This window comes from Quercus lobata, chromosome 11 (genome assembly GCF_001633185.2).
Source record: "Quercus lobata isolate SW786 chromosome 11, ValleyOak3.0 Primary Assembly, whole genome shotgun sequence".
NCBI classification, from domain to species: Eukaryota; Viridiplantae; Streptophyta; class Magnoliopsida; order Fagales; family Fagaceae; genus Quercus; species Quercus lobata.
Window position 1 is genome coordinate 51,235,510 of NC_044914.1, and position 136,734 is coordinate 51,372,243.

The 136,734-nt window shown below is 36.2% G+C and overlaps 5 protein-coding genes, 4 long non-coding RNA genes and 2 pseudogenes across 32 annotated transcripts; 7 read left to right on the forward strand and 4 right to left on the reverse strand.

The window, feature by feature from the left end:
- The first annotated feature begins 7,322 nt into the window (after window positions 1–7,322).
- On the forward strand, window positions 7,323–15,246 carry LOC115967818. The gene is made up of 2 exons (XR_004086562.1): window positions 7,323–8,645; window positions 14,977–15,246. It is a non-coding gene; the product is annotated as an uncharacterized LOC115967818 (long non-coding RNA).
- LOC115967817 lies at window positions 12,392–14,142 on the forward strand. The gene is made up of 3 exons (XR_004086561.1): window positions 12,392–12,534; window positions 13,173–13,223; window positions 13,970–14,142. It is a non-coding gene; the product is annotated as an uncharacterized LOC115967817 (long non-coding RNA).
- Window positions 15,247–18,528: 3,282 nt separating the features above from the next.
- On the forward strand, window positions 18,529–21,952 carry LOC115967092 (annotated as a pseudogene).
- Window positions 21,953–22,192: 240 nt separating this feature from the next.
- On the reverse strand, window positions 22,193–23,408 carry LOC115967959 (annotated as a pseudogene).
- Window positions 23,409–53,716: 30,308 nt separating this feature from the next.
- LOC115967952 (TMV resistance protein N-like) lies at window positions 53,717–68,228 on the forward strand. Of its 17 annotated transcripts, none has more exons than XM_031087123.1 (9): window positions 53,718–54,109; window positions 54,410–54,678; window positions 54,804–55,273; window positions 55,913–56,798; window positions 56,919–57,020; window positions 57,203–57,475; window positions 57,562–58,527; window positions 58,618–59,758; window positions 66,907–67,657. In XM_031087123.1, exons 3-8 carry the CDS (start codon window positions 54,810–54,812, stop codon window positions 59,677–59,679), a joined length of 3,753 nt encoding a protein of 1,250 aa, XP_030942983.1. In that variant the 5' UTR covers window positions 53,718–54,109; window positions 54,410–54,678; window positions 54,804–54,809; the 3' UTR covers window positions 59,680–59,758; window positions 66,907–67,657. The 17 variants fall into 17 exon arrangements, with proteins under 17 accessions (XP_030942973.1, XP_030942983.1, XP_030942979.1 ...); XM_031087115.1 differs by lacking the exon at window positions 66,907–67,657 and adding exons at window positions 61,993–62,043; window positions 62,793–63,392 and having other exon boundaries at window positions 53,719–54,109; window positions 55,913–57,020; XM_031087110.1 differs by adding an exon at window positions 67,710–68,228 and having other exon boundaries at window positions 53,720–54,109; window positions 55,913–57,020; window positions 66,889–66,986.
- Window positions 60,640–61,630, reverse strand: LOC115967957. Its single transcript, XM_031087137.1, has 2 exons — window positions 61,314–61,630; window positions 60,640–61,277 (listed from the first exon to the last, which is right to left on the reverse strand). Exons 1-2 carry the CDS (start codon window positions 61,582–61,584, stop codon window positions 60,901–60,903), a joined length of 648 nt encoding a protein of 215 aa, XP_030942997.1. The 5' UTR covers window positions 61,585–61,630; the 3' UTR covers window positions 60,640–60,900.
- An 11,420-nt stretch (window positions 68,229–79,648) lies between the features above and the next one.
- Window positions 79,649–85,266, reverse strand: LOC115967956 (RNA-binding protein 39-like). Of its 3 annotated transcripts, XM_031087134.1 has the most exons (11): window positions 85,024–85,266; window positions 84,879–84,935; window positions 83,346–83,580; window positions 82,437–82,520; window positions 82,066–82,140; window positions 81,572–81,655; window positions 81,010–81,074; window positions 80,698–80,932; window positions 80,525–80,613; window positions 80,205–80,319; window positions 79,649–80,111 (listed from the first exon to the last, which is right to left on the reverse strand). In XM_031087134.1, the coding sequence occupies exons 2-11, from the start codon at window positions 84,917–84,919 to the stop codon at window positions 80,070–80,072; spliced, it is 1,065 nt and encodes a 354-aa protein (XP_030942994.1). In that variant the 5' UTR covers window positions 84,920–84,935; window positions 85,024–85,266; the 3' UTR covers window positions 79,649–80,069. The 3 variants fall into 3 exon arrangements, with proteins under 3 accessions (XP_030942994.1, XP_030942995.1, XP_030942996.1); XM_031087135.1 differs by lacking the exons at window positions 84,879–84,935; window positions 85,024–85,266 and adding an exon at window positions 84,262–84,325; XM_031087136.1 differs by lacking the exons at window positions 84,879–84,935; window positions 85,024–85,266 and adding an exon at window positions 83,988–84,068.
- Window positions 85,267–85,288: 22 nt separating this feature from the next.
- LOC115967960 lies at window positions 85,289–87,253 on the reverse strand. The gene is made up of 3 exons (XR_004086603.1): window positions 86,321–87,253; window positions 85,482–86,231; window positions 85,289–85,385 (listed from the first exon to the last, which is right to left on the reverse strand). It is a non-coding gene; the product is annotated as an uncharacterized LOC115967960 (long non-coding RNA).
- A 16,633-nt stretch (window positions 87,254–103,886) lies between these two features.
- LOC115967093 lies at window positions 103,887–104,611 on the forward strand. Its single transcript, XM_031086176.1, has 2 exons — window positions 103,887–104,030; window positions 104,129–104,611. Exons 1-2 carry the CDS (start codon window positions 103,887–103,889, stop codon window positions 104,609–104,611), a joined length of 627 nt encoding a protein of 208 aa, XP_030942036.1.
- A 1,720-nt stretch (window positions 104,612–106,331) lies between these two features.
- LOC115967094 lies at window positions 106,332–107,258 on the forward strand. The gene has a single exon (XM_031086177.1). The coding sequence runs from the start codon at window positions 106,332–106,334 to the stop codon at window positions 107,256–107,258; it is 927 nt and encodes a 308-aa protein (XP_030942037.1).
- Window positions 107,259–125,895: 18,637 nt separating this feature from the next.
- On the forward strand, window positions 125,896–133,952 carry LOC115967961. Of its 6 annotated transcripts, XR_004086607.1 has the most exons (5): window positions 125,896–126,284; window positions 126,489–126,550; window positions 128,380–128,448; window positions 132,105–132,186; window positions 132,999–133,952. It is a non-coding gene; the product is annotated as an uncharacterized LOC115967961 (long non-coding RNA). The 6 variants fall into 6 exon arrangements; XR_004086608.1 differs by lacking the exon at window positions 132,105–132,186 and having other exon boundaries at window positions 128,380–128,455; XR_004086609.1 differs by lacking the exon at window positions 132,105–132,186 and having other exon boundaries at window positions 128,380–128,455; window positions 133,662–133,952.
- Window positions 133,953–136,734: the final 2,782 nt, after the last annotated feature.

Here is a 136,734-nt window from a genome sequence, read left to right on the forward strand (position 1 = left end):
CAACTCACAAGCGGTTTGGAAATGTGTTTGATGGGACTTGCACTCAAGTAGTGGCCTAGATGATCAACAAATGGAGGGTTAGCATCATCTGAATGGAACTATATAATGTAAGAGACCCTCCATGAAGAGGGGATCGGAAAATCTATAAAGAAAACACTGTAGCAACAAGAACTAAGATTGTATCCAAGTCTAAAGAAACTATATTTAAGAATCATTCCCCTTGGATCTCGCCGAGGAAGGATTTCCTTTCTTTAAACTTGTCTCTCTTTGCTATCTTAATATCTCTGATCCATTATTCGCGTTGCCCGATTCATTGAGGCCTAACTCTTAAGCCCACCCTCTACAAATTTATTGTGTGGAACTTTTTGATCCTCAACCCATTCATCATTTGGGTTCGGAACCTAAAACCCGCCCCTACAATATATATATATATATATATATATATATATATAACAGGCCAATTCCCCTAATTAAGTATACCTTGGTATTCGATTTTTTATAAAAATAAATAAATAAATAAATGATGTGAGTTTTTGTAAAAAATTAAAAATACGATGTTCCTTCCAACATGCATTATTGTTTGTACTGCATTGCATGTGGTCAGATCAAGAAGAAAAGTGATTCCCTGATTTGTTTTTTTCTTCTGAAAAACTTGAATTATTGTTTGTACTACTTTACGTGTTGTCAAAAAATTACTATTTGTAGTCTTTACTTTCCAAAAAAAAGAGAAAAAACGTGACACTGTGTTAGATCGAATAATTGCAACAGTTGCCCCAAGGACATTTCGGATTTGGATCCTCTCCATTTCCCTTTGAAATGGAGAGTGTCCATTTCATGGCTAGATTGATTTGAAATAAATGAAAAGCTAGGATGTGCTACATCATTTAAAAAGATATTGACTGATGTTCCTATGAAGTTAAAGGATTATTCTATCTAAACTATGGTTAAGTTTACAAGAGAGTGTGTTAAACTTATAATTAAAAGCTTCGTGAATTGTGATTTTGTCACCAAGATATTTCAAGAAGAACAGATCTAGAAGTAATAAAATGAGAAGAGTAGAGTTTAGAAAAAGAAGACGAAGCAGCACAAGCATTGACGTCGACGAAGAACAAGAAGAGGAAGACGAAATGACTTTTTTTTTTTCCCTGAATTTGATTGTTCTGCTTGTAATGCATTAATTTCGTTAATTGACAATTGATTCGGGTCATCTTTGCTTATTGTCTTTTTTCATTTTCTGCGTATTGTTCCTTGTTTTCGTTTGGTTGTTGAAAATGAAGGAAAGTTTGTGTCTTTGATTGGTTTGGATGCCACGAAAACTGATGCAAAAAAGGGAAAAATGAAGGAGGTACCCAGTACCCACACATGCTACTCCCTAAATCTTTTTGCAGGCATTCAAAGCAAATCCAGGCACAGATTTGATCTGCCAACCTTTACAAACAGTCAAACCACAAACCCATATGATTTTGATTAATCCAAATAACTAAAGGCTATAAATTGCAAAGGCAAGCGATACTGATTTTCTCATATTATGTTTAACATTCACAAATTTCCCACAAATTTAAGTTGCATAAAAAGGAAACATATCCACAGTTGGAAAATTAAAGACACTTGGTAAATTTATGTTTTCACAAGACACAATTTCCATAATCTTTTACACTTCAAAGCTTGACTTTTTAAATCAAGTAGTTGCACCGCAAAAAACAAAAGCATCCTCCTTCAAAGGTGTATATATGTTAAAAGAATTACAAAAATTAAAAATTATAAGGAACGAGTAGTAATATTAAAAATTGTGAAGGACATGGATACATTTTTATCCCCTCCACGGCGAGGAACACCACTGAATGTCTCTGCCGACCGACCCAGATGATTGATGAGGCACCCAGGTCGAAAGAGACTCTCATTCTCTTTTTTGTTTTTTCCCTTCTTCTTTTTTTCCATCGTTAAGGTTTAGTTTGTTTAACCACAATTAACTTTGCTATTAAAGTTAAGTTATTCATTTTTAATTGATTTGGCATGTCTTAGCCATTGATTTATTTTCAAAGTAATCCTAACCATGTAACAGACCCTCTCCATTTCAAAGGGATATGGAGTGGATCTGGATCCGGAAATTTCATGGAAGATAGAATATACATTCACTATTGTCTCTTTTTTCAATGCATTTACTACTTTACTCCCTTTCCTACTCCTTTCCTCACGTTTTATCAATCTTTTGCTCCTACATCCCAAACCTACCTCCTATTTAGCTTTTTGCAACAACAAAACAAAAACAAAAAAAACAAAAAAACAAAAAAAAAAAAAAAAGAGAGAAAAAGTTAGTTATTTAGTTTAGAAGTGTGCTAAAATATATTTATATAAGAAGTGAAGATTTAAAAAGTAAAAAAAAAATAAAAAAATAAAAACTTATAAATTCGTCCCAAACAACAAATAATGATATCGCGGAAGTTATAAGAAAATAAACACATTGCTTTCTGAATGGAAAAAGAAACTAAACACATTAGCTTCTGAATAAAGACTTCAAATCCACAAGGGGTCCCTTGGATAGGGTTTTGGAATCCAATAGGGAGAAATGGACTAAGTCTGTATTTTTTATAAACTCAAAACTGAACTACCTTAGAGGCTACAATATGTTTAAATAGCAAAAAAAAACCTATGGCAGCTAAGAAAACACCCAGAAACCCCAATTCACGCTAATCACATATAATTTTTGCTAAAAATAGAAAATTGAAATAATTGTGGAAATTTAAAATATTGTCTCTAAGAGACGTCCCAAATAGCAAATACTAGTATTTTCCAAAGTATTAGGTAGAAAGGATATCCTATGCAAATATTGTCTCAAGGAATTTGCCTAAATTTAGGCGACACTTGAACTCGAGTCTAAATTCGAATGACATTTCCCTTCAACTTGTTAAATTCCATGTAATTTTGACAATATTGCCTCAATGGCCTCTACTGACACCCTCATTGGTCTTGCGCTATGACTTCCGACACCTTTGCTACTCCAAGAAGGTCTATGCTGTCTATTCTACATCAAATATAAAGTTGTCAATAGCCATAAATATTATAAATTTTATTAACATATCCTGATGTTTAGGTTACTACCAACTAGACCCAAGACTTTTTTAACCTAATTAATTTGATGCTTAAATCATATTGAGTCTCTAAATACTAATAGGTCAGTTAGTCATTTTTCACAACATTGTTTAAGGACTAATTTGATGTTTGAGACAAAATTAATTAGTTTTAGAAAGTTTTGAATATGGTTAACAGCAATCCAAACATGAAGTTATATTCATGGAATTTATCTAATAAATATAGTGAGTGTTTGGATTCACGTTTGTGCGTCTACGTTTTCACTTTTCAGCGTTTTTCTCCTCTCTTTTTTAGCCACAGTTTTTGACTTTTTTTCCTTGAACAGTGCACATCAGTGGGTCCCATGCACTGTTCATGGGACCCACAAACTTCACTTTTTACCAATTTTTCATTAAAAATGAGTCACACGGTACTATTAAACTTCACTTTTCAACAATTTTTCATTAAAAATAGGTCTCATGATACTATTCATACATTTAAATATTATTTTGCTACTATATTTCCAGTTTTCAATTTTTAACAAAATAAACTGTATCCAAACAGATCCATAACATTGATATTCTGCATTTATCTATCCACCAAGAAATGGACGGTACTCAATAGCCAATGCATTGTCAGAAAAGTAAACAAAGGTCGGAGTAATTTGCTATGTCATTTGAACAACTGAAGACGCGCGAGATTTCTACTAAAGTTGGTGGAAATTTCGTGGAAACAGCATAACTATTGGCTAAATCAATTTGGTTCTTCTGTAAATAAATATAGATGTTAGGGGCATTTGAAAAAGACGAAAGCTTCCAAGAATTTTCCTACTCCTCGTAAATGGCTAGCTTTTCAAAGTCCTTTCTTGAAGACTTTTCATTCTCCTACTTTTATTACATCATTTCATCTTGTTTCTTGGAATGGTGTGGTAAACAAACTGGAAGCAGATATGATAGTCTGATTTAAATAAAGACAAACTAAAAAAGTTTTACTGAAGGCCATCTCCACAGATCTTCTAAACAAACAAGACTGCAAAAGCATTTCTCTCAAGGTAAAGCATCACGCACATTCATCACCCTGAGCCTCTTTTAAATTTCTCTTCTCTTCTCATCATTTCCTTTTTCTTTCATTTTTGGAGTAACATTTTAGAGTGAAATGAAACCAAATTTATAACTTCGATTTACAACTATTGTTGCAACTAATTGAAGTGGTTGACTATAAACAGTAAAAAGAAAGTGGTGAGTTTTACTTTAAAAATACGGAATCTTTTAAAAATTAGAAACTTAGAAAAACTAATTGAATAAAAATAAAAGTTCAATAACTTAAATGAATTTCAGTCAAATTTATGAGTATAAATTTGTATTTTTGATTATCTCCATTTATCTTGTTATTTATCATTTATTGAACTACCAGTAAAAGGACGGAAGCTACCAAAAAGGCATTTTTGGTGGGAAATTCACATAAAACTACTCGTCTTGTTGGGTTTGTACAAGTCATTTACATATATTTGTAGGCCTAACTTTGGTTCGGAAATCAAATAGAAAAGACATTGGATTCGAACATTGTGAGTTTCAGAAAAGCAAGAAAATTATAGTACGTGGTTATGGGCCTTGTGGCATTCGTCCCCTGTGATATTGAAGCGACCACACAACCACCACCTTCAACCTCCAGGCTCCGGTCATCAAAAAAAGGTAAGCCACTTTTTTTCTTTTTTTTTTCTTCTTTTTTTTTTTTTTTTTTTTTTTTTTTTCCCCACTCATTCCTTATAATTCCCATTTTCTCACATCTTTGACCTTCTCAATCTTCTGCTTGTATGTAGACTTCAATGACTTCCACTTACCGGTGGGAGTACGATGTCTTCTTGAGCTTCAGAGACGAAGATACCCACTATGGTTTTACAGGACATTTATATAAAGCTTTGTGCGACAATGGCATTTAAACCTTTAGGGACGATAAACTTCAGAGGGGGGGGGGGGGGAATTTCAGAGGAACTTCTCAAAACCATCAAAAGGTCAATGATATCAATTATTATGTTCTTTGAAAATTATGCATCTTCTAGATGGTGTTTGGACGAACTAGTTTGGATTCTTGAGTGTAGAAAAAATCTTGGCCAATTGGTTTTACCAGTTTTTTATGGAATAGATCCATCAGAAGTACATAAACAAGAAGAAAAGTTTGGGATAGAATTGGCTAAACATGAAAAAAATTTCATGGATAACATTGGCAAGGTACAGATTTGGAGGGTAGCTCTAAAAGAAGTTGCCAGTTTGTCTGGATTCCATTGCGATAATGAGTATGTATCTCACGATTAGTATCATGCTTTCGTGGGTTTTCTTTTTTTTAATGGTTTGTCATAAGACTCATAACCACTATATGAAATTGTTCTATTTTGATAATATCTTTAACTATGAAGGTAGTCACTAGTTAGGTTACAAAGAAAATTTTAATCTTATGATTTAAGAGTTTCTTCCATGTATTTTTTGAGAAAATATTTAAGAAAAATCTCTTAATTGTTTCAATCAAGTATCATATGTGGTTTACCAATTAGTTTGGTTCCTCACCTATGCCGAGTTTTCAAGCAACTACTTAATAGAAGAATAAAACTGATTTTCGATGCAAAAAGACAAACTATTGAATTTAAATACAGTTTGGTTCCCAAGTCTATGACTTATGTACTTGCCATTTACTTTAATTAAAAATGTACCACCTTTTCTTAAAAAAAAAAAAAAAAATGTACTACTTACTTGTCAATTGTAATGCACAAACCCGTTCTCCCCCTACCCCTTATTCATGTAGCAAATGCAAAAAAAAAAAAAAAAAAAAAAAAAAAAAAAAAAAAAAAAAAAAAAAAATCCTCTATATCGAGAATTTTGCTAATCTTCATACTTATATTTTCCAGCTAATTCATTTCCTGACATGCTTTTTATGCTATGTGATTGGCAGTTGTCTTGAATCTAAATTTATCCAGGGACTTATCGAACGGATATCAAGTACAACATTAAACCACACACGATTATTCGTTGCTAAATACCCAATTGGAGTAGATTCTCGTGCAAAAAAAATAGAAAACCTTTTAAATATTGAGTTGAATGATATTTGAATGGTGGTGATCCATGGCCTTGGTGGAATAGGTAAGACAACAATCACAAAAGCTATATATAACAAAATTGTTGATGGCTTTGAAGGAAGCTCGTTTCTAGAGAATGTTAAAGAGAGGTCTAGCACAAATGATGGAATAATACAACTACAGGAGATACTTCTTTCTAAGCTCTTAGGGGATGGAAATTTAAAGTGGACAACATATCTAGAGGAATCACTGTGATAATGGAAAGACTTCGCCATAAAAGAGTTCTTTTAGTTCTTGATGATGTGGATGAACAGAAGCAAATAGAAAATTTGCTTGGAAAATGTGATTGGTTAGCTCCAAGAAGTAGAATCCTTATAACCATGACAGATAAACATGTGCTAACTACTCTCGAAATAGATTCTCTAATTTATAAGGTTGATGAAATGGACCGATATGAAGCTTGTGAAATTTTTAGTTTGTATGCTTTCCAAACAAATGAACCTGAGGAATCTTACTTGCAACTTACCCAGCAGTTTATCAATTATGCCAATGGCCTTCCACTAGCTTTAAAAATAATAGCATCTGATTTGCGTAGAAAAAGTTTGTGTGAATCGGAAAGTGCATTAGAGAAGTTTAAAAAGATTCCCAACAAGGAAATTCTAAAAATACTCAAAATCAACTATGAAGGATTGGACTAAAGTGAAAAGGATATTTTCCTTGATATTGCATTTTTCTTCAAGGGGAAAAACAAAGGTTATGTTGTAAATATATTAGAGGCATGTCATTTATTTCCAAATTATGGCATTCCAAAACTTATTGACAAGTGTTTGATAACTATTGATTTGTGGGGCAATTTATCAATGCATAACATGCTACAACAAATGGGAGAGGAAATTGTTAAACAAGAATCACCACAAGCACTTGGAAAACATACCAGACTACGGGATTATGCGGATGCTTGTACTATACTAACTGGAAATACTATATAAGTCCTTTTTCTTCACTTCTTTCCCTTTTTTGATCAAGTTAGAAGAAATCAATTACTTTCTTTAATTTTTATTAATGTTGAAGCAATACAAGCTTATCAATATTTTTTAAAAAAAAAAAATTAAATTGTTATTGTTATATTTTTGGAAAATTCTATTTTGTAGTGTTGTTCACTTAATGCTTTATCCAACTAGGGAACGAATAAAATTCGAGGCATAATGTTGTACTCACCTAAACCTATAACGTTGGAACTTCATGCTCAAGCTTTCAGAAGGATGAAAAATAATAAATTTCTTATACTTAATAATGTACATATTGATGGATGTCTGGAATATCTCCCAAACAGTTTAGTATTGCTGGAGTTGTCTCATTGTTCCTTTTCCTTGCCATCCAATGTTACTATGGCTTATGTATTGCCTTTCCCCAAATACCTAACTCGATTTGCCAAATTGCAGGTTATTGCTAAAAAAATTGCAAAATGGAAGCAAGTGGAAGTGAGATACCAAATGAGTTTTGCACATCGGGTTGCCTTCTTGATTGGTTCCTTTCAAGCACCAAGGAGTGAGATTCCAGATGAGTTCAACCACCAGAGCGATGGAAATTCTATTTCATTCGTGGTTGGTCGGAATTGTAGATATCCATATCCTTTTGCTGTCTGTGTTGCCCTTAGACTGACAGACCGATCTTGTAATTGTCATGTTTGGGTTGACGTCAATGGTTTCATAATTGACGGTCGTTATGCCTGCTTAGAAAAAGTGAACCTTATCGTCTAATGTTTTTTTTTTTTGGATATCTTTGTGGACGGGATGAGTTAAAGCTATCTAAACAGAGTCATTTTAAGGTTACCTGTAGATTCATTAGTTATGATCACCCAATGGATGCTACAGCTATCATAAAAAAGTTGGGGGCCCATGTAGAATGCATCTATTGTCCTCATAAATCTTCCATCCCTGATTCCCTACCTTTACTACCTCTGTTCCCCACTTCTTGCAATGAAGGAGATTCAGGGCATGCAATTGCAATGGAAACAACAAATACTATTAGGTTTGAATATGGTTTGAAGGGATTTCAAGGTGATTTGAATATGTCATTATCCATCCCTATTGGCCCCGAGGTCCACCCTTCAATACCACTTCCTTATTCCTCAAATATGGATCATAAGGCTTTCGAAACTGTAAGTGATTTGGGGCATTTGAAGGACTTTCGCAATAATGGGTATGATTTGAGTTTGTCACAAAATGATTCAGATGCAAGTGAACGAGAGCCTCCTCAAGTACCTGATACATCTAATGGGTCTAATTTTGGGTTGGACCAAATAGATTTGGTAGGCTCAACTGTTAATGGTGGGTTTGATTTGGGTTCATCTTCAATGACCCATGAATTTGTGAATGATGACTTTGATTTGAATCTGTCTCCACCCTCAAAGAAAAAGGGGACATCTTGATCAAGCTTTGAAGAATTATGCCTCTCTTCCTTCCCCTGATTCCTATCGCCTCCAACTCCAAGTTAGTTCCCTTCACTTGTAAGTATTTACAACTTCAACTCCCCTCACCCCATTTTTTATGAATTTTTTTTTTTAATGTACAATGAGTGCTTTGTTTGTTTCTTGGGCATATATATCTTAAAAAGTTCTTTTATGGTGATGTGAATTGGGTTTGTTTCAGCTTGTGTTATTAAAGTTTTTGTTATGTTCTGCATGCCTGGCTATTGTATGAGTAATAATAAGTTCAGTGAACTGTTCACGGTCTTTGTGGTCATGTGGTACTTGTTTTTCAATCAAAACAATTTATCAAGTAGAAAGAAAGTTTTTAGAACGGAAGATAATTACCCTGTTGAGACTGTGTAGCTGTCTATGTTTGTTTAGTCAAGTAATAGTAATAGAGAATGTACTCTTTAATAGTGTCTAATTTGATTATTCATTGAGCTAGTTGTGTGACACAATTAAATTCTGTTGCTTGGAAGGCCTTTCACCAAAAAAAATATTAAATATTAGAGGACTTCATCAAATGCTTGGTCTGCATGAACAAAAAGCAAATGTTTAATGAGGTCCTTGACAAGGTTGTTTCTAGAGCACAATCTTGGAACGCTAAAATCCTATCCCAAGCTTCCAGAATTACTCTAGTTAAATCCGTCCTAGCATCTATTCCCACCTACACTTCCTCTACCTTCTACCTTTCAAAAAACATTTGTTCCAAAATTGATGTCTTAAGAAATTTACTTGGGGTCACTTTGAGGACAAGAATTTTTTTTCCCAATGTCCTGGACCAAGGTTTGTAAGCCCAAAGATTTGGGGGGGTGGGGTTAGAAAGTTGGAAGACACAAACATTGCCTTACTAGCCAAATTTAGGATGGGCTATGGCCTCTAACCTTGATGTGAAATGGTTCAAATCCTCGAAGCCAAATACCTTCAGAAAAAAGGTTTCCTCAAACCATTATTGATCTCTCTCTCCTCCTGGTTATGGAAAGGCATCTACAAGTCTAAAGCTTTAGTGAAAAAAAAGGGTTGCTTTCAAGTTCACTCTGGCTTTGAAATTAATATTTGTGAAGACCCTTGGATTCCTCCCAACGAAACTTTACTCCTACTTGTATAAGAGCCCTCCCTAATTATAAATATTGGGTTTTTCAACTAAAAACTCAATCTAAATTAGCTTGGGACATTAACATTCTTAATGAACTCTTTGACAGCATCACCATCATAAATATTTTGTAGATTCCTCCCTCCCAGACAAATGCTCCAAACAAGCTCTTTTGGTCTCCCAACCTCCATAGCTTTTTCTCAATTAAGTCAGCCTACCTATTAGATCATTCACCAGTTTCCAAGATTCAGGCCCTCTCTCAAAACATGACAAGAAGCACCCCTGTAAACTAAAAATTCGTAAGAGATTAAAACTAATGCTCTAAAATTGCATGGGATATCCTTTCTACCAAAAAATCACTCAATAGGAGGTGGCCACAAACAGACATGACATGTGTTCTATGCAACCAAGATATGAAATTTGTAAATCACATCTTTGTCTCATGCCATTATACAGTTACCATTTCCATTTGGTTGCTCTCTCCATGGCCAATTCTCACAGCCTCTCTTGGAACTCTGTCCCCAAGTAACATTGTGAAATTTTTCATTTTTCCGCAATGCCACCTGAAGATTCCCACAAATGAAGAACACAAGTTCACTCTCTTTGCCTCTATTCTATTTGATAAAATATGGAGAATTTGAAATCAAACCATTTTTGCAGGTCACACAATGAACCCAAAGGAAGGTGCTGAAACGTTTAAGGTGTACTTTGATCACATTTTGAAGCGAAATCATGACTTGAAATTACTATTTTGGTTCACAAACTGCGTTTGAAATAGACACCGCCCTTTTATTAACTGTATGGTACATGGGTAGCCCGTATCCTACTTGACTTTAAGCAACTACTATATATTAATAATAAAATAATATTTACTTTATATATTATTTAATATAATATTAATATTACAACCGAGCGAGTAGTAACTCTATACTAGGAAAATGAAGCATTGAGATCCTGTGCCATTGAATTGATCTAATGATAAATAAATAAATGGACACCTCATTTAGACACGTTAGCGATATGCATGACATCCCATTTCCCTTCGCTCTTTCAATTTCTTCTCGTTCTTCTTTTCATTCTTACCTATTCAATATTTTCAGAAACTCTCTCTCTCTCAGCCAAACATGCCAAAAAATAAGCCACCGTTGATGCTACATTGACCTCTCCACCAAAGACTAGTTGTGCACCAACAGTGTTTCAGCTACCCAACCAAAAAAAAAAAAAATTGTGATTAGATCTGGTAATGAATTTTGATATCAAATTTATGAATTTTTTTTTCCCTTTCCTTGATTTCTTTGCTAAGGATCTTCCCTTTGTTTCATTTATAGCACTAAAGATTATCTATTTCTTTTATTGCATTTTTTTTTATAAATATTTGATTGATTTTTTGTTGAATGTTTTCCAAATTTTTATAATTTGTATGAAGCGTAATTGAGTGTGTGCATGTCAATGGCCAAGACTGGTGGGTGGCTGGCAGCATTTCTTGCTTTTTTCTTTTTTCCTTGAGATTTTGTGATGTTGGGTCCTCTAATGCTGATGTTTGGTTGTTGGCGCTATTGGGGTTACTATGTTATGTTTGTGTTATCATGTCATGAGTTTTAAGGGGGAAAAAGTACAACAGAAAATAAAAATAGAAAAACAGAGTGTTTCACGGTAACAAATTCATTTTAAAAAGTGTCTTGTTTCTTGAGGTTGTCTTTCTTGCTTACAAATTCATTTAGATTTCATATTTAGTGTTGAAAAAAAAGCAATAAGAGATGAAATAGCTTTAGTTGGTTGCTTTGAAAACAGAAATTTCTTACTGATGAGTAGTAACTTTTTTTTTTTGTTAATATAATGAGTAGTAACTTTGGAGAAGGTTATTGATGACTCTTAAAGAATTTTTATGTTAGGCCCCTTTTCAATCCACTAAAGAAAGATCATGGAGTTCTATTGATAAATTATATCACTTTGGTGATTTACGTTTTTGCATAATGTGATTTCATTTGCTATTATATGGGAATTGAATTTGTAAGAAAGAAAGACAACCTCATCTACCTATATATATAATTAAAGTCAAAGCTTAGTGAAGATCCAATTAGTTCTCAAGTTGAATTTCAATTGTGGGCTAATTTTGAGCCATGTGTCATAAATATTTTCTTAATTTGGGTGCTCTAAAATAAATGTTATTTTGGTAGAGCAGAAAATTATCTTGATTCTCTTTCATTGTTTTGGTAGAGCAGAAAATTATCTTGATTCTCTTTCATCTAAGTGTCTTTTCCACTTCTTCTCTCCATCAAATCCTAATAAGCCCCTACATATTCTACAGTTATAAATTCACCTATTATTATTTTGTGTTTGTAAATTTCTGGACCATTTCTCTTAAGTGTGTGCAAAAAACTGAGGAACCGAACAAACCAACCGAACCGTTGCCAAATTTTCGGTTTGGTTTCGGTTCGGTTTCATTTTTTAAAAACCGAAATTTCGGCTTCGGTTTCAATGCTGGATTTTTTCACACCGAAACCAACCGAATATATATATTCATGTAACTTTAGTACAGAACTGATCAGTGGCTTAGTGGTATGCTCCTTGTGGTTTGGTAAGCTGATCCTATGTTCAAATCTTCATGTGGGGCGTGTGTTTTTTGCTAGAAGAAGCTTTCTCAAGCTTTCTTCACTCAAATTCTTCAGTCTCTTTCTTTAGTTCAGCCGCCCCCTTCCCCAACTTTTTCTCTCAATTTTTTGTCTTTTTCCTTAGAATCATCGGTGCAATTGTTTGACACACACTCAGAGAGCAAAATGGAAGAAGAAGCTTTCTCAAGCTTTCTTCACTCAAATTCTTCAATCTCTCTGACTCGTATATCTCTGATTCTCATATAATCGGTGAGTTTTTTTTACACTTTAGACTGTGTTTGTTTTGTTTTGTTTATACTGTGATGTTTTTTTTCAAGTGAACGGTGATTTTGCTTTAGAGTGATCTGTGTGAAAAGTTTTAAGCTTGTGGTTTTTAACGATTCTGAGTGTGATTTTATATGCTTTGGTTTTTGCTTTATCGTTTGAAAAAGTGTGGTTTTGAAAATCTCAATAACCCTCTCTTTGAAAAACCGAAAACCGACTGAAACCGACCGAAACCGAAATACACCGAAACCGATTGATTTCCAGCCATTTTGGTCGGTTTCGGTTGAGAATTTTACAAACTGAAATATTCGGTTTCGGTTGGCCATACCCATACAAACCAACCGAAACCGAACCAAGCACACCCCTAATTTCTCTTCCTTATTTCTCTCACCTCTTAAACATATTTCTCCTCTATGGCACCTACACACAGCCTTACATAATATGAGCACCTACACAGTGCAAAAGGCCTCTCTCTTCCTGTATAAATTTAGCTTTGTATTGATCCAAAATGCAAAAAACAATCACTATATTTACCCAAAAAATAAAACCCATTTCTATTTGTTTTTCTTCTTTATGACATTTGTTTTCCTATGGCAGAGTTGATGACCGCACCAACTTAGACATCAAACAGTCTTCCATGACTATGAGGTCCATTTCATGCCTCTTCTTCTTCCGTTATTTTTTTTCCCTATGTCAACTGTTCTATTTGAAAAATGCCATTGGTTTGTTTTCTGAGTGATCATTCAAGAAATTCGTTGGGATTATTTTGTTTACTATCTTTATTTTTATTTTTTCTCTTTTGGAACTAACAACTGCTACAATTTTGAAATTAATAGCGTTGACCATTGGTGGTTTCATTACATCTTATCAAGCCCTTAGATTAAATAGCATTGGCCTTTGGATTGACCCCTTAGAAATTGCCTGCAACTTGTCTATCAAAATACTTGACTATAAGATTTTTGTGACATTGGAGCTTTAAAAGCGTATTTCTAGGATCCTTTGGCTATTGTGTTTGTTATACTTGAGTTGTGAGGTTTGGATTGATGCTTTAGGAGACAAAGACAACCTTAAATTTTCAAAATGTTAGAACTCCATCTAATTTAAATTGTTAAGTCCCTTTTAAGTCAAGTTTTTGTGTTTTAAGAATTTGCATGAGCAGTTGGTCTATGGAGAATTACACGAGTTATTATTGCTGGCTTTGACACAAACCTTATGAAAGCAAAATATCCACTGTATTATGTGGATAGATGACTTGATTTGAATATTTTCAATTGGTTAATTCTAATGCAAAATGTCCTTTTTAGCTTATTGTATCCATTTCAATAAATCTTCATATTTTATATATTTTTTCTTGCATTAGTTTTAACATAGCCAATAATGTGTTATTGGGACAGTTGTTGAATCACTCTGCTGCTCCCTCATCAAGCAATAAATCCCAATGGAAGAAAGCAATAACAGATTTTCATGTTGTTTGAACCCATAACTTGCATTAACATCGAATACATCCAAGTCATGCAGCAGCATAACTGCCTCTGCTGTTTCAAAATTCAAGGTGCTATTGTAAATGGGGTAAAACTTGCAACTGATACTATTTTTTTTTTTTTTTTTGTTCTTATTTTGTTGGTTTGGTGATTGAAGTGGCTCGTGATGGGTCCAAAATTTAATATTAAATTTAGTCTCTTAAGAGTTAAATGAACTGTTATTTATTAAAATTAGAATTAACTTCTGACCTTGCATATACTTCCTTATAATGCTTCTCAATCCACTTGAATATATCAATGAGCTGAATAAATCCAAAGCCAGAGGCACAAAACTTGGTGTTTCATCCACTGCTAAAACAAATGCAAGAGCCAAAAGCAGATAAAAGTTCTTATTACTTCCTCAAACTTACGAGATTCTTATTTTCCTTAAGACCCCTCATAAACTTAATAGTGGGTACATAATTTGCGATGCATGTAAGAATTCAAGAATGTCTTCAATTGTCAAATTTGAGAACTTTCCCATGGGTAGGGTGCATAATATAGTTGGTGAATGATAAGATGAATCCTCAAGAAAGTTCATTTATGTGGCTTATTTGTATTTGATGCAACTAGAAACTTTTTTTTTTTTTTTTTTTTTTTTTTTTTTTTTTTTTTTTTTTTTTTTTTGGTAGAAACTGTATTTTCATATAATTAAGAACATTAGTGGAATAATGGATATGATCAATAAGTTCTTATTTGAATGCATGGAATTCTCAGATTTTTAAATTATTCCCAATTTTATTTAATGGCATGTCATTTTATGTTCATGTGTTTCATATATCATCCAATGATGGGTAAAAAAGTTTAATGGGTAAAGAAGTTTAAGTGAGTAATCATTTTTTTTCTTGTTATAGAATTCCTAATACATGTAGAATGGTCAGGAGGAAGAGAAATAAGAAGAATGGTGCAGGTGGTGGTATAACCATGGTCCCCTGGTCCTATGCTAATAGAGGTTAAGAACGTTCTTCAAACTTAGGTACGGCCTTTATTTTTCTCTTTTTAAAAAATTGGAATTCTAGAGGGTTTTGTAGGATTGTTGAAGTTGGAAGAGTGAGATAAATGGGTTTATTGAGATTTGAGGATCAGTTAAATGATGGAGCTTGCATATGTTCTTTTCAAGAGAGAATGTGCTATCAATTTTTTGTTATTTTGATGTGCAGGTTATTTTATTTTCTTGAAAATAATTTTTTTAAGTTCCTCACCTTTGGTGACCAATTCATGGTCATTTTGTTATGTATGTATTTGTCTTCTTTATTTGGTTATTAGAAAGGATTATATCAATTTCAAAGACATTTTTGTAAGGTGGTTCATGACTTCATTCTAAACAATTTGGGTAACTGAAATACTATTACTTTATAACTAATTACGTATAAAACCTTGAGGATGAAACTGATTTTTTGTAATGCCTTATTTGCAATTATAATCTACCTTCCAGAATATCATGAATAAGAGTGCCAAATAATTTTTTTTTTGTTTTTTTTATTTTTTTGTTTTATTTTTTCTATTTTTGTTTTTGCTTGAAAGTGCCATATTAACATTATTAGAACTGGTAACGGTAATGTGGCAGACCACCATACTGAATGACATTGGGTAAGTTTTCCTGATTCTTCTTATGACCCCAAAATTCTACAATAACTTAGTGGTAGAATGAGTCTTCAAGGTTTTAATTTCTTTAAGGGGTAATCATTTTTATGAGTGCGATGATGTATTGCAAAAAAAATTTCCCACGCTTCACGAGTTAGTGACCATCCCTTGAAAATTGAGATCATAGCACAATATATGAGAAAATCGATGATGTATTAAAGTCAAAATACAATCAAAATTCAAATTAGCTTCTAAATGTAGTCTAAAATATCCATTTTAACTTTCTTAATTTTAATGCCAAGTGACCGATTTATAATACTCAATAAGAAAGCTGAGATGACCATTTCATTGTTATTCTTTGCTTGACGACCATTTCATTATTACTATTATTGAATATTTTCATGCATAAGCATAAATGACCATTTCATTATTACTTTTTTTTTTTTTTTTTTTTGCTTCACGACCATTTCATTATTACTATTATTGAATTTTTTTTTATTTTGTCTTTTAATTTTGATATATTATTATTTAGTAAGTTTTTTCAATTGGTTGCATTGATGTCAAGCTTATGATGAGAAGGTAATAAATACAAACAATTCAAGTCTAAATCTTGACATCTTTGATAATTTTCTTTTAGCCTTTTTTACTTTAGTTGATTTTCCATACAAATTAGATTGTTTATATTTTTGCTGTAATTATTTCTCTGAACTAATGAGCATATTTTTTATTTTGTTTCTATTCAAATACTTTGTATACGAAGATCTTGGACATAACAAATTGTAATTAAGTTGAATGATCTACACCTATCCTCATCCAATTTTGGAGATACTATTAGACCAACTTATTCTTTTATTCTGTGTTGTATTTAGTAGAATTTCACGGACAATGATTGTGAATTGATATTATATATGTAGCATCCAATAATGATTTTCAAAATTATATACGTAATAGCAGTATAATGAGAAACATGACATAACTAATATCATGAAAGTTGTAAGAAAAAATTACTTTAGTATCTTCAAATGTCCTAGCTGAATTAATGTTCTATATGTTCAATAATCATGCACGAGTTACATACTAGTTTTAGTAATGCAGATGGTGAGATAGTGAGTTCAAGACCCACTAGGAGTGTCTGAAACTTGGTAATAAAGAAGATGATGTGTTTTTATATGTTTGAGTAAAAAGTGTAGTGGCAATATAAATTAATCCATATCCTAAAAGTTTTGCTAAATTACCACTTTCTCACAAATCACCAAGCTTAGCCTTCAACCTAAGATGAACGGATGTTGAATGTACGTACACTCAAAAGGCATAAAACTCACAAACTAGACAATCAAATGGACTTTGCATTTAATACAGGCACAAACCAAACTAGAGTGTTAGATTCGGCCACAACTAAGAAATAAACATAGATAAGAGAAAAGTGGAGAATCATTCTAGATCAAAATAAATAAGAGAGAGTCCTTATGTACTTGTAAGGACTGAAATTGGATTGGACCCAATATAGGATTGGGTTCTAGCCCAAGCGGCCCAAACAATAAATTTGTAGAGCGTGGATGAAAGAACTAGATCTATTCTAGAAGAAAAACGATAAAATTTGGTAATTTAAGGCTGTTAGACACAAGTAGGATGAGAAAATCTGTCCTCGGAATAACTTGAGGAGTTTATATTATATTATCTTGTTGATCAATAAGATTATACAAGAGTTCACAGTCTTGTTCTAAAATTGCTTCCTTTTTTCCCGATTACCCCCCTTTTAGTACATCTTCCCAAGTTATATACTACAATCTTGGTATCATCCCTACCACACACGTGTAGGTTAGGTTCGGGGAACTCCTTCCTGTCCTATCCAGCACCTCCCAGAACTATCAACTAGTAGCTATAAAGCTGTTTGATCACTGTTCAGGCATCACTTCCACAGTAATGCTGCCAGAGAGTTGGTTGGGAGTCATTTAATGTGGAGGCAGCAGCTTTTTAAAAATATTTGCTGCCTTTCTCCTTTCTTATCTCTTGTCCAACGTCTAATTCTTAGTAGTGATGTAACTTCGAAGAAAGTCCGTGATGATATAACACTCTTACTAACCTCGGACCCTTATTACCGAGATGGCTTTTCTCCTGGACATTCGTTTGGGCTTATCTCATATTATATCTACTCTTCTCTTTATTCCGTTCTCCTTATAATCTTATCTGGACATCCTGAGATGGTCTAATGTCCTCGAATTGAGCCATAGGTCTAGTTAGTACAGCCTTAACAGTACCTCCTGATTAACTGGCCCTTACAGTACTGTTTTCAATCAATAACCAATTTTTGTAAACCCAATAATGTAATTCATGACATCAATTGTAGAAATCCCATTCTAAATCGTCTCCTCTGGATAGGTTTTCTCACTAGGGTTGAAGAAAACGTTTACCACATCAATTTTTGTTTTCAAAGAAATTGTTCGTGGTCCAAAGAAATAAAAAGAGTGGGATTGGACCTCAAAAAAAAGCCCAAGGCTTGCACAACTTTGCTTAGCATGAAATCAGTACTAATTGAATGAATTATGATTATTAAAAAAAAAAAAAAAAAAAAAATCTTCACCCAATGAAAATTAGTACTAATAAATTCTTTTATTATTGCATATACGTTCAGTATGCTAAAAGGCCTAGGCCTAGTTGCGTATAGCATGGCCCTGATTTTATGAGCCATTGCTAAAAGGCTCTAGTTATTTCTGTATCTTTTTCAACAATGGCTCCCGCTAAAGACGACGGGTTTAAGAAACTCAAACACCTATCACTCGTCTCCAAGGTCTGCTCTGAACTCGAAATGCATTTAGGATTTGGAGACAAAGATCTCGCCGAGTTCATCACCGACTTGGGCTGACACTGCGACACCGTTGTCGGATTCGACTCCAAACTGAAAGAGAATGGCGCTGAGTTGCCCGATTACTGGGCCGGAGACGGGTGAGAGGCATCTAGTACGTAAGTTTAGAGGTTTTGGTTTATCATCGGCATATGAAGAAGGATGCTTATGGACATGAACAATCCCTTAGCTTTGGACAGAGGTCGAAGCTGTCGATTCAGGAACAGAGGCAGAGCTTGCCAATCTATAAATTAAAGAAGGAACTCATTCAGGCTGTGCATGAAAATCAAGTCCTAGTTGTAATTGGTGAGACTGGTTCAAGTAAAACAACTCGGGTAACTCAATATCTAGTAGAAGCTAGATACAAAACAAAGGGTAAAATCGGCTGAAGAGTTTGGTTGTCGTTTGGGTGAGGAAGTTGGATATGCTATTCGATTTGAAGATTGTACTGTTCCAGATACTGTCATCAAGTACATGACTGATGGTATGCTTCTTAGGGAAATTTTGATCGATGATAACATTTCTCAGTACTCTGTTATTATGCTCGATGAAGCACATGAGAGGACTATACACACGGATGTTCTCTTTGGATTACACAAGCAACTAGTGAAACGAAGACCCGACCTCCGCTTGATTGGCACGTCTGCAACACTGGATGCAGAGAAGTTTTTAGGGTATTTCTTTAACTATGATATATTTATAATTCCTGGTAGAACTTTTCCTGTAGAGATACTCTACTCCAAACAGAACCAGAAGGAGACATCCTTCTCTTCTTGACTGGTCAGGAGGAGATTGATTTTGCATGCCAATTTCTTCATGAAAGGATGAAAGGGCTAGGTAAAAATGTTCCTGGATTGATTATTCTACCAGTTTATAGTGCACTTCCAAGTGAAATGCAGTCAAGGATATTTGAACCTGCATCTCCGGGGGAGAGGAAAGTGGTAGTTGCTACCATTATCACTGAGGCATCTTTGACAATTGATGGAATATCTTATGTTATTGTTCCTGGGTTTGCAAAGCAGAATGTGTATAACCCGAAGCAAGGGCTTGATTCACTTGTCATAACTCCTATTTCACAAGTTTCAGCCAAGCAGCGAGCTAGGCCTGCTCGGGGTACGGGACCTAGGAAATGTTATCGCCTCTACACTGACAGTGCATACCGCAATGAGATGTACCCTACTTCAATTCCTGAAATACACAGGATAAATCTTGGGTTAACTACGCTTACCATGAAAGCTATGGGGATAAATGATCTTCTGTCTTTTGATTCATGGATCCACCTTCACCCCAAGCTCTCATTTCTGCCATGGAACAGTTGTACAATCTAGGAGCTCTTGATGAGGAAGGGCTTCTGACCAAATTGGGCCAGAAAATGGCAGAATTTCCTCTTGAACCACCATTATCTAAGATGCTGCTTGCCAGTGTGGACCTTGGATGCAGTGATAAGATTTTGACCATCATTGCAATGATTCAAACAGGGATATCTTCTAAAGGCCTAGAGAGAAACAAGCGCAAGCTGATCAGAAGAAGGCCAAGTTTTTCCAGCCAGAGGGAGACCATCTAACATTACTTATGGTTTATGAGGCTTGGAAAAGTAATAACTTTTATGGGCACTGGTGTTTTGAGAACTTTGTTCGGTATACATCCTTGAGAAGGGCAAAGGATGTGAGAAAACAGCTCCTCACTATCATGGATAAATATAAATTGAACGTAATAACTGCAGGGAAAAATTTTACAAAGATCCGAAAGGCGATTACTGCAGGTTTCTTTTTCCATGCATCTAGAAAGGATCCACAAGAGGGCTATAAGACCCTAGTAGAGAACCAACAATTCTATATACATCCAAGCACTACTCTTTTCCAGAGGCAACCTAACTGGATCATCTACCATGAGCTGGTGATGACTACAAAGGAGTACACGTGAGAGCAGTGGTGAAACCAGGATTTTGTGTGCGCGGGGGGGGGGGCGACTAGAAAATGAAATTATTAAATTTTTTTCCTCAAAAGTCTTTGTCGGAGTTTAAGTACTTTATAAGTCTATATAAATCAATATTATTTGTGTATGGTTATCTACATATATGATATATTAGGTGATTTATATTTTATATTATAGAACATATACAATTAAACAAAACAAATATATACCATTAAACAAAACAATAAAGGATCTTCTTAAAAAAAAAAAAAATTGAAGAGGAGTCACATCACCCACATGGAGAGTAGATAAAATAGTGTTTATTGTGTACCTTTTGAAGTGTCTAATTTTTCACCAGACACATGGAGGGCATCCTCTTAGAGTTGGAGAGTAAAAAGCCCAAGGCTTTGGCAATCAGTACTAAAAAACTTGTAGAATAAAACAACAAAAAGCTAATAAGAGAGAGTGAGAGAGAGCCAGAAAGGAGAGAAACGGAAAAGATTTTAAAGACCCACCTATCAGCCCAAATGGAAAAAAACTGGTATTGTTTTCTAAAGTCGATGGAGACAAGCGCACGGAACACAGCCTCCTTCGACCTTAATTTCAAAGTAAGCCAAGTAAATTTTTTGTGAATGAGGAAGAGCAAAAATTGAAACCCCTTTTTGTCTCCTTTATTTTATGAGATAATTGTAAAATAAATACGTGCTTTTATTGTATAGATATCTTGATAATAATTACTGTATTTGTGTTTTTGAAGTGTTATGTTCACAATATTTTCACAATAAATTTGTCATTTTAGATTTAAGTGGCGGGTAAAAGAGTAATATAAGTGGTGGTTTAAAAACAATAATAACTCATCACTTAGATTTATTGTGAAAAATATTGTGGATATATTATTATTATTATTTTAAAAGAAAATTTAAAAAGGAAAATAATTTTAATAGCAAGATTGGGGGGCCAGGAGCTTATATTGGGAGATTGGTTTCATAGATTTCGGGATCTCATTTATATAAATGATTTTTTTTTTTTTTTAATTTGGGGGGCCATGGCCCCCTTTGGCCCCAACGTGGCTCCGCCACTGCGTGAGAGGTCACGGTTATGGATCCTAAATGGCTCGTGGAACTAGCGCCTAGATTTTTCAAGGTGGCAAATTCTACAAAGTTGAGCAAGCGAAAACGACAAGAAAGGATTGAGCCACTATATGACAGACATCACAAGCTGAATTCTTGGCGTCTGAGTAAACACCATGCTTGAGATGTCTCAATGTCATTCATTTTGATTATGGGTATTGCTGTAAATCGGAATGGTGCTATTTGCATGGTTGTCCCTCGTTATTTGATGTGGTGCATTCAGCGGGAGAGAAATAACCGGCACTTAGAGGGTTCAGAAAAAGCAATTTCAGATCTTAAACTATTCTTTTTAAGATCTTTAGGACTAGGTTTTAGTGTAAGGTTTTGTTCTTTTGTTTCAGTTCATGGTTTAATGGAATTTTGTACTTTATGCGCTTGATTTTATTGTAAAAGGGAGCTGCTAGTTCTATTCAGATTATTGTTACACTACATGAATTTTATTGTATTATTGTTGTTACACTACATGAACTTCATTGTAAACGGGAGCTGCTAGTTTTATGCAGTGTTTTCAGTCATTAACCAGTTGTTGTAAACCCATTCACTCTAAAAAATTCATCAAAACCATGCTACAATAGAGAATGTAAAATTCTTAATGATGGCATAAAACTATTAGTTTGTTTCCTTAGATACAGTTTGTTGCATTTAGTTTATTATGTGACACACACACACACATATGTTCCTATTAAAAATATTGTTTTACATGTTAACATCATGTACACGGTGCTAAATTACTGTGATAATAAGAAACGCACATCCACTTGAAATTTATTTCCCACCATTGAACTACTATGCTAAATGACATTCCTTTAAAACTTTACCTGTCAGTTGTTCAACTGCCTGTCAACGTATATCTGTCCCTCTGTGATATATCTAGTAAGATCTGGAGTTGGATGCATAATGTCTGAGCAAACAAAGAAATCAAAGTTCAAGATTTTTTTTTTTTTTTTGGTAAATCAATGTTCAAGAATTGATTTGTCATTAAAACAAGATCGACGAATAGGTGAGATGATTTGAGAATCCATTACCATCATTAGGCAATGCTAAAATCAGAATTTGTGTAATAGAGCCTTTCCGCCCTTCAATTCTTCCAGCACGCTCATAAATTGTTTCCAAATCAGTATACATATACCCACGATACAATGCCTTCCCGGCACTTCTTGACAGGCAGCAGAAACCTGCACAGTAGCAATTAGTTGTTTGCGTCAAGCAAATTGTTTTAGAAAGCTTTTGAGGCTCTTACAGAGAACTCAAATACTCCAGACAAACAACAAAGTCTTGACTTTCAAATATACTTGGAAGCCATGTAAAATTTGTAAATATATTATATATTTCTGAGTATTAGAATCACAAAAAGATGTTGAAGGATGTACAGGCGGCTTCATGCATCCTGACACTGACCTTAGTTTATTTCATAAATTACAGTATATGGCACAGCCCCGGTGCAAATTAAGACGTAAAGATTTTACATTACCTCATGAAGAGCATCAGCATAAGAACTCATATTTGTAAGAATGACAAGAACATGCTTCCCACATTCAAAAGCCAAATGTTCAGTAGTAGTAAGAGCTGTACGAGAAGTGATAATATGTTCAATTGTAGGGTCATTTTCCTGTAAAAGAGCACATCAGTCGACACAGTTTACAAATGCAATTCAAACACTGTATAACTTAACTCATAAAGGAACAAGTATATCAAAATATGGTCCATATGCAGATTTAAAATTATACCAGGTTCAGAAAAAGAGTCACACTCTCCATAGAGCCATTTTCCTTAAAATCACATTTGAAAACTGTGAAGTCTCCATATTCACACCCATAGCTACAAATACAATGGCAATATTGCCCTCTTCTGCATACTGTAAATGGTGCGGACACGAGGTACAAGCCCCCAATTACACACACGTATAGGAGGAAGAGCAAAAAGAAGACGGCCCAACCTGTGGCCTTATGGATGGAGCATACTAGTTATTGGGCTTGAAATTAAGCAAGCCCGAACATTTAATGATTAGGGTTTCTTTAGGGTTTTTTTTATTGTTGGCTATTTAAACAATTTTTCAGATTATTGTAAGACAGTTTTGAGAATTATTAAAAATAAACGTGTGTTTTCTTTCACTGGTGCCGACTCCAGTTTGCTTGGTGCTGACTCCTAGGGTTTATCTATTGTTCTATTGTTAGTGTGGTTGTCCTACGTCAGTTTTGGTATCAGAGCAAACTTCCGGTCCATACAACACAACCGTAGACAACCAATAGAAAGCAAAACCATCAAAAAGAGTAACCCACGCAAGACCCATCAGCCACCAGCCGCCGGAATCCACAAATCAACACTCACCGCCGCAAGACCCAGCCGCCGAAACCCATTGTCGACCCACCGCTGCTGAGATTGACGATCAATTGCCGCTGCTGAGATTGACGAGCCACTGCCGCTGCCAAGATCCGAGACAAGCAGCCACCCGCCATTGTCTGCGCCTCCTTCGCGCCGCCACCAGTGTCAATCCCCTACGCAAGCAGAAGACTCTCATCGCAGAGAAAATATATATTTTTTCTTTCTCAGTTTTGAGTCCGTTGTTTGTTTCTTTAGTTTCTTTAGTTCAGTCTCAGTCTGTAACTTCTTCTAAGTTTTAAGTCCTTCGTGTACTGTATTTTATTATTTTTGCATAAAAAAAATAAAATAAAATAAAAAAAAATCTGACCAAGCAGATTCCAGGCCCGTGACAGACTAGTCCAAGCCCAAGAGCATGTCATCCAAGTGAGCTTCCTTTCCAAGTATCAGGTTCTTTCTTTGTCTCATTGGTAGCTTCAATTTGTCATTCTTAATACATCTCTAGTTTCTTAACGTGCATTCCCCACCATTAGTTTATTTAATTTACCTTGTTTTGTTAGCTAGTTGTTGTGTTGGCCATCTATTTCTTTCAATACCCATTAAAAAAAAAAAAAAAAAAAAAAAAAAAAAAAAAAAACTATCTGTTTCCTTTGATAAGCCAAGACCAAAAAAAAAAAAAAAAAAAGGGGCTTTGAAATATTTGATTCTCATTATTAATTGTGGAGCTTATTGAAAATTGACTTTTATTTGGGCTATCTCTCAATACTGTGAACTCTGTCACTACTTGATTGCAATTTCTTCACATGCACTCTTGCCTGACCCTAATTTTAAATTGAGAATTGGTTACTTGAACTTTTGTGAATCTCAATTGCATTCATAAATATAGTGTGCATGCATCTACGTAGTGGTCGCATCATGTCAAACTCTGAACATCAATCCACTTCTGAGTCTAGGTCCTCCTTAGAGCAAACCATAGATGACCTAGCAAAAAATGTCCGTAATTTAATTGATAGGGTTGATCAAATTGAAGCATCTCAAAGAGAGACCGTTAACCATGAAGGAGATAACCTGCTTAGGCAAAATCACCACAGTTACTTTCATAGGGTTCCAAACTTTGAACATGATCACTATAATCATAATGACCCTAGGGATTATGATGATAGAATGTTCAAGGAAAAGATAGAAGCACCCACCTTTGACGGCTGCCTGGACCCATGGGTTTTCACTGATTGGTTACGTCAGATGGATAAATTCTTTGACTACTACCATTGGGCTGAGAATAAGAAAGTGAGGTATGCTAGGATGAAGTTAGTTGGAAGAGCCGACCTTTTCTGGGAGGACCTTGAGGATAGCATTAGGCAACGACATGAGCCCCCCATTACTGATTGGCTTGAGATGAAGGGTGCACTCTCAAGGAATTATCTTCCTTCAACTTATAGGAGCACCCTCCTTGAGGAATGGGATCGCCTAAAGCAAGGCACTGCTCCTGTGGCTGAATATATAGAAAAGTTCAAGGAGTTCAAAAGGCGAATTCGAATAGTCAAGGAAGAGGTTGTCACACTCAATAGGTTTAAGAAAGGTTTAAATGCTAACCTACTAGGCGAGATTATCACCCGAGGAGTCACTACCTTAAGAGAAGCATATGACCTCGCTAGGAATTGTGAATTAGCATCCAAATCTATCTTTTGGAGGCGTTCTGAGCCTCGAAGTGTACCCGCCAACCCTCAACCTTTTGGTAGCAAACCTAGACTTGCCTTACCCCCTAAGGTCAACCCTAATAGCACCCCAATAGAAAAAGAGGACAAGGGAAAAGGTGTGCTCAATGAGCCTTCAAGATTAGGATCTCGCCTCCAATGCTTCAAATGCAATGGGGTTGGACACATCGCTGCTAGATGTCCCTCTAAGACCCTTGTCATTCAAGAGGGTGATGAAAAGGTAGAGGATGTTGAGGAGCTAGTGTATGATCCAAATGTTGAAGAAACCCAAGATGTTGAAGCAGAATGGGAAGATGATCCTAGCTATCTCGCATGCATTAGAGCCATTTCTCCCCAAGTTGATGACTCCAAGAACTTTGGTGTCCCTAGAGTGAATGTGGTAAGGTGTGCCTTGGCAGAGCAAAGAGACACTGATGATTGGCTAAGAAGTGCCATCTTTCAAACTTACACTAAGTGTGGAGACAAAACTTGCAAAGTTATCATAGATAGTGGAAGTTGCATTAACGCAGTGTCTTCTAATGTTGTTTCCCGCCTAGGCTTGAAATTGACCCCACACCCTAACCCATATAAAGTTTCTTGGGTGGATACTTCCTCCATAGCTATAAAAGAAAGATGTGTTGTCCCACTTCAATTCCTCACCTACAAGGCTGAAATATGGTGTGACGTAATTCCCATGGATGTAGGGCATATCATCTTAGGTAGGCCTTGGCTGTATGATCTGGATGTCACCCTTCATGGGCGATCCAATTCTTGCTCATTTATGTTTGAAGGTAAGAAGATTGTGCTCACTCCTTTGAAACCCAAGCCAATTGGCATGAGCAAGAAGACAGAAGCACCAAAGGCCAAAGGCCTGAACATCATAAGTCCAAGGGCATTTGAAAGGGTAGCAATTCAAGAGTCCATGGTGTTTGTCTTAGTTGCCAGGGAATTACGTGGAGAGACCAGTGAGGAGCAACCTGAAGAAGTGAGGTTAGTGCTCCAGGAATTTAAGGACGTTTTCCCTGAGGAACTCCCCAATCATTTGCCACCCATGCGTGACATACAACACGCCATAGATTTTGTGCCCGGAGCGGCCCTACCTAACTTACCTCATTATAGGATGAGCCCTGCAGAGCATGCCAAGTTACAAAGGCAAGTGGAAGAACTACTTAGGAAGGGTTTTGTACGTGAAAGCATGAGTCCTTGTGCGGTCCCTGCACTCTTAACTCCAAAAAAAGATGGAACTTGGCGGATGTGTGTTGATAGTCGTGCCATCAACAAGATCACTGTGAAATATCGATTTCCTATCCCCCGGTTGGATGACATGTTAGATATGATGGCTGGAGCAATGATCTTCTCTAAGATAGACTTAAAGAACGGCTATCATCAAATTAGGGTTCGTTCGGGTGATGAGTGGAAAACTGCCTTCAAGACGAAGGATGGTTTATATGAGTGGATGGTGATGCCTTTTGGATTGTCCAATGCTCCTAGTACCTTTATGAGAGTGATGACTCAAGTGCTCAAGCCTTTTATGGGGAAATTCTTGGTTGTGTACTTCGATGACATCCTTATCTATAGTAAGTCTAGGGAGCAACACTTAGACCACTTAACTCAAGTTTGTACTACCCTTAGGAAGGAGAGTCTATATGGCAACCTCAAGAAGTGTTCTTTCTTCACTAATAGAGTCGTCTTCCTAGGTTTCATAGTGTCCTCTGGGGGAGTTTCTACCGACCCCCAAAAGATTCAAGCGATTGTGGAGTGGCCCGAGCCCAAAAATATCCATGAAATTCGAAGCTTTCATGGGCTCGCTTCCTTTTATCGCCGATTCATCAAGGGGTTTAGTACCCTTATGTCCCCCATCACTGACTGCATGAAACAAAGAGAGTTTGTTTGGACTAAAGCTGCTGCTAAAGCTTTCAATGAGGTAAAGCAAAAGATGACTGAGGCACCTGTCATGCGTCTCCCTGATTTTACCAAGCCTTTTGAGGTGGAATGTGATGCCTCAGGTATTGGTATAGGGGGAGTACTTAGTCAAGAGCGTCACCCAATTGCTTATTTCAGTGAAAAGTTGAATGACGCTAAACAAAAGTACTCCACATATGACAAAGAGTTTTATGCCATTATTCGAGCTCTTTGGCATTGGCGCCATTACCTGTTGTCTCGAGAATTTGTTATCTACTCTGATCATGAAGCTTTGCGCTATCTCCATTCCCAAAAGAAGCTGAATTTTAGGCACAGTAGTTGGGTTGAATTTTTGCAGCGCTACCACTTTGTAGTGAAGCATAGGGCGGGAATTGAGAATAAGGCTGCTGATGCACTAAGTCGAAGGGTGTCTTTGCTATCCATCATGAGTGTTAAGGTTACTGGGTTTGAACGACTCAAGGATGATTATGAGTCATGCCCAGATTTTGGGGACCTCTACACTAGCCTAAGTAATGCCCCACGACCAATCCTGGATGATTATACCCTTCAAGATGGGTACTTGTTCAAGGCCAACAAGTTATGTATCCCTTGATCTTCAGTGAGAGATTTCCTAGTTTGGGAGATACATGCGGGAGGCCTGGCAGGTCATTTTGGCCGAGACAAGACAATTGAGGAAGTGGAACGTCAATTCTATTGGCCTAGTCTTAAGAGGGGCGTTGCTAAGATAGTGGGTCAGTGTCGTACATGTCAACTAGCCAAACATCGCAAGCAAAACACTGGCCTGTACACACCTCTACCTGTGCCAGATCGCCCATGGCAGGACGTGAGTATGGACTTTATGTTAGGTTTACCCCGCACCTTTAGGAAGCATGATTCCATTCTAGTAGTTGTTGATCGCTTCTCCAAGATGGCTCATTTCCTACCATGTTCTAAGACCTCTGATGCTTCTAAGATTGCAAAACTCTACTTTGATGAGATTGTCAAACTTTATGGTCTTCCCAAAACCATAGTGTCTGATAGGGATGTTCGCTTCATGAGTTATTTTTGGAAGACCTTGTGGCATTTAGTGGGCACCAAATTGAAATTTTCCACGGCATTTCATCCTCAAACTGATGGTCAAACTAAGGTGGTTAATCGTAGTCTAGGCAACCTCCTTCGGTGTCTAGTGGGTGATGCCAATCGAAATTGGGATTCTATTCTTCCGGTAGCCCAACTTGCATATAATAGCTCTGTCAATAGGTCTATAGGTGCTAGTCCTTTTGAGGTTGTGCATGGATATACACCTAGGAAGCCTTTAGATCTTTTGCCCATGTCCCCACATGTTAGGATTTCTGAGCCTGTTGAGACATTTGCACGACATATTCATGATTTGCATAATGAGATTCGCAAAAAAATTCAGGCAAGTAATTCTCAATATAAAATTCATGCTGACACTCATCGACGTCATGCAGAGTTTCAGGTAGGGGATTATGTCATGATTCGGATTCGACATGAACGGTTTCCCTCTGGGACCGTTAAGAAATTGCAGGCTCGTAGTGCCGGATCATTCAAGGTATTGAAACGAATGGGCCCAAATGCATATGTCATTGACCTCCCTCATGATTATGGTATTAGCTCCTCCTTTAATATTGAGGATCTAGTTGCTTATAAAAGCCCCACAACTATTCCTGATACCCCTTTTGATGAGTCTTTGCCTAATCCTATTGATGCCCCTATGCCCACTCCTTTACCCTTAAATTTGCCCTATGCACATAAAGAATCTATTGATGCTATTTTAGATGAGCAGATTGTTTCTACCAGGGATGGAGGAGTTCACCGTTTCTTAGTTCGGTGGCGAGGGCAACCAGATTCTGATTGCACATGGATTACTCGAGATGAGCTATTGCGACTGGATCCTGATTTGCTGGAGTACTATCAGAGCTCTTCAGATTTCCACTCGACGGGGTCGAGTTCTTCTCACCCGGGGGGAGTTGGTGCGGACACGAGGTACAAGCCCCCAATTACACACACGTATAGGAGGAAGAGCAAAAAGAAGACGGCCTTTAGGGTTTTTTTTATTGTTGGCTATTTAAACAATTTTTCAGATTATTGTAAGACAGTTTTGAGAATTATTAAAAATAAACGTGTGTTTTCTTTCACTGGTGCCGACTCCAGTTTGCTTGGTGCTGACTCCAAGCAGCCCTTAGGTGCTGACTCCTAGGGTTTATCTATTGTTCTATTGTTAGTGTGGTTGTCCTACGTCAGTAAATTAATAAAGTAGGTCAGCATAATCACTTAAAAGTTAGGGGGGAAGAAGTCAACAACTAGAAGATAAGAGACATAGTAACACAAGTGGTGATGTAAGAAATAATTAACTCAGTGAATTCTAAAGGAAAAGGAAACAACTAGATCAACAGTAAGCAATATCATATAACAACACTTCAATTAAAGGAGTTGGGCTCCTATCTTTGAGCCATTTCAACTCTTTCAGAAAGTTTAAATTTACTTTATACTACAAATCTGGGCAATTTTACCTAAGAGAAAAAAATTTTAAAAGTTCAGTTACTTAAACCCACAAAGAGAAGTAAACATTGTAAAAGGGAGCTGCAAGTTCTATTCAGATTTTTTTTTTTTTTTTTTTGGATAAATAATGGAATTGAATTAACGAAAAAACCAGGTACACTAGGGGTGTACATGGGTAGCAGTACATCAAACTCTTAAATTACAATGATCAAGCAATTCTAAAAAATTAGAACATGGAAAAAGATTAAAAACCGAACTCCTATCCAGCAAGGTGTGGAGAAGGAGAGATTTAATTTCCAGAATAGACCGTTCCTTCCGTTCAAAACATCTTGAGTTCTATTCTTGCCAAATACACCATAAGACACAATGTGATACAGCCCTTTACAAATCAATGCTTTGATGTCCACCGAAGGAACCTTGCCAACACTAAATAATGTTGTGCATGCATCTATGTACGCCTAACATAAAAATCAGGAAAAAATGCCTATCATTAGAAATTATAGGGGGATCCTTTTGGTGCTGTCCTGCATTCAATCATCCAACTAGTTTAATATTCGGTTATCTTAGCTAACACATATTTGTATGGCAGATATACCTCAAAAAGATTTTCAGGACTCTCCATCACTTGACCAAACCAGCCTAGCGACATATCTGAGCAGATATTTCATAATGGGGAAGACCAACAGCTGAGAAAAGTGGAATCTTGTGTCCTCTAGCAATGGAATTAATGACATCAATTGTATCATCTCCTCATGATAGGTTCTCTCACTAGGTTTGAACAAAACGTTCATGATGTCCTTTATTGTTTTTGAAGAAAATGTTCATGGTCCAAAGAAATAAAAAGAGATGGATTGAAGTGCATAACTCATCGAAATAATCTATCATGGAGGTCCTGTTGCTTTTAGCCTAACACACAAAAGCAAAAGCTTCTAATTCCAAATGATCATTTCTGTCAATTATAATTAATGGAATTTTGGCAGAATGATCAACTTGAACAATTCTTAAAACTTAAGGGTCAATAATACAAAATTGAAAGTACTGAATGAGTACAAAACCAGCATGTTGTCACACTCTGGATTAGTAGAAGCAAGGAAAGAAAATTTTCCATTCACTTGTGGTCAAGAAGTTAGCTGGTTGTAGCTGGGTATACGTAGAAAACGGAGTTCACACATTCACTTGTGGTGATACATCTCACTATAAAACTGTGGATATATACAGAAGTCTCCCTTGCTTGTCTTAAAAACTACTATATGAAATATCGTGGCTGCATCATGGGGCATTGCATTGAGGTCATCTTTGAATGACAGTGTGACAAAGTGACAGATTTTGGATGCTTTTGGACATAGAAATTCATGGTTTAGTCTCCAAAGTGGAGGCCTCCACCTGCTCGATAAAATGCTTGTGAGAACACTGTATCGGGTTGGGAGAAAAGAGAGGATGTAGCAGCGAAGAGAGTCAGGTAGAGTGCTAATTATGTCATCATCTTCTCTCGGCTTCCTCTGACTCCGTTTCTCTCCTCTCCATGCTAGCTCTAGTCTGAAAGTGTGAGTGTGTGTGTTTTTCGCTTCGGAGAAATATTTGAGCGAGTGAACTGTGAAGTGAGTGAGTCAGAAAGAAACTAATTCAGAGCAACAAATTCTGGAAAAGCTCCGACCCGTAAGACCGCTATACTCACAAAACACTCTCTGTCTATATATGTATATATAAAGCTACAAAGCTCTTGAGGATATGCTTATTGGCTCTCTTTTTTGTGTGTATGTATATTATTGCTTGGTATTAAGTATTAATTAATTTTATTAAAAAAAGCATTAATTAATATGTTTCTAAAAAAGCAAAGTTCTTGAGGTTATGCTATTGCCTTTATTTTTTTTATATGTTAATTATTGATATTGGTATTAAGTATTAATTAATATGTTTCTAAAAAAAACATTAATTAATATTATCTATTATTTTAAAACTATAATATTAAAAAAAAAAAAAGTAACGCTAGAAAAACAAACTATTTTACAAAAAGATTTACAAACTACTGATGTGGTGAGTGATTATTGGTAAATGAAGAAGTGATGTTAATGGTGGGTCTAGATGAAAACTAGTAAAAAGTTGGCCACAATATTAGTTTGTAAAAATGTCGTAAAACAATTTGTTTCTATACCATTACTCTAAAAAATATTATGTAAATCAAAATATCTTTTTATTATGTTTAATTTGATTCAATTGAATTAATAAATGCCATTGTTTTTTTATTATTGACAATTAATATTAGATGTACTCTCTTTTTTGGTAAACAATATATTAGATGTACTCACAAATCTAAAGGAAAATATTCATTTTGTAAATTAATGTTATGCTAAAATGTAAAACTCACTGTGGGGGGATGAACTTGAGCTTGGGCCAAGAACCAAAGGCGTAACAGATCATATCTTAAAAGATGGGTCCAACCCAAAGATGTGAATATGAGCGAAGAAGTCTAAGGTATAAAAGACAACTCCCAGAAACAAATCCCATGGAGGTCCACGGTAGCTACCATTACCAAGGCTCCCTACCGAGGTAATAAGTATGGCTTTTCAAATAGCAAATACGCGAGGAACCACGGGCGATCAGTTCCCCTCTAGTTTGAGATACCACCGTCATCAAACTCGCCTTGGGAAACGCCATGAAGAGATAAGGACCACAGAGGCAGTCACCTCCGCATTAATGAGATGTTCTCAACCTAAACTCTTCCACATTAAATGTTAATTGACCGACTTGAACAATGAAAACGCCTCCAAAAGTCCTATTTCCTAATAAAAGAATGGCAAAACCAAGGGGTGATAAGACAAGTATCCCCAAAATCCAATTAGGAACAGGACAGCTAGGAGAGAAGGAGGGGAAAATTGTCTATAAAAGGAGGGGAGGTACAACAGGAAAAGGGATTCAGTAAAATTGAGAGAAAAGATTTAAGGAAGAACAAGAGAGAGAAAGTTGTAATAGTAGAATAGGACTAAGAGTTTTTAGTTTTCAATCCTATCCTTTGTACCATGGGAAAGTTGTTCTTATATTAATAGAAGCCTTTCTGTTCCTTATTATCTTACAATCTGTTGTTTAGATCTCCCATTGTGGAATTTCTTACCTTTTTCCTTTCATAAATTAATTGTTTAAGTCCTTTTCTTTGTCACCATTTGAATAGTGGTTGTTTTTGAGCCCCACACTCACTTTCTAAGTTCTATTAGTTTTAGTCCTTTGATTTTTTTTTTTTTTTTTTCATTTCAGTCCTCTATACTTCAAGTTAATTTAATTAAAGCCCCTCCATCAATTTTTGTTAAAATTTTCATTAAAAAAATCTAGAAAATATTTTTCAATCATTAATTCAAATTTTTTTTTTTATAAAAAATATTTGAAGAAAAAAAATTAAAAATTTAAACAATTAATTGCAACATTTAACAAAAGTTAATGGAGAAACCTTAATTGAATAAAATTGGAATTTAATAGACTAAAATAAACAAAAGCAAAGTTAAATGACTGAAATGAATTCTAGTTAAATATAGACAATTATTAAAAGATTTTGGTTTCTCTTCTACTTTGGTTACCTAAAAGAAGGGAAAAGGTAGTGGAATGAAAGAGTGTAAAAGAGGATTAGGCTTGTCCACCTCTTTTCTTGGGATCCTTAATTCAGTTGTCCCAGTCCTACCACCTATAGCAAGAACATCAAAAGAAAGCTAAATCACAATTTAATCCACTTGATGGTCAGTTTTAATTAGCTACTTCTGATATTCTTGACAATTTAATTCATTATACCTGCTTTATTAGAAGAAGTAGTTGCTGGAACAAAGCAGTTTCACCTAGATAATTAGGTGCAAAACAAGAATTAAGTTACCACTAACATTGTCAACTATGGTCTCCTATTCCTGAATAAAATCAAATCATAATGGTTATATATATATATATATATATATATATATATATATATATATTTTTATATATATAAACTTACAATTAAATACGGTAATAGAGCAAGCATATCTAACAAGCCTTTATTCCTAAATGCCAAATAGTTCCTCAAATTTTGGGAAGGGAGAAGGATATCCAACGCCCAAACCACAAATTGGTGACACAAGCTAATAAAAAGGCAACCCAAAAACAAAAACAAAAATTACAAGATCTAAAAGCCTTCACTAAAAGAATACTCATCACTTTGACTAGCCAAAGGGATTTCAATATGAAGAACTTCAAAATGACCACGATCTTTATTGATATATGGAGAGATAGACAATCTAGGAAATAAAAGCAAATGAATAAACAAACAGCAGATCACGCAATGCTGATTAAACAGGAGAAAAGGAGATACGAGCTAAATTTCCTCCATCAATGTTTGCATCGCTACTATAGAACTAATCCAGAGTCTTTGCAGATATACTATGGACAAGCTCATGCGAGAAAATGCAAAGGAGTGTCCATGCCAAATCGAGCAACTAAATGATATTGCGGGTGTCATAAGCTCCTTGGGTCACAAATTTCATCTCTAATTTATCCAAGAACTCCAAATACAAATAATAGTTTAGCCAATTTTGATTTAGCTGCATCCTGTAACAAAGTGAAATTCAAAATAGTATAAGTGTTTATAGCATTTCAGAACTTACACTCACACATCAATGGATTTATTTCTCCAGCATAGAGTTATTGAATGACATGAAGAAGATAGTTGATCTCAAAAAGGGATCAACCTCATTGAAGATTGTTTTTTCCCAGCTGCCCCCTGATTGAATCAAATGAACATGCTGTTTTGATACTCAAGTGTTTCTAAAAGAGCCTTTGTTGGAATTATTACTTCAACCTATTGGCATATAAGTGTGAAACATAGCAGCCAATGATTTTACTCATTCTTCTTGTGGTTGTGAAATATTGAATTCGAAAATATTAAATTCTTAATATCCCCTTTTCCATTGTTGGCAAAAGACAATGTCCCAGGGTCCTAGGGACTCATTCTGGATGGAGATTACACTAATTTTTTGTCACAAAGTAACATAAATATTGGCTGCCAAGTACCAAAAATATTTCAAATACCTATTGCACTGACGGAACTCTCAAGGCAGGGTCTTGGAAGGAGTTCATGCTTCCTTTGTAGAGTCAGAACCATTTTATACATTGCCACATTTACAATCTTCCAATTTGTGTACTTCCTGGTCTTTTTGGTGTAACATGGATTCCTATAGCTGGAATCTTGTTCCCTTGCCTTTTCTTTTTTTTCATCAGCATAAGTCAGCATATTCTCCCTAAGCTGATTCCAAAGCATCATTTTCAGGAACTGGATGCAGCTGAATATGAGGAAGTCACCAATGCCCCAGGAGTTTTTATCAGCCTATCTTTCATTTCCTTTATATTACAACCATTTGCCTTTCTCTTTTTAAGTTGTATTTTCCAATGCTTTGTTTAATAATAAATTTTTGTTATTGAAATTTAAATATTCACTGCTAATGCATAAATTTTGATAATGTGAAATATTATTTGCTTAAGTTTGTTTCCTTTGTTGCATTGAAATTTGGAGCATAAACTGATAAGGAATAAATTTGCTTGAGGTTATATATGTGTGTCTTTGTGTTTTTAAGTTTGTATTAAAAAAAATTGATATGATTGGTGAATTTGAAAATATGCTGCTGAAGACAATAAGTTTTATTTAAAATGAGATGTGATTTTGATTTGTATTAGTGTGTGTCTGTCAAAAATTGATTTGTTCACTCAATGTAAGATGAGTCATTGAAGTGGAATGATGTGAGCTGAATAATGAACAAGTAGTAATGTTAATGTAAATGCTTTTTTTTTTTTTTTAAGGTGGTTCATCATTCAATTTTGTCATGTTTGTTCAATTTCCTTTTGTTCAATTGCCTTTTGTTTATTTGTTAAAGTACTTTCTCTCTTTTCATAATTATAATTGTTTGTTCAATGTTGTTCGGGATCATCTTCTGTAAGAGCTGAATCGATCCTCACCAAAATGCATAAATATTGTCTAAATGTGTTGGATTCTTCATATGCAAAGTTTACGGTTTCTTTGCACATTTGTTAGTAGAATAGTGATTACATTTATCTTTAATTTCATGAAAGTGAGTTAAAGCACTAAAGTCTCAAAAATTGAATAGACATAGTCAAATCATGTTTTATGTAATTGCATGTGTTATGATACTGGATTCAAACTTAGAAGTTGGCATAACCAATTTACCTTTGGCTACTGGTTGCTGTTGTGGTTTAGAATGAGTGAAAATAGATACTAAGTTTACTTATTCATAAAAGTCACAGGTAATATGACATTAAACTATTATGCTTTATTTACACGATATTTGAAAGTAAAAACATTAACATACAAAATGAACTTATTAGCACTTTTGATTCTAGATTGCTTGGTTATTGCAAAGCTAATCCGATTTATGCCCCGGCTAAAAGATTGACATTGGGAAATAAGGGAAAAATTATGGTTTTTGTGATTGTAATTTTTTTTGATAATGTGATTAACCCTTTGGGAGAGTTAGAGATATGAGAAATAGTAGGGCACCATTGGAGGACTAAAATACCAGAGAAGGAAACGGAGGCAAAGGATTTTTTGGTTGCTATCTATTTGTCTCCCCCAACCCATGCCAAAAAGCCCCACAGTTAGCCCCTTTTATGTTTATAATTCTTTGTTCATTTCACTTCTTAAATTTTATTTCACGTGGCATAATTGATTAAGCCCTATCATTAAAATTTAGGGGTCTAAACTATTGCCTAGTTTAATTAGGTAATTTCTCAAGTTGAATATAATATGGTATTTGAATTTAATTGGATAATCTGATATATTTCACCTAGTTTTATCCTAAAATTTAGTATTTTGCCTTCCTGAGGGTTTTTTTTTTTTTTTTTTTTGTTTAACTTTTATGTTATAATTCAGAAATGTTAAGGTGTGAAGAGTTGAATAGTGGGAAAGAAAAGCTTTTAATTGAAACCAATACAACAATACCCCAATTAAAAATTTTAAGAACTCCTGGTCGTTCTCTAGGGATCATTTCCAAAAATTCCTCCTTGAAATTATTTGGGTTCAAAGTGCTAATAAAAGAAAATAAAAGGGGAAAAAAGTAGTAGCTTTTTTTGTGTTAAATTAAAATTACTCTAGTCATTTGTAAATTGGTGATGGAAATAGGGTAAATTAATCAAAATTGTAAAACTGTGTATTTTTATATTACGGGGGGTTAAAAACTTAAAATGAAGTGAGTATTTTGTAAAAAAATTAAAATTATTAATACGTGAGTTTTTTTGTGAAATAAAAATAAATAAAAAATATGTAATAGAACTATGGAAATAATTTAGGATGTTCCTTCCAACATGCATTATTGTTTGTATGGGCCCTCTATCTTTTGGAAAACCTAAATTATTGCTTGTACTGCATTGCGCGTGGTCAGAAAATTACTGTTTCTAGTCTTTACTTTCCAGAGAAAAACCAAGGAAGAGAAAAAGCGTGGCACTGCTAGTGCTAGATCGAATAATTGCGCCAAGGACATTTCGTGGAAGAAGGATATTCAGCTAGCGAACCTGCCTCAGCCTTTTGCCAAAAATTATTTAGTTTAAAAGTATGTTAAAATATATTTTTAGAGTGTACATATCGATAGTGCTAAATAATTATATTGCTATTTTTACCTTCACTAAATACCAAAATATGCCCTATAATGGTGGAGCCAAAACTATATTTTTTGGCTCCATAGTTACGGCTATCTTAGCTGTGCACTTGTTAAGATCATAATGTCCCACTTTGGTTAAGTGTAAACTTAATCATATGTTTATACTTTATAAGTTTTTGAGCACTCTCTCTTTGTAAGCCGGTTCTTGTGCGTTCACACTACTATTGTGATATTTATATTATTTTATTATGTTGAAAGCATATAAAGTTGTCAATAGCTATAGATAAGGTAAATTTCATTAACATATTTTGGTGTTTGAATTAATATCAACCAGATTTTAAACTTTTCAAAACTAATCAATTTAGTCCTTAAATCCAACTTAATTCCTAAATACTGTAAAGCCAGTTAGTCATTTTTCACGACTATATTTAAGAACTAATTTGATATTAAGAACCAAATTAATTAGTTTTATAAAGTTTTGAACATGGTTGACAGTAACTCAAACATCAAGTTATGTTCATGGAATTTATCCGAGAAATAATATTGGCATTCTGCATTTATCTATCATCCAAGAAATTGACGGTACTCTATGCATTGTGGGAAAAGTAAACAAAGCTTAGAGTATTTTGTTATGTCATTTTCTCACTTTTTCTTTTCTTGAAAAACTGAAGATGCGCGAGCTTTCTACTGAAGTTGGTGGAAATTTTGTGGAAACAGTATAACTATTGACACAGGTCTATGCTGTGAGGAAAGTAAGAAAAATTGAGCAGAAAATGCACCGAAATGTAGTACTTTTTTACACTTTACAGCCAATACTTTACACCTATTTTGAGGTCTTTGAGCTTTCTCAAAAAGAAAAAATATTTTGAGGTCTTTGAGGTCGCAAGTCACAACCATTTAGACTTTTTTAAATAATATTTATTTAATCTTTTAAATTAAAATTTTTATTTAATACTCTTTTTGTAATATAAAAGTTTTATATTTAAGTTTGTTAAGAGCAATCGAATCATTATTAATACATGTATAATAGAAAAATGATGACATTTTAGTTAACAAATTCTAAAATTCACACACATAAAGTCATGCAAAATTGTGTAAAAATACATAATTATTATAATAATCGTGTAAATTTAGCCTAGCTCTATTAATTTATTATTTTTATTTTTATTCTTGTTTTACATATCTTGAGAATGAAATAAATGAGTAGATGATAGTTATTGTTATAATAATCGTGTAATTTTAGCCTAGCTCTAATAATTTGTTATTATTATTTTTATTCTTGTTTTACATATCTTGAGAATGAAATAAATGAGTGGATGATAGTTATTGTGTGTGTGAAGAAATATAAAAAATTAAAAAATTTAAGAAAAAAAATGATATTTTAATGAAATGTAATGTAAAATAGATAATTTGATGTAAGGTATATTGAAAGTGAGTATATAAAATAAAAAAGTAAGTTCTTGTGTTAAAATAGACATAAATTTTTGCACAAGCTAATGTAAATGCTCTAACATCTACTTCTCAATTGATTATAAGACAAATCCATTTAGTTTCATTATGTATAATAGATTTTAATTAGGATTGAATTTTAATTTTAAAAAACTTATTTTGAAAAAACAAAAAATGCAATGGGAAAATAATTTAATTTTGTTATATAGTCAAATATTATTATATGATAAAAAAATTCAATTTTTTTTTTAACGTTATTATGATTATTATAGCCCTTATAATCTTTTCATTATATTATTTCTTTATCTTCTAATTCGGTTTTGATAAGATTTTCAAAAAAAAAAAAAACCCTCAATTTTGATAAATTCTCATTGACTTGTGAGCTTTCATATAAATTTTATCTTATATTATTATATTCCTAGTAATAGATTAATCAAAGGATCCTATGTGATAATCAATTAAAATTTCTAGTTTTACCTTTTTTTTTATTAATTTTTTATATCTATGTCAATTATTTATACTGGATATTTCTAATTAAAAAATATTTATAACTGAAAGAAATACATTCTATAAGATAAAAAGTTATGATTATGATAAAATAGAATAAATTTAAAGCGTATGACAATATGATGTAATATCTCAAATACACTATGTGAGAGTGCTTTTTTTCTTTAGCACACAGGCCCAAGGATCCTGGGCCAAATAGTTGTATTTTGGTGGACTGGGCTTGGTTCACCGCAGCTAAATATGGGCTGATTACGAACCAAGTTGTGCGCAAGTCACATAAATCTCCTCAAGGCCAAAATGCGATTCCTCCTAAGTAATAAAATACCATTATAAGTGTTTTAGTATCATAAAAGGATCCTTTACTCTTACAAAACAAGTAAAAGAGATGTTCATAATATTCATAATGAGAAAGAGATTGAAATAGAATATTTAAGGCTTATCTTTTATCGTATAAACATTTTGAAGAATTCCTTCACTTGCTACCCGAGCGTACTGTCATGGGATCCCGGGGCGTACTGTCGTGGGATCCCGAGGCGTATTAGGCCTGTAAGAACCCAGAATCTCTGGTTCTCTGCACTATTAGGATATATATATATATATATATATTAATACACATACATATATGTAAGTGAGTTTTATGAGAATGATTCAGCCACGAGGATCCTGGCCCCAATTCTCACAGACTTATGCTTTTGCACAAGACTTGTGGGATTTGGAACTCAAGTCCGAGTGGCTTTGCTTGGGCAGGGACTCAGCTTTACAAGCAAGAATATATATGTATTGAGCAGCAAGAAGCAGTAAAGAAATATGCAAAGTAATTGTTAGAAATTCTCAAATCAATATGAGATATTTCATTATTTTTCTTGATTGTGGATTACAAATGTGCTCACTAAGACGTGATACAAGGTTCAAATAAGCTCAAAAATTACAGACTTTGATGGCTATTCAAGCCTCTAAGACTTGCAAAGTTTGAATCCTTTTGAATCCAAGTATGTGCTATAGTGGCTGTTTCTGGGATACCGGGAGACATTCCTCTGTTTTTCTTAAATTTTACAGAGTTCTAATGACTCTGTTATGATATTCTTCCTACTGAAAATCCTCTCCCTTCAACATGGGTTTTCTCTTCCTTTTATAGCGTGCTTTCTAGGGCTCTGAGGTACTAGTGATTTCTCTCTTTTGCCCCTCAGAGCTCGTGCTGTGTCATTTTCTTATGGGCTGGTCTCTTCCCTTTTTTCTCATGGTTTTCATCTTTCATTGCTGTTTCTCTAAAAGTCATTTGCTGACTTTCCATTCCGGGACGTCCTCAGCAATTAGCCTTCAATCTCTCTTCTTTCAAGTTTTCTCATTTTTCAGAATTGGTTGTCGGTGTTATTTCCTTTTTGTCGTTATTCCCAAATAGTTGGAATCTTTTACTGTTGGGTTGAAAGTTCTCTTCCAGTTGCTTCTTCGTATGATTTTCTCATTCTTGGTTCCTTGTGATACAGCTCATTTGTTCATGAATGTTTGCTTTATACTTTCTGATTCTTTGCTGCACCAGTGGGTACTTGAGAAGGACATCTCTGTTCTTCATTTCTTGTATTTCGTGGTACCTTTCTTGAGTTGTCTCAATTCTACAGTAGCTGTCCTGCATTACCTGAGGATCCCGGGCCTCTGAGGATCTCGGGCCTCTGGCAGCCTCTGGGTATCCCGGCCCAGTTCTTTCACTGAATTTTGCTGGACTTTTTGATGACCTTTTTGCTGGAAATCTGAATATAAATTGGGCCTTAATGTTGATTCTTCTTGCTACTTGAATTGGGCCTTCTTTACTTTTTCATGGAATGGGCATTCTTGTGAAATTTTGGCCTTCAACATTAGCCCCCCGAGCTCGTGGGTTACCTGTAGCCCACGCGCGAGAAAATAAATTGTTTTTGGACACTTTTCTGGTTTGTAGAATCAATGTGTAGATCAAATAATTCTTTGAGGGAAACTCCAAAGGAATTGCTACATTTCCTTCATGGGATGTACTAACACGTTGCAAAAGATTAGAATTCACCTTCTGTAGATTGGTATTCAATAAATCAACTTTGTCAAACTATCAATAATATATGCAGATATATATGTATAACCAAATTATATTGGTATTGCATTTGATACTAAGAGTATATTTCTAGCACTAACGTTTTTTGCTAGCAATTCTAGGATATGCTTTTTTTTTTGAAAGTAGCATACAAAAATCATGTTGAATGCATATTAAATCTTAATATAAGATAGCACAGCTTTGTCAACAAGATTTTGTTTGTTTTACAAAATAGATTAAATGAGGGGAGCCCCCATGAACTTTGCCAAAGATATTCTATGCATTGTAGTACATGCTTGCTATGGCTAAGGTGAATAACACCAAGATGTTTGCCCCATGGGATTTTTAGTCCATGAATAGTGACTTACCAATGGGACCATGATATCATAAATCATTGAATCATAAAAATATACTGATTTAGAGTCTAATCGAGGTTAGCTATTCTTCTCAAAATGTATTAAGAGATAGAAACTTCCCTGAGGACATGACTTAGAAGGCTTAGGAACATCTCCACGCCTTGCTTTAGCTAAAGACCTTGCTCTTCTGGTGGATGCTCTTGATCTTTGCCTCATTCTTTTTCCAAATTGTGAGAGATTATATAATATTTCAGATTGCAGCAGATTATTCACATACCATGCCACCAATTATATTGTTGTTTGAATTGCTATATTCCATATAGTTCATAAGCCAAAGAAAATAACAGTGGCTGAACTTATGTACAGTAAAGTTCGCACTAGACTTCTTAATTTTCATCAAGTAAAAGATATATCTAAGGAAAATTTATAATCTTGTTTTAGCCCCCAGTGTATGCACTGGAAAAGCCAATTGCCAAATAAGATATGGCAATAAAAATTACTTCATGTATATGAAACCATGTGAGGATCTCAACCACACAAGAATTTCGAATTTGATTTTCGATAATTGGTCAAGTAAGAAGACCAAAAATTTTTAGAATTTTTCGTTTTAATCCATATGAATAAAATATTAGTGCATGGGTGATACCTCTTGCACAACATTTTGCAGTGTTTCGATATATTCAAACATGGTATTAATGAGTGGGCTTACCGAAAGGGTACCTTTCTTTTGTTGAGTTGAAATACCTCCAAGCCTTTGGTGAGTTTGCGCCTTGTTGGAGGAGGGAAATGTCGCTAGCTGGTTTGCAATGTCATTGACTAATCTCTTTGTATAGAGACTTGCAAAAGTATCCATGCTTGTGCGACTTCGAGTGATGTACTCTTAGAATTTTTTTTTTTTAAGTTACGCCTTCCTTGCTTCTTTAGGCTCTCTTGAACCAATTCCTTTCAAGGAGGTCAATCTTGTGCACTTTACACACCCACTTTTGGGTTTTCATACCCACTCAAGGCTCTTTCTCTTTGTACCCCTCGTTGGGCTTTGCTTACAATTTGCATCCTTTGCTAGGACATGCTACGGCTTGTACCTATTACTGGTACGTGTTACAGTTTGTACCCATTGCTGGTACATGCTAAAGTTGTAGTCATGACTGGGATATGCTTACAATCTGCACTTTTACCTATTGCTGGTACATGCTACAGCTTGTACCCATAAACTTTTGCTTTTGACCATTTTCTTGGTTGTAGTTGGAAACTTTTGCTCTTGTCCAATTTCAAGGCCATGTATTTAGAAAAATGGTTCTAGGCCAAGTTTTGGGCTAGATACATGGAAAGTTTGCTCTTACCAAGTCCTAGCCATGTTACTTGGAAAAATCTGTTTTTGGTTAAGTCCTGGGCTAGGTACATGGAAAATTTTCCCTTTCCCAAGTCCTAGGCCATGCCACTTGGAAAAAAAATCTGTTTTGGTCAAGTCCTGGGCTAGGTACATGGAAAAGTTTCCCTTTCCCAAGTCCTAGGCCATGCCACTTGGAAAATTTCTTTTTTTTTTTTATCAAGTCCTGAGCTAGGTACATGGAAAATTTGCCCTTTCCCAAGTCCTAGGCCATGCTACTTGGAAAATTTCTGCTTTGATCAAGTCCTGGGCTAGGTACATGGAAAATTTGCCTTTTCCCAAGTCCTAGGCCATGTTACTTGGAAAAAAATTCTATTCTGCTCAAGTTCTGGGCTAGGTACATGGAGAATTTGCCTTTTCCCAAGTCCTAGGCCATGCCACTTGGAAAAAATCTGTTTTGATCAAGTCCTGGGCTAGGTACATGAAAAAGTTTCCCTTTCCCAAGTCCTAGGCCATGCCACTTGGAAAAAATCTGTTTTGATCAAGTCCTGGGCTAGGTACATGGAAAAGTTTCCCTTTCCCAAGTCCTAGGCCATGCCACTTGGAAAATTTCTTTTTTTTTTTTGATCAAGTCCTGAGCTAGGTACATGGAAAATTTGCCCTTTCCCAAGTCCTAGGCCATGCTACTTGGAAAATTTCTGTTCATGACCATTGAATTTTTCAATCTTCAGGAAAAGTTCCTTCGTAGCCCTTCATTTTCAAGTGGGCTTACTGAACTGATTTCCTTTCTTCTCTTTAAAGGGATGAGGATTTGTTTTCTTCTTCGAGAATCTTCTAAAATATCCTTTCTTGGCTGTGAACAAATTCTTTATCGAAAGAATCTTCTTTTGTGAGTCATCTAAGGTTGCTTTCAATGGTAGATTGATGGCCAGGAGCTCCACCAAGATGATTCTGTCATGGTGTTTTCTTCAAGTGGGGGATCTTCGTACGGGGATCCTGGAAGAGGATGACTTCCTCTAGGCATGCTCGTTGAAGACTTTCTTCACACACCTCATAGTCTGTTACTTTACAAGGATCTCTACCGCTTCTACTTTTTAGAGATCTTCTCACTTAATAGGCATTTCTCATCTTCAGGGAACTGGGTCAGTGAGTTTATTACAGCTTAGCTCTTGATAGCTCTGGGGATCCTTCAGACCTATGTTGTATTGGGAAATTAATATTAACCACCGGGCTACTCTTCAAGATTGTAGGAGTTGATTGAGGAGGGCTTTTATTGGATGAGAGCTTGTCACCAATAGGATTTGGTGGGATGAAAAGTAATGATTCAGTTGTTGAGATGCATAACTGCCATACACGCCTTTTCTATGTTGGGATACCTCATTTCAGTGTCCTTCAATGCTTTGTATGCTTGGGATCAAGATCCCAGGTACAATAATAGTGATTTTGCCATGGATAGTACCCATATGGTAGGCAAATGACTCATGATTTGTTGAAATTTTATGAAAGACATTTGGTTGCCCAACTCCCCATATGAAAATATTCCCCTTCTTCAACAGTTTGGATAGTCCACTAATGACCAAGGTTGGTCTTGGTGTGAACTTCCTAATGTAAGAAACTCTTTCTAAGAAGCTCTTTGAGTTCCCTGGTCGTGGTATGCCTCTTCATGGTTGATATTGTTGTTGCCTTAGTTGGATCTATAAGGAGATCGATGTTAGGCAAAGGAAATTTATCCTTTGGACGTGCCTTATTTAATTTGAAGGAGTTCACGCCAATAAATCTTCATATTTTTTCAATAGCTCAACCAGTTGCTCTCTTTTTTTCTGTACTGACTGCTGATTAGGATGGGCTCTGGGTTCCTTGCGTCAGCCCCCAAGTTCACCTCTTCTAGTTTTTCCTTTGGTAGGATTTATGTCTTCCTTTTCATATCTGTAAGTTTCTCCAGGATCTTCGTAAACAGTATATTAGCCTTCCTCATCCTTTCTTTTTCTGTCCAAGGGATCCCTTAAACCGTGGGCATTGCTTCCTTCTTCTAGGATGGGAACCCCTCGGGATCCTGGAGATGGAAAATTCTGACTCATCGTATCCCCAGGTTCCTCCAGGATCTCTTCCTGGGCTATCATGTAAGATGGTGGTCCGAGATCCTCTTGTAGGCTACATTCAGGTTCCGCGTGCCTTCATAAGCAATATTCTGCTTTCCCTCCAGGTTTCTTCTTCTTCTGTGATAGGAACCCCCGAGATCCCAAATATGGGAGCTCCCCGGGATCCTAGCAATGAGATATTCTTCAGCTGGAGCAGATTCATCATAAAGTATATTTTCCACAAAGTTTACTTTGTGCTGGATGAAATGACTGAGATTGGCAATGACTTTTGTGGTCTTCCCATTCAATCCCTCTTTCGCGTACTAATGATACGTTGAGAGGATTAGGCAATAGTTGTGATGTCATGGTTGGCCGTTAGAGCTAGTTGTAGGTGTCTTCCAGTGGTCTCTGTATCTCCTCCAAATCTTGTTATTTCCATAGGTGAGCCCAATTATTGAGCTGTAAGAAATGATAGATGTATTGTATAGTTGTTGAGCTTTCAATAATGTTGATTTTGCTACTGACTTGCAATATAGTGTTTCTATTGATTTTCTTCAAAATATATTTAAGGTCCACTGCATAATAGGCTTTAGCCCCCAAGACATGAGGCGATTGTTGAATCATGCTTGATCCACCTTCTCTTGATGCTATTATGGAACTTCTATCCATTTTCCGGATGCCTCCATTTTTTTTTACAACCATTTTACTTTGCTGGATTCGTGGAAATACTTCGACTTTGCTGGAACTAATGATCTTTTAGGCTTTGCTGAAATTGAAGGTGTACTTAGCCTTGCTGGAATTAAGGATCTCCTCAGCTTTGTTGGGATCAAGGATCTCCCAGGCTTTACTTTGTTGGAGTTAAGGATCTCTTAGACTTTGCTGGAATTAAGGATGTACTCAGCCTTGCTGGAATAAAGGATCTCCTCAGCTTTGTTGGAACCAAGGATTTCTTAGGCTTTGCTAGGATCAAGGATCTCCCAGGATTTGCTTTCTTGGAGTCAAGGATCTCTTAGACTTTGCTGGAATTAAGTATGTACTCAGACTTGCTGGAATAAAGGATCTCCTCAGCTTTGTTGGGATTAAGGATCTCCTCAGCTTTGTTGGGATCAAGGATCTCCCAAGCTTTGCTTTCCTGGAGTCAAGGATCTCCTGGACTTTGCTGGAATTAAGGATGTACTCAGACTTGCTGGAATTAAGGATGTACTCAGACTTGCTGGAATAAAGGATCTCCTCAGCTTTGTTGGGATCAAGGATCTCCTCAGCTTTGTTGGGATTAAGGATCTCCCAAGCTTTGCTTTCCTGGAGTCAAGGATCTCCTGGACTTTGCTGGAATTAAGGATGTACTCAGATTTGCTGGAATAAAGGATCTCCTCAGCTCTGTTGGGATCAAGGATCTCCTCAGCTTTGTTGGGATCAAGGATCTCCCAAGCTTTGCTTTCCTGGAGTCAAGGATCTCCTGGACTTTGCTGGAATTAAGGATGTGCTCAGCCTTGCTGGAATAAAGGATCTCCTCAGCTTTGTTGGGATTAAGGATCTCCTCAGCTTTGTTGGGATCAAGGATCTCCCAAGCTTTGCTTTCCTGGAGTCAAGGATCTCCTGGACTTTGCCGGAATTAAGGATGTACTCAGCCTTGCTGGAATTAAGGATGTACTCAGCCTTGCTGGAATAAAGGAACTCCTCTGCTTTGTTGGCATCAACGATCTCCTTAGCTTTGCTTTCCTGGAGTCAAGGATCTCCTAGACTTTGCTGGGATTAAGGATGTGCTCAGCCTTGCTGGAATAAAGGATCTCCTCAGCTTTGTTGGGATCAAGGATCTCCCAGGCTTTGCTTTCCTAGAGTCAAGGATCTCCCAGACTTTGCTGGAATTAAGGATGTGCTCAGCCTTGCTGGAATAAAGGATCTCCTCAGCTTTGTTGGGATCAAGGATCTCCCAGGCTTTGCTTTCCTGGAGTCAAGGATCTCCTAGACTTTGCTGGGATTAAGGATGTGCTCAGCCTTGCCGGAATAAAGGATCTCCTCAGCTTTGTTGGGATCAAGGATCTCTCAGGCTTTGCTTTCCTGAAGTCAAGGATCTCCTAGACTTTGCTGGGATCATGGAGCTAAGGAACTTGTCCATTTTGTTAACCTGCGCCATATGATATTATTATCAAGTTGCTGCAAAATTATTTAGCCCCACAACGTGAGGAAATTGCTTTGCTATGTAATTTACATTTCATCAAATCTCTTTGATTCACTTATTTCTCTTTTTTTTTTTGTTTCAAAACTGCTTCTTATTTCTTAGTATGTGAATCTGCCTTTTTCTTTGATATATTGCCTTTTCTTTCCTATGACTCTTTTCTTTCCTGAGTCCTGGACCATGGTTTCTACAGGCTTCACTGTAAATTCTGGTCCAAGTACCCGGTAACCTGTCAAAGTTCATGAACTGGGACCATATCTCAAAAAAAATATACATAGGAAAGGATACCAGTGTACCCAGTTTAGTACTTGCATAAAACAATATCATGAATTTTTTTTTAAAAGAAAGAATACATTAGCCCCCAAATGTGGGGCCATTTCTCTATTATGTATCTCATACAATCTTCATTTCATCAATATATTTTATTTGTTCACTTCTCCATTTTTCTTTAAAGCAATGAGACAATATTATAATTGTTTAAATATTACTACATGATCCCCTGTTTTTCTTTTAAAAAGCAGGGCAATGATCTATAGTGTTCAAATTGTAAAGCAGAGAAAATAATAACGCATAAAACTTATCTTGTGTTGGGAAATTCCCCAAAATTCCATATAGAGTCTCTCGGTAGAACGTTCTTTGGAGGAACCCACACTTTTGGGATCTTGATGTTGAATGCACTAAGAGGAACTTTCCTTCCTCTAAGTGTTTCCTAGCTTTGGAGCCATGCTTGCGAAGGGACTGCTTTTTCACTCTCCTTTTTCCCAGTCCCCAGTGGAGTCGCCAAAATGTGAGAGTGCTTTTTTTCTTTAGCACACAGGCCCAAGGATCTTGGGCCAAATAGTTGTATTTTGGTGGACTGGGCTTGGTTCACCGCAGCTAAATATGGGCTGATTACGAACCAAGTTGTGCGCAAGTCACATAAATCTCCTCAAGGCCAAAATGCGATTCCTCCTAAGTAATAAAATACCATTATAAGTGTTTTAGTATCATAAAAGGATCCTTTACTCTTACAAAACAAGTAAAAGAGATGTTCATAATATTCATAATGAGAAAGAGATTGAAATAGAATATTTAAGGCTTATCTTTTATCGTATAAACATTTTGAAGAATTCCTTCACTTGCTACCCCGAGCGTACTGTCATGGGATCCCGGGGCGTACTGTCGTGGGATCCCGAGGCGTATTAGGCCTGTAAGAACCCAGAATCTCTGGTTCTCTGCACTATTAGGATATATATATATATATATATATATATATATTAATACACATACATATATGTAAGTGAGTTTTATGAGAATGATTCAGCCACGAGGATCCTGGCCCCAATTCTCACAGACTTATGCTTTTGCACAAGACTTGTGGGATTTGGAACTCAAGTCCGAGTGGCTTTGCTTGGGCAGGGACTCAGCTTTACAAGCAAGAATATATATGTATTGAGTAGCAAGAAGCAGTAAAGAAATATGCAAAGTAATTGTTAGAAATTCTCAAAATAATATGAGATATTTCATTATTTTTCTTGATTGTGGATTACAAATGTGCTCACTAAGACGTGATACAAGGTTCAAATAAGCTCAAAAATTACAGACTTTGATGGCTATTCAAGCCTCTAAGACTTGCAAAGTTTGAATCCTTTTGAATCCAAGTATGTGCTATAGTGGCTGTTTCTGGGATACCGGGAGACATTCCTCTGTTTTTCTTAAATTTTACAGAGTTCTAATGACTCTGTTTTTATATTCTTTCTACTGAAAATCCTCTCCCTTCAACATGGGTTTTCTCTTCCTTTTATAGCGTGCTTTCTAGGGCTCTGAGGTACTAGTGATTTCTCTCTTTTGCCCCTCAGAGCTCGTGCTGTGTCATTTTCTTATGGGCTGGTCTCTTCCCTTTTTTCTCATGGTTTTCATCTTTCATTGCTGTTTCTCTAAAAGTCATTTGCTGACTTTCCATTCCGGGACGTCCTCAGCAATTAGCCTTCAATCTCTCTTCTTTCAAGTTTTCTCATTTTTCAGAATTAGCTGTCGGTGTTATTTCCTTTTTGTCGTTATTCCCAAATAGTTGGAATCTTTTACTGCTGGGTTGAAAGTTCTCTTCCAGTTGCTTCTTCGTATGATTTTCTCATTCTTGGTTCCTTGTGATACAGCTCATTTGTTCATGAATGTTTGCTTTATACTTTCTGATTCTTTGCTGCACCAGTGGGTACTTGAGAAGGACATCTCTGTTCTTCATTTCTTGTATTTCGTGGTACCTTTCTTGAGTTGTCTCAATTCTACAGTAGCTGTCCTGCATTACCTGAGGATCCCGGGCCTCTGAGGATCTCGGGCCTCTGGCAGCCTCTGGGTATCCCGGTCCAGTTCTTTCACTGAATTTTGCTGGACTTTTTGATGACCTTTTTGCTGGAAATCTGAATATAAATTGGGCCTTAATGTTGATTCTTCTTGCTACTTGAATTGGGCCTTCTTTACTTTTTCATGGAATGGGCATTCTTGTGAAATTTTGGCCTTCAACACACTATTACAACTTCACTTCATAATATAATCACCCCATATTAGTGGTTTCAAATTGGCAAAATAAAGACGAAATTAACATATGAAAGATTAACCAGTTTGTGTTTTTAAATTTAAAATTATTTAACTAAAAGATGTTGGTATTTTAGAGAGTTTAAGAATTTGTGTGAGGATATTTTAGTATGCAAAACGATGAAACCCAAATAGAGAATCATATTATTAGTAGTATAGATTAACTAAGAATTTTGGGCTCTTTTATACTGGGGCCTAGGCTACTTCTGCGACCTTACCTTAATGGCTGACCTGAATTACAATTAGAGTACGTTTGGATTGCGCTGATTTCCAGCACGTCTGCGTTTTTCCCTTTTCTTTTTTTTTTCTTTTTTTTTTCACGCGTTTTTGAGACTTGCGGCTACTATTCATGTACTGTTCAATAAACAATAGCCACAAAGTTTGACTTTTCAAACTTTTTTCAACCAATCAGTACACATCGTGCACTGTTTACTGACCCACAAATTTCACTTTTTAGTAACTTTTTCATTAAAAATGGGTCCCACGGTACTATTCACACATTTAAAAATTATTTTGCTACAATATTTTTCAGTTTTCAGTTTCAATTTTCAGCTATATCCAAACGGACCCTTAATGTTTTGAATATTTTGGTACCCATTTGAACAAAATATTTTGGTATCGGTATACTTTGGCATACCGTTTTAGGATTACCGCTAATATATAATTATTTATATAATAAATTATTACTTATTATCACTATTTAGTTAAATAATAATACAAATCAATTATTTTAATATAGACATTAAAGAAAATCCTTAGGCTGCGTTTGAATCGACTTCAAAGTGATTTCGGAAATGATTTTCCGGAAAATGCATGCGTTTGGCTGTCACGGAAAACATTATTTTCTGGAAAATGATTTCCGGTTGACCACGAATTTTCCCTTTGACCACGGAAATCCATTTCTGCCTTCATTTTCACTTCAATTCACTTCCGGAAAAAGAGAGAGAGAGAGAGAGAGAGAGAGAGAGAGAGAGAGAGAGAGAAGAGAGAGCCCAGATCAGAGAGAGAGAGGGACGATCGCGCCGACGAGCGGCGCGATGCACGATCGCGATCGACGAGCGCGCTCGTCTCTCGTCGATCGACGAGCGCCGCTCGTCGGATGCTCGTCAGACGCTCGTCGGACGAGCGTTTCGCCAGATTTGATGCATTTTCTGGTAAAATGATTAAATGAACCAAACACCAAAATTAATTTTCCGTAACATGAATTTTGTGACAGCCAAACACATGAAAACGTTTTCCTTTCCGGAAAATAGCATTTCCGGAAAATAGAGTATTTTTCGGAAATGATTTTACGCGAACCAAACACAGCCTAAAACAATTTGGTTCTTTTGTAAATAAATATAGATGTTGGGGCATTTGCAAAAGATGAAGCTTCAAAGAATTTTCCTACCCCACTGATTGGCCAGCTTTCCAAAGTCTTTCTTTCATGAAGATTTTTCAATCTCCTACTTTTATTACATCATTTCATCTTTACAAACTGTTGCTTGGAATGGTGTGGTAAACAAACTGGAAGCTGTAGTCTGATGAACAAAGAAAAACTCAAAAAGGTTGATTCATTTTGATGCAATTTACTGAGGGCCGTCTCCACAGATCTTCTCCAAATAAAAAGGACTGCAAAAAGCATTGTGGCAAATGGTGAACTAGAGGCCAGCAAAGAGCCATGCATTGCCTTAAATAAATTATATATATATATATATATACATAAAAGGCCATTTCCCCAATTAAGTATACCTTGGTATTCGATTCTTTTATAGAAAATAAAAGAATGGGATTCCTCATCAGTAAAGGGGAAAAAAGTAGTAGCTTTTTTGGTGTTAAATTAAAATTACTCTAGCCATCTGTAAAGTGGTGATGGAAATAAGGTAAAGTAAAATTTGTATTTTTACGTTAAGCGGGGTTAAAAACCTAAGAATGAAGTGAGTTCTGTAAAAAAATTAAAAATACGTAGTTTTTTTTTTTCTGAAAATAAAAAATAAAAAATTTGTAACGAAACTATGGAATTAAATAAGGATGTTCCTTCCAACATGCATTATTGTTTGTACTGCATTGCGCGTGGTCAGATCAGGAAGAAAAGTGATTCCCTGATTTTTTTTTTTTTTTTTTCATCTGGAAAACTTGAATTATTGTTTGTAGTGCATTGCGGGTTGTCAGAAAATTATTGTTTCAAGTCTTTACTTTCCAGAAAAAAGAGAAAAAACGTGACACTACTAGAGTTAGATCAAATAATTTCAGTTGCACCAAGGAAATTTCGTGGAAAAAGAAATGTACCTACTTTCATAATTCACCATTGTCTCTTTTTTCAATTTGTTTACTACTTTACTCCCTTTCCGACTCGTTTTTTCACCTTTTATCAATCTGCTGCTCGTACATCCCAAACCTGCCTCCTATTTAGCTTTTTGCAAAAAATAAAAAATAAAAAATAAATTAGTTATTTAGTTTAAAAGTGTGCTAAAATATATTTATATAAGAAGTGAAGATTTTTTTTTAAAAAAAATTAATTATAAATTTGTCCCAAACAACAAATATTGATGTCACAGAAGTTACAAGAAAACAAACACGTTACTTTCTGTATTAAAAAAAGAAGCTAAACATGTTATCTTTTGAATAAAGACCTCAAATCCACGAGGGGTTTCTTGGATAGGGTTCTGGAATCCACCAGAGAGAAATGGACAAAGTCTGTATTTTTTATAAATCTCAAAATTTAATTGCCTTAGAGGCTACAATATGCTTAAATAGCAAAAAAGAAAAACTTATGGCTTCTAGGAAAACACCCAAAAACCCTAATTCGCGCTAATCATGTGTAATTTTTGCTAAAAATAGAAATTTTGAAATAATTTTGAAAATTGAAAATACTGTCTCTAAAAGATATCCCAAATTGCAAATATTGGTATTTTCCAGAGTATTAGGTAGAAAGGATATCCTATGCAAATACTGTCTTGAAGGAATTTGCCTAAATTGAGGTGACGTTCAAACTCGAGTCTGAATTAAAATGCTATTTCCCTTCAACTTACCAAATTTCATGCAATTCTGACAATGTCACCTCAATGGCCTCTATTGGCACCCTTCTTAGTCTTGCACTGTGACTTCCATCACCCTTGCTACTTTAGGAATGATGTCTGTTCTACATCAAATATAAAGTTGCCAATAGCCATAAATATTGTAAATTTTATTAACATATCCTGAGATTTAGGTTAATGCCAACTAGACCCAAAACTTTTTAAAACTAATTAATTTGATGCTTAAATCTTACTGAGTCTCTAAATACTAATAAGTCAGTGAGTCATTTTTCACAACATTATTTAAGGACTAATTTGATGTTAGAGACAGAATTAATTAGTTTTAGAAAGTTTTGAATATGGTTAACAGCAACCCAAACATCAAGTTATGTTCATGGAATTTATCCGATAAATAAAATTTGGCATTCTGCGTTTTTCTATCCACCAAGAAATGGACGGTACTCTATGCATTGTCAGAAAAGTAAACAAAGCTCAGAGTAATTTGCTATGTCATTTTCTCACTTTTTATCTTCTTCAACAACTGAATACGCGCGAGATTTCTACTAAAGTTGGTGGAAATTTCTTGGAAACAGCATAACTATTGACGAAAACAATTTGGTTCTTCTGTAAATAAATATAGATGTTAGGGGCATTTGAAAAAGACGAAAGCTTCCAAGAATTTTCCTATTCCACGTAAATGGCTAGCTTTTCAAAGTCTTTTCTTGAAGACTTTACATTCTACTACTTTTATTACATCCTTTCATCTTGTTTCTTGGAATGGTGTGGTAAACAAACTGGAAGCAGATATAATAGTCTGATTTAAACAAAGAAAAAGCCGAAAAATTTTACTGAAGGCCATCTCCACAGATCTTCTAAAAGAACAAGACTGCAAAAGCAATTCTCTCAAGGTGAACTAGAGACCAGCAAACGTCAGTATCTTCTTCACTCATCCCTACCATTGCAATTCTCTCAAGGTGAGCCTCTTTTCAATTTCTCTTCTCTTCTCATCTTTTCCTTTTTCTTTGATTTTTTGGAGTTAAATTTTAGAGTGAAATGAAACGAAGTTTATAAATTTGATTTACAGTAAAAAGAAAGTAGTGAGTTTTACTTTAAAAATACTGAATTTTTTTTTTTAATTTGAAACTTAGAAGATTAAATTGAATAAAAATAAAATGAAATAACTTAAATGAGTTTCAGTCAAAATTTAAAAGTTTACATTTGCATTTTTTATTATCTCGATTTATCTTGTTATTTATCATTTATTTAACTACCAGTAAAAGGACGGAAGCTCCCAAAAAGACATTTTTGGTAGGAAATTCACATCAGACTACACGTCTTGGTGGGTTTGTACAAGTCATTTACATGTATTTGTAGGCCCAACTTTGGTTCGAAAATCAAATAGAAAAGACATTGGATTCGAACATTGTGTGTTTCAGAAAAGCAAGAAAATTATAGTACGTGGTTGTGGCATTCGTCCCCTGTGATATTGAAGCTACCACACAACCACCACCTTCAACCTCCAGGCTCCAGTCATCAAAAAAAGGTAAGCCACTTTTTTTCTTTTTCCTTTTTTTTTTTTTTTTTTTTTTTTCTTCATGTGTTCACTCATTCCTTATAATTCCCACTTTATCACATCTTTGACCTTCTCAATCTTCTGCTCGTATGTAGACTTCAATGACTTCCACTCACCGGTGGGAGTATGATGTCTTCTTAAGCTTCAGAGGTGAAGATACTCGCTATGGTTTTACACGCCATTTATATAAAGCTTTGTGTGACAAAGACATTTACACCTTCATGGACAATAAACTTCGGAGGGGAGAAAAAATTTCTGAGGAACTTCTCAAAACCATCAAAAGGTCAATGATATCGGTTATTGTGTTCTCTGAAAATTATGCATCTTCCAAATGGTGTTTGGACGAACTAGTTTGGATTCTTGAGTGTAGAAAAAATTTTGGTCAATTGGTTTTACCAGTTTTTTATGGAATAGATCCATCAGAAGTACGTAAACAAGAAGGAAAGTTTGGGGTAGCATTGGCTAAACATGAAAAAAATTTCACGGATAACATTGGCAAAGTGCACATTTGGAGGGCAGCTCTAAAAGAAGTTGGCAGTTTTTCTGGATTCCATTACAATAATGAGTATGTACCTAACAATTAGTATCATGCATTCATGGTTTTTTTTTTTTTTTTTTTAATGGTTTGTCATAACCACTATATGAAATTGTTCTATTTTGGTAATATCTTTAACTATGAAGGTAGTCGCTAGTTAGGTTACAAAGAAAATTTTAATCTTACGAATTAAGAGTTTCTTCCACATATTTTTTGATAAAAGATTTAAGAAAAATCTCTTAATCATTTCAATCAGGTATCATATGTGGGTTTCCAATTAGTTTGGTTCCTCACCTATGCGAAGTTTTCATGCAACTACTTGATAGAAGAATAAAACTGATTTCCCATACAAAAAAGACAAACTATTAAATTTAAATATAGTTTGGTTCCCAAGTCTATGAATTATGTACTTGCCATTTAATTTAATTAAAAATGTACCACCTTTTCTCCATTAAAAAAAAAAAAAATGTACGACTTACTTGTTAATTGTAACGCACAAACCCGTTCGGGCCGTTCTCCCCCTCAACCCTTATTCATGTGGCAAAAGTAAAAAAAATAAAATAAATAAATAATGCAAAAACTATATATCTAGAATTTTGCTTATCTTCATACTTACATTTTCCAGCTAATTCATTTCCTAACATGCTTTTTATGCTATGTGATTGGCAGTTGTCTTGAATCTAAATTTATCCAAGGACTTATCGAACGGATATCAAATACAACATTAAACCGCACACGATTATTCGTTGCTAAATACCCAATTGGAGTAGATTCTCATGCAACAAAAATTGAAAAGCTTTTAAATATTGAGTTGAATGATATTCGAGTGGTGGCGATCCATGGCCTTGGCGGAATAGGTAAGACTACAATCGTAAAAGCTGTATATAACAAAATTGTTGATGGCTTTGAAGGAAGCTCGTTTCTAGAGAATGTTAAAGAAAGGTTTAGGACAAATGATGGCATAAAACAACTACAGGAGATACTTCTTTCTAAGCTCTTAGGGGATGGAAATTTAAAGGTGGACAACATATCTAGAGGAATCACTTTGATAATGGAAAGACTTCGCCATAAAAGAGTTCTTTTAGTTCTTGATGATGTGGATGAACAGAAGCAAATAGAAAATTTGCTTGGAAAATGTGATTGGTTAGCTCCGGGAAGTAGAATCCTTATAACCACAAGAGATAAGCATGTGTTAACCACTCTTGAACAAGATACTCTAACCTATAAGGTTGATGAAATGGACCAACATGAAGCTTGTGAACTTTTTAGTTTGTATGCCTTCCAAACAAATGAACCTGAGGAAGCTTACTTGCAACTTTCAAACCAGTTTATCAATTATGCCAATGGCCTTCCACTAGCTTTAGAAATAATAGGTTCTGATTTGCGTAGAAGACGTTTATGTGAATGGGAAAGTGCATTAAAGAAGTATAAAAAGATACCCAACAAGAAAATTATAGAAATACTCAAAATTAGTTATGAAGGATTGGACCAAAGTGAAAAGGATATTTTCCTCGATATTGCATTTTTCTTCAACAGGAAACAGAAAGATTATGTTGTAAATATATTAGAGGCATGTGATTTATTTCCAAATTCTGGTATTCCAAAACTTATTGACAAGTGTTTGATAACAATTGATTGGTATGGCATTTTATCAATGCATAACTTGCTACAACAGATGGGAGAGGAAATTGTTCAACAAGAATCACCACAAGCGCCTGGAAAACGAACTAGGCTACAGGATTATGCGGATGCTTTTACTGTACTGACAGCAAATACGGTATGTCTTTTTCTTCGCTTCTTTCTCTCTTTTAATCAATTTAGAAGAAATTAATTACTTTCTTTAACTTTTATTAATGTTGAAGCAATACAAGCTTATCAACATATTTTTTTGTTTAATTTTTTATATTTCTGGAGAATTCAATTGCATAGTGTTGTTCACTTAATGCTTTGTTCAACCAGGGAACGAATAAAATTCGAGGCATAATACTGTGGCCACCTAGACCTGTAACATTGGAAGTTCATGCTCAAGCTTTCAGAAGGATGAAAAATATCAAGTTTCTTATAGTTAATAATGTATATATTGATGGATTTTTGGAATATCTCCCCAACAGTTTAGTATTACTGGATTGGCCTAATTGGTCCTTGTCCTTGCCATCCAATTTTTGTCCTCAACAACTTGTCTACTTGAACATGCCCCATAGTAACATTAGAATACATAAGTTATTCAAGCAGGTATGATTATTAGTTTTCTTAATTAAGATTAATTTCTACAGTTCATTTTAAAGCTTGTTGAAGATAATTGTTATTTCCTTCTACAGGTTTTGCCTTTTGAAAATTTGAAAGGAATCAATCTCAGAGGTTGTGAATCCATCCAGAAATTACCTGACTTGTGGGCTCCAAATTTAGAGATATTAGACCTTTCTTATTGTACAAATTTAGTTAAGATTCATAAGCCTGCTGGATTTCTTGATAAGCTTAAAAGTTGGAAACTTTCTAATTGCAAAAATCTTCGAGCTCTTCCTAGAAGACTTAAGTTCAAATCTCTTGAAGATTTTAGTCTTGGTTCTTGTGAGTCCATTGAAGAATTACCTGAGTTGTGTGCCCCAAATTTAAAGATATTAAATCTTCGTTCTTGTAAAAATTTAGTTAAAGTTCATGAGTCTATTGGATATCTTGATAAACTTAAAGATTGGTATCTCAGTGATTGTGGAAAACTTCAAATTCTTCCAAGAAGACTTCCGTGGAAATCTCTTAAAAATTTTCTCCTTAATGGCTGCACAAGCCTTGAGAACTTCATTGATATTGATTCAGAAATGAAATGCTTATCGGTTCTATATATAGAAGGGAGTGGTACTAGAGAATCACTTTCCTCAAGATGCACAAGCCTTGAGAGGAACTTTCTAGATAGCATCTATAAATTCCAAAATATCATAGTTTTACGTATTTCTACTAACCTACCAAGACCAAGCTGCAATTCTTTTCATGGCTGTGTCGGATATTCATTTCCACAGTTAAAAACGCTTTATCTCTTTGGTGAAAATGTAACTGAATTAGATTTTCTGGAGTTCGATTACTTTCCCGCATTGACACGGCTAGATCTACGAAACACCAGTACCATTACCATCCCCGAAAGCTTTATCAAATTTACTACATTAAGACATCTTATTATATTAGATTGCAAGCACTTTGAGGAAATTCAAGGATTCCCACAATCTTTAGAGCATTTGGTGGCTAGAAATTGCCCATCATGGAATCGAAAATCATCAAACAAAATATCGAGTCAGGTCTTTCTCTATCACTCTCTCGCTCTTAGTTATAAAGAAATAATTGTATTGCCTTTCCCCAAATACCTAACTCGATATGCCAAACTGCAGGTTATTGCTAAAAAAATTGCTAAATGGAAGCAAGAGGGAGAAAGTCAAGGCGTTTTAGCAGATAGAGTACATGAAGGAGAGAGAAATCAACTGCACTCTAACGAATCTTCGCATTCGCTTTACCGCTCGATTGGTGACTTTGAAGCACCAGGGTTTGAGATTCCAGATGAGTTCAACGACCGAAATGATGGAAATTCCATTTCATTCTTGGTTGGTCGTAATTCCAGATGCATTCCTATTGCTGTTTGTGTTACCTTTGTACCGACAAATGAATCTTTTAGTTATGTGGTTGAATTTGTCGTCAATGGTTGTTCAAAATTTCAGTGGACTGGGGCTTCCGATGAAGGAAGTGAATCTTGTCGTATATGGTTTATTTCTGAATCTATGTACGAATGGGAGAAGAAGTCGAGGGACTCAAATCTATCTAAACAGAGTCATTTTGAGGTTATCTGTAGAATCAGTAGGTACAGAGGTTTAGGTTACAGAAAGCCAATGAATCCTGCGGCTATCCCAAAAAAGTTGGGGATCCATGTAGAATGCATCTGTTGTCCTCATAAATCTTCCATCCCTGATTCCCTGCCTTTACTACCTCTGTTCCCCACGTCTTACAGTGAAGGAGATTCAGTGCATGCAATTGCAATGGAAACAACAAATACTAATGTGTTTGAATATGATTTGAAGAGACTTCATGGTTATTTGAATGTGTCATTTTCGTTCCCTATTGACCCCGAGGTCCACCCTTTAATACCACTTCCTTATTCCTCAAATATGGATCATGAGGCTTTCAAAACTGTAAGTGATTTGGGGCATTTGAAGGACTTTCGCAATGATGGGTATGATCTGAGCTTATCACTAAATGACTCAGATGCAAGTGAACGAGAGCCTCCTCAGGTACCTGATACATCTAATGGGTCTAATTTTGGATTGGGCCAGATAGATTTGGCTGGCTTGACTGTTAGTGGTGGGTTTGATTTGGGTTCGTCTTCAGTGACCCATGAATTTATGAATGATGACTTTGATTTGTATCTGTCTCCACCCTCGAAGAAAAAGAGGACATCTTGATCAAGCTTTGAAGAATTATGCCTCTCTTCCTTCCCCCTGATTCCCATCTCCTCCAACTCCAAGTTAGTTCCCTTCACTTGTAAGTATTTACAACTTCAACCCCCCTCACGGCCTCACCCCCATTTTATATGAAATTTTTTTTTAATGTACAATTGAGTGCTTTGTTTGTTTCTTGGGCATATATATCTTAAAAAGTTCTTTTATGGTGATGAATTGGGCTTGTTTCAGCTTGTGTTATTGAAGTTTTTGTTATGTTCTACATGCTTGGCTATTGTATGAGTAATAATAAGTTCAGTGAACTATTCACGGCCTTTGTGGTCATGTGGTATTTGTTTTTCAATCAAAACAGTTTATCAAGTAGAAAGAGAGTTTTTAGAATGGAAGATAATTACCCTATTGAGACTGTGTAGCTGTCTATGTTTGTTTAGTCAAGTAATAGTAATAGAGAATGTACTCTTTAACAGTGCATAATTTGATTATTCATTGAGTTAGTTGTGTGACACAATTAAATTCTGCTGCTTGGAAGGCGTTTCACCAAAAACAATATTAAATATTCGAGGACTTCATCAAATGCTTGGTCTGCATGAACAAAAAGCAAATGTTTAATGAGGTCCTTGACAAGGTTATTTCTAGAGCACAATCTTGGAACGCTAAAATCCTATCCCAAGCTTCCAAAATTACTCGTTAAATCCGTCCTAGCATCTATTCCCACCTATACTTCCTCTACCTTCTACCTTTCAAAAAACATTTGTTCCAAAATTGATGTCTTAAGAAATTTACTTGAGGTCACTTTGAGGACAAGAATTCTTTTTTCCCAATGTCCTGGACCAAGGTTTGTAAGCCCAAAGATTGTGCACATGTATATATGCACACCAATAGAATTCCTTTCACGCGTAGTTTGAAGAGTACTAGCCCACTTCTTCTCTCCATCAAATGCTAATAAGCTCTTACACATTCTGCAATTATAAATTCACCAATTATTATTTTGTGTTTGTAAATTTCCGAACCATTTCTCTTCCTTATCTCTCTCACCTCTTAAACTTATTTCTCCTCTATGGCATTCACACACAACCTCACATAATATGAGCACCTATATAGTGCAAAAGCTCTCTTCCTGTAGAAATTTAGCTTTGTATTGATCCAAAATGCGAAAAACAATCACTATATTTACCCCAAAAATAAAATTGTTTTTCTTCTTTTTGACTTTTTTATTTTTTATTTTTATTTATTTTTATACCATTCAAAGGGAGAAAACAGGGAGTTTGTTACAAATAGTTGGTCTAGACCAGCATGGGTGAAATGGCATTGAGTTGATATATTAGCTACATAACAGACACAGTTTATAACAACTTTGGGAACAAAAAGCATCTTCAAAACGAAGCCATTTTGATGAAGGGAAGATAGATCATCCATCATCGTCCTCTCCTGCCAGTTTGGGTTCCTTTCTTTGTTGACAGTTTGGACCAATCTTCTGCTATTGCTTAGGATTAGTACTTGATGAAAGCCAGCGTTCCTAGCTTTTATAGATGCCTCCACCAGAGCTTCTTGAGATGCCCCATAAGCTGAGTCTACTGCACTACTAGCTACACCACAAAACATAAGTCTCCCCCTGCATATTCTGGCCTCATAAGCATACGCACTCCTCCTTGCTCTCTTCCTCCTGACTCCAGCAATTTTGATCATTAGGTGCCAAGGCCCTGCTAGTGACCGAGTGCCTGAGATTGTCTCCTTAGCATTCCTGTTGATGTATGCATTTTTTGTAGGAGTTTCCTGGTACCTGCAAGAAAGGTTTTGAGCTTTTAGAATTACTTCCATGGGGTTAGGTTGTTTGCCTTCATGAACCACAGTGTTTCTGTGGTTCCAGATTGTCCAAAATGTAGTGAAAATGGCTTGAAGATAAATCATTGACTCAGCCTCCAGTTTTTTGTGTCTGTCTAATAAATTCCCAACCCGTTGCTGCACCGAGACATTGGCTAGATCAGGTATGAACAGCTAACAGAGATCCATGCCAGCAAGCTCTAGCAAAAGGTCAAGACAGAAACAGGTGAGTTGTGGCTTCATCTTCATCATTACACGGGGCAGGTGCTTTAGGTTGGTATTCCTCTATTTTTTAGACTTAGGAGAGTGGGGAAGCCATCATGCATAAGCTTCCACATAAAGTTGCAGATTCTCAGGGGGACTTTTACTTTCCAGATCAGATTCCAAACCCCTCTATGGACATGATTCTGTCTGAAAGGATTTGTGGAAAGGCAGTGAGAGTCCTCAAGAAGCAGATTGTAGGCATTCTTTTTGACATTTTTTTTCCTATGGCAGAGTCAATGACCGCACCAACATGGACATCAAACAGTCTTCCATGACCATGAGGTCCATTTCATGCCTCTTCTTCTTCCCTAATTTTTTTCCCTATGTCAACTGTTCTATTTGAAAATTTCCATTGGATTGTTTTCTGAACGATTATTCAGGAAATTCGTTGGGATTATTTTGTTTACTATTTTTATATTTTTTATTTTTTCTCTTTTGGAACTAACAACTGTTACAGTTTTGAAATCAATAGCGTTGACCATTGGTAGTTTCATTACATCTTATCAAGCCCTTAGATTAAATAGCATTGGCCTTTGGATTGACCCCTTAGAAATTGCCTGCAACTTGTCTGTCAAAATACTTGACTATAAGATTTTTGTGACATTAGGGCTTTGAAAGTGTATTTCTAGGATCCTTTGACTATTGTGTTTGTTATACTTGAGTTGTGAGGTTTGGATTGATGCTTTAGGAGACAAAGAAAACCTTAAATTTTCAATATGTTAGAACTCCATCTAATTTAAAATTGTTAAGTCCCTTTTAAGTCAAGTTTTTGTGTTTTAAGAATTTGCATGAGCAGTTGGTCTATTGAGAATTACATCAATTATTATTGCTGGCTTTGACACAAACCTTATGAGAGCAAAATATCCATTGTATTATGTGGATAGATGACTTGATTTGAAAATTTTCAATTGGTTAATTCTAATACAAAATGTCCTTTTTAGCTTATTGTATCCATTTCAATAAATCTTCATATTTTATTTATTTCTTCTTGCATTAGTTTTCACATAGCCAATAATATGTTATTGGGACAGTTATTGAATCACTCTGCGTCATCCCTCATCAAGCAATAAATCCCAATGGAAGAAAGCAATAACAGATTTTCATGTTGTTTGAACCCATAACCTGCATTAACATCGAATACATCTGAGTCTACCAGCCTTTGCTGTTTCAAGATGCTATTGTAAATGGGGTAAAACTTGCAACCGATAATTCTTCTTTTTCTTTTCTTTTTTGTTCTTATTTTGTTGGTAGGGTGATTGAAGTGACACGTGGTGGGTCCAAAATTTAATATTAAATTTAGTCTCTTAAGAGTTAAATGAACTGTTATATATTAAAATTAGAATTAACTTCTAACCTTGTATATACTTCCTTATAATGCTTCTCAAATACACTTGAATAAATCAAAGAGCTGAATAAATCCGGAGCGAGAGGCACAAAACTTGGTGTTTCATCTACTGCTAAAACAAATGCAAGTGCCAAAAGCAGATAAAGGCTCTTATTACTTCCTCAAACTTATGAGATTCTTATTTTCCTTGAGACCCCTCATAAACTTAATAGTGGGTACATAATTTGCGATGCATGTAAGCATTCAAGAATGTCTTCAATTGTCGAATATGAGAACTTTCCCATGGGTAGGGTGCATAGAACAAAAAGCAAATGTTTAATGAGGTCCTTGACAAGGTTATTTCTAGAGCACAATCTTGGAACGCTAAAATCCTATCCCAAGCTTCCAAAATTACTCGTTAAATCCGTCCTAGCATCTATTCCCACCTATACTTCCTCTACCTTCTACCTTTCAAAAAACATTTGTTCCAAAATTGATGTCTTAAGAAATTTACTTGAGGTCACTTTGAGGACAAGAATTCTTTTTTCCCAATGTCCTGGACCAAGGTTTGTAAGCCCAAAGATTGTGCACATGTATATATGCACACCAATAGAATTCCTTTCACGCGTAGTTTGAAGAGTACTAGCCCACTTCTTCTCTCCATCAAATGCTAATAAGCTCTTACACATTCTGCAATTATAAATTCACCAATTATTATTTTGTGTTTGTAAATTTCCGAACCATTTCTCTTCCTTATCTCTCTCACCTCTTAAACTTATTTCTCCTCTATGGCATTCACACACAACCTCACATAATATGAGCACCTATATAGTGCAAAAGCTCTCTTCCTGTAGAAATTTAGCTTTGTATTGATCCAAAATGCGAAAAACAATCACTATATTTACCCCAAAAATAAAATTGTTTTTCTTCTTTTTGACTTTTTTATTTTTTATTTTTATTTATTTTTATACCATTCAAAGGGAGAAAACAGGGAGTTTGTTACAAATAGTTGGTCTAGACCAGCATGGGTGAAATGGCATTGAGTTGATATATTAGCTACATAACAGACACAGTTTATAACAACTTTGGGAACAAAAAGCATCTTCAAAACGAAGCCATTTTGATGAAGGGAAGATAGATCATCCATCATCGTCCTCTCCTGCCAGTTTGGGTTCCTTTCTTTGTTGACAGTTTGGACCAATCTTCTGCTATTGCTTAGGATTAGTACTTGATGAAAGCCAGCGTTCCTAGCTTTTATAGATGCCTCCACCAGAGCTTCTTGAGATGCCCCATAAGCTGAGTCTACTGCACTACTAGCTACACCACAAAACATAAGTCTCCCCCTGCATATTCTGGCCTCATAAGCATACGCACTCCTCCTTGCTCTCTTCCTCCTGACTCCAGCAATTTTGATCATTAGGTGCCAAGGCCCTGCTAGTGACCGAGTGCCTGAGATTGTCTCCTTAGCATTCCTGTTGATGTATGCATTTTTTGTAGGAGTTTCCTGGTACCTGCAAGAAAGGTTTTGAGCTTTTAGAATTACTTCCATGGGGTTAGGTTGTTTGCCTTCATGAACCACAGTGTTTCTGTGGTTCCAGATTGTCCAAAATGTAGTGAAAATGGCTTGAAGATAAATCATTGACTCAGCCTCCAGTTTTTTGTGTCTGTCTAATAAATTCCCAACCCGTTGCTGCACCGAGACATTGGCTAGATCAGGTATGAACAGCTAACAGAGATCCATGCCAGCAAGCTCTAGCAAAAGGTCAAGACAGAAACAGGTGAGTTGTGGCTTCATCTTCATCATTACACGGGGCAGGTGCTTTAGGTTGGTATTCCTCTATTTTTTAGACTTAGGAGAGTGGGGAAGCCATCATGCATAAGCTTCCACATAAAGTTGCAGATTCTCAGGGGGACTTTTACTTTCCAGATCAGATTCCAAACCCCTCTATGGACATGATTCTGTCTGAAAGGATTTGTGGAAAGGCAGTGAGAGTCCTCAAGAAGCAGATTGTAGGCATTCTTTTTGACATTTTTTTTCCTATGGCAGAGTCAATGACCGCACCAACATGGACATCAAACAGTCTTCCATGACCATGAGGTCCATTTCATGCCTCTTCTTCTTCCCTAATTTTTTTCCCTATGTCAACTGTTCTATTTGAAAATTTCCATTGGATTGTTTTCTGAACGATTATTCAGGAAATTCGTTGGGATTATTTTGTTTACTATTTTTATATTTTTTATTTTTTCTCTTTTGGAACTAACAACTGTTACAGTTTTGAAATCAATAGCGTTGACCATTGGTAGTTTCATTACATCTTATCAAGCCCTTAGATTAAATAGCATTGGCCTTTGGATTGACCCCTTAGAAATTGCCTGCAACTTGTCTGTCAAAATACTTGACTATAAGATTTTTGTGACATTAGGGCTTTGAAAGTGTATTTCTAGGATCCTTTGACTATTGTGTTTGTTATACTTGAGTTGTGAGGTTTGGATTGATGCTTTAGGAGACAAAGAAAACCTTAAATTTTCAATATGTTAGAACTCCATCTAATTTAAAATTGTTAAGTCCCTTTTAAGTCAAGTTTTTGTGTTTTAAGAATTTGCATGAGCAGTTGGTCTATTGAGAATTACATCAATTATTATTGCTGGCTTTGACACAAACCTTATGAGAGCAAAATATCCATTGTATTATGTGGATAGATGACTTGATTTGAAAATTTTCAATTGGTTAATTCTAATACAAAATGTCCTTTTTAGCTTATTGTATCCATTTCAATAAATCTTCATATTTTATTTATTTCTTCTTGCATTAGTTTTCACATAGCCAATAATATGTTATTGGGACAGTTATTGAATCACTCTGCGTCATCCCTCATCAAGCAATAAATCCCAATGGAAGAAAGCAATAACAGATTTTCATGTTGTTTGAACCCATAACCTGCATTAACATCGAATACATCTGAGTCTACCAGCCTTTGCTGTTTCAAGATGCTATTGTAAATGGGGTAAAACTTGCAACCGATAATTCTTCTTTTTCTTTTCTTTTTTGTTCTTATTTTGTTGGTAGGGTGATTGAAGTGACACGTGGTGGGTCCAAAATTTAATATTAAATTTAGTCTCTTAAGAGTTAAATGAACTGTTATATATTAAAATTAGAATTAACTTCTAACCTTGTATATACTTCCTTATAATGCTTCTCAAATACACTTGAATAAATCAAAGAGCTGAATAAATCCGGAGCGAGAGGCACAAAACTTGGTGTTTCATCTACTGCTAAAACAAATGCAAGTGCCAAAAGCAGATAAAGGCTCTTATTACTTCCTCAAACTTATGAGATTCTTATTTTCCTTGAGACCCCTCATAAACTTAATAGTGGGTACATAATTTGCGATGCATGTAAGCATTCAAGAATGTCTTCAATTGTCGAATATGAGAACTTTCCCATGGGTAGGGTGCATAATATACTTGGTGAATGATAAGCTGAATCCTCAAGAAAGTTCATTTATATGGCTCATTTGTATTTGATGCAACTAGAAACCTTTTCTTTTTTTTTCTTTTTTTTTGGTAGAAACTGTATTTTCATATAATTAAGAACTTTAGTGGAATAATGGATATGATAAACAAGTTTGAAAAGATGAGTTTCTTATTTGAATGCATGGAATTCTCAGATTTTTAAATTATTCTCAATTTTATTTAATGGCATGTCATTTTATGTTCATGTGTTTCATATATCATCCAATGATGGGTAAACAAAATTAATGGGTAAGGAAGTTTAAGTGAGTAATCATTTTTTCTTATTCTAGAATTCCTAATGCATGTAGAATGGTCAGGAGGAAGAGAAATAAGAAGAATGGTGCGGGTGGTGGTACAATCATGGTCCCCTAATCCTACGCTGATGGAGGTTAAGAACGTTCTTCAAACTTAGTTACTGCCTTTATTTTTCTCTTTTAGAGGGTTTTGTATGATTGTTGAAGTTGGAAAAGTGAGATAAATGGGTTTATTGAGATTTGAGGATCAGTTAAATGATGGAGCTTGCATATGTTCTTTTCAAGAGAGAATGTGCTATCAATTTTTTGTTATTTTGATGTGCAGGTTATTTTATTTTCTTGAATATAATTCTTTTGAAGTTCCTCACCTTTGATGACCAATTCATGGACATATTTGGGCATAAGGCTCTTATTAGTAGTTGGAACTAAGTTTTGGAATTTGAAAATTTCCTCTTTATTTTTAAGTGAATATTCCCCATTGTGTTTTAAGCATTTGTAGAATGTAGAATAAAAATCAGTTAACGTGACTTCTCACTAAATAACTAATTCACCTACAGACCTACTAACTTGGCTCCCCATACTTTTTATTTTCCATGAGTGATTAGTAATTTTTTTATTTTTAGGAAAGCCATCATGTTATGTAAACCATCATGTTATGTATGTATTTGTCTTCTTTATTTGGTTATTAGAAAGGATTAAAACAATGTCAAAGACATTTTTGTAAGGTGGTTCATGACTTCATTCTCAACCATTTAAGTAACTAAAATACTATTACTTTATTCTGCCGTTTATCCTAAAAAAAAAACTATTAGATTGATGAAACTGAACATCAAACTAACTAGTTTTTTTTTTTCCAGAGGCAACCTTACTGGGTCATCTACCATGAGCTGGTGATGACTACAAAGGAGTACACACGAAAGGTCATGGTTATAGATCCTAAATGGCTTGTGGAAATGGCGCCTGGATTTTTCAAGGTGGCAGATTCTACAAAGCTGAGCTAGTGAAAACGACAAGAAAGGATTGAGCCACTTTATGACAGACATCACGAGCCGAATTCTTGGCGTTTGAGTAAACGCCGTGCTTGAGATGTCTCGATGTTATTCATTTTGATTATGGGTATTGCTATAAATCGGAATGGTGCTGTTTGCACGGTTTTCCCTTGTTATTTGATGTGGTTCATTCAGCAAGAGAGAAATAACCGGCACTTTGAGGATTCAGAAAAAACTATTTCAGATCTTAAGCTATTCTTTTTAAGACTCTTTCGGACTAGGTTGTAGCGTTAGGTTTTCGTTCTTTTGTTTCAGTTCATGGTTTAATGGACTTTTGTACTTTATGTGCTTGATTTTATTGTAAAAGGGAGTTGCTAGTTCTATTCAGATTATTGTTACACTACAAGAATTTTATTGTATTATTATTGTTACACTACATGAACTTCATTATAAAAGAGAGCTGCCCGTTCTATGCACTGTTTTCAGTCATTAACCAGTTGTTGTAAACCCAGTCTAAAAAATTCATCAAAACCATGCTACAATAGAGAAGGTAAAATTCTTAATGGTGGCATAAAACTATTAAGTGTTTTCTTAGATACAGTTTGTTGCATTTAGTTTATTATGACACACACATGTTCCTATTAAAAATATTGTTTTACATGTTGACATCATGTACACATGGCACTAAATTACTATGATAATAAGAAACCCACGTCCACTTGAAATTTATTTCCCACTGAAGATGATAAAATATAGAGCCTGATGGGCCTACCTTAATGGGCCTGACGGATTGGAACTATTGGGCCTGCGTAAAGATGGTCCCACGCGCTTTGAAGGCCCATCGCTGACAGACATAGTAAGGGCCCATGATCCGAAATCTCTATCGCCTAGAAAAGCCCTAAGATCCAAAAAGGGAAATCCTTGCTCACCACGCTTTGGAGAATTTGTATTAGAGTCCCACATTGGAAATATCTGGAGGTCAAGAAGAAAAGCCAACTCTCTACCACTATAAAAGGACTAACACTTTCACAAATCAAGGTACGATTAATTGACCCTCTCTAGCGCTCTAGAGTGAAGAGACGAATTCTGACTTGACCTTCGGAGAGTGTTTGGCCGGCACCACACCGGTGCTCTCTAAAGGTTTTCTTTCGATCTTTCTTGTTGTGCAGGTTCGCTTTGAGTCGCGAGTACGGTGTGACCTATTGGTGACAATTTTCAACATCATCAGTTGGCGCCGTCTGTGGGAAACGTGTAGCACTTCATCGCTTCCTAGACAAAAGAGTTACATGGTACTCACTCGCTCAATGGCAACCACGAATGACGTTCAAGAAGAAGAAGCCCCTACGACTGCCCTTGAGAAACAGGTCAGGACGCTCGCCACAGCCGTGGAGCGCCTCACCAAACAAAACCACGACCTAGAAGAGCAGCTGAACCAAAAGAATGCCGCGGTCAATAACCAAGGAGCGGATCAAGAAGGGACCAGCGCTGAAAGGAGAAATCAGGACGGATCACAGGAGAGTAACGCCCCGAGCAGACCAGTGCGACGGGACATTAGCATCCCTTCCCTGACGGATACGGCTCCACAATCCATCATCGCGGAGATGCAGGCGATTAAGGAACAGATGGATGTAATGATGAACGCTCTCAAGGGACGAGTGTCAAGTGATCTTGACGACCTTGTCAACCGGACTGACTCGCCATTCACGACAACCGTCAACTCCTTCCCCCTGCCGAATAAGTTTCGTATGCCAAATATGGATAGTTATGACGGAGTCAAGGACCCTCTAGATCACCTAGAGACCTTCAAGACCCTGATGCACCTTCAGGGAGTGGCAGACGCGATTATGTGCAGGGCCTTTCCTACAACCTTAAAGGGCGCAGCAAGGATTTGGTTCAGCCGGCTAGCGCCCAACTCCATCAGCACCTTCAAGGAACTAAGTGCTCAATTTACTACGCACTTCATCGGAGGACATCGGCATAGAAAATCCACGGCTTGTTTAATGAATATCAAGCAGCGAGAGGAGGAGACGTTGCGGGCCTACATATCACGCTTCAATAAGGAAGCGCTCTCGATCGACGAAGCCGACGACAAGATATTGGTAGCAGCATTCACGAATGGGCTGAAGGGGGGTAAGTTTTTGTTCTCCCTATACAAAAACGACCCCAAGACCATGTCGGAGGTGCTTTACAGGGCCACCAAATATATGAATGCTGAAGACGCGCTATTAGCCCGAGAAGATAGACCCAAGAAAAGAGACAGACAAGAGGATCCCCGACAGGACCAGGGGCGGAAGAAAGGAAGGATGGGAGACCGAAGGGAGGACAGACGTCCAAAACCCACGGGCGGAAGGTTCACAAGTTTCACCCCGTTAACCGCGCCGATAGACCAAGTCCTAATGCAGATTAAAGACGAAGGGTCCCTGACGTTCCCAGGAAAGCTGAAGAGTGATCCCAGCAAAAGGTCCAGAGACAAATATTGCCGCTTCCATCGTGACCACGGCCACGACACGGCCGATTGCTACGACTTGAAGCAGCAGATCGAAGCCCTTATCCGACAAGGAAAGCTGCAGAAGTTCGTCAACAAGAGGAGAACGGATCAACCCCCACAAGAACAACACCCCCGCCGAGAAAACGAGCGACCAAGACCCCCATTAGGGGACATAAGAATGATAATCGGAGGAACTGCTGCGGCCGGATCGTCAAAAAAGGCTCGCAAAACATACCTTCGGATGGTACAGAATGTCCAGTTGGCGGGCATAGTGCCAAAGATAGCAAAAAGAGAAAGCCCTGTTGTTGGGTTCTCGGAAGAGGATGCACAGCGCCTACACCATCCACACGACGATGCCCTCATCGTCAGCATGCGGACAGGAGACTACAACATGCACCGAGTGTTGATCGACAACGGCAGCTCGGCCGATATCTTGTACTATCCAGCATTCCAGCAAATGAGGATTGATAGGGAGCAGCTAATACCGACAAACGCCCCGCTCGTTGGTTTCGGAGGGAGTAGGGTATTCCCTTTGGGCGCGGTAACGTTACCGGTGACAGTAGGAGATTACCCCCAACAAATCACCAGGAACGTGACATTCTTGGTGGTCGATTGCTCGTCCGCCTACAATGCTATTCTTGGACAACCTACGCTCAACTCGTGGAAGGCGGTAACATCAACTTACCACCTAATGATCAAGTTCCCAACGGAGTATGGGGTAGGAGAGTTACGCGGAAGTCAAGTTGCTGCACGAGAATGCTACGTAGCTATGATGGAGATGCAAGACCAAATCCAGGCCTTGAACATAGAAGAGCACCGAACGATGGCAGAACCCACAGAGAAGCTGGAGGAGATTACTCTTGACAGTTCCAATCCGGACAGAACAACCAAGATCGGAACGCTTGCCAAACCCGCAATCCGTCAAGAGCTCGTAGCTTTCTTGAGGAGCAGTAAAGATGTGTTCGCCTGGAGCCATGACAATATGCCGGGAATCGATCCCTCGGTCATGGTACACAAATTGAATGTATTGCCCTCATTTCCACCCGTCCGACAAAAGAAGAGAGTGTTCGCACCGGAACGAGACCAAGCAATAGCGGAAGAGGTCCGCAAACTCCAAGAGGCAAGTTTCATCAGGGAAGTCTACTATCCCGATTAGCTGGCGAATGTGGTAATGGTGAAGAAAGCGAGCGGCAAGTGGCGGATGTGCGTGGATTTCACCGATCTTAACAAAGCGTGCCCTAAAGATAGCTATCCCCTTCCAAGGGTCGACGTCCTAGTAGACTCGACGGCTCAACACCAATTACTAAGCTTCATGGATGCTTTCTCGGGTTATAACCAGATCCGCATGCACGAGGCCGATCAGGAGAAGACTTCATTCGTAACCAGCCAAGGACTATTCTGTTACAAAGTAATGCCATTCGGCCTGAAGAATGCGGGGGCAACATACCAAAGGCTAATGAACAAGATGTTCGCGCAGCAAATCGGGAGGAATGTCCAAGTCTATGTCGACGACATGCTGGTAAAGAGCCGGAAGGAGGAAGACCACCTGGAAGATCTTAAGGAAACATTCGGTACGCTTCGATCCTACAACATGAAACTCAATCTGGGAAAGTGCGCATTCGGCGTAACGGCAGGCAAATTCCTAGGGTTCATGGTATCCCAGAGGGGGATTGAGGCTAACCCGGACAAAATCCGAGCCATAGTAGAGATGGCCCCCCCGCAAAATGTGAAGGAGATACAAAGCCTTAACGGCAAGATAGCGGCATTAAATAGATTCGTGTCGAGAGCCACGGACAAGTGCTTGCCCTTCTTTCGCACATTAAAGAAATCCTTCGAGTGGACGGACGAGTGTCAACGAGCGTTCGAGGAATTAAAGGCATACCTATCTTCACCACCCCTATTGAGTCCCTCGCAACCTGGTGAAGAACTTTTCCTCTACTTGGCTGTCTCCTCTGTCGCCGTCAGCGCGGCCTTAATTAGAGAAGAGGATAATGCACAGAAGCCTGTATACTACGCCAGCCGGGCGCTCCGCGGTGTCGAAGAAAGATACCAACCTATGGAGAAACTCGCTTTTGCATTGGTCACGGCGGCTCGCAAGCTCAAACCCTACTTTCAAGCCCATACCATGAACGTAATGACCGACAAGCCCTTGCGAAGGGCACTGAGTAATCCTGAAACCGCAGGTCGACTGACGCTGTGGGCAATAGAATTGAGTGAGTTTGATATCAAGTACCGTCCGCGTGTGGCCATTAAAGGACAAGTTGTAGCCGACTTCATAGCAGAGTTTACGCGTGACGAGGACAAGGGGGCAGAAGAACCCCCCCAGTGGAGCATCTACACCGACGGATCATCCAATCGGCGAATTGGAGGGGCCAGCATAGTATTGCTGTCACCTGAAGGAGACAAGATCGAATGTATGGTCCGTCTCGACTTACCCATTACCAACAATGAAGCAGAATATGAAGCGGTGGCGGCAGGACTCGACCTAGCCAAAGCCGCCGGAGCTGAAAGTGTGGTCGTTTATTGCGACTCTCAAGTCGTGACTAATCAAGTAAACGGAGATTATGAATGCAAGGGGGAAAGGTTGAAGAGATATCTTGATCAAGTAAGGGCGAGAGCCAACGGGCTAAAAGCGATGGTCGTCTAAATCCCCAGGGGAGAAAATGAGCTCGCCGATCGGCTAGCCAAAGCCGCTTCAGCAGAACATATGATGACACCGGGTAATGTACTTTCCTTTGTTCAACTCTTTCCACTAATAGACCCCGACAACATGCAGGAGATACGCTCCGAAAGAAACTGGACTACTCAGATAACTTCATACTTAAAGGACGGGTTACTGCCAGAAGAGAAGGAGGCAGCGAGAAAGCTAAAAGTCCAAGCGGCAAGGTTCGTCTTGATAAAAGACATTCTTTATAAGAGAGGTTTCTCCCGCCCTTATCTAAGATGCCTCGGGGTCGAAGAGGCAGACTACGTAATGAGGGAAGTACACGAAGGGATATGCGGAAACCATTCTGGATCGCGGTCGTTGGTGCACAAACTGGTACGAGCTGGATATTACTGGCCAACCATGCAGAAGGATGCCGAGTCTTACGTTAAAAGCTGCGACAAATGCCAGAGGTTCAGCAATTTTATAGGACAGCCAGCTGAGGAGCTGACCCCTATAACGGCTTCATGGCCGTTCGCTCAGTGGGGACTAGATATCATGGGACCTTTCCCAACGGCAGTAAGGCAGCTAAAGTTCTTGGTAGTAGGTATTGACTACTTCACAAAATGGGTAGAAGCGGAAGCCTTGGCCACCATTACAGAAAAGCACATTAGAAGTTTTGTCTGGCGGTGCATCGTATGCAGGTTTGGTATTCCTAGAGTCCTTGTCTCAGATAACGGGAGGCAGTTCGACAACGGCCACTTCCGGGATTTCTGCACACAGCTAGGAATAAAAAACCACTACTCATCACCCGCCCATCCTCAGGCTAATGGCCAGGTTGAAGTCACGAACCGATTCCTGTTAAAGATTATCAAGACTCGGCTCGAGGGGGCAAAGAGCATATGGCCCGAAGAATTGCCGAGCATACTGTGGGCATACAGGACAACGGCGAGGACTCCAACAGGAGAGACGCCATTCTAACTGACATACGGGAGTGAGGCGGTCATCCTAGCAGAAGTTGGGCTCACAAGTTACAGGGTTCACAACCATGACGAAAGCAGGAACGACGAATCTATGAGGCTACAGCTGGACCTGATAGATGAGGTAAGGTCGGCGGCGGAGCAAAGGATCGCCAAATACCAGGATCGCATGGCCAGACATTACAACTCCCGGGTCCGACACAGAAACTTCCAAGTAGGAGACCTCGTACTCAGGAGGGTCATAGATGCAACTAGAGACCCTACACAGGGAAAACTCGGCCCCAACTGGGAAGGACCTTATAGAGTCACGGCATGGAAAAGGAAAGGAACATACCACCTGGAGACAACAGATGGAGAGAAGCTACAGCATCCATGGAATGCCGAGCATTTGAGAAAATACTACCAGTGATAGTAACACGGCGAATGGCAACCAATTTTCTTTTTGGCTTTTTAAGCTTTTTATAAGTTTTTCTTTTAACTGTTTTTCTTTTGCTACAATCTTGTCATGCCTTTTTTAAGCCCAAGGGGGCAGGCACTTTTCCTTTACGCATCTCTATAATTAGATACAATTATGATCTTCTACTTGGATGTCATTACAATTGTCCACAAAGTTAACGAAAGCTAGTTAAAAGTCCATGAGACAGACGAATACAAAATGAAGTCCACAAGATGGACGGGGCATCCTAAAGGGATGATAACATCCTACAGGGATGACAACTTAAAGTCCACAAGATGGACGGAGCATCCCACAGGGATGATAACATCCTACGGGGATGATAACTTAAAGTCCGCAAGATGAACGGATAAAAAATGAAGTCCACAAGATGGACGGATCATCCTAAAGTGATGATAACATCTTACAGGGATGATAACTTAAAGTCCACAAGATGGACGAACACAAAATAAAGTCCACAAAATGGACGGACCATCTTACAGGGATGATATCATCCTACAGGGATGATTACTTGAAATCAACAAGATGGACGTCCGACGGATCGTCCCAGAAGGATAACTACATAGTCCACAAGATGGACGGATCGCCATAACAGTAAAAGAACGTGTCCGCAAAGTGGACGGACGACGACCATATAAGAACTGTCCACAAAGTGGATGGATCACCGAAAAGGTGAAAATATTTTACAAGTCCATAAAGTGGACGGTATAGCCGCCACAAAGTGGACGGATCACCCAAAACGGTGAATAATTTTACAAGTCCATAAAGTGGACGGTATAGCCGCCACAAAGTGGACGGATCACCCAAAACGATGAATAATTTTATAAGTCCATAAATTGGACGGTATAACCACCACAAGGTGAACGGATCATCGACTCGATAAAAAGCTGCCCACAAAAGTGGACGGACCATAAAAACGGCTGAAATAATTATGCTCCGAAAACGGACGATTCTAAAACGCCCACGAAGTGGACGAACAACAAGACGATAAAGGTCAGCCACCACAAAGTGAACGGATAGTATATCCTATCCGTAATAGACGGGTCCGATTAGAGGTGAGGAAAGCTTTTAAAAGTGGACGGATCAACAGACCAGTTTGTCCAAATTAACACTTAACATACAAGAAGACGGAGAGAAAAATCCTTAACGGATACAAATACTTAACCAGCAACAAAAATATGCGTAAACATATAATGAAAGAAAAACATTGTTCGGTACAAAAGCTAACTTAAAACAAACCGTCTTCAAAGTACTAAGAACATATAAAAAAGGGGACGGATCCTCCTCAACATTTACAAGAGATTAATCTACTTTCTTGGGGTCGGCAACAGGAACCTCCTTCGGCACAGCGGACTCTCCGTCACCCTGAGCTGTTTCGTCTCCGAAGAGGTCCTCCGTATTTTCTGAAGCGACGGGCAGAGCAGATGTCTGATCTTGATCACTAACGGTTATCATGGACACGTCCAGATCTAGGTAGGCCTTTTTTATCTGACGGAGTGCATCGTCAAAGCCTTGAAGGAACGATCCCCCCAGCTCCTTCAACAAAGCCTCAAAGTCGCGATACTCATTGACGGCATCCTCCCTGGCCTGACGGAGTTTCTTCTTCAAATCCTTTACCTCATCTTCTTTACCCTTCAAGGCCTTCCCAGTTTCCTCCGTCCTCTGTTCAAACTCTTTCCTGGTCTTCTCAGACAGTTCGAACTTATTCTCCATTGTGGACTTCCACTTATGCAGTTGGCTAAGCTCCTCCTCCGTCTGCTCAGCTTTTGACCGTACACGTTCCAGAGCCGCTTCACGGTTGAGGCAGCGGTCCATCAAGCCCTTCATCATAACCAAGGACTGAAATAAACAAAATTAAAAGGGTGTTAAATAGAAAACTAAGAGTGGACGGACATACAATGACGGATAAAAAAGGTTACCTGTGCAACGGCGAATAACCCCGTCTCCCCCATTGCCTCCGTCGAATGATTCCCCAGATCCTCATAATCCTCTGCGGAAATTATCGACGAAAGCTTCTCCAAAGCAAACTTCGAGTCGTCACGGAGAAGGGGAGGGGGCTTCTCCTCGCTGACGGGTGGGGCCTGCATGAAGCCCTTACCGGATCCATGTTTAGCTAGGGTGACGGTCTTAGCACCCTCAGCCATCAAGCCCACAACGGGTTCCAATGGAACCTTCGGCTGCTTGTATGGACGGTCAGACATTGGCGGCTGCTTCCTCTTAGCCGACGACCCCGGCACCTTGGGAACCACAATCTCACCCGTCTTCTTTTGCTCGACGGCTAGCGATTTTATCATTGCCCTTCTCTTTGCGTCGTCCATTTCTGCAATACAGGATGGATGAAGATGTTTTCTCAAATTGAAGGCTAATTTCAAGAGTAAAAGTTGACAGACTCACGTTTGTGTATTCTTTCGTCGTATCTAATAGCCTCTTGGGTGGGCTCAGGACCGTCACAGTACCAATGAATGGTCTTCGGATTCACCAATTTAGCCCAGGTCCTTTCCTCCGGCTTAGTTTTTCTGCAAACCTTTTCAAGGAAACTAAATTCCTCGAGGCTAACTTGCGGGCGCCGTCTACCTGCAGAGAAAGACGATTAAGATATACACATAAAAATGGACGGATATGAAAGCATTGCAAGATTAAGACGGGTGCATACGCGACTGATTTATCACTGCCCAGGTTGTGTCAACGGGCAGGTACTCCGTCTCCCCTGGACGGTTCATCCATCTGTCACCCTCTAGGAAGAAGTAACGACTCTTCCAGTCTCTATTTGAGTCTGGGGTCTCAAAGATCACCTTCAACAAGGGGCTCCGACTAGCAAAACTATACATCCCCCTTGACCCAGAAATCTCGTCTGGACGGTAACAGTGAAGAAATTCACGGACCGTCAGTCTCCTTTCTCCATTCGACATTGCACCATAAAGAATCTCCATGGCTATGAAGACCCTCCAGGCGTTAGGAGATATCTGTGTGACGGACAACCCTAGATAGTGCAAAAGTTCTCTATCAAGTGTAGAGAGCGGGAACCGAAGTCCTACCTTCAATGCCTGCTCGTATACTCCGACACCTTCTACCCCTTCATAGTAACACTTCTCCGACACATAGGGTAGACGGATGGAAACGTAGTCCGGGATTTGGAATTTGGTTCTAAGAGTGCTGAAATGTCTCTCCCTGATGACAGATGTGAACCTATGCACTGTCCACTCTGGCAACATGATGAACTGCCTTAGTCCATCAGCACCTACAACGGACTCCAATGCTTGATTCCCATCGTCATCAGAACCCTCTATTTCAATTATCTCCACATCCTCATTTGTTGAGGACGAAGAGGAGGCAGACGGACTCCTATCTTCGCCGGGGCTCTCTTGGTCTTTATGACCGGACGGGTATACATCTTCGTATTCCGTCCCGTCACGAACCACCGACTGGTTACTTGACGCACTAGACATTTCCTACAATTGACGATGAAACCTAAGACTGACGGGTTTGAAAGCATTGACGGGTATAGTAAGCCTAACAACAATGCAAGGACGGAAATGTAACTTGATTATGGTATTAAAGTAAATACTTACCACACTTGGCGGAGGATGGGTGACGGTTGTTGTAATCGGTAGATACTCGTCCTCGACGGAGTGCTCTGACAAGGTTGACGGCTTCGCTCTGACAGACGATTTCTGGTTGAAAATTGCGAAAATGGGAGAGTGAGGCGCCTTATATATATATAGGAGATGCATGGAAGACGAAGCGACGCTTCGATCCTATACAACGGCCATTCAGAGATTGACACGTGGCATGCTCAATAAATGTTGACAACCTGTCAGTACGCATCAACAGATTGTACCCTTCATGTAACCGTCATCCTATCTTGCATGAATCCGTCAATCAGTTTAAACCTTCTTTTGTCTCACGGATCTCATTCCGTCATAAAAATACCCGTCATGCCCCTACGTTAGGATCGTCACCCCATTGATCCTTTGACCTAAAAGCGGACGGACCATTGGGGTGAAGGGGGCAACTGAAGATGATAAAATATAGAGCCTGATGGGCCTACCTTAATGGGCCTGGCGGATTGGAACTGTTGGGCCTGCGTAAAGATGGTCCCACGCGCTTTGAAGGCCCATCGCTGACAGACATAGTAAGGGCCCATGATCCGAAATCTCTATCGCCTAGAAAAGCCCTAAGATCCAAAAAGGGAAATCCTTGCTCACCACACTTTGGAGAATTTGTATTAGAGTCCCACATTGGAAATATCTGGAGGTCAAGAAGAAAAGCCAATTCTCTACCACTATAAAAGGACTAACACTTTCGCAAATCAAGGTACGATTAATTGACCCTCTCTAGCGCTCTAGAGTGAAGAGACGAATTCTGACTTGACCTTCAGAGAGTGTTTGGCCGGCACCACACCGGTGCTCTCTAAAGGTTTTCTTTCGATCTTTCTTGTTGTACAGGTTCGCTTTGAGTCGCGAGTACAGTGTGACCTATTGGTGACAATTTTCAACGTCATCACCCACCACTGAACTACTATGCTAAATGACATTCCTTTAAAACTGTACATGTCAGTTGTTCAACTGCCTGTCAATGTATATCTGCCCCTCTGTAATATATCCAGTAAGATCGGGAGTTGGATGCATAATGTCTGAGCAAACAAAGAAATCAATGTTCATGATTTTTTTTTTTTTTCTTAAATCAATGTTCAAGATTATTTCTTTTTCCATTTTTCTTTAGTTTTTTGTAAATCAATATTCAAGAAATGATTTGTCATTAAAACAAGATTGGAAAATAGCTGAGGATTTGAGAATGAGAATCCATTACCATTATTAGGCAATGCTAAAATCAACATTTTATTTTGCCACAATTTACTTATAAAAAAGACAAATTATTTCTCTTTTTCATGAAAAATCCAAACTATTGTCACACGTAGAGAACATACCCTTCAACTTGAGTTTTGCCCACAATCCACTAACACCCTCAACAATTACTCACCATATAAATTGATTACAACGTTTTTTGTTTTACCCTTTGGTACTAGCATGTGGAGTAATCTTATCCCTCAGATTTTGTTGTTTTTAATGTGTCCCCCTCCGTGGAGCTAATCTTATTTTTTATTTTCGGATGGTAACATGATCTTGGATAAGATCTTCGTCTGAGAAGTACAAGCAAGGCACATAGCACAGGAAAAATATTTCAGGCCAGGCTCCAAGCCCATAAGCAGCAAACCTGATCTTAAATCCATGACAGGCAAGGTAAAAAAGAACACGTCTAGCATAACAGCTCAACGTCCATACAAAAGCCATAAATTGCAGTAATCATTTTTCCAGCAGTGAACATCCAACGTTCACTGATGATCCGAGCTTTATACCATCAGCTCATATAATCAAAGAGAAGCTGGCAACCAACAAAGGAGGCTAAACCCATTTAGACAACCAATAAAAAGGCAGTAATTGGCCTACAAATGTTAACACCTTATATTTTGATAGCAAATGGCAATAACAACTTGATGATAAATCTGACCTCTTTTTACAATCTTTTATCTATTGGCAATTCATATGCCAGACCTAAGGACAGTATCATACAAAAGCTTCTCTCTCTTCCCCCCAATCCCCAAGAAAAAACTCAAAGACATGCAAATGCCATCTTCTCACTGCACATCCATAATCCATAAATCCTATCTGCTATCAGGGAACTTAGCCTCGTATGCCTGGGGCACCTGCATGCATTTGTAGAATTTACTTGTAGTTTTACTATTATGGACTATGTATTAAAATAAACAAAATAAAATGAAGTGAGAAAATATAATTACCATATAAGTTGCAGTAATCATCTTTCCAGCAAACCATCTACCATGGAGAGCACGTTGTGCAGCAACTGCACCTTGTGTATTTTCAAATCGCAAGTACACAAAACCAGCACTGTTCCTGTAATCGTATATAATACAACAACAACAAAGAGTCCCAAAATCTTGGGGTCAGTTACGGACCCTCAACAAACTAATTAGGTTCAGTCACATGTATTCTTTTCCTGTATTCTATTCTATCTAAATATATCAAGAAAATTTGAAAGAATGGAAAAAAAAAAAGGGGGGGGGGAGGGAAGAGGAGGTCCACGCAAGAAATAGCTTACTTGTCTACAAATATATGTTTCAATTTTCCAAACTTCAAACATTCATTTTGAACATCTTCTTTGATGTCCAACTCAAAATCTGGTTCCGTCTGCAAAGGGGGATATCATTTTGAACACTGTCAGCAACAGGAACAAGAAAGGAAAATTACTTTTAAAAAGCATGCCCCACCAACCTCATCATTTGGATCAAACATATCCTTCAATAATAAACATTCACTTGGAACACCAATTGTATCAACAGTTGGCAAAGTAGCAATGGGAACTTGAAGACCTGAACCACCAAGTCCAGCAAGAGCAGGAACAAGGGGAGTAATCGGAGATACTGCAGGTGCAGCTCCTAGAATAGGCACTGTTGGTAAAGTAAGCCCTGTGCTATTGACAACTGGAGTGCCAGTGGAACCAGCAACGCTTCAAAAGAAAGGAAGAAAATGTAAGAAAAAAGAGGTCAATTTCAATATACCACAACAAACTAGGAAGAGAAAAACCTAGATCCAGAGCCACTGCGGTCCAACTTCTGCATGAGAAGTGCTCGAGATCGTGCATTCAGAGACTGAGAATTAAAAGAAGAATTGTGTCAGCTTGGCCAATAGTTTATTTAAGAGAAATAAAAAAACAAACAAACAAAAAATTGTGAATAACAGACTCACCAGAAATTCAAGAGAAAGAGAGAAAGATCAGAAATTGATAACTTACAGAAGGAAAATGTAAAACTTACTTGAAAATGCAAATGAAAGAAAAGGAGAAATGGGCTCAAAAACTAAAACTTTTAAGATATCAAAATTATTGTTGACATAGAATCAATTAAGATTAACATAAGGGGTCATGATACCTATTTTTCGTAACATAACGGCAACACCAAAAACATGCTTTAGGTAATACACGCTTTAGACATGTAAGAACAATCAAATACCTTAGACTTTGATTATCAAGATTGATTATCAATCAAGCCTTAGACTTTCAACCAACTTCAACAAAGAGAAATAATTTTTATTATTTTTATATTATAAAAAATAAAAATAAAAAAGAGAAAATGGAAGTATAACTAACCAAGCCACCTCCTTCATCATCATCAAAATCACCAGAATTTGCTCCAACATCTTGCATTCCAGCTTGATCAGTAAGAGCTGAAACCTGAACAGGAAAAGAAAAGAAGGGGGAAAAGGAGGAGAGAAATCAGGTAAAAGATCATATTCAAAGTAGAAGAGCCTATAATAAGAATTTTTGGTACAGCATACACCATTCATTCATGCAGCACTGACAGAAGAAGAATGCCATCAAGTTTTATACAGAAGCAAGTGCCAAGTTACTAAAGACCAGTAACAGGGCAAGACAGGCATTCAATTGTTTGATTTGAAAGCATTGATCTTAGAAAGGACTCTGGATCACCAAGTAAAACTCTTTGAAACTGTTGTATTAACTAATACGATGCTACAGAACGTAACAGCATAAAATATGTGAAATGACAAGAAGCTGGTAATAAAACAATGAGATTTGTACAATGTTGTTTCAGACTCAGTGCATTGAAAGATTGAATGGCATACCTTTATAAGCCGACCCGCAATCTCCAACTGTTGATTCAGACTCAGTGCATTTCTAGCATCTTCAAGACGTGCAAACTGCAATAAACAACTTATTCAATTAGCCTACTAAATCAGGAGGAACCTTGGTGTGCATATAATATGCCATCTGGAACATCAGTAGAGCCAAGAACACCATATTAAGATATTATACCAAGTGATTTAGATAAAAGCTGTATGTGAAGTTGAAGCCAATTATCAATCTATAAGAGTAAAGGACTAATTATATCATTCAAAGCTTCTCATGTAGTTAAGCATGCAAAACTGTGTTGCATAGAAATTTTAAGTGCTGCATTTTCAAGCAATTTCACAAATGTTTCACAAATAGTACACACCTGGACAAAGCCATATCCTTTGCAATGTCCAGTTTCATCAACAGGCAACTGCACCAGCTCTACTTGACCAAATGCTTCAAAAACCTGTTCAAAATAAAAGCAATGGATCAACAGAATTTAGAAAAGAATAAACATATCAAGAATCCAAAAGAAGTAACAATCTCATACAGACACTAGATGCAGGTCCCAGATACATGGCTAGATGTTGAAAGCCTGTGTCAGCCCAACTGATTAAAAAATCCTATTTAATTTAGGGATACAATTTTAATTACTTATATTGTAATTTGGTTATTTACTTTCCAACTTACTTTAGGTATTTATTTCATTTTCTTTCTAGATTAGTAGAATTATTTTTATTAGTCAGAATAATTTCCTTGTGTTAAGTTGGTTAGTTTAATTGAAGGACACCTTGAGTTCAGCGTTATTGACAATTGGCTTGCTTAGTAAAATTTCTTTTGGAACATTTCCAATGGTTTGGTGCTGACTCCAACCAACACTAGGTGCCAACTCCTAGTTTTTTACATTTTCTTCTTTGTTTCTTTTAATTTTATTGCGATTTTTTTTTTCAGTGTTCGTTATGCATCAAATTTGGTGTCAGAGCTAGGTTGTTCTGTCTCAATGACAAGGCATGATAACCATAACATAAGAAAAATAAATCGAGAAAACCAGTGAGAAGACTAAAGGGAATCTTTATAGCTGAAAAATCCTCTCACACTCAACTATAAATTAAGAATTTATCAAAAAAAAAATGTAAAAACAACAACAAAAGCATATGATTGTAACAGGTTGAAATATCCCACACAGGTTTACCACATTGCAACCTGCCTTAAGGTTAGTCCAATCAATCAACTCTAATAACTTTCACATTATAATAATCCTATGGAATGACTGCAAACAAATTATGCTTACCTGACGAAGATCAGCTTCAGTTATGTTGTAATGCAGATTCCCAACATACAGCCTTCTGGCCCCTCCTGAATAGGGGCCTATAAGCCCACCTGATACACCAGCCACTGCTGTAGTTGACTGGACCAGACTCTTTTCTGCTTCTGATGGTTTTACCATAACTGGTTGACCAAGAAGAGGAAGACCAGAGAGTGCTATTGCCATAGGGACTGACATTGCATCATAGAACTCAATATAACTGCCAACAGAAACAATTTTAGTATAATCATAAGAATTGCACATATAATAATACAAGCACCAGACACAGTACTAAATTTAATGAGTACCATCTTAAAAATTATTCACTTCCCTTCAAACCAATCACCCCAGGAAAAAGATTAATGTTGTATCACAATATATCTAATATCTAAAATATTCTACTGCAAGAAACTAGGGTCCTTGCAGATCACTTTTCCCAAGTTCTAATCAGAACTTTTCCCCTAAATGATATAAATCAAAGGTGAACATAATATGACAACATTCATTCTGCCAGATTTTGGACTGGTGCCACTCATGTTTTATCCTAGCTATGGCAAACAGAACATTCTATTTATTTTCATAGACTATTTTTTTTTTTCTGTTTACAATACAGATGGATCTCCAAACCTATGTGGCGCAAATTTCTGCAAATCCCATATCTATTGTAGTTTTTTGCAAATCCCATATCTACGGTAGTAGAAGGTTTACTTTCTTTAATGAAATAGCTTCATTTATTGAACTGAAAAACAAAAATGTAGCAGCAATTTTAGGATTTAATACAATATAAAATTTCCAGAAATTTAACATTTATTGGTTATGTTTATGTATGTATCTACGTATGTATGTATGTGAACTGCAAAACAATTTCAACTAAGATGTATTCAGGGAAAATAAAACACACCCAACTCCCTTGGATGGTCTTGAATTGTGGTCCATTATAAGGCGTACGTCTCGAACGTGAAAATTGTGCTCTCCAGATATTAGAAAGATGAGAGACAAAGAAACAAGATAACAATTTACATTGGAGTGTGAGAAAAAAAGAAAAATCAACTCATAGAGCAACATTCCTCAACACTCAAGGGAGGACGTGAGCAACGGATAGAATTAAATACAGAGTTGAAACTGAACACTTTCTGCCTCATTTTACAACGGATCATTGCCTAAACAAGTGGGGGTCACTTACTCCAGATTTTGTTTGTGTGCATTCAACCAAGGCAAATGTCAAATTTGAGAATTAGGATGGCAATATCATAAAACAGGGTAAAGGGCTTCAGGCCTATCTTCTTGAAGAGGCAGAATATGTTAGCTCCACAGATGCACAAACTGCTAGTGAGAACCCTACAACTCCTCCCTTACCTACTCTATAATAGTTGTTTTTTCTATTCATTAAGTTACACATGCACCCGGAGGATTTTGACTTTTGAACCTATGATCTTGCCATCCAACACCATCTTTTAGGGATAGCTAAATATAATTATATAAACTACGAACCAAAAAAATAAAAATGGCAATACCAACCTTGCCAGCCTTTGAGAAGAACTCATACACATCTCTTTCATTTGCCTTCAAACAAATCTTCAAAATAGTAAGCCAAGATAATAAGTCAGACCTCAAGTTGTCAAAATTAACAAAAATAATACATATGCCAAATGCATTTGATTACCTGGTAAGCAAATACAGTCCTCTGATCCCGTTCAGGGTCAGCCTCTGGTTCAGCCACTTCCTCCTTTTTCTCTTTATATCATCTGCAAGGAATGAAAAAATGTGAAATATAGACCCAAAAAATTCACCAACTGATAAGTTTGTCAATGAATAATTCTTATGGAAAAAACAGGCTGAGCCAGAACACTCTTAAAGTGAAGAGTAGCATAGACATTGTTTTACTCCTTGCAAAAAATATGTATATGTATTTAATGGGGCAAAATTGCCTTGGATTGCAAACGAAAAGGAAGAAAAGAACAATCCCAAAATGGCAGCAAATTATTCTCCACTATGTGTAAAAAGGCCAAACCCAAGTATATAGTCCTGCAGGGAACTAAACAAAGTTAACATGAAATTACCAATGCAGGCAGATTCAGAAATTTAAAGATTGCTTCATCTTAAGATTTGATAAGGACCAACCTGGAGAAAGACGTGGCAGTTAAAGGTAATGAAAACATTGGGACCAATATAATCATAAACGGAAACAGCATCATGTTGTATTGATGGCAGTACCCAAGGACCTAATTGCATTAACTTGGAACCCGTTAAAAGCTTATATTTCCACACAACAGATAGAACAAAATTGAGACCTTAAAGATTAGGTCTACAGTCCTATATTCGTTTGTAAACCCATACTTTTGACATGATCACATTATACCCAGGTAAGACAAAAAAAAGGAAATGCACGATCCAATCAGTTCTTGGTAATGATTATAGAGAAAGCTTGGGTTGTAGGGTCTCATCATTGGGAAAGCTAGATAAATAAGACACCATTCACAAATTGTATAAAGTTTCTTGTCAGAAAATGTAAGTACTTGTAAGGAGAGTATGAATGGGCAAAGAAAATTGTGCAAGATATCCAAAAAAGTCTCTTCAGAAGCAATGACTACCGAGAATGGCAATCAATTCCATAGTTACACTTATATTCAATCAAAGCATTGCTAACAGTGAACAAGCCTTTGAAAAATACATAAATAAGGAAACTACAGGTCATCTAAAACCTAAAACTTCAAGACATGAAATCAAACATATCAAAAATAAATTAATATATAATATATGCAAAAGAATAATGGCAATGGCTTATAGCCCAAATAACATTCTATTCCCCACAGGCATCAGAAGATGAAGTGCTTCTCATAAGCAAAGCTCATCACTCCCTCACCAGCATTTCTGCAACAGAATAAATACAATTAAGCTACTGAGTTTAAAGGTGGAGGATAACAAAAATCATAACATGACATCACCACCATGGTCAAAACCTCTAACATCAAAACCCCCAATCTTGCAATGCAAGCTTTTAAAGAGATTCCAGAAACTTCAAGAGAAACATTAAAAACCCATGACCTGTTCCTGTGCCTGGCCCAATTGCCAGAAAGACCATCTGAAGATTGCTCTACCATATCTGCGAGTTCCCAGAATCTAATGTTCAATATGCAGAATTTTTAATACTATTAAATAGCATATGTAACTATATTAAACTTAAGTGCTACCAGTCAGAAAATTTAATTACATAATTGTATAAACCCCGTTATACTAGCGAGAATTATACTTGGAGAAAAGAATGAACCAACCCCCCACCCCCCTTTAAAGGAAAAAAAAAAAACAAAAAAACAAAAGAAAGTAGTTGTCAAGTTGGATGTGGTTTCACATCAAACACAAAACATCTGTCTACTTTGCTGGACATAGAATTAATGCTAAATAATAGGTGAAAAAATAAAAATTTGGGCACCTGGACTTCAAAGTAAGAGGACAAACTGTTTCCCAACCGAGCTTACAAATATGCAAGTAGCTGCAGAGGCTTCCATCCACAGCATTAAATGCTTACACTTTTTTATGTCAAGTTAAATTCAAAACACCCCCAGAGTGTCCTACATATGTCTTAAACAAGTATCTCATACTAACTTCCACGTATCAAAGTAACTAAGGAATAGAAAAGGCACATTGCAAGAGATAAGAAGTAGACCAGGCCTCACCCTACTAAAAATATGTTTGCATTGATTTTCCATTAATATAAACCCAAATTATGACTCGAGACTGTGGACTAGGTTGCCTCTTAACCACTCAAAATATTCTCATAAAATAGATCGAATAGTACCAACCAACCAACCAACTTTGCCCCAATTCTCAAATTAACATGCTGCATAGAAAAACAATGTCATGTGAACACAAGCATACATGCCAACAACACAACCCCCCACCCCACCCCCCCCAAAAAAAAAAAAAAAAAAAAAAAAAAAAAAAAAAGAAAATGGGGTAAGAAGAATTCGATTAACAAGTCCCAGCATTTCTCTTCTCCTACATGACACATGAAAACATTGCATTTACCCCAAAAATTAATGATGATTACCAGCATGAACTTGCAATCAAACTAAAATCAACTAAAATATTAAATGGCTAAAAAAGCAATGTAAACTCTAGCAAGACAAGGAAATGTGTTGGGAAAGACAACAGATAAGAGAGTGGATGGGGAACCTACAGATATATCACCAAAAAAAACAAGAATGATGAGAGGATGGTGCAAAAACAAACATGGAAGCAAATCCTAAATAAAAAGAACTAATCAACCTAACAAATTTTTGATACAACGATAGTTGGGGGTGGGGAATTTGAAACCTAAATGTCTTTGTTGGAAACACCAAGAGTTGCTAATTGAGCTACAAGGCTCTTGGCACTAATCAACCTAACAAATCAAAATACCGTAAAGGAGATATGAGCTAAGCTTCCTCCATCTATCAGTTGTTTGCATCACGGCTATAAAACTGATCAACCACCTTGGCCAATATCCGGGGTCATGGGATCATTGGGGTGGAGTGCATCACCAGTTTCACACACATTGTCTTTGATGATGTTTTCCCAAAGAAGCTCCTAGGGATGTCTGTACCTTAATGGGGATGATATAATGTAATTTAGTTAAGTTAAGAAGCTCACGCGGGAAAATACAAAGGAGTGTCCATGACAAATCTTGCGACTAGGTGATATTGCGGGTGTTGTAAGCTCCTTGGATCACAAATTTCCTCTCTAATTTATCCATGAATTCCAAATACAGCTGTTTTATAAAGACCAAAAAAAAGTCTCATTAGTTCCTTTTGTTCCTTATAATGACATAGTTTTACTCATTAATGAAACAAAACGATCTTTATGAGAAAGGGAAGAGTTAAGAGACCAAATCCTCACAGGAAAGTGCATCTTCTCCAACCATAGCTTTCATTGCCTGGACATCTTTCTCAATAGCATAGTTTGCATATAGCTTGAAATAAGTCTAACAACACTTGAAATGGAAAGAAAATAACAAGTAATGAAATTCAACCCGAAGGATGGCTTTGGTTTTGTGAAAACAATTTAAAAGCCATTGTCCTTGAACTCAATGTGATTCTTGATAAGCAATAATATATTATGAGATTTCTTCACCATTCTACTACCAAAAAGGCTCATAGAGAAAACATCTTAACTGCAAACTGAGATTAACAAATCAATAGAATTGGAACTTTGGGAAAAAATCTGCATATCAAATATCCATCAAACAAGAAGATAAAAGAATGCTGGTGATAACCCCTCCCAGGAATTCTGTGCAGATTTTGTCCAGTTCGTGAAGGGCTTGATACCCAGTTCATCAACAAGGCTAAATATGTTTCAGTAAGGATACCAATAACCTGCAAAGTAGAATCCAATTTCATTGTCGACCTCATACAAAACAAACATTCAAACATCATTAAGAGAGATTATTGTAAATGCAATATGTGAACACATTCCTATAATTGTGGCCAAACTAAATGTAGTAGGCACATCTGTGCCTCGACAGCAGCTCTGGCTGCTGCAATTCCAAATGCCACACTCTGCATAAAATTTAAACGTGCACAAATAGAAGCAAGCTTCCCACCAACCAAGCAATCACCAGCCCCTGTGAGCCTCACGGTCACAACTGATGCTGGGGAAATGCACAACAAAAAGATGAGAATCTCTTTCCAAATCTGTAGTACCAAACCAATGTGGATGAGAGCTTGATGTCACAATCTTATAAAATTGCCCACAAGCTTATAAAATTGCCCACAAGGGCCACACGGTTTGATTCTCTCCAATCCAATTCTCATGAAGCTAGATCCCCCTTTAGTGCATAAGAACACTCCATCTGAAGCTGAACCAAGGGTCAAAACAACTATTCTGATACCCTTTTCTAGCAAAAGCCAGTTGCTGGTTTTAGTTTTTGTAATAATGATTGTGTCGAATTTTTATTTTCCCTCTCAATCGGAGGAAACCCATTTGCACAAGACAAAGCAATTCCCAAGGCAATAAGTTCATCTTCATTAGGTAGAGCCAGACTTACCTGCAGAATACATCCATATCAGTTGGAGGCTTAAAAAATGTGAATAAAGTGTAAGATCATGAGTAGCATGTCTTCTTATCGGTTTGGCCAATAAGGTCTGTCTCAAATGCCCTCTCCTTACCTTGTAATGGTAATGTGGATGGTGAGGTAGTGGGTTCAAGACCCATTAGTAGTGTGTTAAACTCACTAATAAAGAAGACAATGTGTTTTTTTATGTTTGAGTAAAAAGAGTAGTGGCAGCATATATTAATCCATATCCTAAAAGTTCTGCTAAAATATGTCCTGACAATGTGCCACACAAAATGAGGTGGCAGAGCAGAACTTGAAACATGGAAATGACCATGATGCAGGAGACGCAAGAAAATTATTATTTAGTATTATTTATGTTTGCTAGTCAATTGTATTTTTATGTTTTAGGTTTTATTAGTTTATTGGGTTATTAGTATTTTAATTTAGAAGCAAGGGTATTTTTGTAATAAGGCAATTAGGGTTTCCTGGCCAACAAGGGTATTTTTGTAATAAGGCAATTAGGGTTTCCTAGCCAATTAGAACTAGGGTTTAGTAATCCTTTATAAGCAACATATTGTACTCCTTGAGGAGATAGTTGATATTTTGATGAATGAAAACAATGGCCGTTTGGTCTTTCTTTGATCTGGTGCTGACTCCAGGTCTACCCTAGGTGCTGACTCCTAGTGGTTTCCCCGCTTGGTGCTGACTCCAAGCAAGGCCTAGGTGCTGACTCCTAGGTCATATCTTTTATTTTTCCGTTCTTTCAATTTTGTTCTGGTTGTCCTGCGTCAATTTTTGGTATCAGAGCAAACACCGATCTGTTGAAACATCACCGTAGGAAAGAACCAGAAAATATCACCCAAAAAAAAAAAAAAAAAAAAAAAACCACAAGATCAACACCCACCGCCTCAAAACCCATCAACCACCAGCCGCCGAAACCCACAAGATCAACACCCACCGCCCCAAAACCCAACAGCCACCAGCCGCCGAACCCATTATCACGTCGACCACCGTCATGTCTCGTGCCGCCGCTGCCTTCCCTGTCGTCGCGCCACCACAGTTGTCAACCCCTAGCCCCGCAAGCCCATCGCCGAGCAACATTCTTTCAATTTAGAGATTCCACTCTCTTTCATTAGTTTCTGTGGTTTCTTTTTCATAAGTCTGTACTTTGAGTCCGTGTCTTTCAATTTAGAGTCTTTCGTTTGACTTTCTTTTAAAGTCCGTGTTTGTAGCTTCTTCAATTTTAAGTCCATGTACTGTATTTTATTATTTTGCAAAAAAAAGAAAAAAAGAAGAAGAAGAAGAAGAAGAAGTCTTGTTGCTGCCAGCCCATTGCACGTATAGGCCCCAAAGCTGTTATCCACAGTTGCTGCCAGCCCGTGACTATAGTACAGTAAGTTGGCCACTATCAAGGAGAAAATCACAGTAGCTATTTGTTGAAGCACTATTTTAGAGAATCATGGAAATATTAGAAGCACCTTATTTTGATGGTTATGAAACTTATCCACGAGATTTTGTCAACTGGATGAATGGGATGGAGCGATTCTTTGAGCAAGCAAATTTTGCAGATAACATAAAGGTTAGGTATGCCAAGTCGAAGTTAGTAGGTAAAGCACAGAGGTTTTGGGAGAATCTTGAACGTTTCCGCTATATGGATTATGAACCTGCCATTACTGTGTGGGAAGATATGAAAGAAAAGCTTTGTGATGAGTATTTGTCACCATACTATCAAGCTAAGTATCTACCCCAATTTCAATGTGGTACTTTTCAAGTTGAAGCAAATGCAATGAATCCTCATCCTCATCCCATATCATGTCCTCAGTGCACTTTTGAACAATCTACCAAGGAATTATCTACCAGGAAAGCAACGGAATTAACTGTAAAGCCCATGAAAGAGATTCAAGACAGGATTACTCAAATGAAGCAAATGAAGACTCAACTTGATTCAATTGGGAAGCCAAGGATAATTGATCACAATGAACTTATTGCTGCCCCCATAGAAGACAACATTGATGGTGATATCTTGGTCGTGGAGAATCCTCCAGCAACACCAAAGCCTAATGTTGACATAGACGTACATGCCTTGACAAGTGTTGCTTTAACAAGCATGCAAGGAAATGAATCTATTGAAGAACAGCAAGGTGAAAAGATGGTGCCTAAAGAGAGTATTGTGTTAGAAGGTGAACATGATGTGAAAGTTGGAGTTGTTGAATGTGCTTCTAATCAACCCTCCACAGTCCTTGAAGATCTACATCTTGGTGAAGTCGAAGAGGTTAAAACAACATTGCTTCCTATGGTTCATAAGGTTCAAGAAGAGATTATACTGATTCCACACATTGATTTTGTTATTCCAAATGAGTTTGATGTGGTGGAATTCAAGGTTTTTGTTTTCCCTGTGCTCCCTAAGGTGATTTCAGACTTGAAGCAAGTGTTATTTATCAGCATCCTAATCCTTCAATGCTTTAAAACTCGAGGTCGAGTTTTCTCCAACCAGAGGAGAATGATGCAGGAGACGCAAGAAAATTATTATTTAGTATTATTTATGTTTGCTAGTCAATTGTATTTTTATGTTTTAGGTTTTATTAGTTTATTGGGTTATTAGTATTTTAATTTAGAAGCAAGGGTATTTTTGTAATAAGGCAATTAGGGTTTCCTAGCCAACAAGGGTATTTTTGTAATAAGGCAATTAGGGTTTCCTAGCCAACAAGGGTATTTTTGTAATAAGGCAATTAGGGTTTCCTAGCCAATTAGAACTAGGGTTTAGTAATCCTTTATAAGCAACATATTGTACTCCTTGAGGAGATAGTTGATATTTTGATGAATGAAAACAATGGCCGTTTGGTCTTTCTTTGGTCTGGTGCTGACTCCAGGTCTACCCTAGGTGCTGACTCCTAGTGGTTTCCCCGCTTGGTGCTGACTCCAAGCAAGGCCTAGGTGCTGACTCCTAGGTCATATCTTTTATTTTTCCGTTCTTTCAATTTTGTTCTGGTTGTCCTGCGTCAGACCACTTTCTCAAAAATCCCCAAGCTTAGCTTTCAACCTAAGATGAATGGATTTTGAATGTACATACATACACCCAAAAGGCATAGCACTCATGTATTTGGCAACTAAATGGACTTTACAACTGATACAGGCACAAACCAAACAGGAATGCTAGATTCTTCCACTACTGGGAAATAAACTAATTTAGATAAGAGAAAAGTGGAGAATCATTTCAGATCAAAATAAATGAGAGAACCGTTATGTACTGTTTTCAGTCAATAACCAATTGTAAACCCAGGAATGTAATTCATGACATCAATTGTAGAAATCCCACTGTATCATCTCCTCATGATAGGTTCTCTTACTAGGGTTGAAGAAAACGTTTGTGACATCAATTAATGTTTTCGAAGAAAATGTTCATGGTCCAAAGAAATAAAAAGAATGGGACTGAAGTGCATTAATTCGTTGAAATAATCTATCATGAAGGTCCTGTTCCCTTTATCCTAACACAAAAACAAAAGTTTCTAATTCCATATGAAACTTCTAGCTAACTGCACTAGTTCTAACTAGTGCACACAATCTTTGGATTCGTGTATGGTTTTGATCTATTCCACTAAGGTGCGAGGTGTTGGTTCTGATAAACTTTGTTGGAAGCCGGCCAACAGTCGGGGTTTCGCGGTGAGCAGGTATTATCACTCCCTATCCCCCTCTACCGCCACTTCTTTCCCGTGGAAAATGATGTAGCAATCAAAGGTTCCCCCTTGGGTAGCTTTTTTCTCTTGGACTGCGGCTTTAGGCAAGATTCTAACTATTGATAACTTTCGGAAAAGGCATTTTGTTGTCCTTGAGTGGTGCTTTATGTGCAAAAGGTGTGGGGAATCTACAGATCATCTCCTCCTTCACTGTCCTTTGGCTAATGAGATGTGGAGTATGGTCTTTTGCTTGTTTGGTATTTGTTGGGTGATGCCGCAAAGGGTAGTGGACTTGTTGGATTGTTGGTCATGTAACTTCAAGCATCATCGTAATATAGTTATATGGAGGATGGTGCCACATTGTTTGATGTAGTGTATTTGGGGGGAATGGAATGCTAGAAGCTTTGAGGGTCGCGAATGGTCCATTCTTGAGTTTAAGTCTTTTTTCCTTTTTACTCTTCTTGAATGGTGTTTAGTTATACCATCTTTTTCTTGTTTTTCTCTTCTTATTTTGTTTGATCATTGTAATTTGGTTTCTTGATGTTTTTGCCTATCTAGTACATTTCCTATGTACGGGGTTGTGTTCTTCTTTAATATATATTTTCCATTACTTATCAAAAAAAAAAAAAAAAATTAAGTCATTTCAACTGATAGAAAACTCTAGATTCAAAACTTTATTTCTCACCCTCCATTCCATTAATGTGGAAAGAGGAAGTGCCACTTAAGCTAAAGCTGATTGGCAACTCTATATTCAAACAAGATCGAAAAATAGATGAGAGGAAACTTAAAGCCAGAGCTCCAAGTTTACAGATACAAGTGCAACAAGGTAAAACTGTAAATTAATGGGAGCCATTGGTCGAATCATTCCCAAAAGCCAACAAAAATTGATCCACCTTTGACACCAAAAGAAACAAAACTTTTACAAACTAAAGAAGCATATGCCATGGGCTTGGGTAGCTAAATTTTCTCCACCAAAACACTTAAATTTTGAAACAATTAAAGAAGTAAAGATTGAAATCTTTACAAAAAAAAAAAAAAAAAAAACACCCCTCTGCCGTTGAGTCCCTACCACCATCAACAACCCAGAGAGCAAAGTTGAGTCCCTACCGTTACATAGGCAGGGCTTTGAGAGAGAGAGAGAGACATTACCTGACTGTGGCTGGTGCAGTGGCAGAGAGATTGAGAAGGTGAGACCTGAGAGAGTGAGACAGTTGTTTGAGTTATTATAACAAGGAACCCACATCCACCTGAAATTTATTACCCACATTGAACTACTATGCTAAATGAATTCATTTAAAATTTTACCTGTCACTTGTGCAAACTGCCTGTCAATACATATCTGCCCCTCTGTGATATATCTAGTAAGGTACTAATGCCTGAGAAAACAAAGAATTCATGATATCAAAGTAAATATATAAATTGTGTTGTAGCTTGTGGTTTGCTGGATTTTTGCTATCAGCCTGCAGTTGGGTGGTGGTCATGGTGGAATCGGGTTGCGGTAAGTGGCGGTGCTAGGAAATATTTTTAAGAAGGCAATAAAATTCTTATGTATAAAAAATGACTAAAAAAATCTTAATTTCACAAATTAACTCTAACTAAAAAAATGTTGTTTTTATGTTCTTTCAGGGCACTAAAATCACTTATAATTAATGTCAAACTAAATTGGTGCAAACAAGATGAGAGGTCATTTTGCATCAATTATAAAGTTTATTTATGTTTAAAGGTTTTTTCTTATGTGGAGAAATATTTATAATATACAATCAAAATTACTTTGAAAATTTAAAATAGTAATATGTAGGCTATTAGATCAAATCATTGGAGTGGTGCAATTGCACAAAGGTTGTCACTTCAAATTTTAAATCAAACAATGGCTATTTCAATTTCTTACATTTTGTATATAGTAAATTTGGAAAAAAATAATCAATGGAGAACATGATAATCAATTAATCATATACAATTTAAAGGGAACATTTTAGGAAATTGTCTCTGTTTTACAAAATTTGGACAGCTATAATAGCAATTACCGAAATGAAGTACATGGCTTAACCAAAATATGACCAAAAGTCAGAGAACACGAAGCACTAAAATACGAAAATGTAGTGGCTAATTGAAAGGGTTTATGGGAAAAATATGAAAGAAAGAAATAGAAGCACACTTTATGGCCTTTGGGATTTTCCAAAAAGGGTTAAAAAGCCTCAGTTCGTTCGCAACAGAGTTTCCTAATTTTATGACATTCTGAAGGGAAAAAATCACACAAAATAAAGACATGAATTGTAAAAACATAGATGACCTTTGTTAAGACAATAATCTATTTAAAGACCCTTTATCAGTCAAATATTTCAGTTACTACTCATAAACAGTAGTCGCAACAGTAGATAAACAGTAAAAAAATTGGCATGAAACGCGTGCAAAAGAAAAAAGAAAAAAAAAAAAAAAAAAAAGAAATTCTACCTGATTCACTCTGTCCAGTTGTTATAAAGTTAATCCTTGTTGTTTATTTTATATATATATATATATATATATATATATATAATTATTAATTACTGTTCACTTATAGACTTTGATTGAGGAGAGTCAAACGGTATAACTGGACGAAGACTAATTGAATTTTACCGTACTATATTTTTTATTTTTTTATTTTTATCTTGCACCCACACCTACTACACGTCTCTAGAGTCTTCTTTAAAAAATCAAAAATCAAATCAGCAAACGCAAGCAGAAGACAGAAGCTTCCATCCCATCTCAGATCTGTTCTCACTTCTCACCTCTCTACTCCCAATCTCAAGTCTCTCTAGTCTCAGGTCTCAACCCTTCACTGACTTCACTCCATACCCTCCACAATCCAAACCCCAGCTGTTGCTGCCGTCGCCTCATCAACACACTCACGGCTTCGCCTCACTGTCCACCATGGGTTAAGGCTTCTCATGTTGACGGATCAGTTTCTTAGTCTCAAGACTCAGGTAAACTTTCTTCCTTTTTCATCTATCTTTTTCTCTATCTGGGAATATGATTTTTTCCCTTTAAATTTATGTACATCTCTCTGATATTTAGTTTTTTTCTTTTTTTCTTTTTTTGGGTGTTTTCATTTGGTTATTCACAAAAACGAAGGAATAGGAGTAATCAAACCTTTCGTTTTGCAGAGCAGGATGTTTAAAATTGTGAAGAAAAGGACAATCGGAATAGATGGAGAACCTCTGCCCTATATAAGATACAAAAATACATGCATCATTGATACCGAGATATTCTTTTGAAATTCCATAGCATTAATTGAAGAAGAGGGGAGCTGTATATTGAAGGAGACGAAGGATTTTGCGTACTGATTATTGTAGAAGGGGAGGTGAACCTGAAAATACACGGGTGTAAAGAGCAATGTTTTATTCACCCAAAAAAAATAAAAAGAGCACAGCGTAATCTGATCCCACTTAATTTTAGATAATTTTAGACAGATTGAGGAAAGACACGTCACACAATTAGAGTTATAATTTGAAATTGTAATCTGGACACGTGGCATAAAATTAGAAATCTAATTTGAAATTACATTTTGAGTTTCTCTCTGCTTCACTTATTATTTTATATATATAAAATACATTCTCAAAAAAAAAGGAAAAAAAAAAGGTTATTACAAAATGTGAAATCTTGAATATTAAATTTTATAACCTCAAAATTGAGAGAATAAACAACTTTATAAAGATCATTTAATTTAATTATCCAAGCCCCTAATACCTTTTTTTTTTTTTTTTTGGCTGCTGAAAAGCCCCTAATACCAATTAAACAAACAACTAACAAAATTACTATTATCAAATTATAATAAATTTAATTTAAGTACAAAACTACTAAGCCATGCTAAGGACCTACAGCTACAGTACTCTATTCTAGACCTAGACCCATAGTTACTTCAGTTTTTCGGATTGGAATTGTTGTATATATTTTTTGTTAAAAATATTAGGGAGGCCACGATGAAGTTCTTCTGATTTTCTATTTTTTATTTCATTTTAGTACTATTACCTTGACTCCGCCTGTGGTTGTGGTTAAGGAGGAGGTGGTGGCGGTCAAGTAGTGGTTTTTTTGGAAGATTTTGGGTTTTGGTGATTTTTGGTTTCCTTTTTATTTTTGGGTGTGATTTTGATTGATTTTAGGGGTAATTTTTTGCAAATTTGGTTGGATTTAAGTTGTGGTCATGAAGGCCAGCAATTACGGGCGGATTTTGGTTGTTAAAATTTTTTTTGTGGGGTTTATTGATTCAGACTTGGGACGACAATTTTGACCTGCTCCTCCCTCCTTCACCCCACATAGGTGGTAGAATAGGGATGGGGCGAGATTTAATCCCCCACAACGAGACGGGGCAAGGATGAATTTAGATATTTTAGCCCCGCTGTGATAATAGCTATAATTGTAAATTTTCATACCCTAAATCTCTATTATTAAAACTAACAAATCAATACTACCTATATTTAAATGCATGGATATTAAGATTTTTCTTTTTGTTGTGATATTGTCTTGTTAAAACACTTGGATAGTATTATTCAGCTCTCGCTAAAAATTAGTTTAACTTGATGATATTCATTTAGTTGTAATTTCAAGTATATTTATATTAATGAAATAGGTTTTATTAAAAAAATTAATATAAAGTATAGGGCAACGAAGTTTTTACCATCATACAGGGTGGGGCGATGGTGAAGATCCCATCCTTCAACCCCACCTCTCCCCATTGTCATCCTTAGTTCAAATGCAGGGAGAAGAGAGACAATGAGAGAGAAAACAAAATAAATAATTTTTAATGTATATGATATATTATTTTAATGTGTTGAATCTTAAAATAGAAGATCTGATGTATTGAAAAATGATGTGTGAAAATAGATAAATTAGATTTTGGTGTGTTAAAATAGCATTTGGCATAAAACAGTGGATGCGCTCTAACTATTGACATTTAGCACAACCTATCTCAAACATTAGGGGGAAATTGGTCATTTAACATGATTTTAGCAACTATTTCGTTAGTTGGCATGTTTTTGAAACATTTTAGTAAACTAGCATCTCGAGCCTTAAAGACTTGAATTCAGTGAAGAAACTCGAGTCTTAGAGACTCGAGTTCCAAGCTGATTGGATAAATAATCCACGTGGAACTCAAGTCTCGAGTTCCATAGAGCATATAGAGAAAGAAGCAATATCCAATGGCAGGACGGCAAGAATTCAAGTCTTAGAGGCTTGAGTTCTATGCAAATTTTTTCTTCCACATCAGATTGCCACCACTTGGAACTCGAGAAGAAAAAGAAACCCATATCCAACGGCAGGACGGCAGGAACTCAAGTCTTAGAGACTTGAGTTCCACGTGAATTTTTTCTTCTTCCACGTTAGATTGCCACCATTTGGAACTCGAGTCTCGAGGCTTAGAGACTCAAGTTCCTTCACTGAACTCGAGTTTCATAGCCTCAAGATGCTAATTTGCAAAATTGTTTTGCAAACTTGACAACTAACTCAATTGTTTAAAAAATAATGTTAAATGTCAAATTTCCCCAAACATCATATGTATAGTTACTAGGAGAAGGGAAAGTTTTGTATGTCCCTAAAGTATTGTTTGCTATTGTACACTCGAGCCTTAGTTGGCTGCCTCATGAGTTTTTTGCTCCGTCATCGACCATTTTCTGCCCCCTTATGGGTCTCCTGTCTCTAGTTTATAGGTTTTTCACTGCCCTTTGTGGGTATCTTGTTGTTTGTTTTTCTGCTATAAATTTGTCACTTCAACAATATTGTTTGACCAATTTGATTCTTGGAGCAAAGAAATACAACGTTAATTGGCAATTGGTTATGGCTCTATAAGTGGGAGGCGCTGAGTATTTTGCAAACTTGGGAGCTTTCTATTCTATTCTCAGTGGTCTTCAACTTGGGCATAAATAGTTCCAAAGAGGTCAGTGTATTTGGTTTTATTGTGATTGTCCTTTCTTTAGCTTAGATAAAGGGGTTGTTAAGTCCAATCCTCGCCATGAGCGCTTTAGTTTGGAACTGTTGGGGCATTGGGAATGCTTCAATAGTGAGAGTTCTCAAGGTTTTAATAAGAGAGAATCAACCTGATTTGGTCTTCTTATCAAAAACAAAAATTGACGAAGAGAAAATGGTTGTTGTGAAAAAAAAAAGGTTAGGTTTTGAGAGAAGAGAAGACATAGCAACAAAAGGAAAAAGCGGGTGGAATTATGATGATGTGGAAGGAAGGATTAAGCATTGAAATGGAGGATGATTGCAAATGGTGGATTAAAGTGAGACTTTTGGAAGACTTGTGTGTTACTCTTTGTGAGATCTGAGAGGTTTTGTACCTTTTAACTAGAATCTATGAGCCAAAACTACAATCTAGCATTGGTAGAACATAGTTGATCCATCAAGATCATTATTGAAAGTGATCCGAAACCTTTGAGTGGGATCTCAAAGTCACAAGTAAGGCAGCTTGTGTTGGTGTAAATCCAAGAAGAGAAGAAGTTCGTGAATTCGAAGCTTACTCGTGATCGTATCAGTAAGTTACTACATGAGGTATTAATAGATTGAGGGTTAAATCTGATTGTAAAAATTTCAATTCTCTTATAATGGATTTACTTTACCTTGAGGATAGTTAGGTTAAATCCTCCCCAGATTTTTACCTTGAAATGGTTAGTTTCATTGGTTTTCCTAGGTCATCATATCGTGGTGTTATTTACTTTTCTGCATTTTTGCATTACATGATTTATTTGTGTTTAACCTAGATCTGAAAATTAATCTAAGTAATTACTTGGTTAATATATTAGGTTAAACAATCTGTTTAAGGAGTCTAAACGAACAAACAAAATCATTTGGGACATTGTGTTTTTGCTTGGGTGGGAGCAGATGTGACCTACTCTCCATAAACAAGTGATGCTAAAGATGATATAGAGACGTTGGGCAATAGAACTGATGCTAAAAAACTAGGATTAAGATTCGATAGTCAAGGACACTAATGCCTTAGGTGTGAATTTTGAAAATCTAATTGATGAATTTCATGTTCCTTATATTCTTAACATGTATATCAAATTTTGTTCAAATCGGATGTTATTTATTATTCGATCTATAAAACTTATTTTTTATACACAATATTAGATTACAAAACTTGAAATTTTAATATTGGTTGATAACATAGCAATTGATCTTTGATCTTTTTGCAATTTTGCAAGCATAAATGATATAATAAAAACATGCAATCTAACAGTCAAATTTTCAAATTTACACTCAATATAAAAATACATAAGAAGTTTGAAGGGTTTCTCTCCAAACTAGTTTGGAGATATACTTTGTTCAAGTCTCGTTGTTAGCAAAGTGGGAAAAGTCCAACTCTAGGCTAGGTTTACTTGCACCTGAGGAGCTTCCTCCCTCTATCTTAAATGTGGTTACTTTTGAATGTTTTATCTGGCCAAAATGGGAAATTAATCCTGGTTTTCAAACATTATAATTAGTAGGCCACGTTTTCAAACTATTTTTTTTACTAGCATCTTGAGTCTAAGAGGCTCAATTTAGGGCCTATAAATCGAGTCTCAAAGACTTGATTTTCATGGGTTGATCACGTTTAATGTGGCATTTTTTCCACGTGGCGACCACCTGAAAATCGAGTCTCTAAGACTCGATTTATATGTTTTATCTTTCTCTGTTTTCCAATTCCCAAATTCTCAGGTCCAACAAACAAACACAAAGTCAACAACCATGTCCTCCACCACATCTCCCCCAATTCTCCCAATCTTAAACACCATCGCCACCACCACCAATCAGCAACATAACCGAATCGGTCCGCAACAACCTCGCCCAGCGCCACTCGTGGTCCGAGCTCGCCGAACCAGGCCGCGCTGGCCTAAGTCAGTTTGATTTTTAGAGTGTATTTTTTGATTTTTGGGTTTGGGTTTCCGATGGGTCAGTTTGATTTTCAGAGTGTATTTTTTGATTTTTGGGTTTGGGTTTCCGATTTGATCAGTTTTTATTTTGAATTTTGTTCTTGGGTTTTTTAGGACTTTGGAAGTTTGAGAAAGGAGAGTGGGAAAAGAACTGGGTTTGGGTCTCCAGACACTTGAAAATATTTGTACTATAAATGTTGCAGATGTAAATCGAGTCTTAGAGATTCGATTTACTGGTAGACGCCAAGTAGAAAAAGTGCCAACGCAAACCCCATCAGAACTTGAAAACCGACCCTCAAAGGCTCGATTTATAGTCCAAAATTGAGCCTCTTAGTCTCGAGATGCTAGTAAAAAATATAATTTGAAAACGTGATCTACTAATTATAATGTTTGAAAATCAGGGTTAATTCCCCATTTTTGCCCTTTTATCTCCTAGCTAGGTTTCTTAGCTTGTGTTCTAGCATGCCGGCTAGTTTTTTGTGTCCAGTTGTTGGTTGTTTTGCTGGCTTTGCTTTTGGCTGTTGTTGCTTTGTTATTGGTTTTTTGTTTGTTTCAATGAAATATACCTTTCATCATAAAAAAAATAATAATAAATAAATAAATTTTAAAAAAATAAAAAAATAAAAAAAAAGGGCACAAGCTACCTCAACCTCAATCAAATTTGTTGTCAGGAAAGGGAAGTAAGAAAAATTGAGCTGACTTCTTGTTGGTTTTTTGTTTATTTCGATGAAATCTACCTTTCAACAAAAAATAAAATAAAATAAAAGCACACCGTACCTCAAGTCAAATTTGTTGTCAGGGAAGTAAGAAAAATTGAGCTGAAAATGCAACAAAAGTGTAGTACTTTACACCTATTTTCAGGTCTTTTGGAGGTTGCAAATCAAAACGACTTAAGAGCACCCACAGTAGATGTGGGATATGTGTCAAATGCTAAATATTTGGCACATATCCCACATCAAACCCAATTTATGCCCATTTATCAGATGTGGTATATGTTAAAATTTTTCCAACTTGCTACAGTAAAATCACAAATATACCAGTGTACGGACCGGCTGTGGTATATTGGTTTATTATTTTTTATTTCTCACTCAACCCTCATTTCCTTTCATTTCTCCTTCAGCCCACCGCCTCCATCTCCATCTCCACTCTCCCATTCTTTTTCTTCTTCCCTCTTCCCCATTGCTCCATCTCCTTCAGCTCACCATCAGTTTCGTTTCTACCATCACTGATCTAACCACATAAATCCAGTTTTTTTTCCCCTTTTGGTTCGCTCTGTCCTCTGTTCTACCGGCATCGATCTGGTTCTGAGTCTCCGTTTTCGTTGTGATTGCTCGTAAATCTGAAAGGGATGTTTGTGCTTCCGCCGAAGATTCCAGCAGCTCATTGATCTCAAAGGAACTTTCAGTCCAGCTGGAGCTTGATGAAAAACGACTCAAAAGCGAAACGGAGCCAAATCGTTAGGTTGATTCCAACGGAGCCAAAACGGAGCCAAAACAGAGCTTGATTCCAACGACTCCTCCACCATTATCATCAGCGTCGGCGTAGGCCTTTGGGTTGTGGGTCTGGTTTTTTTTTTCCCCCTTTTGGTTCGCATCCTCTCTGCTCTATCGGCGTCCTCTGGTTGTTTTTGTCTCCGTTTTGGCTGCGATTTCTGATTGTGGGTCTGGTTGTCGATCTGCTCTTTGAATCAATTCTTGGTGCAAGAACTTTGTGAGTGGACTTCCGGTTTCGTGAAAGAGGCCCTGGTGAAATCTGTGCACGAGAAACACGACAGGAATAGCTCACCGTACAGGTATTTCATCCGTCTTCTCTGTGATTCTCTCGGTATTTCAATGTCTAGTTTTGATTCTCTCTATATTCTGTTCATATGTGTTGTTTGGTGTGTTATGAATTTGTTCTGCCTAAAGTTTAGTAATGATATATGAAATTGTTTATATGAATTTGTTTGCTATATGAAATTCCTAATCCCCATTATCATCAATTTCACCATCATTTTTGTTGTTGTTGAGGCTTTGCCTGTTTGATTTACCTTGTCTAAAATTTTAGCAACTTAGCATGCGTTAAAACACAGCAGAAATGAAGTAATTTACCATATAATCCCTAAAACCATGAAAATATGAAGGATGTACAGAAATGAATTCTTTAGGCATGCAAAGAACAAAATCAAATTACAAGCAAAATCAAATGAGTTCTACTTCTTTTATGTTGACATGGCTAATGTGATGCAGAACTTGTCTTTCCTTAATACAAGTTTCCTTTAAAACAGTGAAACTGGTCTTTCTTAAAGATGAGTATGCTTGGACTTGCATGCAGAAACTATTCTCCTTCACAACAAGTCTATTTTGCAAAATAAATTTACAACATTGCTATTTTAGAAAATAATTTTTGAAAATGTATTATTTAACAAAAATGGCCCAAGCTTCACCATTTGAAGGAAACCCTTCGGGCTTCTTTAATACGTGGTTTTATTGTTTCATATGATGTAAGAACTGTTAAATATATATCAAGTGAAGAAAGTAGTTCTAGTTCCAATTACTTTCTTGACAATGACATAGGAATGGATGGTTGAACTGACATGATACATTGACAAAGTTTAGTAATGATATATTTTGTTGTAATTAACAAACCAGAACAAGCAGTCTCCATATCTATTTAGAGCATGGACTCAAGGAATTATTCATCATTCATTGATCTCGTACGGGGGAATATTAATCTTGAGGATGAAATTTTCGATGTATCTGAAAGTAGTCCCCTATTAGTCGAAGATTCTCCAGTGAATGATGAAGTTGCCACTTCTAAGAAAAAACAAGCACGTGGTGTCAACTTCAGTGTTGAGGAAGATAAGCTGCTTGTAGCAGCATGGCTCAATACCAGTGTTGATCCTGTGTATGGTAATGAGCAACATAAAACCACATTTTATGGTAAAGTTGCCAAATACTTTATGGACCACAAGACTGATTCTACACGTAGTGTTGCATCCCTAACAACCCGATGGGGAACAATTAATAGGGAAACAGTTAAATTTGTTGGGTCCTTAGCTAAGATTGAAGCAAAGAATGAGAGTGGAACCACGGCTCATGACAAGGTATAAATTTTGCAATGGTCTTTAATTTTTTTAGGTTTACAACACAAATGAATTGTTTAAAGAAACTAATTATGTTATATTTATTTAATTTTTTTTAGATTGAGAAAGCAAAGGAATTGTTTAAAGAAATTCACGGTTCCGTTTTTCAATTTGAACATTGTTGGCTAATCTTGAAGGATTATCCTAAGTGGGCATCTACTATGCCTAGGGGAAATTCAAGAAAAGAAATGCCTCAAACTCCAGATTTAATAGATCAAGGAGTGGAGGTTGATGGCATTATGGATTTGGAGAGGCCAATAGGTAGAAAAGCTGAAAAGGCTAATCGAAAAAGAAAAGATGATGGGAAAGATATTGCAACGGAATATTTGAAAAAGAAAATGAAAGTTCTTGAAGAAGGTTGTGTAGCCGAAAAAGAGAGAATACGTATCAAAGCGGAAAAGGTTCGCTTGCAAGAGTTGAAAGAGAATGAAAGAATTATGATGCTAGACACAAGTGGTATGAATGAAGACCAAAAAGCTTTTTATGATGGACTCAAAAAGGAAATCCTTGCAAAACAAAGATCAAGTCATTCGTTGGGTTGATGATGTTGGTGATATCTTGTTCCAACCTTATTTTGGTAGTAACTAATTCTAGGCCGTGATATGTATTTTGTGGCATTTTTTGATTGTAGCTGACTTTAGTCCTTGATGTGTATTTTGTAATCTTACCAAAAGGTCTTAACTCTTTTATTATGTAATTTTGTTGTAGATTCTAGAAGGCCACTGTTATGTAAGTAATCCTAACATTTTAGCTTATATAAAATGTTATGTATTTTCTATTTTGTTATGGTTTGAGTATTTGCCATGGAATTTCTGTTATTGACTTATTATTATTAGTTTATGGTTTTTTGATCAACTTATGGTAAGTTGTACAGGCAATGAGGATGATGTCAATACCGTCAATATTATGACATTTTGATTTTTGATATATAAGAAAGAAAAATGTATATTATATTTTAACTGTATAAATGGAAAAAAATCTAAGCTAATGTCTAGAATTTATTTGGCAGTACTATTTGTAATTAGTTAAACCTTATATTCTTGTCCTACTTGGTTTAGGGATTAAATTCCTTTTGCTCCTAGGTTAGTAGAGTTAGAACTGTTTTCTTTCCTTACTAAGATAATAAGTCTGTACTCTATTTAAACCTATTAAAAAAAAAAAAAAAATCTAGGACTTGATTTAAAGAACCTGGAGTTCCGTATTGTCTTACTGTTTGCTAACTTTAGTAATGATTCTCTCTATTGGAATTTTCTTCTAAATGCTGATTTCAGTTAATTCTAGGTGACAATTCACAGGTTTTGTTCTCTCTTACTTGGTGTTGACTCCAAGCAAGCCTAGGTGTTGATTCTTGAGTTTGTTTTATTTTCTTCTCTTGTTGAAGTGGTGCTACATCGGTTTTTGTATCAAAGCTTGTTCTTATACATAATTCTATCTAGATATGTTGTTCTTTGTGTGATAATGTCTAGACTTGATGTTTGTTTATTTATGATTGGAGCTCTGGAGAGCTACCTCTTATTAGTATTACCTCTCTAGTGATATTTTGGATTGTATGTTAGAGCAGAAATATGTACATTTTAATAATAAATTATGTTAGTTTGAGGGATTGGAGAGTGTGTTTCTGGTAGTTGTTCTAATGGCCATTGATTATGAATCATATCCCTAGAACAACTTTGAAAACTAGAACGAGATCAAACAAAAATTGTTTAGTATGTTCATGACTGATAAAATAAGGCAAGGATCATAGGGTTCTACCCACAGTGGCAGAGGATTAGAATTGAAAATTGCAACTAACATGTGTGTGGATTGTGATCAACTTATGTTCGAAATAAATTTAAATGAATATTCCTTAATTTTTAATATTGACTTGTTTTGTTTACATTCCTACAAAATATATGGCATCTATATTGATAATTGCTTTCTAATGTTTTCTTATAGTTTATCTCCATGGGTCGTTCTTTTTTTCGTAAATTGCTTGATGATGACTCAGATGAAGATGAGATAATTATAAAACTTCTCACGGGTTCGACACCACAACGTAAGCATCGTCGGTATATCGAACGTAATCATTTGGCAGGCCATAGAAGGCTTTATGATGACTACTTTGCCGAAGAACCTGTATATCCTCCCAACTTATTTTGAAGGAGATTTCGAATGAGACGTTCTCTTTTTCTTCGAATCTTATCTAGGGTAGAAGCTTATGAACCTTACTTTACCCAAAAAAGAAATGCTGCCAAAAAGCTTGGTCTATCTCCCCTTCAAAAGATGACCGCTGCACTTAGGATGCTTGCTTATGGAGTAGCGGCTGATTTTATGGATGAATATGTGAGAATAGCAGAAACCACTGCAATAACTAGTTTGAAAAAATTTGTTGCAGTAGTGGTTGCTACTTTTTCAGAGGAATACTTGAGGTCACCCAACAATGAAGACATCGCTAGATTGTTAGCTCATGGCCAAAATCGTGGATTTCCAAGCATGTTGGGAAGTATTGATTGCATGCATTGGAAATGGAAAAATTGTCCAACTGCATGGAAAGGGATGTATTGTGGTCATATTCGTGAGCCAAGTATTATTTTGGAAGCAGTGGCTTCATATGATCTTTGGATATGGCACTCATTTTTTGGGTTACCTGGATCAAACAATGATATTAACGTGTTGGAGCGGTCTCATGTATTTTCTGAACTTGCACAAGGACGTGCTCCTGCAGTTAATTACTCAATTAATGGTGATGATTACACAATGGGATACTATCTTGCCGATGGCATATATCCACAATGGTCAACATTTGCGAAGACAATCCCAAGGCCACTAGGAGCAAAAAGAAAATTATTTGCAAAAGCTCAGGAGGCATATAGGAAGGATGTAGAGCGTGCATTTGGAGTGCTTCAAGCACGATTTGCTATTGTACGTGGACCTGCACGGTTTTTTTATCATGAAACACTACAAGACATTATGAAAGCGTGCATAATTCTTCATAACATGATCATTGAAGATGAGCGAGATGAAGCTGAAGCAGTGGACTTAGATTATGAACAAATTGATGAGATTTCATGTACATCAATGTCACGTGAGCCAACAAATGAATTTACGGAATTCACTCAAGTTCATCAATGCATTAGGGATCGAGAAGTTCATTCTCAACTCCAAATGAATCTCGTTGAGCATTTATGGCAATTACAAGGAGAGTCATGAAAACTGTTGGTTTTGTTTATTTGTCTCATTTTCTTTATGGAGTTGCCATTAAAACTTTTGATTTGGTTTATTTGTTTTATTTTGTTTTTATGAAGCTATCATTAAAACTCATTGGCTATGTTGTTTTGTTATGTTAAGTTTAGTATTAGCCAATTGTTTTGTTGTGTTAAATTTAAGTACTATTTGTCATCAAAGAAGTGGCAAGCTCAACTATGTTTAATTCAATGGGTTTTGTGTGAGTTAATGTTATTGGATATGAGTTATTTGTGTAAGTTATTTGTGTGAGTTAATGTTATTAGATATGAGTTATTTGAGTTATTGGATATGACAGGTTTTAAGTATTTAAGTTAAAATGTTATTGGATATGAGTTATTTGAGTTGTTGGATATGACAGGTTCTGAGTTATTGGATATGACAGGTTCTAAGTATTTGAGTTAAAAATATGATAGTTGAATTAAGAGTATTTTCAGTTTTCAGGATTTTGTTATGCGTGTAATACTGTGGTTGATGCTCACAATTGGCCAAACTTTGTACAGGGCAGTAGGTGTGGCTGGATTACATCCCAGCTAACATTGTGCCTCTAGTTTCATTTGATGCCCATTGAGGTTCCCTTAATAAAGCCCAGGCTGGCTGGTTTCTAAATATATATATATATATATATATATATATATATATTTAAGAGTATTGTTTCAAGCCCAGCAGGCTGGCCGGTTTCTTAAAAAAAAAAAAAAATTGAAGAGTAGTGTTTGAAACCCAGGCAGGTTGGCCGGTTTCTTTTAAAATATATATAAAAAATAAAAAATAAAAAAAAATAAAATAAAATAAAAAAAAAAAAAACAGTGTTGTTTGAAGCCCAGGCAAGCTAGCCGGATTCTTAAAAAAAAAAAAAAAAAAAAAAAAAAAAAAAAAAAAATTGAAAAGTATTGTTTGGAGCCCAGGCAGGCTGGGCGGTTTCTTAAAAAAATAAAATAAAAAAAAATAAACAGTATCATTTGAAGCCCAGGGCAGGCAGGCCGGTTTCTACCCCAAAAAAAAAAAAAAAAAAAAAAAAAAAAAAAAAAAAAAAATCCTGAATGCATGAGTTTTGTTTGAAATGTTATTACCGTTGGCATTTGAAAGAGAAGGAAATGTTACCGTTGGAACAAGGAATAAAGAAATGATAAAATAAGAATTAAAATATAATATTTTAATGAAGTGGTAAAAATATAGAACATCTGATAAATGAGATATTGTAAAATGATGTGGTAAAATAATAAAGTAGGCTTTTGATGTGGTAAAATGGCATAATATTTACAACGGCTGCTACGGATGCTCTAAGACTGCTTCAAATAATATTTATTTAATTTTTAAATTAAAATTGTTATTTAAAACTCTTTTTTAATATAAAATTTTTATATTTAGGTTTGTTAAGAGCACTCAAATCACTATCAGTTCTTATATAATAGAGAAATAATTACTTTTTAGCCAACTAATTCCAAAATTCACTAACATCAAATTATACAAAATTCTGTAAATATATATATATATATATATATTAAAACATAGTTGCTAAAGTAATTATGTAAATTTACTCTAGTAATATTTATTTGTGTTTAGGTTTTTATCATTTCTTTACATGTCTTGAGAATGAAGGAAAAGAGTGGGTAATGATTGTTGTGTGTGAAGAAAAATAAATAATTAAATGAAATCAAGAAAAATGATATTTTAATGAAATGTAATATAAAAATAATCTGATGTAGAGTGTTTTGAAACGTAAATATATAAACTAGAAAAATTAGTTTTTATATTAAAATTATAAAGATGAATTTTTGCATAAGCTAATGCAAATGTTCTAACGTCTACTTTTCATCAATTGATTATATGACAAATCTAATTAATTTCATTATGTATAATAGATTTTAAATAGGATTTCATGAATTTTTGTTTTAAAAAAACTTATTTTGACGAAACAATTGTCACAAATTTTGTTAATATAATTTCTGTAAGCATAAATGCACTTGAAAAATCATTTAATTTTTTTATGTAGTCAAATATTATTATATGACAATTTTATCTTCTTCTTTTTTTAACGTTATATATTATGATTAATATTGCCCCTGTAATCTTCTCATTGCATTACTTCTTTATCTTCTAATTCGGTTTTGATAAGGTTCTAACAATAAAAAAATAAAAACTCAATTTTTATATATTTTCATTGACTTGTGAGATTTCATATTAATCTTTGTTGGATTTTGCAATGTCAACTGAATGAAGGCTATGTTTGGTTCGCGTAAAATCATTTCCGGAAAGGAAAACGTTTTCATGTGTTTGGCTGTCACAAAATTCATTTTACAGAAAATTAATTTTGGTGTTTGGTTCATTTAATCATTTTACCAGAAAATACATCAAATCTGGCGAAACGCTCGTCCGACGAGCGTCCGACAAGCGGCGCTCGTCGATCGACGAGCGCGCTCGTCGATCGACGATCGTGATCGACGAACGCGCTCGTCGATCGCGCTCGTCGATCGCGATCGTCGATCGCACCGCTCGATCGACGATCGCGATCGTGCACCGCGCCGCTCGTCGGCGCGATCGTCCCTCTCTCTCTCTGATCTGGGCTCTCTCTCTCTCTCTCTCTCTCTCTCTCTCTCTCTCTCTCTCTCTCTCTCTCTCTCCGGAAGTGAATTGAAGTGAAAATGAAGGCAGAAATGGATTTCCGTGGTCAAAGGGAAAATTCGTGGTCAACCGGAAATCATTTTCCGGAAAATAACGTTTTCCGTGACAGCCAAACGCATGCATTTTCCGGAAAATCATTTCCGGAATCACTTTGAAGTCGATTCAAACGCAGCCGAAATCACTCACATTCTCATCAAAATTAGTATTATTTATATTTTATCAATATCTTAAGTAGTGCAAGCCAACTGGAAGCTAGTGGTAGCTTGTAACAGGAACTTAGATATTATTTTTTTTTGGTAAACTAACTTAGATATTACCACCAACTACGATAAGATATATTCTCATCACTCACGGCACATTCACATATAGAGATACATATACAGATAGATACCATACCATAGGAGCCACACAACCACGAACTTCAACCTCCCGTCATCAAAAAAAGGTGAAGTATTTTTTTTTTTTCATGTGTTCACTCACTCATTCCTTATAATTCTCATTTTATCACATCTTTGACCATCTTAATCTTCTGCTGGGATATAGACTCCAATGAATTCCACCTCTTCTTCCACTCACCAGTGGGAGTATGATGTCTTCTTGAATTTCAGAGGTGAAGATACAAGCTACAGTTTTACAGGCCATTTATATAAGGCTTTGTGTGACAAAGACGTTTACACCTTCATGTATGATAAACTTCGAAGGGGAGAAAACATTTCAGAGGAACTTCTCAAAACTATCAAAAGGTCAATGATATCGGTTATTGTGTTCTCTGAAAATTATGCATCTTCCAAATGGTGTTTAGACGAACTTGTTTGGATTCTTGAGTGTAGGAAAAATCTTGGCCAATTAGTTTTACCAGTTTTTTATGGCATAAATTCATCAGAATTACGTAAACAAGAGAGAAAGTTTGGGGTAGAATTGGCTAAACATGAAAAAAATTTCAAGGATAACATTTGCAAGGTGCAGATTTGGAGGGCAGCTCTAAAAGAAGTTGGCAGTTTGTCTGGATTTCATTACGATAATGAGTATGTATCTCATGATTACTCTCATGCTTTCATGCATTTTTTGTATTTTAATGGTTTTTCATAAACACTATATGAAATTGTTCTATTTTGATAATATATTTAGCTATGAAGGTAGTTGCCAGTTATCCTATAAAGGAAATTTTAATCATACCAATTAAGAGTTTCTTCCATGTATTTTTTGAGAAAAGTTTTAAGAAAAATTTCTTAATCGTTTCGATCAGGTATCATATGTGGGTTTCTAATAAGTTTGGTTCCTCACCTAAGAATAAAACTGATAAGTGGGGTTTTCATGCAACTACTTGATATAAGAATAAAACTGATTCCTATCCAAAAAGACAAACTAATAAATTTAAATATAGTTGGTTCCCAAGACTATGAATTATGTACTTACCATTTACTTTAATTAAAAATGTACTACTCACTTTTCTCATAAAGGAAAAATAATTACCACTTGTTAAATCTAACGCCCTAACCCGTCCTCCCCCTCCCCCCTTATTCATGTAGCAAAAGGGAAAAAAATGCAAAAAAAAAACTATATACCGAGAATTTTGCTTATCTTCATACCTGCATTTTCCAGCTAATCCATTTCATAACATGCTTTTTATGCTATGTGATTGGCAGTTGCCTTGAATCTAAATTTATCCAGGGAATTATCAAATGGATATCAAGCACTACATTAAACCGCACACGTTTATTTGTTGCTAAATACCCTATTGGAGTAGATTCTCGTGCAACAAAAATAGAAAAGATTTTAAATATTGAGTCAAATGATATTCAAATGGTGGTGATCCATGGCCTTGGGGGAATAGGTAAGAGTGTAAGACTACAATCGCAAAAGCTGTATATAACAAAATTGTTGATGCCTTTGAAGGAAGCTTTTTTCTAGAGAATGTTAAGGAAAGGTCTGGGTCAAATGATGGCATAATCCAACTACAATAGATACTTCTTTCTAATATCTTAAGGGATGGAAATTTAAAGGTGGACAACATATCTAGAGGAATCAATGTGATAAAGGAAAGACTTTGCCATAAAAGAGTTCTTTTAGTTCTCGATGATGTGGATGAACATAAGCAAATAGAAAATTTGCTTGGAAAATGTGATTGGTTAACTCCTGGAAGTAGAATCCTTATAACCACAAGAGATAAAGATGTGTTAACCACTCTCGAACAAGATCCTCTAATCTATAAGGTTGATGAAATGGACAAATATGAAGCTTGTGAACTTTTTAGTTTGTATGCCTTTCAAAAAAATGAACCCGAGGAAGCTTACTTGCAACTTACAAATCAAATTATCAATTATGCGAATGGCCTTCCTCTAGCTTTAAAAATAATAGGTTCTGATTTGCTTAGAAAAAGTTTATCTCAATGGGAAAGTGCATTAGAGAAGTATAAAAAGATTCCCAACAAGGAAATTCTAGAAGTACTCAAAATGAGTTATGAAGGTTGGACCAAAGTGAAAAGGATATTTTCCTTGATATTGCATTTTTCTTCAAGGCGAAAAATAAAGATTATGTTGTAAATATATTAGAGGCATGTCATTTATTTCCAAATTATGGTATTCCAAAACTTATTGACAAGTGTTTGATAACTATTGATTGGTGGGGCAATTTATCAATGCATAACTTGCCACAACAAATGGGAGAGGAAATTGTTCAACAAGAATCACCGCAAGCACTTGGAAAACGTACTAGACTACGAGATTATGCGGATGCTTGTACTGTACTAATTGGAAATATGGTATAAGTCCTTTTTTCTTCACTTCTTTCCTTCTTTTGATCAAGTTAGAGAAAAAATGAATTGATTTCTTTAATTTTATATTAATTTTTAGGCAATACAAGCTTATCAATATATTTTTTTGTTTAAAATTTTAAATCTATTATATTTTTAGAAAATTCTATTGCGTAGTGTTGTTCACTTAATGCTTTGTCCAACTAGGGAACGAATAAAATTCGATGCATAATGTTGAATCCGCCTAAACCTATAACGTTGGAACTTCATGCTCAAGCTTTCAGAAGGATGAAAAACATCAAGTTTCTTATAGTTAATAATGTACATATTGATGGATGTCTGGAATATCTCCCAAACAGTATAGTGATGCTGGATTTGCCTAATTGTTCCTTTTCCTTGCCATCAAATGTTTGTCTTCAACAGCTTGTCTACTTCAACATGCCATATAGAAACATTAGAATACATAAGCTATTCAAGCAGGTATGATTATTAGTTTTCTTAATTATGATTTATTTCTAAAGTTTATTTTAAAGCTTGGTGAAGATAAATGTTGTTCCCTTCTACAGGTTTTGCCTTTTGAAAATTTGAAAGGAATCAATCTCAGACATTGTGAATCCATCCAGAAATTACCTAAGTTGCGGGCTCCAAATTTAGAGATATTAGACCTTTCTTGTTGTACAAATTTAGTTGAGATTCATGAGCCTACTGGATTTCTTGATAAGCTTAAAACTTGGTACCTTACTGGTTGCAAAAAACTAAGAGCTCTTCCTAGAAGACTTAAGTTCAAATCTCTTGAACATTTTTATCTTGATTCCTGTCAATCTATTGAAGAATTACCTAAGTTGTGTGCCCCAGATTTAAAGACATTAAACCTTTCTAATTGTAAACATTTAGTTAAGGTTCATGAGTCTGATGGACTTCTTAATAAACTTGAAACTTGGGATCTCAGTTATCGTGGAAAACTTCAAAGTCTTCCAAGACTTACGTTGGAATGCTTAGAGCTTTTAAATTTGTGTGGGAGTGGTGTTAGAGAGTTGCCTTCCTCAAGATGCACAAGCCTTGAGAGTAAACTTCCAGATAGCATCTATAAATTCCAAAAACCCAAGTGTTTGTCTTTGTACTAACATACCAAGACCAACCTACAATTCTTTTGATGGCTCTGTCGGATATGGGTTTTTACAGTTAGAAGAACTTAATCTATTCGGTAAAAATGTAGTTGAATTAGATGTTTTGGAGTTTGATTACTTTCCTTCATTGAGGTATCTAACTCTAGAAAACACCAATACTGTTACCGTCCCTGAAAGCTTTATCAAGTTTACTACATTAAGGAAACTTTATATATTAAATTGCAAGCAGTTTGAGGAAATTCAAGGACTTCCACAATCTTTAAATCTTTTGATGGCTATAAATTGCCCATCATGGAATCCATAATCATCGAACGAAATATTGAGTCAGGTCTTTCTCTATCACTCTATTGCTCAGTTATAAGAAATAATTGTATTGCCTTTTCCTACGTACGTAAAATTGATTTGCTAAACTGCAGGTTATTGCTAAAAGAATTGCTAGATGGAAGCAAGTGGGAGAAAGTCAAGGCATTTTGCCCTCAACCGAATTTTCTTCTCATCGGCCTGACTACTCACTTGCTGAAATCTTAGAACCTAACACAGAGAATTGTGAATTTATAGTACTAGGAAGTGAGATTCCAAATGGGTTCGACCACCAAAGCAATGGAAATTCCATTTCATTCATGGTTGGTCGAAATTGGAGATTTCCATATCCTTTTGCTGTCTATGTTGCCCTTGGCCTGACAAATGGATCTTGTTATGTGGTTGACATTGACATCAATGGTTGTTTAGAAATTCGCTATGCTAGCGTTTTCTTGGAAAAAAGTGAATCTAGTTGTTTGTGGTTTTTTTCTGGACCTTTTTGTGAATGGGAGAACGAGTTGAGCTACTTAAATCTATCTAAACAGAGTCATTTTAAGGTTACTTGTAGAATCAAGATGGAGAATTGTTATTATCACAGAAAGCTAATGGATTCTACGGCTATGATAAAAAAGTTGGGGGTCCATGTAGAATGCATCTGTTCTCCTCATAAATCTTCCTTGCCTTTACTACCTCTGTTCCACAGTTCTTGCAATGAAGGAGATATAGGGCATGCAAATGCAATGGAAACAACAAATACAACTGGGTTTGAATATGATTTGAAGGGATTTCAAGGTGATTTGAATATGTCATTATCGGTACCTGAATTTGCAAATGATGACTTTGATTTCAATTTGTGTCCACCCTAGAAGAAAAAGAGGACATCTTGATCAAACTTTGAAGAATTATGCCTCTCTTCCTTCCATTGATTCCCATCTCCTCCAACTCCAAGTTAGTTCCCTTCACTTACAAGAATTTACAACTCCAAACCCAAAATTGTTTTTAATGTACAATGAGTGCTTTGTTTGTTTCTTGGACATATCATGTAAATACCTAAAAAAGTTCTCTTATGGTGGTGTAAATTTGGTTTGTTTGTGCTTGTGTTATTGAAGCTTTTGTTATGTTCTACATGCTTGGCTATAGTATAAGGCCACAGCCTTTGTAGTCATGTGGTACTTGTTTTCAATCAAAGCAATTTATCAAGTGGAAAGAGAGTTTTATATTGGAAGATAATTACCTTGTTAGGACGGTGTAGCTGGCTATGTCTTTTTAGTCAAGTAATAGTAATAGAGAATGTACTCTTTAATAGTGCATAATTTGATTATTCATTGAGCTAGTTGTGTGACATAATTAAATTCTACTGTTTGGAAGGCCTTTCATCAAAAACAATATTAAATATTGGAGGACTTCATCAAATGCATTGTCTTAATATATTCTTTCCAGCCTATTTTAGGGTTTTTTACTTCTTTTTTTTAGGTTCTGTTATGGTTTGTTTTGGCCTTAATTAGATTAGATTGGTCTTTAGTGATAATTCAAGAAATTAGCTGGGATTACTTTTTTCTTCTTTTGGATATAGAGATTGCTACAATTTTGAAATTGAAAGCATGATCATTGATGAAATCAAAGCGATTTTTAATACTTTGAATAAATATAGTTCCTTAGATCTTGAAAGGTTTGAAATTTTGTCACATCCCTAGGTTTTAAGACAAAATTTTGTAATAAACTCTAAACACACCCCGCTTCAGTATCAGTATATCTAACATTCTATTAACTTCCCCGATTGTCAACCTTATTTATAAGTAGTCTCTGTAATCTGTATCATTTAGTTATTTCTTCCACCTAACTTAGAAAAGTCCTTTTTTAATAATATTGAATCATAGTTATTCACTTCTCCCACATCTTCAAGCCTTCTCCATTATTATATTAGGTTTCCTTGACAGTAAGAGCACCAAATAATGAAATACATATGGAATCAAAATAGAGGTTTTTATATCCATTGGATATTGGTATTAGAGAGAAAACATAAGCAATAGTTGTGCCAAGGTTGTTGAATACTCAGAGCAAGTAACCTCCTAACTTCTAAAATATTGTTTTAGCCATTCACTTTCTAATCTCATGATTAATTATTTTAAAACCCAATCTTTTAAGGGTTTGAATTTTAAGTTTGGCATTAATTTTGATTGAATTATAGTCAAAGTTGAATATAGTTTGTATTTTAAAAAAATTGATATGATTGGTGAATCTGAATATATGCTGCTGAAGGCAATAAGTTTTATTTAAAATGAGGTGTGATTTTGATTTGTATTAGTGTGCGTCTGTCAACCATAGCTTTGTTCACTCATTGTAAGATGAGTCATTGAAGTGGGATGATGTGAATTGAATATTGAACAAGCAATAATGTTAATGTAAATACTTTCTTTGTTTAAGCTGGTTCATCATTCAATTTTGTCATGTTCTGTTAAATTTCCTTTTATTCAATTGCCTTTTGTTTATTTATTAAAATACTTTCTTTATTTTCATAATTATAATTGTTTGTTCAATGTTGTTCAGGATCATCTTCTGTAAGAGCTAAATTGATCCGCACCAAAATGTATAAATATTGTCTAAATGTGTTTGATTCTTCTTCATATGCAAAGTTTATGGTTCTTTCTTTTGATGTATTTCTTTCCTAATTGTTTAATTGCACATTTGTAAGTAGAATAGTGATTACATTTATCTGTAAGTTCATGGAAGTGAGATAAAGCACTGAAGTCTCAAAAATGGAATAGACATGCATGGTCATATCATATTTTATGTAATTGCATGTGTTATGATATTGGATTTGAAACTTAGAAGTTGGCATATACAATTTATCTTTGGCTATTGGTTGTTGCTATGATTTAGAATGAGTGAAAATATATACTAAGTTTACTTATTCATAAAAGTCACTGGTGATATGAAATTGAAATATTACGTTTTATTTACAAGATATTTGAAGGCAAAAAAACATTATCATTGGTAGAGAACTTATTAGCCCTTTTGACTCTGTATTGCTTGGTTATGGCCAAAGCTAATTGAATTTATGTCCAGGCTAAATAATTGACACTGGGAAAGAAATAAGGAAAAAATGATGGTTTTTGTAATTGTAATCTTTTTTGGATAATGCGATAAACCCTTTGGGAGAGTTAGAAAGATGAGAAAAAGTCAAGGCACCATTGGAGGACTTTGAAACACCAGAGAAGGAAATGTAGGCAAAGGGGTTTTTTGGGTGCTATCTATTGGTCTCCCTCAGCCAATACCAAAAAGCCCCAATGTTAGCCCTTTTCTTTATTTCAATCAATTCGATTTTCTTCCCTTTATATTCGCAATTCAGTTCCTTTCACTTTTTAAATTTTATTTCACGTGGCATAATTGATTAAGCCCTATAATTAAAATTTAGGGTCTAAACTATTGCCTAGTTTAATTAAGAAATTTCTCAAGTTGAATATAATTGGGTATTTGAATTTAATTGAATATCCTGATATATTTCACCTAAGGTACTGTTGTAGGTAAGTTTTATCCTAAAATTTAGTGCTTTGTCTTTCTCTGGTTTTTATTTTTATTTTTATTTTTTTAACTTTTATGTTATAATTCAGCAATGTTACAGCGTGAAGAGTTTTTTTTTTTTTTTTTTTAAAGAAGAAATAAAAGCTTTTAATTGAAACCAATACAATAATACCCCAATTAAAACTTTTAAGTACTCCTAGTCGTTCCTAGGGATCATTTCTAAAAATTCATCCTTGAAATTATTTGGGTTCAAAGAGCCACGGATTGCCTTAAATAAATTTTATATATATATATATATATATATATATTGTAAGGACACAATTCGTAACGAACCGTAACAGTATTGGGTTCGCATGTAAAAAAGGCCCAAACAATATCATTTGTAAAGCGTGGGTTTGAAAGGCTAGGCCTTGGTCACTAGGCGATGGGTTTTTCGTGGTGTTCATGCACAATTAAGTTGATTTCGCCCCTGGAGTCTTTCTCCTGGAGGCGGGCTGTGAGGCTCTGGTTTTTGGTCATTTTTCCCAGCCCCTTTTATGAATTACTTTCTTTCCCCTTTATACTAGCCGGTGTTTTTCTATCCTTCGTCCACGTGTAGAATCGACATTCCAAGACTGATACTTGTCCCATCAGTCCATACCCAGAGTGGTTGGGGGTGGTTGAAAAAGCTGGAGAGTATGGCTCTGTCAGGTGCAGAGTATTGAATGGCAGTAAAGGCAGCTTTCCCCGGTCGTTTACACTTTCCAGCATACCCTTTTCTACTGGCACAGATATTTTAGATTTTTGTTCCTAAGTTGTTTCTATATCATTTTTGCCCTTTCTTCCGAGGAGACTTTGGACTGGCCGAGGACTGAGTCGTCCTCGGCTGTATCCCAATACTATTTTGTACTTGCATTACTGTGTCTGGGCCATGACCTTCCTCGGCTTGGGCCTTTGTGCCCCAACGAATAAATGGAGCTGGCCCAAATATTGTTGGGCCCCACAATAGCCCCTCAAAACCCTGCTGTCCGACCTTTTGGTTGGAGAGGAGGGTTTTGGTAATATCGAGCCTTTATTATGGCTTATTTAATTCAGCCTTTTATTAATGCTGACGATTCTCCATCTGCCCAGGAAATGTACCGGTCTACGAGACATTCCTCTGAATTCATTCACCACGCATTCCTGCCGTTTGGTTATCCAGAACGCGCCTTTAATGACTTACATTTACGAGTCCATTTAATTTCGACGGTTTGTTGACGATGCGGGGAAGTGAAACGGGTACATTCTCGTTTACCAATTTTCTTGGAAATCTGGACGGATTGAATACCTTCTGTTCCACCCTTCATATAAGAAGGGAGGCAGGAGGATATTTCTCTCGTACAGAGACCCTTTCAATTCCTCTGAAGTCTGAAACCCTTAGCTTCCTCTAGAGTTTACTCTATTCACTAGTTGTATCCTAGCTCATGATACACTTGAGATAAGAGCAAATAATGAAAGAACCATACCCCTCCCAGAAACTCCACATTCTTACAAAGCTTAAAATGGCTCGGTCAGGGCAAGGATGGTGGAGACTCAAAATCCTTTTTACCCTCCTCTCAGCCAAAATCCAAAGCAGGGACTCGTCACGTCAAATATTCGACGTGACTGAACTGGGGTCACCTATTATCAGTACCAGCCGCTCTCTCATGAGCATAACTAACATGGCACCAGTGTGTTAGGAGTCAGGACTGAGGCAGGGACTATGTGCCCCTGCTTCTTCCTCTCTTCGTTCACTGGTGTCTCCTTTTGCCTCTCTTTCTTCTTCTTTCCACCACCAGATCCATCCTGGTGCTTTTCCTTCTCCCTCTTTTGCTCCTCTTTCTTTCCTTTCATCTCCTCCCTCTTCTTCTCCTCCTTCTTTTCATTCATCTCCTCCATCTTCTTCATTCATCTCCTCCATCTTCTTCTGAAGAAGGTCCTTCTCTCAATATGGGCGCTACTGAGGCAGAATTTGGAAGGACTTCGGAGACGAGTTTAAAAAGACATCTGACTGTTTATTTGTCTGCATTGTTATCGTTTTTTTTTTTATTGTTTTGGTGATCCACCTTTTGCATAGGCTTGTTTAAACCCCTCTTTGTACGTTGTAATACATCTTTATATTAATAAAAATTGTTACTACTTTACTTCGCATGTTCTATCTCTATATTTCCGAAATGATAACGCGATGAATAGACGTACAATCTTGTGAATTCTTTTTATTTTTAAACTTTGACCGACGTCTAGGACCAAAGTCCTAGTTAATAAAAAGATCTTGCTTTGTGTTTATAGAAACAATCCAGCTTAATAATACTGAATCGAACAAGTGATACTTAGAGCTGAAACTCCTATTAGGCAAAAAAAAGAAGGGACATTATGATGAGCTTACTGAGTCGGCCTGGCACAATACCGCCGACCTTAGAGTACAATACTTAGGGCCGTAATCCCTTATCAAAGAGAAAGGCGCTATTATGAACTTGCAAGTACTGTTCGGCACAATAATATAGCATTAAATTAATGACACCTAGGATCAAAATGTTTGCTAAGGAAAAGATATTATCATAACTCTAATAGAGTTGTTTGGCACAACAGTGCCAACCTGCGAAAACAACACTTACCCCAAAAATAGCCGAGACGACAACTGAATGCTCGATACGGTGTAGTAAGTAACCATCCGAAGACATACCATCCGCAAAATGAACAGCCCCTGTAGGTTGCTGAATAGTGGGGCGTTTCACCATCTTCTTAATACTTTTAATAGCTTTAACCTTTTATAGTATTTGAGCCGAGGACTGAGTAACTTAGCAATTTTATTAAGTAGCCGACCTTACGAGATTCAGTTTTCTCATCTAAGTAGTTGGTTTCCCCATAGGTTTGAGTCCGAGGACCATACAATACCTTGGTTCTGTCCAAAACTCAGTTTTCTCATCCAAGTAGTTGGTTTCCCCATAGGTTTGAGTCCGAGGACCATACAATACCTTGATTCTGTCCAAAACTCAGTTTTCTCATCCAAGTAGTTGGTTTCTCCATAGGTTTGAGTCCGAGGACCATACAATACCTTGGTTCTGTCCAAAACTCAGTTTTCTCATCCAAGTAGTTGGTTTCCCCATAGGTTTGAGTCCGAGAACCATGCAATACCTTAGTTCTGTCCAAAACTCAGTTTTCTCATCCAAGAAGTTGGTTTCCCCATAGGTTTGAGTTCGAGGACCATACAATACCTTGATTCTGTCCAAAACTCAGTTTTCTCATCCAAGTAGTTGGTTTCCCCATAGGTTTGAGTCCTAGGACCATACAATACCTTGGTTCTGTCCAAAACTCAGTTTTCTCATCCAAGTAGTTGGTTTTCCTATAGGTTTGAGTCCGAGGACCATACAATACCTTGGTTCTGTCCAAAACTCAGTTTTCTCATCCAAGTAGTTGGTTTCCCCATAGGTTTGAGTCCGAGGACCATGCAATACCTTGGTTCTGTCCAAAACTCAGTTTTCTCATCCAAGAAGTTGGTTTCCCCATAGGTTTGAGTCCGAGGACCATACAATACCTTGGTTCTGTCCAAAACTCAGTTTTCACATCCAAGTAGTTGGTTTCCCCATAAGTTTGAGTCCGAGGACCATACAATAGTTCTGTCCAAAACTCAGTTTTCTCATCCAAGTAGTTGGTTTCTCCATAGGTTTGAGTCCGAGGACCATACAATACCTTGGTTCTGTCCAAAACTCAGTTTTCTCATCCAAGTAGTTGGTTTCCCCATAGGTTTGAGTCCGAGAACCATGCAATACCTTAGTTCTGTCCAAAACTCAGTTTTCTTATCCAAGAAGTTGGTTTCCCCATAGGTTTGAGTTCGAGGACCATACAATACCTTGGTTCTGTCCAAAACTCAGTTTTCTCATCCAAGTAGTTGGTTTCCCCATAGGTTTGAGTCCTAGGACCATACAATACCTTGGTTCTGTCCAAAACTCAGTTTTCTCATCCAAGTAGTTGGTTTTCCTATAAGTTTGAGTCCGAGGACCATACAATACCTTGGTTCTGTCCAAAACTCAGTTTTCTCATCCAAGTAGTTGGTTTCCCCATAGGTTTGAGTCCGAGGACCATGCAATACTTTGGTTCTGTCCAAAACTCAGTTTTCTCATCCAAGAAGTTGGTTTCCCCATAGGTTTGAGTTCGAGGACCATACAATACCTTGGTTCTGTCCAAAACTCAGTTTTCACATCCAAGTAGTTGGTTTCCCCATAGGTTTGAGTCCGAGGACCATACAATACCTTGGTTCTGTCCAAAACTCAGTTTTCTCATCCAAGTAGTTGGTTTCCCCATAGGTTTGAGTCCGAGGACCATACAATACCTTGGTTCTGTCCAAAACTCAGTTTTCTCATCAAAGTAGTTAGTTTCCCCATAGGTTTGAGTCCTAGGACCATACAATACCTTGATTCTGTCCAAAACTCAGTTTTCTTTTTGCGTGGGACCTTGGCTTTAGAGGAGTTAGCTCCTCTGCCGAGCCCCTAGAATTATCCATGCGATTGACTCTACCAAGCGTAGCCCCTAGTCAAGAAGCATAGCCCCTAGCGGAACTTTACGCTAAAACTCTATAACCAGTTGTTAGAAATGACAAAGGAACTCTCTCGACCTACCGTTTATACCAACACACAAGCCTTCCCCACAGACAGCACCAATTGTAAGGACACAATTCGTAACGAACCGTAACAGTATTGGGTTCGCATGTAAAAAATGCCCAAACAATATCATTTGTAGAGCGTGGGTTTGAAAGGCTAGGCCTTGGTCACTAGGCGGTGGGTTTTTCGTGGTGTTCATGCACGATTAAGTTGATTTCGCTCCTGGAGTCTTTCTCCTGGAGGCGGGCTGAGAGGCTCTGGTTTTTGGCCATTTTTCCCAGCCCCTTTTATGAATTACTTTCTTTTCCCTTTATACTAGCCAGTGTTTTTCTATCCTTCGTCCACGTGTAAAATCGACATTCCAAGACTGATACTTGTCCCATCAGCCCATACCCGGAGTGGTTGGGGGTGGTTGAAAAAGCTGGAGAGTATGGCTCTGTCAGGTGCAGAGTATTGAATGGCAGTAAGGGCAGCTTTCCCCGGTCGTTTACACTTTCCAGCATACCCTTTTCTGTTGGCACAGATATTTTAGATTTTTGTTCCTAAGTTGTTTCTATACCATTTTTGCCCTTTCTTCCGAGGAGACTTTGGACTGGCCGAGGACTGAGTCGTCCTCGGCTGTATCCCAATACTATTTTGTACTTGCATTACTGTGTCTGGCCCATGACCTTCCTCGACTTGGGCCTTTGGGCCCCAACGAATAAATGGAGCTGGCCCAAATATTGTTGGGCCCCACATATATATATATATATATAAAGGCCAATTCCCCAATTAAGTATACCTTGGTATTCGATTTTTTATAGGAAAAAAAAAAAAAAAAAAAAAGGGATTCCTCATCAGTAAAGGAGAAAAAAGTAGTAGCTTTTTTGGTGTTAAATTAAAATTACTCTAGCCATCTGTATTCTGTAAAGTGGTGATGGAAATAAGGTAAAGTAAAATGTGTATTTTTATGTTAAGGGGGGTTAAAAAACTTCAAAATGAAGTGAGTTTTTGTAAAAAATTAAAAATACGTTAGTTTTTTTCTGAAAATAAAAAATAAAAAATTTGTAACAAAATTATGAGATTATAAGGATGTTCCTTCCAACATGCATTATTGTTTTTTTTTTTTTTTTTGAGAAACTAACATGCATTATTGTTTGTACTGCATTGCGCGTGGTCAGATCAGGAAGAAAAGTGATTCCCTTTTTTTTTTTTTTTTGAAAAACTTAAATTAATCACTATCCAAAACCGCACCTTATTGTTTGTAGTATTTACTATTTACTTTCCAGAAAATATGTGACACTGCTAGAGTTAGATCAAATAATTGCAGTTGCACCAAGGAAATTTAGTGGAAGATGGAATATACCTACTTTCATAATTTACTGTACTGTCTCCTTTTTCAATGCGTTTACTACTTTACTCCCTTTCCTGCTCATTTCCTCAATTTTTATCAATCTTCTGCTCGTACATCTCAAACCTGCCTCCTATTTAGCTTTTTGCTAAAAAAAAAAAAAAAAAAAAGTTTAGAAGTATGTGTTTAGATACCGCTTATTTTACTAAAACTGAAAAATTATTGTTGAAAATACTGTAAGTTAGTTGAAATACTATAGTGGGGCCCTTGAATAATGCCAAAAAGTGCAATGGGACCATAAATAGTAGAAAAAATAAGCTGAATAGTGAAATAATTTTAATTTTTAATCATAAGTCAAATGTACACAAAGTGTGCTAAAATATATTTATATAACAAGTGGAGATTTAAAAAGTATATAAAAAAAATAAAAAAAATAAAAAAAGCTTATAAATTTGTCCCAAACAACAAATATTGATGTCATAGAAATTACAAGAAAACAAACAAGTTGCTTCTAAATGAAAAAAGAAACTAAACATGTTAAGTTTCTGAATAAAAACCTCGAATCCACGAGAGGTCTTTTAGATAGGGTTTTAGAATCCACCAAAGAGAAATGGACAAAGTCTATATTTTTTATAAATCTCAAAACTGAACTGCCTTGGGGATTACAATATGTTTAAATAGCAAAAAAAAAAAAAAAAAAACACTCTGGTAGCTTGAAAAACACCCAGAAACCCTAATTTGGGTTAATCACGTGTAATTTTTGCAAAAAGTAGGAAATATGAAATAATTGTTGAAATTGAAAATACTATCTCTAAGAGACATCCCAATTACAAATACTGGTATTTTTCAGAGTATTACGCAAAAAGGATATCTTATGCAAATATTTTCTCAAAGGAATTTGCCTAAATTTAGGCAACGCTTGAACTTGAGTTTAAATCATAATGTCATTTTCCTTTAACTTGTCAAATTCTATGCAATTCTAATGTCGCCTCGATAGCTTCTACTAGCACCCTCATTGATCTTGCACTGTGACTTCCAACACCCTTCTACTCTAGGATGGTCTAGGTTGTTTGTTCTACATCAAATATAAAGTTGTCAATAGCCATAAATATTGTAAATTTTATTAACATATCCTAAGGTTTAGGTTAATGTCAACTAGACTCAAAACTTTTTAAAACTAATTAATTTGATGCTTAAATCTTACCGAGTCTCTAAATACTAATAAGTCAGTTAGTCATTTTTCACAACATTATTTAAGGACTAATTTGAGTCTCTAAATACTAATAAGTCAGTTAGTCATTTTTCACAACATTATTTAAGGACTAATTTGACGTTAGAGACAGAATTAATTAGTTTTAGAAAGTTTTGAGTATGGTTAACAGCATGAAATTTATCCGATTAATAATATTGGCATTCTGCGTTTATCTATCCACCAGGGAATGGACGGTACTCTATTGTCAGAAAAGTAAACTAAGCTCAGAGTAATTTGCCATGTCATTTTCTCACTTTTTTGGCGAAAATGGGTAATTACCCATAAAATCCGAACTATTTAGTTAGTAGGGTCAGTTTGGAAACATATTGGCAAACTAGCAACTCGAGTTTGAGGGAGTCGATTGTGGATTTCAAAATCGAGTCCCTAAGACTCGATTTACAAACAAATTTTTTTTTTTTAAAACTTTGAGTCTCAAGCGCAGCCTCGCCTCACCTCACCGGATTGGATCAGATCACAGAGGAAGAAAGAGTCAGATCAGATCAGAGAGAGGGAGATCAGATCAGAGGCCGCACGACTTGGGTCGCGCGACCTGGGCAGCGCGACGCCGCAGCCTGGCCGCGCGACCCCTGGCCGCGGCGACCCAGGCCGCGCGCGAGCCTGGCCGCGCGACCCAGGCCGCCAGCCTCGCGCGGCCTGAGGTTCGCCGCGGCCTGGGTGGATCTGGTTTGTTCTGGGTTTTTTCTTCGTCGTCTTTTTTTTTTCTTCTGTATTTGATTTTTTTTTCTGCTGTATCTGATTTTTGTATAAGCTTATAAATCGAGTCTGTAAGACTCGATTTTTAAAATATGATCAAAATCGAGTCTTAGAGACTCGATTTTGAAATCCAAAATCGACTCTCACAAACTCGAATTGCTAAAAAGCTAAATAGTTTCAAAATGGGTCTATTAACTAAATAGTTAGAATTTGATGGCCATTTGGCCATTTTCGCCCACTTTTTTTATCTTCTTCAACAACGTGCGAGATTTGGTTCTTCTGTAAATAAATATAGACGTTAGGGGCGGAATTTTCCTACCCCACTTAAAGTTTTGTATATATATTTAGGTAACTCTAACGTATACTCGCATCACTAGTTTAATGGTGAGCATCACGTGTCTTGCCAAATGATCTCTAGTTCGAGACTTGACCTTGTTTATGATTTATTTAAAATTTTAAAACCCTTCCCCAAATTCTTCCCTTCCTCCAGAGCTGTCACCCTCCCTAATTTTTTTTTTTCTCACTTCTGGGTCTGAGTTATAAACCAGCCAAAAATCTTTTAGAGAGAGAGAGTCAAATCTTATACCACACAACCAAAAGCCTCACACCCACTTGAAAATCTGTCCCCACAAAGTGATAGATATGCCCACTTTGGTCCTCAGCCGTCTGAGCAACCCAATCAACGTCTCTCACCGATCCGTGGAGGAAGCAACGGCTTGGATTTCTCTGATGATGTTGCTAGTGGGCCACACAACGAGGTGAAGAAGAAAGATTGTTTGGTTAGTGGAGAATGAAACAACCTTTTATCATCAATTTCTTTCTTTTTTTTCTTACTGTTGTTTGTTTTTTATTCATATTTGTGTGTTTATGACAATGCACTTTGGTTCAATGTGCCCTAAGTGTATGAATTTTGCCTTATGTTAAATTTTAAGGAACAAGCATATACGTGTGGGTGGATCATGGGTGTGTTTTTGATTTTGCAGGAGTTATTTTTGCAAGGAAAAGATGAGAGAGGCAGAGTGGAAGAGAAGGGTAATGATACCAGGTAAGAAAAAAAAGTCCCAAAAAAAAAAAAAAAAAACAAAAAACAAAAGCTAATCCATGTTCTTATCATCTTTCATGAGATCTTGTAGTAAAAAAAAATGAAAAGAATGAGACCCATAATTTGATTTTACCCATGTAGAAAAAAAAGGGAAAAGAAAAAAACTGTAAGTGGAAATACTGTTTGTTCACTCAAATGTGCATGTATGAAAACAATATAATATATTTTTAATAAACATGGTTCGGAAAATGATCCATGTCAATTGTTTTAGTGCCCAATTGACCCACTAATATTGACCAGTACTTCTAGATCTTACTCTTCCCCACATAATTCAGGATTGGTTATTCAAGGGCCCATATATATATATATATATATATATATTACTTATAAAATTTTATTATTTCTTTGAATTGGATCAATAAATTAAAAGTCATAGCAACATATGCTAAATAAAATAAGGCTGTGGAAAACTAACAACAACAACAACAACAACACAGGGTCAGGAAAACAGGTGTTTATAAATGGTGAAGAAAGTCTTAGTTTAGGTGGGAGAAATTGAAAGGTTGATGAAGGAAATGGCCCACACTTTTCTTACACCCATGTTGAGATTAAATAAACTTAATGAGAAAAACAAAAATTGTGAATCATAATAAAAATGAGAGGAGTCTCTAACACAGGTCAACAATTAAGATAATTATATGCCTATCAACTAAAAAGATACAAATGTTCACCATGTGCATGGAATTACAGATTATGCTAATTATTAAGATGCTATAAGAAGAAAAAGAATGAGATGAATGATTTCTCTCTCTCTCTCTCTCTCTCTCACTGCATCCACTGACGAAGATTTTCATATAGCCTCGATTGTTTTTAATTTGATCCCATGTCCTCCAAATATTGATTAGGTCATAAAATGGAATTATCATGCACTGATGAGCATTGGAAGAACATCAATCTATGATACCTATTATGTTTTCTCGTTATATTCTTTTGTATATATCTCATTATATAGTATATACCCATCCGGACAAAGCTAGATCAAAAGTATTATCTAATCTCTGTCCATTCATCATGTTTCTTAAAATACTCATATGATTGGCAAATATTAAATTTTCAATTACCATATCATACCCTTTTGAAAGTAACTTCTTAATAAACTTAATACCATTTTCAACTCTAATTTTTTTTAAGGCATCTGACCAACTTTGCCAAATAACTAGAGATTTAGTATGATAAAGAGTGGTTGGGACCTAGTCTCTCTTGTAGCAATGAGATAAGCATGTTAAATTATCCCATTTTAGCTTCCTAGTTTTTTCAATTTGTGTGGACCTTTGGCCCATTTTTATTTCCAGTTTTTTCAATTTGTGTAAAGCAAATACATAAAACAATCATTAGGAGTAATTCTTTATTCTTTTGCATCATGAAATTAGCCCAACTATTTATGGCCTCAAGCAAGTTTACATCATTTGAAACCCTCTTTCTTCTCTCTTTTCTTTTAGCAATAGAACAATTGAAGAAGAAAATCAATTCTGGGAAGTGATATAAAGAACATTGAAGTATAAATGTTAGTTTGAGAATTTTCTGTGTGCAAGGAAGTTTATATTTTGTTTTCTGTGGTTGTATGTTGAGTTGTAATTGCCATGTTAGTTTGTTTGGGATGCCTTTAACATGTTGTGTTCGTTAGTACAAGCATAGAACAATTTAGTTATGTTTAAGTTAAGGAATCTAAGATTTAATCATGAGTTTCCTAAGTTAGGAGCTAAGAATTGGAGTTAAGTTAAACGGAGTTGCAATTTGCAAGTTTAGTTAATTTGCTTTTGTTATTTCTCTAGGATGAGCAAGGGAAGATAGGTGAGGATTATTCACTGCTTGAGACTTTTGATACTCAGTTGCTGACCAAGGTAAGGGGTATGCTATGAAAATTAATAGTCTATGTTTTTAGTATAGTATATGTATTTATGTTTTGTCAATGCATTTTCGAAACTCAGAATTGATACTCTTTTACAGAAGAATATTATGCTCAATATTGTAATATCTCAGTCGGTGCATTACTGCATTGTATTGTATTTATCTATGCAAATCATCTACTTACTTCCAACTCTATCTTTCCCTCTTTTAACTATTTTTTTTTTCTTATTAATTTTCTTAACTTTTTGTTACACTTTCTCCAACATTTCATCCTCCATTTAAAACCTTTTTGACTCTATGCGTGTGTTTAAGTGAATTGTGAATTTTCTATAGAACTAACTTTGTTTGGTTGCTGGGAAAATTGAGTAGAAAAGGAGGGGAAAATAGAATTCATGACTAAGAACAACTTGGTGTTATCTACATCCCTCTTACACCCTATCTCCTCAACTTTAGTAATCTCCGTAACCACTGAATTATCCATTGCTAGAGGTGCCACCTCTAATGGTTTGCCTAAATGTTCCCAATCCAACAGCCTCTCATCAGAGTCCCAAGCCTCACCCTCTGACCCAAAATCAGAGACAACTGAGCTCCCAACACCATCACACTCAGGAGCCCAACTAATAATTTGTCCCTCGTTAAAAAGAGAAGCCAAACCTGGTTTAACTACGCCCTTCGAAGCAGTCTGATCCGACACGGATTCAGAAGAATGGTATGCGGAAAGCAGAATAACTAATTTCCTCCCGTCCCGAAGTTCGAGCATCCAATCCTTAGAATTACCCCATGTTTTGCTCAAATCACCAACAAAATCACTGATTGTAGGACCAAAATCGTGTGGTGAAGTCTCGCTACTCCCCTCTTCTGACCCCATTCCTATTGCGTCACTCGTCGGAATGCTAATACCCACCTTTCGTGAAGATTGGCAAAGAAAGAAGGCCCTACAGAGATATTAGAACATTCCCCAGTCTCATAGGTATTTGGGCTTAAAAAACTTGGGCCTAAACTAGACATTGGCTCTTGGGCTGCCAACTTGTTAGAGCCCAAACCCAACAAACCGTTGCCCAGTTCCTTACAAGCCCGTGTTACCCATTTAAAGCTTTTTACTCCCCCTTTATTGCTATCCCAGGATACCCGTCTCCATCCTTTCACATCAACCTGCACAATTAAACCACTCCCTATCCAGCTAGATCTCCTTAAATCACTTCTCTTCCCATTTTCATTTGATTTTGAATTCAAACTGAAACTTACTGGGACACATTTCCTCTTTTCTGTTGGAAGTTGCTCACCTAATTTAGTATCCACCTTATTGCAATGCTCCCTCCTATCCCCTCCTCCCACCACCATCTTAACAGGCTTGCCCACCGGAATCTCCCCCACCTTAGCACCTGTAAATTTCGGATTCATTGCCAGCAACCCCCTTGCCTAATTCTGCCTCTCCACAAACTCTCCCTGAGTCAAAATTTTATCCTTATCCTTGGTTGTAATAACCTTTGAGTTCAGACACTAAAAGGAACTGACCAAAGGAGTTTGTTCCCTGCTGCAAAGTATATGTGGTATCTCCTTCCCTAAGCGTAAAAAACTGTTTAGGATTGTTTCCGACCACCGTGTGTTCAATATTCTTCATCAACCATAACGTTGCATTCTTGCACATGAATACTTTCTTCATGAAGTGTTTGCCTCGTTCAAAGATACGTAAGGAGAAAAAACTTCCTCCTTCCTCAACAACCAATTGAAAAAGTTTAAATTCAATGAAAAAACTACAAATTCCACCCATAACTACGAATTTCACCCCTAAAAGGTTAGACTATAAAAGGAACTGTTCCAAAGTTATTATATGAAGACCAAAAGAAAATAAATACATATAGTATGCTATGGTGAGTTGTTGTTTGGGAGCAAGCGGGTGGCTTGCATGGAGAGAAAAGGTGAAGTGTTTTCTATTAGGAGTGTTGTTTGTTTTGTGACTTACATTTTTGAAACTCAATGTGCAATGGTGAAATTGTAGTGTAGGTGCGCCTCATAACATTTTAGACACTTGGGCTGAGTTGGAAAATTCTGCAAAAAAACAATCTGCACGAGCTTCGATCGATCGAGTCTAATTTTCGATCGATCGAGCCAGGCAGATTTACACAATAAATCTTGCAGTACACTTGATTTCAACTTTATACGTAAACATACTTTGAGCAAGTCTTAAAACAAGACTAAACGTTTTGATCATGGTTTGCCAACATTACAAAATGAAGTTCTAATACATTTAAACTTAAAGTCTTAGAATCCAACAATTCTTATATTAATAGAAGTCTTTCTGTTCCTTATTATCTTTTTTGTTGTTTAGATCTCCCATTGTGGAATTTTCTTACCTTTTTTCCTTTAATAAATAATTGTTTAAGTCCTTTTCTTTGTCACCATTTGAATAGTGATCGTTTTTGAGCCCCACACTCACTTTCTCAGTTCTATTAGTTTCAGTCCTTTGATTTTTTTTTTTTTCTTTTTTTCATTTCAGTCCTCTATACTTCAAGTTAATTTAATTAAAGCCTTTCCATCAATTGTTGTTAAAAACTTCTTTAAAAAAATCTAGAAAATATTTTTCAATCATTAATTCGATTTTTTTTATAAAAAAAAAAAAATTTGAAGAAAAAAAATTAAAAATTTAAACAATTAATTGCAACATTTAACAAAAGTTAATGGAGAAACTTTAATTAAATAAAATTGAAATTTAAAGGACGGAAATAAACAAAAGCAAAGTTAGATGACTGAAATGAATTATAATGAAATATAGATGGTAAGTCTTACATTTTAACCTTAATATTAAAAGATTTTGGATTCTCTTCTACTTTGGTTGTTACCTAAAAGAAGGGAAAAGGTAGTGGAATGAAAGAGTGTAAAAGAGGATTAGGCTTGTCGACTTCTTATCCTGGGATCCTTAATTCAGTTGTCCCAGTCCTACCACCTATAGCAAGAACATCAAAAGAAAGTTAAACCACAATTTAATCCACTTGATGGTCATTTTTAATTAGCTTCTTCTGATATTTCTTGACAATTTAATTCATTATACCTGCTTCATTAGAAGAAGTTGCTGGAACAAAGAAGTTTCACCTAGATAAATAGGTGCAAAACAAGAATTAAGTTACCACTAACATTGTGACATTGTCAACTATAGTCTCCTATTCCTAAATAAAATAAAATCATAATGGTTATATATATATATATATATATATATAAACTTACAATTAAAATGATTATAGAGCAAGCATATCCAACAAGCCTTCATCATTCCTAAATGCCAAATAGTTCCTCAAATTTTGGGAGGGGAGAAGGATATCCAACGCCCAAACCACAAATTGGTAACACAAGCTAATAAATATGCAACCCAGAAACAAAAACAAAAATTACAAGATCTAAAAGCCTTCACTAAAAGAATACTCATCACTTTGACTAGCCAAAGGGATTTCAATATGAGGAACTTCAAAATGACCACGATCTTTATTGATATATGGAGAGATAGACAATCTAGGAAATAAAAGCAAATGAATTAACAAATAGCAGATCACGCAATGCTGATTAAACAGGAGAAAAGGAGATATGGGCTAAGTTTCCTCCATCAATGTTTGCATGATTGCATCGCTACTATAGAACTAATCAAGAGTCTTTGCAGATATCCTGTGGAGAAGCTTCTGTGAGAAAATGCAAAGGAGCGTCCATGCCAAATCTAGCAACTAAATGATATTGCGGGTGTCGTAAGCTCCTTGGGTCACAAATTTCATCTCTAATTTATCCAAGAACTCCAAATACAAATAATAGTTTAGCCAATTTTGATTTAGCTGCATCCTGTAACAAAGTGAAATTCAAAATAGTATAAGTGTTTATAGCATTTCAGAACTTATCACTCACCCATCAATGGATTCATTTCTCTAGTATAGAGTTATTGAATGACAAGAAGAAGTTAGTCGATCTCAAAAAGGGATCAGCCTTATTGAAGATTGTTTATTCCCAGCTGCCCCCTGATTGAATCAAATGAACATGCTGTGCTGATACTCAAGTGTTTCTAAAAGAGCCTTAGTTGGAATTATTACTTCAACCTATTGGCATATAAGTGTGAAACATAGCAGCCAATGATTTTACTAATTCTTCTTGTGGTTGTGAAATATTGAATTCGAAAATATTAAATTCTTAACATCCCCTTTTCCACTGTTGGCAGAAGCCAATGTCCCAGGGTCCTAGGGACTCATTCTGGCTGGAGATTAAACTTAAGTTTTTGTCACAAAGTAACATAAATATTGGCTGCCAAGTGCCAACAATATTTCAAATACCTATCACGCTGATGGAACTCTCAAGGCAGGCTCTTGGAAGGAGTTCATGCTTCCTTTGTAGAGTCAGAACCATTTTATACATAGCCACATTTACAATCTTCCAATTTGTATACGTCCTGGTCTTTTTGGTGTAACATGGATTCCTATAGCTAGAATCTTGTTTCCCTTGCCTTTTCTTCTTTCTCATCAGCATAAGTCAGCATATTCTCCCTAAGCTGATTCCAAAGCATCATTTGCAGGAACTGGATGCAGCTGAATATGAGGAAGTCACCAGTGCCCCAGGAGTTTCTATCAGCCTATCTTTCATTTCCTTTATATTACAACCATTTGCCTTTCTCTTTTTAAGTTGTATTTTCCAATGCTTGAAATTTGCATCTTTGTTTAATAATAAATTTTTGTTATTGAAATTTAAATATTCACTGCTATTGCACAAATTTTGATAATGTGAAATATTATTTGCTTAAGTTTGATTCCTTTTTTGCATTGAAATTTGGAGCATAATCTGATAAGGAATAAATTTGCTTGAGGTTATATATGTGTGTCTTTGTGTTTTTAAGTTTGTATTAAAAAAATTGATATGATTGGTGAATTTGAAAATATGCTGCTGAAGACAATAAGTTTTATTTATAATGAGATGCAATTTTGATTTGTATTAGTGTGTGTCTAGCAACCATTGCTTTGTTCACTCAATGTAAGATGAGTCATTGAAGTGGGATGATGTGAACTGAATAATGAACAAGTAGTAATGTTAATGTAAATGTTTTTTTGTTTTTGTTTAAGGTGGTTCATCATTCAATTTTGTCATGTTTGTTCAATTTCCTTTTGTTCAATTGCCTTTTGTTTATTTGTTAAAATACTTTCTTTGTTTTCATAATTATAATTGTTTGTTCAATGTTGTTCAGGATCATCTTCTGTAAGAGCTGAATCGATCCTCACCAAAATGCATAAATATTGTCTAAATGTGTTGGATTCTTCTTCATATGCAAAGTTTACGGTTTCTTTGCACATTTGTTAGTAGAATAGTGATTACATTTATCTGTAATTTCATGGAAGTGAGTTAAAGCACTGAAGTCTCAAAAATTGAATAGACATAGTCAAATCATGTTTTATGTAATTGCATGTGTTATGATACTGGATTTGAAACTTAGAAGTTGGCATATACAATTTACCTTTGGCTACTGGTTGCTGTTGTGGTTTAGAATGAGTGAAAAGATATACTAAGTTTACTTATTCATAAAAGTCACAGGTAATATGACATAAACTATTGTGCTTTATTTACACGATATTTGAAAGTAAAAACATTAACATACAAAATGAACTTATTAGCACTTGTGATTCTGTATTGCTTGGTTATTGCAAAGCTAATTGGATTTATGCCCCGGCTAAAAGATTGACATTGGGAAATAAGGGAAAAATTATGGTTTTTGTGATTGTAATTTTTTTGATAATGTGATTAACCCTTTGGGAGAGTTAGAAATATGAGAAATGGTAGGGCACCATTAGAGGACCAAAATACCAGAGAAGGAAACGGAGGCAAAGGATTTTTTGGTTCCTCTTTTATGTTTAAAATTCTTTGTTCCTTTCACTTTTTAAATTTTATTTCACGTGGCATAATTGATTAAGCCCTATCATAATCATTAAAATTTAGGGGTCAAAACTATTGCCTAGTTTAATAAGGTAATTTCTCAAGTTGAATATAATATGGTATTTGAATTTAATTGGATAATCTGATATATTTCACCTAGTTTTATCCTAAAATTTAGTATTTTGCCTTCCTTAGGTTTTTTTTTTTTTAAACTTTTATGTTATAATTCAGAAATGTTAAGGTGTGAAGAGTTGATTAGTGGGAAAGAAAAGCTTTTAATTGAAACAAATACAACAATACCCCAACTAAAAATTTTAAGAACTCCTCGTCGTTCTCTAGGGATCATTTCCAAAAATTCCTCCTTAGAAATTATTTGGGTTCAAAGTGCTAATAAAAGAAAATAAAAGGGGAAAAAAGTAGTAGCTTTTTTTGTGTTAAATTAAAATTACTCTAGCCATTTGTAAATTGGTGATGGAAATAGGGTAAAGTAATCAAAATTGTAAAACTGTGTATTTTTATATTACGGGGGATTAAAAACTTAAAATGAAGTGAGTATTTTGTAAAAAAATTAAAATTATTAATACGTGAGTTTTTTTGTGAAATAAAAAAATAAAAAATATGTAATAGAACTATGGAAATAATTTAGGATGTTCCTTCCAACATGCATTATTGTTTGTATGGGCCCTCTATCCTTTGGAAAACTTAAATTATTGTTTGTACTGCATTGCGCGTGGTCAGAAAATTATTGTTTCTAGTCTTTACTTTCCAGAGAAAAAACAAGGAAGAGAAAAAGCGTGGCACTGCTAGGGCTAGATCGAATAATTGCGCCAAGGAAATTTCGTGGAAGAAGGATATATAGCTAGCGAAACTGCCTCAGCCTTTTGCTAAAAATTATTTAGTTTAAAAGTACGTTAAAAAATATTTTTATTGCGTCCATATTGATGGTGCTAAATAATTTATATTGCTATTTTTACCTTCACCTAATACCAATATGTGCCCTATAATGGTGGAGCTAAAGCTATATTTTTTGGCTCCACAGCTACCGTGCGTGGCTATTTTAACTGTGCACTTGTTATGATCCTAGTGTCCCCCATTGATTAAGTGTAAACTTAATTATGTGTTTATAAACTCTTTAACACCCTCCCTTTGTAAGTCGATTTTCAAGAGTAAGTTCTACCCATGGGTTTGTAACATTTGGTATCAGAGGCAACCATCACCTCGATTAATCGGGTGTAGCTCATTGTGTATGGGATCAAATGAGTTGCGGTTTTGTGGTCGGATCCCGAAATGGGCGACCTAGAGACTGGATTAAAATTACTAATAGTTGAGTGGAGCCACCAAAAAGAGAAAGGGCTACCAATGGATCAGTGTCGCTAGAGTAAGTCATCGTGGACGTCGGCTATGGAATGTGGTAGTATGTTATGATCCTAGTGTCCCACATTGGTTAAATGTAAACTTAATTATGTGTATATAAACTCTTGGGCATCCTCCTCTTGTAAGCCGGTTTTCAAGGATTAGTCCTATCCATGGGTTTGTGCGTTCACATTGCTATTGTAAAAAGGAATAAGTGAAGAGCTAAAACGTAAAAAAATTAGCTTATAAACTTGTCCAAAACACACAAATATATGGATGTCAATAGCTATAGATAAGGTAAATTTCATTAACATATTTTGGTGTTTGAATTAATCTCAACCAAATTCAAAACTTTTCAAAACTAATCAATTTAGTCCTTAAATCCTACTTAATTCCTAAATACTGTAAGGCCAGTTAGTCATTTTTCACAACCATATTTAAGAACTAATTTGATATTAAGGACCAAATTAACTAGTTTTATAAAGTTTTGAACATGGATGACAGTAACTCATACATCAAGTTATGTTCATGGAATTTATCCGAGAAATAATATTGGCATTCTGCATTTATCTATCATCCAAGAAATTGACGGTACTCTATGCATTGTGAGAAAAGTAAACAAAGCTTAGAGCCTGTTTGGTTGAAGTGTTTCCGTAACTCAATTCTCAGTTTCCATAACTCATAACTCAAAAATGGTGGGACCCATAGCAAAAAGGTTGTTTGGCCAAACGATAACTCTGTTTCCATCACTCAATTCTCTGATTTTTGAGTTATGAGTTATGGAAACTGAAAACAACAAAAGGCTGTTTTCAGTTTCCATAACTCATAACTCAATGGCATTTTCGTAAATAAACACACATGAGGGACCCACAGCCGCAACTTTTGACCACCTTTTGACTTTTTTTTTTTCCTTTTTCTTTTTCTTTTCTGGGTTGGCGTTGGCTGTTTGTTTTTTTTTTTTTTTTTTTTTTCTTCTTCTGGGTTGGCGTTGGCTTTTTTTTTTTTTTTTTTTGTTGGCGTTGGCTGTCTTTTTTTTT

What these genes read in the sequence shown, in the direction of transcription:
- LOC115967952 (XM_031087113.1), top strand. Translation starts at nt 54,810, where the DNA reads ATGACTTCCACTCACCGGTGGGAGTATGATGTCTTCTTAAGCTTCAGA. An exon ending in CTGTACTGACAGCAAATACG is followed by an intron (nt 57,021 to 57,202) that starts GTATGTCTTTTT and finishes TTGTTCAACCAG; the next exon opens with GGAACGAATAAAATTCGAGG. An exon ending in TACATAAGTTATTCAAGCAG is followed by an intron (nt 57,476 to 57,561) that starts GTATGATTATTA and finishes TTCCTTCTACAG; the next exon opens with GTTTTGCCTTTTGAAAATTT.
- LOC115967957 (XM_031087137.1), bottom strand. Translation starts at nt 61,584, where the DNA reads ATGATTTATCTTCAAGCCATTTTCACTACATTTTGGACAATCTGGAAC. An exon ending in GAGAGCAAGGAGGAGTGCGT is followed by an intron (nt 61,278 to 61,313) that starts ATGCTTATGAGG and finishes GGGGGAGACTTA; the next exon opens with TGTTTTGTGGTGTAGCTAGT.
- LOC115967956 (XM_031087134.1), bottom strand. Translation starts at nt 84,919, where the DNA reads ATGAAAGAGATGTGTATGAGTTCTTCTCAAAGGCTGGCAAG. An exon ending in ATGATGAAGGAGGTGGCTTG is followed by an intron (nt 81,075 to 81,571) that starts GTTAGTTATACT and finishes TTTAATTCTCAG; the next exon opens with TCTCTGAATGCACGATCTCG. An exon ending in AAACATATATTTGTAGACAA is followed by an intron (nt 80,320 to 80,524) that starts GTAAGCTATTTC and finishes ATACGATTACAG; the next exon opens with GAACAGTGCTGGTTTTGTGT.
- LOC115967093 (XM_031086176.1), top strand. Translation starts at nt 103,887, where the DNA reads ATGGACCACAAGACTGATTCTACACGTAGTGTTGCATCCCTAACAACC. An exon ending in GAACCACGGCTCATGACAAG is followed by an intron (nt 104,031 to 104,128) that starts GTATAAATTTTG and finishes AATTTTTTTTAG; the next exon opens with ATTGAGAAAGCAAAGGAATT.
- LOC115967094 (XM_031086177.1), top strand. Translation starts at nt 106,332, where the DNA reads ATGACCGCTGCACTTAGGATGCTTGCTTATGGAGTAGCGGCTGATTTT.